The 139,240-nt window shown below is 52.5% G+C and overlaps 6 protein-coding genes and 1 long non-coding RNA gene across 13 annotated transcripts; 4 read left to right on the plus strand and 3 right to left on the minus strand.

Annotated features, from left to right (window-relative positions):
- Positions 1–1,222: 1,222 nt before the first annotated feature.
- On the minus strand, positions 1,223–40,509 carry PIP5K1A (phosphatidylinositol-4-phosphate 5-kinase type 1 alpha). 4 transcript variants are annotated; one of them, XM_084613940.1, is made up of 16 exons: positions 40,382–40,509; positions 23,304–23,338; positions 21,951–22,040; positions 18,303–18,433; positions 17,544–17,661; positions 15,923–16,075; positions 14,260–14,559; positions 13,125–13,330; positions 12,378–12,461; positions 11,472–11,520; positions 10,949–11,033; positions 10,517–10,648; positions 9,383–9,512; positions 8,327–8,407; positions 4,814–4,898; positions 1,223–3,955 (listed from the first exon to the last, which is right to left on the minus strand). In XM_084613940.1, the coding sequence occupies exons 1-16, from the start codon at positions 40,437–40,439 to the stop codon at positions 3,953–3,955; spliced, it is 1,740 nt and encodes a 579-aa protein (XP_084470066.1). In that variant the 5' UTR covers positions 40,440–40,509; the 3' UTR covers positions 1,223–3,952. The 4 variants fall into 4 exon arrangements, with proteins under 4 accessions (XP_084470066.1, XP_084470067.1, XP_084470068.1 ...); XM_084613939.1 differs by lacking the exons at positions 1,223–3,955; positions 4,814–4,898 and adding exons at positions 4,905–6,618; positions 7,503–7,574; XM_084613941.1 differs by lacking the exon at positions 8,327–8,407.
- On the plus strand, positions 40,499–46,365 carry LOC311512621. The gene is made up of 3 exons (XR_014709489.1): positions 40,499–40,639; positions 41,100–41,307; positions 46,095–46,365. It is a non-coding gene; the product is annotated as an uncharacterized lncRNA (long non-coding RNA).
- Positions 46,366–53,760: 7,395 nt separating this feature from the next.
- VPS72 (vacuolar protein sorting 72 homolog) lies at positions 53,761–59,654 on the plus strand. The gene is made up of 6 exons (XM_084613865.1): positions 53,761–54,114; positions 54,880–55,032; positions 55,932–56,043; positions 56,315–56,494; positions 57,313–57,457; positions 58,223–59,654. The coding sequence occupies exons 1-6, from the start codon at positions 54,001–54,003 to the stop codon at positions 58,611–58,613; spliced, it is 1,095 nt and encodes a 364-aa protein (XP_084469991.1). The 5' UTR covers positions 53,761–54,000; the 3' UTR covers positions 58,614–59,654.
- Positions 59,655–59,796: 142 nt separating this feature from the next.
- TMOD4 (tropomodulin 4) lies at positions 59,797–78,916 on the plus strand. Of its 2 annotated transcripts, none has more exons than XM_084613867.1 (10): positions 59,797–59,954; positions 65,417–65,591; positions 66,037–66,193; positions 70,102–70,224; positions 72,245–72,334; positions 72,781–72,911; positions 74,334–74,441; positions 75,629–75,772; positions 77,744–77,888; positions 78,617–78,916. In XM_084613867.1, exons 2-10 carry the CDS (start codon positions 65,469–65,471, stop codon positions 78,637–78,639), a joined length of 1,044 nt encoding a protein of 347 aa, XP_084469993.1. In that variant the 5' UTR covers positions 59,797–59,954; positions 65,417–65,468; the 3' UTR covers positions 78,640–78,916. The 2 variants fall into 2 exon arrangements, with proteins under 2 accessions (XP_084469993.1, XP_084469992.1); XM_084613866.1 differs by lacking the exon at positions 59,797–59,954 and adding an exon at positions 61,343–61,431.
- Positions 78,917–84,883: 5,967 nt separating this feature from the next.
- Positions 84,884–91,934, minus strand: SCNM1 (sodium channel modifier 1). 3 transcript variants are annotated; one of them, XM_084613944.1, is made up of 8 exons: positions 91,802–91,934; positions 89,982–90,052; positions 88,674–88,762; positions 88,220–88,317; positions 88,038–88,138; positions 86,957–87,144; positions 86,242–86,368; positions 84,884–85,773 (listed from the first exon to the last, which is right to left on the minus strand). In XM_084613944.1, the coding sequence occupies exons 1-8, from the start codon at positions 91,850–91,852 to the stop codon at positions 85,674–85,676; spliced, it is 825 nt and encodes a 274-aa protein (XP_084470070.1). In that variant the 5' UTR covers positions 91,853–91,934; the 3' UTR covers positions 84,884–85,673. The 3 variants fall into 3 exon arrangements, with proteins under 3 accessions (XP_084470070.1, XP_084470071.1, XP_084470069.1); XM_084613945.1 differs by having other exon boundaries at positions 84,884–85,768; positions 86,957–87,165; XM_084613943.1 differs by having other exon boundaries at positions 86,957–87,165.
- Positions 91,935–92,360: 426 nt separating this feature from the next.
- On the plus strand, positions 92,361–100,384 carry LYSMD1 (LysM domain containing 1). The gene is made up of 3 exons (XM_084613253.1): positions 92,361–92,927; positions 96,334–96,650; positions 98,536–100,384. Exons 1-3 carry the CDS (start codon positions 92,748–92,750, stop codon positions 98,693–98,695), a joined length of 657 nt encoding a protein of 218 aa, XP_084469379.1. The 5' UTR covers positions 92,361–92,747; the 3' UTR covers positions 98,696–100,384.
- A 1,051-nt stretch (positions 100,385–101,435) lies between these two features.
- TNFAIP8L2 (TNF alpha induced protein 8 like 2) lies at positions 101,436–117,430 on the minus strand. The gene is made up of 2 exons (XM_084613254.1): positions 117,266–117,430; positions 101,436–104,737 (listed from the first exon to the last, which is right to left on the minus strand). Exon 2 carries the CDS (start codon positions 104,730–104,732, stop codon positions 104,172–104,174), a length of 561 nt encoding a protein of 186 aa, XP_084469380.1. The 5' UTR covers positions 104,733–104,737; positions 117,266–117,430; the 3' UTR covers positions 101,436–104,171.
- Between the last annotated feature and the right edge of the window lie 21,810 nt (positions 117,431–139,240).

Genomic DNA, 139,240 nt, shown 5'->3' on the forward strand with positions numbered 1-139,240 from the left:
ACAACACATCCACTATAGGTAGGACAAATAGTAATAGGCTTAATCTGCAGGAAGAGAGATTTAGGTTAGAGAGTAGGAAAAACTTTTTAACTGTAGGGGTAGTTATGTTCTAAACTAGGCTTTCAAGGGAGGTTATGGGACCTTTGTCATTGGAGGTTTTTAAGAACAGGTTGGACAAACCCCTGTCAGGGATGGTCTAGGTTTATTGGTCCTGATACAGGGCAGGGGACTGGACTTGACTTCTTGAGGTCCAGTAGTAACCCGGAGGAGGAGGAGAAGATAGAGAAGAGAGGTAGGAAAGAATGCAGGGAAACAAACAGGGTCAGAACTGAAGCAGACTGGTTGATGGGCATATGGGCCCTGTCCACTACTCCAGGGACAGGTTCTCCTAGTGGCCACAAGGAAAGTGGCATAGTCTTGGAGGTGAAGCAGAAGACCGTCTGAGACGGCGATAGTTTGTCCAGGGAGAGTTTGATACTCTGGCAGGGCAGGGCTACAGTGACCTGGCCACAGGGCCGTCACAAAAATGGAGCACTCCACGGCCAGTGTCTCTACAGGGCGAACAACCAAATGAGGAGGCACCAGACTGGTAGAGAGCTGATCCCCAGACCTAGATGCAAGGAGCCGCCGCACTGGTGAGTGAACCCCGTCACAAGGACAAAATTAAGCGTTCAGTAGGACACCTCTCAGGCCAAGTCTAGGCTACAAGCACCACAGCAGCAGCACTGTCGCTGTAGTGTGGACACTTCCTCCACTGATGGAAGGAGTTTTATCCATCTCGCTGAGGTCAGCGGAAGAATTATTGTTGACCTAGCTGCATCTACACAGGGGTTAGGTCAACTTAAGCGTGGCGCTCGGGGTGCAAAATTCTTCACAGCCCAGAGCAACTGTTAGGTTTATTTAACTTTTCAACTGTAGACCAGGCCTAAATAGAAGCAGTGAACAGAGCGTTAGCTAGAGCCACTGCAGACAGCTCGCTCCAAGCCAACAGGTCTCAATAATTCTCCTTTTAACAAGCACAGCTCAGAACTCAACACTTCAACAGCAGTTCCCTGAACTTAGTCCTTACCAGCTCTCCTTGTCTCGCACATCTACCGTCTCCATTGCTGCATGCTGGGAGACGGCTGTATGAATGTTATGAAATGGATGAAGTATAGTTTCAAGTCCCCCCAAGCCACCCCTCACCACCAAGAGAAATAAATAAAATAAAAATACACACACCTTTCTGGGTTTGGTAGCACACTGTGTATTGTAATATCCCATCAGGGCGATATTATCCCCTGTGTAGGACAGGCTCCTAAGAGACAGCTTTTGTTTTTAATATTCAATTTAACAGCCAACGATGGCAAAAGTGTTACAAGGTTAAAATGACAATATTCACAACACGGCACAAGTTGTTTCATAAGGATGTATGCTTGACAGGTCAGATCCTCCCTGGTGGATTGACGAAGCAGCAATGGACCCTGCCGTGTGGAATCAAAGCTGTCAGCGTAGACTGAGCAGGAAAGAGGTCCAGCCATCAGCAGCTCTCTATTCCTTCGCCCCGCATTTCAGTCCAACAATGGAGGGGTAAGGGTAGGGCGAGAGGCTTAAACAGGGAGCCAGGATCAAGGGTGTTGACCCCTCCCTTCACAGACCCAACTCTCTGAGCCATTAGCCAGACAGCGAACCTTGTGATGGAAATAACCGATCAAGTTTTAATACCTTACACCAGTTATCCTGCCACTTTTAGAATGCAAGAAGCCTTTGCTGTTAAACCATTGCAAAGCAGAGGTTGATAATTATGATATATAAATGTCAACGCCCTCCCTCCCCCACCCTCTGCATAACTATTCCCGGAATAAAACATTTAAATACAACTTCATAAATATTAAATCATGAACAAAAAAACCAAAACTGAACTGGTTTCTTTCCTCCTGGTAAAAAAAGGATTTGAGTGAGGAGGGAAGATCAGACAGCGTGTGTCTAATATAGACGGTTCATCAGGATATGAAGAATAACCTGCTGAGTAGAGGGGAGAAAGAGGGAAATTGCACTAGAGCGGTTTCCCATTGTCACTACACTGATCTTCAAGGTACAGGTCTCATCAGGACATTGCTTGACGTTTAAATCTAGATAAAGAGGTTCCAGACGTTACTCAGAGACCACCGCTTTCCTGCTTGATTAAATGTCTTTGCGTTTGGACACCTGGCTGGCTCTCTGTGAGAAAGGCTGTTCTGCCTTTCAAAGCTCTGTTTGTTTGTTTTTTAAACTAACAGCTTGAACTCTATCCACGTTAAATGTGATTGGAAAAAAAAAACAAACCCCAAACACTCAGCCCTGATACATCAACTAAAAACCCCTTCTAAGCCGCTACATTCTTCGGCTTTATCAGCAACGACTGCTAAACGGCATACAAAAAACTCTTGCATGTGCAAGAGCAACAATTTGAATTTCTCTATTTTTTAATCTGCGAAAAGGAGGTGGGGGAGGGTCACGGTTTTTAGGGAAAAAAAGACAGATTCATTTAATTTAAAAAAAAACTTTAGTGAAAATAAAAATCAGTACAACATATGCTCAGGTTTCTAACCATGTGTCTGCAGCTGGTAACTTGGTAAGGACTGCCACAGTCTTATGTACAGCAAATGGCTAAGGTAATACAGCAATGCATCTTTTCAGCTGATTCTAATAAGCCGCAGCCTTGGAATCAGAGCGCAACACACACTTGTTGAGGCCAAAAAAACCCCAAAATCTGTTGCTCTGCACAGAGACCCAGCAGCCATTTATATGGAGTAGCATTATGGGAATCTCTATTTGGAAGCACTCAGAGCACTGTGCGCAAAAGGTAACCCTGATGCCAAGGGGTAAGAGACAAGCATAGCTATCAAAAGGGAATTTAGCTATTTAAAAAAAAAAAATGCAGGTTTTACAAGTTGTGTCCCAAGGAGGACACACAATACTGGGAAAAAACCAAGCAGGATCGGTTTGGTCCATTTGCTTAAGAAACACTGAAGGCTTAAAAATGTGCCAGGCACCAAGATCTCCCCAAATCTCTGTTGCTTCTCATTCTGTGGGAGGATGAGAGAATAAAGGGGTCATTTAAAACAGGACAAAGCAATGCAAAAACCTCTCTGACATCTTAAAAGCGTTGCACATTCCAAATCCTTCAAGCACCAAGCCATGATAAAGCACCAAGTCTTGTGGGCAGGTCTGTTCCATGTCACCTTCTCAGGATGATGATGATGATGCAATGTCATAAATGCATTAGAGACTACTGCTCCCAAAATTAGTTTATAGAAAAGACATCCATGATCAATACCTTTCATGTGTGACCAAAAAAAAATGTCGCTCCCCTTTCTGCTTCCCTCTGATGCGGGACATTTTTGGTGGAACACTGATAAAACTATTTTTAAAAAGAATAGATAATTGTTGCAGCCTAAAAGAAACGATATGACTGAATTCAAGAAACTTAAATTAATATAAAAACCAAACACCATGTTGATCTGTTGCAAAAACTGTTCCAACAAGGCTCCAATGTCCATTTCCCCTGGTGCTCTTCAGAGTTGACCTTTGTTCTTGCAAGATCTGTGATGTCCTCAATCCTAGGTAACCAACTCCCCCAAAGCCAGTTCCTTTTCTCCAGAGGACTCTGGCCTGCATGGAGCAGCTCCTGCTCCTCCTTGGAGATGAGAAACCTTGCTCCTGCCACTATTCGAAGAGAGGACAGCAGCAGAAAAACCAGATGCAACCAGCCACAGGTTGAGGGCTCTTTTTCAGAAGAGGAGGTTGCTCTGGGCTCAGTCATTGTTAATACTATGACACTAAGTATGTCCCAAGCCTTCCACCTTCTATGGATTCTGTCCGGATAAGATTTCTAGGATCAGCCGCAGGGGCTGAATGTTTGTCAGACTCTACGGCCCACGCAGAGTACAGAGAAATCTTCTGCTCACATCACAACTGTCCCTCTGTTATTTCACTGTAAAGAGAAAAATCAATAGGTAGAATATTCAGGAAGGTTTTCTAAGCAGTCTGAGTCAGTTTCTTCCTTGGTGAAAGGTGCTGGATTGCGAAGAGACAAGTCCAGTAGCAATGCAAAGCCTCACTGACATTTCAAAAACTAGTCTCTGAACAGGCACAACCACTCTGTGCTAACGTGATGTCTTCAAGCGCTTCCTTCCTGTCCTTGAGTAGTTAGGGCAGTGGTTCTCAACCTATTTACCACTGTGGGCCACATGCAACACTACCTCTATGGCCCTGAGGATGTCACATGGGCTGCAGCTCTGTGCTGACTGGGCTGCAAGTTGAGAACCACTGATCTAGGGCCTAGCAATTCTTGGCCTCTCCGAGGCAGACATTGTATTAAAGGAGGCTGTCTAGATAGGTCATAGGTTTGGTCTACACTTGACTGTGGTTTTATATGTCCCAAATCATGCTGGTGGTTCACTTTCAGCTTGGACAAGCAACTGGGACCCAGGAGCCCTGGTTCTATTCTCCGTTTTTCCATAGACCTGCTTTGGGCATGTCAGCTCTGCACCTCAATTTCCCCTCCCACTCCACGTAATCTGGTGCAGAGTCTCACCAGATGTCTGCGTAGCATGCAGCACAATTAGGGTCCAATCTCAGTTGGGGCCATTGGTATCAAAGAAACGAAGTAATTAATTGAGTTAGTCTGTTGCATTTCGGGAGGCTCACACCCCAAGCACGAAACACCTGCATTTCCACCACCACAGGGGAATATTTCAATTAAACGCCAAACGAAACCTTTTTTTTTAAAGCTGCGACTAAAACTGCCCGACAGAGCCCTTCTTGCACTTATGGAAATGCAGGCACTTACAAAGCTTATCTCCGTCTCTGGTACGTCTTCAAAATGTTCTGTCAGTTCTGAGGAGCGTTCTGTTACCAAAGGCCCTGCGGAGCCACTGGGGGAAACAGAAAAAGGGCACCTATAAAGCTGTTTCTTCTAAATAAGCCTTCAAAATTCTTCGTGTTCCTTTGGGTTTCCTAATACGCCCACAGTAATATCCAAGTGATGTATAAAGCATCTCTTAGCCACACGTGAGATGTTCCTGACTCACTGGCCACCTTGGCACGTGTACTTGAAAAGATCGCACCAGGAAAAAAAAGAGACTCCACCCCGAAGTGACTCTGCCAGTCTGGAATCCAGGTTTCCCCTCCCTGCCTCACAAGAGAGCTGTGATGTGTTACTGTCTCTCTGGGGAAGACTGCTCCTTTCCCACATTTTACATGGGTACTCCAGAGATTTTTATTCAAACAAGAACTGCACTCATCACAGACTCAAACTAAGGGGAGTTTCAGGCAAGCAGGTGGGGCCCACCACTGGGTGGTGACTCATTTAGGGAAATGCAAAGAAAGGCCGATTTACGTCATGTTTCCATTCCACAAACATTCCATCCCTAGTGTTTACACAGTTGGAACAGTCACCTTCCCTCCCCTGGTTTTAATTGCTCTGTTTATTGCGTAAACGTGGATCTTAAACACTAGATGAGAACGCTTATGGTTCAGATAAACCAATGGCTCTTCTTTACAAGCACAGTGGTTTTCAACCTTCTTTCATTTGTGGACCCCTAAAAAATTTCAAATGGAGGCACAGACCCCTTTGGAAATCTTAGTCTGCGGATCCCTAGAGGTCTGCGGACCACAGCTTGAAAACTCCTGCCCTAGCACACAGTTGGAATGTAAATAAATACTCCTAGCTGGAAGCCATTTCAAAGAGTCGATAAAATGACATAATGGGCTAGAACAGTGTTTCTCAACCTTTTCAAAATGGCAATCCCTTATTCAAAGTCAAAAATTTTCATTGTCCCCTAACATTTACAATAAAATAAGCAGTTGCACCAATGGTAAGTCTCTAATTTGCACGTGTGTTTCAAGAGGCTGACAAGACCTGACCTTGAAAAGGGCCAGGGTGCATGGGGAGTCGGGGAGAGAGAGTTTCTTTGTTTTAGATTTTATTTTTTTCGTGCATTGCGACCCCAACAATTGCCTTCTGGGGCTGGCGATGCACTGGTTTCCAAATCGGGCCTCCCCACCCCTCCCACTTAGCAACACAGGATGGGCAGTGTGGTCATGATCTCCTGACTCCACTTCACAACCCAAAGGTTGAGAATCCATGAAGTAGATAAAGGGAAAGTTCAACCTGGTGAGCATGGATGTCACACTGTACCGTGCATTACACAGGCCAGGAGACGCTAGTCACGTTACAGTCACTGTCTTAAAGAAAGTTGTGACGGCATAAGGAAAGCCACATGCTTCTGAAGTTGAAGGCACTTTGGTTTATGCTGCTAATGCACCCAGGGCTTGTTTGCTTCCAGCAGGCTACACCTTGTCATCTGGTGCTGCGTGCATCATTGGCAGGGTATGAAATGTATAGAGCAGTCTTCCACCCATTCAGCACATGAAAAGTGGTCACCCTGCAAAGCTAGGACCTCTGCTCAATAATCTTCTGTTCACTCACATTCAGCAGACTGGAGACACTGGAGTCCTTGTGTTTGGACACAGAGGGTACCACACATCTTTCCTGCCTAGATTAAGCCTCACCTATTTGAGTGGTTACTCAGGGCTGAACTAGCTACATCCTCTGCTGAGCTTTCTGAGCTGTGTACTTCCAGTCCCACTGACCTACACAGAGATTAAAAGGAGAGACCCTCAGCTGGTGAATACAACACTCCAGACACTGATTTTACAAAGAGGGGAAAGTCTGGTGATAACCCACATAAAGCTTGTGTTTGGATGAAGAGAAATCCCCCACCTAAAGCCATGAGGAAGGTCAACCTATGGAACTCATTGCCACAGGATGCCAATGAAACACTATGGCTGAATAATTTATACTTTATTTAGCTGCACAGTTCAGGGATCTCAAAGTACTTCACAAACAATATGAGAGTCAATGGCAGAGCTGGGTCTAGATACACAGGGGAGTCCTAACTTCCAGCCCCATGCTTTTCTGGACTGACCCCTCTCTTCATTTGAGGTTATACAGCATATAAGCTGACCCCCACGTCTCTCAGGGAGACATTCTCCTTCCCACCTGCACAACACTGCAGCTTTCTTTGAAGCACCAGGTATTGGATACAGCAAAAGGCAGGACACCAGACTGAATGGCTCAGTGGCTCGATTCAGCATGGCAAGCCTACTCTGCCATCAGTGCTGGCCCGGGGCAATCCGTACATAAAGCTGTGCAGGGGCAGCTACATATCAGTGGCAGGCACCAGGGGGTTTGCTTTATCCCTCACAAAGGCAGGCAGGATTTGCTGCAAGCACACGCTAACAGCGTGGTATTGCTTACAGCGCTCTGAGGGGCGCATCGTCTTCAGTGCAGACTGGGCACTGTTCACAGAGGCATATAGCAGCACTCCACAGCAGAGGAAGCGGCTGTGCTGCAAACCAGAGACTGGAGTAGTTCTTTCAACCTGGTATTGCAAAATAGGGGGCCCATCCCTTTGTGTTTAGAACTTAAGTACCGAGCAAATTAGTGCCTTTCCTGACTAGGTCTTCACCCTCACCTATTGGATCGGAAGCTGAGAATTGTTCTAATTGTAGAGTTTTCAGACACGTGAACTTGAACTCCCACTGACCTACACAGAGATTACAAAGGTGAAACTCCACACTGAGTGGTAAATACAAAGCCACAGGCTTGCTGACTCTATAGAGAAGGAGAAACTCTGGTTTAATTCCATGTAAACAATTACTATAGTTATGAAACTACCTCAGTGCTAGTCTATTAATACAGTGCCCTGGAATTTGAACACAAGACCAAGACCCTTGCTCTAGCAATCTGTCCTTACTCGTATCTATGGGAGGTTAGAGAAAAGTAATTGCCTCTCATGATTGCTTGCAGGGGTCAGGAAGGAACTGCTTTCTCCATGCGTAGTATTGCCCCATTGGCCAAGTGTATTAATGGATGGGTGCGGGAGAGAAGATGTTTCCCTCCCTTAAAATCAATAAATGTTCACAGGATTCCAGATTTGATGGACCAGCGGGATTAACCCAGCAGGGCAAATCCTATAGATGCTGGGAATATTATGTCATGCAAGGACAACACCATACCTTGAAGGCACTTATCGTTCCGCCTTCTGGCTTACAGCAGCCTTGGTGCATATGTAACTTGGTGCAAGCACCCACTGTGTTACATGGTATTACATTACATATGACGAATTCCCAATATGCAGAGCACTTATAGCCTCTGAACAGTAAAGGGGCACATGGCAAGTTGGTCAAGTGGTCCTACTAAAAACAGGCTACTAAGTACTTCATCTACAGGCAGATGAAGTCAAAATTCTGTTTAGAACTGAAGAGGTTTCAGGCAAAGCATGATCCTCGCCCTCACCTATTTGAGCAGATGACAGGAGCTGTTCTAGCCAAATCCTTTGGTGAGGTTTCAGATTTGTGAACTTGCACTCCCACTGACCTAAGCAGAAATTAAAGGAGAGAGACCCTCAGTGGTGAGTCAAGAAAAAGCCTCAGACATGCTGACTTTATTGAAAAGGAGAAGATCTGGTTTAGGATCCCTATAAAGAAGTGTGTCGGAGATGGGCAAATTATAAATTTATAATCCAGTTCTGGCCCACTTGTTTGGACTGGGTTTGTGACATTCTGCAGTCAATGGACTATGATTAATGAGGACAGAATGTTTCTGATCATTTGTGATATGAGAAATGAGCATCAGAGCAGCTGTGTGCTTCCATGATCCAGACTGCCCCCCTCTTACAGCCCCTCCTATTCTCTACCATTCTTACCCCTTTTGCAACAAACAAATGATTCAAGGGGGTCCTTTCATTGCTTCCTTACAGCTGTCTATGCACATTCATCTCCTAGCAGATGCACTTTTGAAATGCATTTTCTTTTGGCCTCATTTTCAGAGGTGTTAAGCACCTATAATTCTACTGGAATCCATGAGAGCTGCAAGAGCTCAACACCTCTGGAAAAAAAAAAAAATCAAGTAAATTCTGTCGATCCTGCTTGCTACTTGCTCATGTTCTCCTGCATGTCTTTTTTTTTTTAAGTGACATTTCACCAGATCACCTACTGTAAAAGATTTCAAACGATCAAGTAAAAAACCAAAGCTGCTACACAGTTCAAGCAAGGAGCTAGAAGGCCAACAAGACTCACCACCTTACAAAGCAGAGGATGCAACACTGCCTTGGTCTTCAAACACAACACTGCATGTTAATGGTGTTACAATGACCCCTTGCATCTGGTACTGAACCGGTCTGGCATGTGTCGACTGCTCAAAAGACATGTAGTTTGAAAAGCATACCAAAAAACAAACACTCCATGAAAGCAGCAGGCATCTGCCCTGTGACTGATGTGATTGAAAGCAGAGTATCCCAGCCTGCAGACAGCAATGCCCTCCCACGCACGGTTGTGATTAACGGAGAGGTACCTGTTGGCTGGAGAGTTAAGGCCTCCGCTGCCCAATGAAGAAGTGGACAAGGTTGTTGCTATGGAATCACTGTTAGCTTCGTCTACTGGAGGAGTTCTGGGAAGGAGATCAGGGCGACCAAGATGGGAACCTGTGGGAAGAGCAGAGCAGATAGCAACATAATGAATAGCATCCCCTGGCATCAGCAGCAATAACTAATCATTTGCCAAGATCTTCTGTAGCCAATGCTGCTTCATGTTACAGAAAGTCATCATGCAGGAAACTACACAACAGAATGGTCCAGTCCAGCACATTTGGTATCCATTCTCAGTGAATCCAGCTCTTTGTGATACAGTCTCTGTACCAACATTTCCACTAACACGCTGGCAGGGCATGATCCATAGGGAAGGAGATCAAAGCTCAGGACATCACTTAGGCCAATTACATAGGATTTACCATACTGGATCGGACCAGAGGTCCAATCAGTCCAGTATCCTGTCTTTATACAAATCAGTACTAGATGCTTCAGAGGATGGGGTAACAATGCTGCTGACATGGGATAATCCACCCAGACCACATTAGGTCTCCTCCTGACCTCTAAGATAGTCTTAAACCCTGAACGCTGAGGTTTAAAGTCCCTTCCAGAATTTGTTACGATAAGAATATCCAGTTGTAATTCATATAAATGTCCAATCTCTTTTTGCTTCTTGCTAAATTAGTTCTTGATCTCATTCACTTCCTGTAGCAGTGAGTGCTACTGGCAAAGTATATATTATGTGGAAAAAAAGTCTCTTTATTGTTCCACCATTAATGCACCACAATGTTGGCAGGTCCCCAGTGGGCTGAGACACGTTTCATGAAAGTCTGACAACTCCTCTAGGCCTGCTGAAGACCCCTCAGAATGCCACACCCCTTGAACTACGCAATATATTAATGGCTGCATCTGAGTCCTGGTAGCTGCGATTAGATCTGTGATCCTAGGATAGTGCTCTAGCAAGCTTGCAGACTCGGACAGCGTGTACTGAATGTCCCCACAGTCTCACCAGTGGAGGTCTTGGATCACAAAAATCTGGGCTGAACCAAGCTTCTTTTGCTGTTCTTTTTTTAAAAGGAAAGCAATTCCTGTCATCTGGGTTTTCTAGTATAGGCACCAACCTTGCTCCACATCTGCTTCTGCCGTTACTTGCGCTTTAGTTTCACACGATGAATGGTAAGGGGCTCCGCCTTGACCCGTCCTCCGAGGAATGGTTGTGCCAGACCGGCTCTTTTTAGAAGGAGAAAGTTTTACTTAAAGACAAAAGCAAAGAAAGATCTTACTTAATATCACGTTTTCCAGAAACAAAACAAAATCTTACATAGCAACATCCACAACCTTCCCCATTATTTCATGAGAAAGTGTTGCACTCTGAAGAAAGCTGATGGATTAAAGACCCTGCCCTAGGAGTTGTCAGTCACATTCTGCAGGGCAGGAAAATATACTAGTAACCCTGACACAGCACAAGTTTCCTACTGATCAGACGCACCTCCATTCATTCTCTCCCTGACTATGGCAGCCTCCCAGGAACCCACCTGTGAAGAGATACTTACATGGTATTTTCTTGAATGCAATGTTGCACATGAATCGTTGAAACCTTTCTGCATAGAAGCTGGGCCTATGCACAGACACAGTGTCCTAAAAACATCCAAGGGACAAAAGTTACACACGTAACTATAGTTCTAAGACAACATGGATTTCTTTTAGAGTAGGTTTACATTTGGAACAAGTATGGTCACGCTATATTAAAAGCATCTTTATAAATGATGAATAAACAATAAAGTGATTAATAGCTGCTGAAAGCATGAGTCGTATGTGTTATAAAGACATCAGTAGAAGTTGTTATAGATGGTTATAAGCAAGCTACTAACTTGGACTAAATTTATTGCATTTATTAACATCTATCAATAATTTGTTGATCTTTATAAACGTACCTTTACTATAAGGTCTGACCATAGATTCTACTTTAAAATACATATTTCTACACACACAACTATCTGTTTGATGGGACGCCTGGTTTGAAAATACTGCTATCAGGTAATTTAAGAGTCCCAGGATAAAATTCTTGCTACATACCCCATCGTGCACCAATGCTTTCCATGAGTGCTCCAATTTCTTAACGAATCTGAGAAGTGAGATTTGAAAGCAGTGAACAGACCATAGTAATTTTCACATTTAGGCTTTGCAATCACTATTAGTAAGTTACGTTCGTTGCTGAAGTTTGGCTTCTTAACATTGACAGATACAACAGAAATGCACCTTTTTCCTAAAGCCAAAGTAATTTACAGACCTAGTTAAAAGAATCTAAAAACATTCAGTAGCAGTTTTATTCTTTTAGGGGGCAATTTTAGGAGGCACTGATGGCAGGGAGAGAACGCCCATTGACTTCTAATGATAAATGTAAAAAAGATCTCAAACTGAAAAAAAAAAAGTTAGCTAGAATTTCAAGCTAGCTGGAACTACGGGTGTGGCAGCACCCCTGGGCTTGAGGTGGTTTCCACCGTACACAGGGTTTTCAGTTTGGTTCAATGGCTCTTAGCACCCTCACTGTACAAATTGTTCCAGCGCCCCTGGCTATGCACCAACTCGACACCAACACTACAAACATCTAAGCAAAGTCATAAAACTATTTTTCATTCCAGACACTATGGCAATTTTAACCTACCACCTATTTTTCTCAGCCACTTCCTGCACACTCCCTTCAGCATAATCACCAAGTCTAAGAAAAACCTGCCCTGTAAGAGCAAGCCTGTACTCTGACACTGAATAAACGAGGGATACAAGGTCCAGAGGAGCATGCGGGGATTTCAGTTTATGAAAAACATCAAGGAAATGGGGCAAGAAAACTACAAACTGTTTGTAGTCTTCAGTAAACAAGCCAGAGAGTCTCAGACTGTTGCAACCAAACAGGGCCAATTTTATTACTGGAGGTTTATTTTATCGACTATTGTCAACATATAGGTGTCACGTAAAGGCTCTTACCTGTAGGACTGTAGCACATCAATAATACCAATATATAAAAGCAGCCTTTCCCCCTTTGAATTTCGGGCTGGAATGCCTCCCATTCTAGAAAACAAAAACAGGAAGCATGAGATTTGCAGGCTTTACCCTGATCAAAGCAGTTTTCACTCTACACAACTAAGCCTTACATGGGTTAAATGTTAAGCGGATTAACGAGTGGCAACATGCACCTACTGCTGAGCTGACAAACTCTAGAGAAGACAAATCAGAGCTAAATGCTAAGTCAGTAAGTTACCAAAACATAACAGGAGTTTATCCCTGTTTTCTGTACATTGTCTATTTTACTGAAACTGTGGGCTGGTTAATTGATAACTGTCCACTTTGAGAAGAATCCAAGAAACCTGGAGTATCTGGTGCTGGCCACTCAGAGACAGGAGCTCAGGTCTGATCCGCTACAGCAATTCCTACGATCCCTGGAGGCGATACTTAATATTTAGCTGTTTGAGTACAGCTTCCAGGTGTGGTACAGACACATTAATCCTCACACATCCCAGTGAGGCAGGCAAGCAGAGGCACAAAGGACTTAAGTGACGTGCTCATGATAAGGAACTGAAATCAGAACTCAGGACTCCTGAATCCCAAGCCTCAGGCTCAGCCCTACATCATTGGTACCTAAAATCACACCTTCCTTATCAATCCTTGAATTTTACCGCATCTGCTCTAAGTATGAATTGGCCATGTTAATTTGAACAATCAACCCAGACATACTGGTCGTCAGTCTCTATAGTGCCGCCTCGCCGGGCTTCTCCTCGGATAGACTCCATAGCCGTGGAGTAGAGAGCTTTCTGGGTAGCTGGCCTTCGTGTGTCCGACTGGGCCGTCCCATCCATTATCGCACGCTCTCTCTGTGCCTGATCAATGTTATGGACGGCCACAAGCAAACTATAATCCATGATTTTAAAACTCTGCAGAACCTGGACGGAAACAAAGTCAATATGACATCATTTACGTTTTGCAAGCTACATGAATGGTTAAACTATTCCAGTTTTATGCATGCACTGAGTATTTTTGCTTAGTGTTCTGAAAATACCAAGGGGATGGCCTCTATATAAACACTCAGTGATCTTCACCCACAGATATCAATGAGCAGCTTTACAAAGGAAGGTAAAATATCAGTATCTTTCTTCTACAGACAGGGCAACTGGGAAAATGATTTGTGTAGGGCTGCACATCAGATCACTTGCAGGCACAGAACTCAGGTCCTCTGACTCTCCGTCCGGTGTCCTACCTGCTGGACCACACAGCTGCTCTAAAACTAGGACTCCTCCTACTGTAAAAGTAGTAAGACATTATTGGGTGGCAGGGCATAAATTGGACTGCTCAGGGGACGGGGGAAGGGAGACTGCACCGTACCACTCTAGATTACTGATTTGAATTTTACCCAACTTAGAAACATCTGAACATGCAAAAGGAGTTTGTGGTCTGTCCCATTCCCAGTGGACATCATCACACAAATGCCAATTAGCCCTGTAGCTGGCAGTCATGGCAGAGGTGCCAAAGATTGAATGTATCACAGTAGCTGAGTTCCCTGGGTCAGAATTGAGTTGTACAGGGAGGGCAGTGTTTGGAGGGGGTAACTGCACTGCAGCTGCCTGGGCAGTGCCTTTCTGGGGGACAGAGGACTCAATTCTAGCATCTTGCACTTAAAAACTGCACTGCAGAATTATCCAGACTGTAGACACACAAAGAAAACAAACAAACAAACAAAAAACAGGGCAAATGCCAGGCCTAAGAAGCTTTAGAATGACCTTGGGGTACACACATTTCAAAAGGCATGAAGTAATCCACAGAGAAGGGGGGAAAAAAATTGGTCTCAATTCAGCTCATCTCACCCTTCACTCACCAAACAATCTCTCTGCAGCGTTTTGCACAAGGCATTATACATATCAGAGTCTAGGAACAGGCCATCGGGGATGTCCTGCATAAAATCCAGGTCTTTGTATGTCGGGAAGACCTTTTCCCGCTCCTTCTGGGATGCTCGACGCTTATAGGTGGAGCCTTTCAAGTCATACTTCAGGTGCATTTTCACAGAGCGGGGCAGCAAGTTGTTCATCACTACGATGCGGATGTTCTTCCCTCCAGCCTGCACGCAGTACAGACCATAGAACTTAGGCAGCAGCGTCCGAGGATTCTGATTCAAGTTCTAAATGTCCAAAGACAGAAGACATAACTTCAGAGTCCAGGTGACTCCCTACATTCAGAGTGGCTAGCTATTTGCTCTTAACCGGTGTATCTGAATCAAAGCAACCTTGTCTGGGATCCAAAGTGATTATCAGCAAAGCAATGAATCAGGGATGGGTGAACTTGGGGCATAGATTGGTAACTCTAGGGTAAGAAATGTTTTCTCTGCAAACCTGAACTCATCAGATGCAGCTTTTGCATAAAGAAGGAATTTGCACCTTCATCCACACAATTATCTGCCAGAGGCAATCTGTGGCAGCCAGCAGGGCAAAGGAGGATTTTTGTGCTTAGTCTTTTAGTTTGCCACTCCCTCCACAAGCTAGGCTCTTGCCAGATCTAATGCTAAGCAGGATAAGGGTGGGTGCATACTGGAATAAGAGATTCCTATAACTCTGGTGGTTGCAGAAACTAGCATTGGTCCAGTTTCCCGGCCTAGTAATATGGGCAAAGTGCTGGTGGTGCCATGGGTAGGTAAGAAGAGGTCTTAACCAATGCATGTATTAAGAATCCCATGGCACTTTTCTAAGCCAGGGACATGAACTCCATTAACCTGTTCAAATTCCCACTCAGGGAGGCAGTTAATAAAGCATTCTGGGACCATCTGCCATCTCTAGTGGGATTAGGTATATATTGTATGTTGGGGTTGGATCTGATTTTGTTCTAGGACTAGCAGGGCCCATTTATCTATTTATGATCACATTTTTAGTCTCTTTAGACAGACACTCAGAGGCCCTGGAATATGGGCATGTTAAATTTACATAACAAAGTAGCGTTGGTTGGGCAGCACTGATGGAACAAAGAGAATGGCCCAGAAGGGGGGAAAGGAAATAAGGAACTTTGCTAGTCTTTGCATATCATGAGTATGAGCTTCTTGCACAAAACTTGACTGAGCAGACGCACACATTCAACCACACACAATCTAGCAGTGCAAGCCTGAATGCTAGGCAGGTCCCTTTCAGGGAGACGGGCACTCTTCAAACAACCAAAATGAGAAGGTCTGGTGCAAACCTTCCTGTGCCGGCCCAAAGAGCTCCAGCAGCCTCCAGCAGCCCTATGCAGGAGGGTGTATCAGTATTAGCCAGCAGAGGCAAAATGCAGTTGACCAACCCAAAGGGCTCAGGTCCAGATTTTCAGAAGTCCTGAGCATCTACCCCTGCAGCAAATGGGAGTGGAGTGTGCTCAGCATCTCTGAAAATACGGCCTTGAAACCAGTTGTAAATCCGCCGCCCCGCATGTGACCTGCCAGTTACGACGATATTCTCAAGTTTATGCTGTCAGAGAAACATCATTACAACCCACGCAGAAAGGTCACCCAAGCAACTTACCATATAGTAACCCGGCAGCAGCTTTTGCAAGAACTCTGCTTCTTTGTGCTGAACTGTTTTAATGATAAACTCGTCATCACTGGATACATAGAAGAGGGAACCACTGGCCCCGGAGTTGGAGAGCTCAATGAGTGGCTCACTGCAGAGCGAGTACTGAAGGGGGGTGGGGTGGGTTTGAATTAAAAAGCAAAAGCGTAAGATAAACAGGTAACAAAGCACAGGCATCTTTATCGAAGCTTTAGCTAAAGGGTCAACTTGAGTGTCTGAGTACGTGTGTTCTAACCCACGAAAGCTTATGCCCAAATACATTTGTTAGTCGCTAATGTGCCACAAGGATTCCTCGTTAATTTTTTTTTTTTTTTAGAGATGGCGTCGTTACACATCTGCACAGGCGCCTTTGCAAAGCACTTTGAGCAACCCCAGTGAACAGCAGCGTCATATTTTGCCCACAAAAACAGATAAGTATACAATTCAGTATATAGACTGGTTAGTAGTTCATTAAGTTAGATAAACTAGAGATGTTTTATGAGAATAGCAAGTCATGGCACAGCTTTTAGAGTTGGGGAAGCATCCAGCATGACTGTCTCTGGAATCCGTGGCCCTCAGGTTAATGCTTTCTCATGTCCATAACTTTGTGCTAGAACATGTCTTGTTTGGAGAGATTACAGGTAGGCATGGAGATGTAGTTATAAGACTGTGATGTCTCAGCAGCTCTGCTTCCTCCCTCCCTCCGGGTTTCTCGCAATTAGTAGTAATTTGTATTAGCACAGCACCTAGGAGCTCTAGTCAAAGACGAGGACCCTGCTGGGCTACTGCAGTCGCTTGCTACATAAAGGAATGGTTTGGTTCCTTCCTGAAACTACTGGCCCATTGACCAGCTACGGGGCAACATATTCTGGCCAACCAAGGGGCCCTATAAGCAAGGATCACACCTTATTTGAATAAAATAGAGGTAAGAACTGCTGCATCCTGCTCCAATACAGTGGCACAATTGCAGAGATTACCTGGCCCAGTGTGCCCAACTCCATTTTGATTCTAGTAGCCCGGTCTCCACATCAAAGATGGGATCTGCACAATAGAATTCTGTGGGCTGTATTTGGCCCTGTGAATTCTGGGGGCTGCAGGTGCCGCTTTGGCCATCCAAGGTTAAAGCAGTGGTTTCAAGGGAGCCTACAGTGGGTCCAGGCTAGGAGAGTCTCACGTGAGGGTGCCGGAGATGCACAATCAGGATGGAATTGGTACAGGACCCAGTATGGACGTTCAGAATACGCTGCTGCGAATCTGACAGTCAGACCAGGCAAGTCTCATTAGCTCCACTCAAGAACATAAGGCAATAATCATCAGAAGGGTCAAGAGATCCCAACAAGGATAAATACTGATCTGCCCACATTGGGGATCAGGCTGATGGCTGTAAGTGCAGTCCTGGCCAAGGGCTTTTTCTTGGTAAACTTTAATTAAATAAAGGCAAACCCCAAGAAAGGGGGCGAAGCTGAGACAACAACCATTGGTGTGTGCACAGTGTTAGGAGTGGGACCGGATAGAGGCCATTTATACTGGGGAAGAAGGGAAAAATACTAGTTATCAAGTATGACAAATAAAACTGGCTTCCCCAGTGACTTACCAGATAGTCATCTGGCCGTATTCCAAACAGTTCACGGAAGTAGCGAAATGCTACAGGAGCATACGTTTTAAACCGGAAGTCATTGTAGTGATGAGCTGGGGTCAGGTTACTCCCTTCGCTGTGGGGGAAGGGAACAGATGGTTAGAAATCCACACAGTACTTTTAAAGGCCTCTTTTAAAATAAAGAAGGACCACCCCAAGACAATTTTCTACAACACCCAAAAACAGAACACATGGCAAGTTTGACACCTTAAATCAGTGATTCTCAACCTATTTACCATTGTGGGCTGCATCCAATACTACCTGTATGGCCCTGAGGATGTCACATGGGCTGCAGCTCTGTGCTGATTGGGCTGCAAGCGGTGGGCTGCAGGTTGAGAACCACGGCCTTAAATTCTCTTTCATTAACCCTCGCATACCTCAGAGCTCCAGCAGGTATTTTTCTATCATATATAATGCAAGAACAACCATTGTTGAACGCTTGCTCTAATGGAAAGGTTGAGTAATACCTAAAATTAAGGGCTGAGTTGCATTCTGTTGTGTGGTTGCCATATCAACAAGTGCAGAACTAGGCCACTATACTGTTGTGTGCTTTGGAGACGCCTGCACATGTCTTAAGGAGCGGATTTGGAATCAGTGTTGCTTTCTTCTCTTAACTCCCAACCATACAAGTAGCTCATCATAACCCGCGGGAAGACCCACCTCAGAGCGGGTAACCCTAAGTAAAAGCATTTCACAGAGCAGCGCGCACGCTCTCACCTTGGGAAGAAAATACTTTCTACTACATAGAAGTCTTGCATGAGAACATCTCGCTCCGGTTTGGTGCTCAGGCTTCCTACTGTGTGGGTGATGCCCAGCTGAATGGCACCTTTCAAGGCCGATGAGGTAGTCTGGAGGGGAAAAGGAAACAGGAAGTCAAACAGAACAAAAAATCTGCTCCAATTTAAACTAACATCCTTCCAGCAGGCACTAGATGGTATTTCGTACCCATAAATCCCGGTTTCCTTTCTTTGCTTTTCTCTAGTTGGCTAACTTAGTCTTTGGCTGCTTTCTTTCATGTCAATCTGCTTGATGGGAAACATACAACTTATCACTGTACAGCAAGATCACCACATGAAAGGGATCCTGTTTCCAGAATATTTAAGCTGCTGCCAAACTAAGGTGACAAGGGCCCCATGTTCCACTCATCTGACGCGCAGAGTGTATAAGACTAGCTTCTGCCATATATTAGGGATGGGGATACCTCGACATCCCTGACAAAGCCCTAACAATCCTTCCATCTCATTTTATCCCCATTCTGCAGCATTGCTACCCCAGAGGACTTACACTATAGCTACCATCCACTTGGCCTTATGAAGACTGGATTTTACCTCCTTCCAAGGTGTTCATTTCCACTCCTTACAACGACTGGAGTGGTGGCTATTGAACAGCAAAGTACTCTTGTTCCTCTAGGAAGCGGACGAGCATGGTATCTCGATCTCCCGAAACCTAGGTTTGCATGATCGGGTGGCCTCGGCATAGACTCTGGTCTTCCTCAAGGCAATGTAGAGTCCAAGCATGGAGCTAGCCCTCAAAATAAGCTTACCCCACAGAATGCACACTTGTGGGTTTCAACCATGTATTCTCACCATCTCATCCTACTCCTTTGCTAGGCTTGTAAGCAATAATAAGAGGCTTAGCAGAATTCACTGATTTATTTTTTTTTAAACAATGTTGTCTGTAATAACAATGTTTATTTTTAAGCATTTAAGATTTGTATCTATTTAAATTTTCACAGTTGTGGTAAATTATTTCAGGGGAAGTCAGACAATTCTTTAATGACAGTAGATGTTGCGGTTCAAAAAGTTAAAGCTTTGCCAGTGTCAAAACACAAACTGTCAACACAGAGAAAGCAAATATCCTTAAAATCAAACTCTAATAAGTTCTCAAGCAGCATTTTCCTTTGCCTAGCTGGACTTTTGACCAGTGATGGAAATGTGTGTGCACAGTGAAACTGAGGTTTACCAATAAAAATCGGATCCTTCCAAGCCTAACTAACAGCGGGTCATTATAGTTTTAAAAACAAACCATAGCTTTACTACTGTGGCCTCTGCATAAATTGTCCAAGAACAATGCAGTATTATATTCCTGTGGCAGCTATTTACAAACATAGTCTGCTCATGTCTACAGAACACTGTGATTTTGTCTTAGGCCATTAACATTTGCTGAGATCCAGCTTGTTCTACGTGGTCATGAATCTTCCAGGATGATGCAGATAAGATCTGTTTGACAACTACTGAAGTTACATGGTCTGTGTCAATTCCCTGCCTATAAGACAAACCTACTGCAAAGGTTGTTAAAACTATGGCGGAACAGGTGCAAGTTGTTTACATACAAGGCAACTGAACCGAAAACAAAATCCTGAGCAGGTGACTCAGTAGGTGGTGTTCTTCTGACAGTCAGTATTGAACCAATACCCCAGCAAGGTACCAAGGGACACCGTGCATCTAATAAGACGTCCTGATGACTTGGTTGTGAAAGACAGAATTTAACCTTGATGACTAGGCCAGATTCCAATTTACGCAAGTACGTTTTGGCTTCCCTAGATTTCCCCTCCATTGCTGCTAAAACGAATGCTCTGGCTCTTTCATCTGAGTATCTACAAAATCTTTCAAAGATGAATAAACAGTCTCCATTTATTATCAGTCATGTTTATTACAGTAGCACCTATGGGCCAACCAAGAATGAGGGCCCCATTGTGCTAGGCACTGTACAAACTCAGAAATAAAGAGCTTATTCTCTAAATAGACAAGACACATGCAAGAAGAACACACAAGCAGAGTGGACAGTGTGATGGCAGCAAACAGGTTAGTTCCATTATTATTATTTTTTGGGGTGGGTTTAGTTAGGAGAGGATCAGTTAATGAAAAGAAAAGGGAAGGGGGTGAGCAGGACAGAGCAGAAGAAGGTAAATGGAGATGGAGTAAGAGACCTGTCCAAGGTCACACAGTAAGTGACAGAACTGAGAACAGAACTCAGGTTTTTCTTGATTCCATCAGGTTTTAGACCACTTCATTGCATCCCTTCACTCTCCTTACTAACCAGCTCCTAGGATGTGCCCATGTGAGATTTATCACCCAGTTTGTCTAGGATGTTGGAACAGAATTCTCCTAAATACCTTTCCTTCTTGCCTTTTAAAATTAATATAGCTGAAAAATCCATGCAAGCTCAGCCCACTGTTCATACCTAAAAGGTAGTTTCACTTTAAAGATAAAGAAACTGAACACCAGCTTGGCATTGCTGCATTATCTGTGGGTGCAAAGAGCCACAATGAGGTTGCCATTAAGCTGTGTGCATTTTTTTTCCTCATCATAAACTGAGCAGTCAGCTGCCTGTTTACAATTGTTTTAACAAAGGGCAGAGAATAAATTAATCAACATAGTGCCTCAAGGAAAGGAGGGAGACACATAACCACCACCACAACAACAACTTAAGTAAGGAGAGCCTGTTAGTCATTTCCAGGTAACCCCATTAGGAGCCCCCCGTTACTAGTTTCTGGGGCCCCTGCAAACATATTTAAGTGTCTCATCTAATTCCACTTTGGTTGCTGCCTTCTCCCAGCCAGTTCTGCTACCTCCTTCTCCTCCTCCACTCAGCATGCTGGGATACTGGAGATCTGAACTGAGAACCCCAAGCTTAAACAGTCAAATATAATAAAATTAGAGAGACTAGATTCAACAGAAGTGCTGTTTAAGTTCTCTCCCACACACTCAGTTCCCTTTTTTTCCAGGTAATCTTTAGAAGTGAACCCTGTCACCAAACAGTACGTGGATATTAAAGCATAGCTGGATTAAAGATTTCAAACGAGAAGCTTCCACTTACATGAAGCGAGAGCTGCTGAAAAGCCTCGATCATGCCATTATCCATTTAATCCAGACACGGGAAACCACTCTTGTTGTAAAGCAAGTTGGCACATACTGATGAAGTCCAACGAAAGTTAGTAGCAGTGTCCAAAAATCCCCACATCCATAGGCTGGTTTAAGAAACCAACACACAATCTGCCTTTTGTAAAGCAAATTCCAGCACAATCACAATCTGTAGCTGCTTTCGTGTCCAGACAGCAGCAAGCGCACCCAGTAAATGAGAAGGGTCCTAGGAAGTGTTGCTAATGAGGGAAGGTTTAAAAAATAATCCTGTCTTTAGGAGGCAATGGCGGAGAAGCTACTCCCAGAGCATAAATTCAGCCCTTCAGCCTCTTCAGCCTGCCAGTCTTTGCTCCCACCGAGATCTTCTTTAATGTTTGTCACGCAAGTTACTCAACCTTTTATGCTAAATAGAATGAGTCAGAAACCTTGATGCTCTGGGCAGCATTAATGTAGTGAATAGGAGAATGAAAACAATCAGATTAATTAGCTGAGATGCACCTACCTTTTTATATGTCGTCTCACCAGTGGAATCTACTCCTCTATGACCTTTTTTTATTGTCTGTGAGCCAGGCTGTCCAGAAGAACCAGACATCTAGGAGTATGGGTGAAGACAAGAACCAAGAAGTTTTAAAAAACAAATATCCTAGGTGTATCTCTCCACCCTGAATCAAGAGGCATAACTACAGAGGGTTACAGGGGATCTCTCAGGGGTAAGCCTATGGAGTTGTATAATACATTTCTTTTCAACTTCCACCTTTAATACAAAAATGCAGCTTGCAGAAAACTACAGGTCCCAGCGTGCAAAGCTTGGATCAAGATGGAGCACCACTTCATGGGCTGCTGCTGAATATTAATGTGGAGGGGGACATTATATGGCCTAACTTCATCTTCAAAATAGAGTGACATTAAAGAACCTTGGAGAGATACTAGCTTCCTGGGAATTTCCTGTGTGATGCAGACTTGGAAGCTAAATAAAGGGGTGGAGGGGACTGTCTTCACAAAATGCAAGCTAGAGGAGGAATTTTGGTTCTGTACAAGGAGGGAGTTTTCAGGTTGCTCTTAGAAGCCTTAATTTCCAGCAGATTGGTCCTAAATGACCTTAGGCTGCAATCAGTGTACGCCTTCCTTTACTGGTACGACTCATGCCCATGAAGGGTATGGCTATACTGCAGTCACACATGACTGCAGCTTGAGCAGACATACTCTAGCTGGCATAGGTATTGGGCTTATACATCTCATGCTCACGTGCGGACTGCCACAACTTCACTGCTCCAGATCCGAGCTAGCTAGATCAAAGCTAGTATGTGTGCTCAGGCTGCAGTTACACCCCGTGATTGCAGTACAGACATACACTTCGAAGACCTGAGGCCTTTGAGGAAGTGAGCTAGGTTGGTGGTGCAAGTTAATCTAGTTTCTCAGGCAGAGGTGGCAATTTTAGCTGCATCTTGTCTACTACTCTATGACCCCTTGGAAACTTGCCTGGGTCATTGTCTTCTGTGTAAATGGCCATTCTGTTGCTCTATAAACTGTGTTCCTTGGTCAAAATGAGTTGAACTCAGGCTCTGTGGCTTAACATTTATATAGTGTTTTGGTGGAATGGAATCACTTGAAATTCCATGGCAATTAGGATATAAAAATGGACCCAATTCTCTTACGAGGACAAAGGCCCACTGATTTCACAAGTGAATACACCAGTTCATTGCAGCCTTATAATTGCTTGTTCAGCTTTGTCCCCCGCTTTCCCTTTCAGATTCAAGCCATATACAGAGCTCAAAATGCCTCGTTAAATAGAAAGCACCAGTTTATGACAGTGCCCAGGGAACAAAGCACACCATTTTCTCAAGAAGTAACTTACCTCTGAAGTGAATGATTTTTTGAAGGTTGCTGATCCTGTCAAGATAGAAATTTAAGAGACATTTAGCAAAGAAACAGGTTATTATATATTGTGGAAAAAGCCTGACATACTGCTGTGATTTGAATGTTTTAGTGCATCTGAAAAAGCACTGACTCATGTTGAATTTTTTCTCAACTTCTCTTGCTCACAGCACAGGGAAATTTTTTTCAGGCCATAAGGAAATGTCATTCTGCTTACCACACAGCCATCGCAACTTAACTTTGTTTATCTCCCATAGTGTAACTATTTGCTAGTCTGATCTCTCCTGCTCAGCCAGATTCCAATAATTTTTTAGCTATGTATAGAAACTCAGGGCCAAATTCAGACATTGTGTAAGCTGATGCAACTTTATCAAATTCAACTGAGTTACACCAAGACTTAATATGGCTCTAACCAACCATTAATTAAAATCACTACATCAAAGACCCAATTTTCATAGTTCAAGCTTTGTGATGCTGCAGCGTCAGCACTTCCATTACAAACTTATTTCCAGGAGTTTTTAAATCACAACATAAATCCTTTGAGTCGAATGTTAAGATTCAGACGATACTAGGGCTAAATGACTGTGAGGTGATTTACTACTTTTTCCACCTTTTGAGGCCAGGATTCCAGTCCTGTTTCTTGGATACGGGAACAGAAATGGACTATGATCCTGCTCTTTTGTGGATGTTTGTCTAAGCCACAAAACTACCACATGGATTGGCAATAATACTCAGAAACAGCCCAAAACTGTAAAAGCGGAGATGCTGCCCCCATATAAAATGAAGTCATGGGAAAACTTGCATTTCTTCCTTTACCTCTACCTGGGACAAAAAAAACCCCAAAAAAACTGCAGCACATCCTCCCCAGGTGAGAGCCACAAATACAGTCTGATTAAGGTTTCAGAGTAACAGCCGTGTTAGTCTGTATTCGCAAAAAGAAAAGGAGTACTTGTGGCACCTTAGAGACTAACCAATTTATTTGAGCATGAGCTTTCGTGAAGTGAGCTGTAGCTCACGAAAGCTCATGCTCAAATAAATTGGTTAGTCTCTAAGGTGCCACAAGTACTCCTTTTCTTTTTTAGTCTGATTAAGCTTATTTCTCAACTATGGCAACCTCAGTCATTCAAAACAGGGGCAAAGAAAAATTAAGAAGTGTTATGGTGGTAAGAAAACTGTATTTCAGCAAAGCATACAAAGGCACTTAACAGTCAAACTGACCAATCTTCCGATCCATTTATCAAACAATCAAAGCTCCCATTTCAAGATAGACGAAACAGTGAGCAAATATAATTCTGTGCCAAAAGCTTTTTACTAACCAAAGTGAGAGTATAGCGACCAGCTTTTTTCACCCCTTCTGTTCTCCCCTTAAGGCAAGAAAGGTGTCATGACAGGTTTAATTTTTATGTATAAAGTTCCACACATTCAGGAGCTATTCCCTCCCCCTCCCAGTACATTCTGTGCTCTTCACAAAAATGAGTAACGCACCGCTGTATTCATGTGCACTGACTTGCAAGTAGCTGTGCTACGCAAGGCCATAGATCAGTAGCATACAACCTGTGGTCCGTGGACTCCTGGCAGTCCGCAGACTACGTCTAAGATTTCCAAAGGGGTCTGAACCTCCATTCAAAAAAAATGTAGGGGTCCGCAAATAGGGTTGAAAACCATTGCCATAGATCAAAGGCAGTCAGCTAGCAGGGCAGCCAATTCTGCACATCAGTTGGAGCCATTTGTCCTGGGACATAGGTCCAAGGGCTCAAGCTTTTGCTGCCACTTGGCCAGCTGAACCTCTGTGGAGTCAAGGAGGCTCTCAGAGTTTCCATGGGCTCGAAGCCGGAGGAGCCCACTAGGCTATCACTGTCCAACAGTCCAAGTTAACAGCTTTTGTTCTCGACCCCCGCCCCCAAACAGGAAATTCTGTCCCTACAGAATAGACTGGATCTGAAAGCAAACAGATTCCCAGTTGGAATCTAGCTTCTATACATTTCAGTCCTGCTAACAGGAGCCACGCAGCCATAACCATTTTTCAGTATGCTGTTTTAATGAGAAACTGACAGTGCTCCACTCTGTCACCTTGCAGTACAGGTGACTGCTTTGAACAAGGCTTTCCACACTGCCAGTGTCTGGGACACAGTGGTGGAGGAAGCAACTCAGTCATTACAGTGCAGCACCTGTTCAGCAACAATTGTGCCCTATTTTATTTTCAAGTGAGTATTCTGTAAGTATGTAAATCAGATATTCTTTATAAGTCACACTGAACCAGCAGCACAGCTAGCCCCATCACCTTAGAGATTAGCTATGTTAATAATCATCCATTCGAACCCTTAAATTCTATGCGGATTGACCTAAAACTATTTATTCAAAAGGGATAAATAATGAGCCTTTTTATACTTTTTCAATCACATCCAAGAAACAATAAGCCAAAAAACAAAAACGCAAATATAAAAAATGTACCACTAACTTTTCACTTGTGTAGCACTTCTCAACTGAGGATTCCAAAGTATTTCATATTCGCTTGACCTCTACACCGAGGGCGGCCAAACTTACTGACCCTGCAAGCCGCATATGACAATCTTCAGAAATTCAAGAACCGGAGCACACCTGCTGGGGTTTGGAGGTTTCAGCCCCGCTCCTGCTGAAGCCCCAAGCCCCGGCAGGTGTGCCCCATGGGGCTGAAGCCCTGACATGCCTCTCCCTGCTGGGCAGAAGTCCCTACCCCACCACCCTGCTGCAAGGCAGGGGTCCTGAGCTCCTCCCACAGTTTGGTAGGTGGAGAATGGGGGGGGAGGGCCCATACCGGGGAGGGGGGGAAGAGGAGGAGAAAGGAAGGGGCCCTCTGCCAGCCATACTAACTGTGAAAGAGCCACATGCGGCTTGCAAGCCATGGTTTGACCACCCCTACTCTATACTAATGTGACAGGCACTCTCATTTTACAAAGGTTTAGACTGTAACATACAGTGATTTGCCTGAAGTCACACAGCAAATCAGCATCAGGACTGAGAACAGAAACCAAGAAACTGGCTCTACAAGGCACTGGTGAAGCCTCAGGTGAATACTGTGTCCAGTTCTGGGAGCCACACTTTAGGAAAGATGTGGACAAATTGGAGAGTCCAGAAGAGAGCAACAAAAATGATAAAAGGTTTAGAAAATCTGATCTATGATGAAAGTTTAAAAAATTGGGCAAGTTTAGTCTTGAGAAAAGACGATCGAGGGGAAAGACCTGATGACAGTCACCCAGTATATTAAAGGCTGTTATAAAAGGGGACAGTGATCAATTGTTCTCTATGTCCACTGAAGGCAGGACAAGCAGTAATTGGGTTAATCTGAAGCGAGAGATATTTAGATTAGATATTAGGAAAAAAAACATTTTAACTGTAAGGAAAGTTAAGCACTGGAACAGGCTTTCAAGAGAGCTTGTAGAATCCTCACCATGGAACTTTTAAAGAAGAGTTTGACAAACACCTGTCAGGGATGGTCTAGGTTTACTTGGTCCTGCACAGGAGGCTGGACTAGATGCCCTCTCAAGGTCCCTTCCAGCCCTACATTTCTATGTATCCCCATTCCTACTTTCCTGGTCCAACTGGATGAGCAACATTGTCTCCCATCATGTAATTCTAGTGAATGCTATCTAGAAATCAGATATACACATGGTCTCCAAATCAAGCACCACTGTCTACAAGGAAAGATCACTAGCCAGCACAGGAAAGTTGCTGTAACAAGGATCAGTAACCAACACACACACCCCCTACCATGTGCAAGACAGGAAGCACTCCCTCCCTTTCTCTAGTTCCTTTATTTCCAAATGAATGTGCAATATCCGTTGATTGCGATATCTCCAACCATCATAAATGGGAAGGGTTCTGAGTTACTACAGAGATTCTTTCCCAGGTGTCTGGCTAGAGGGACTTGCTCTCATGCTCAGGGTCTAACTGAGCACCCTATTTGGGGTCGAGAAGGAATTTCCCCCCAGGTCAGATAGGCGGAGACCCTGGTGTTTTTTTGCTTCTCTGCAGCGTGGTGTGGGTCACTTTCTGGTTTGAACTAAAGTAAATGGTGGATTGTTTGTAACTTGAAATTTTTAAATCAAGATTTGAGGACTTTAGTAACTAAGCCAGAGGTTACAGGCCTATTGCAGGAGTGAGTAGGTGAGGTTCTGTGCGCTGCGATGTGCAGATGGTCAGACCAGATGATCATGATGGTCCCTTCTGGCCTTAAAATCTATGGGCAATAGGTTATTTCCCTTTGTCCACAATAAAGATGGTTAATTACACTTGAGCACTAGAATGAACATGCAGCAGGAGTCTGGTTTCCTAAGTAAAGAGGAGATGAATGTAAACAGGCATGTACGATTCCTGTAAATGTTGGGAGTTGCCTGCAAACGCATAAGCTTCCTCAGTTAAAAGCATTACTAGTTTTGGCCATAGGGAGGCATCATATACAGAGCCAGGAAATAGTTAAAACTAAAAGACTTTCCATGCAAGGAAGTTAGAGTTATTATTCTCTTTTTTAAAATGACCAATTCTTCTGCAGTATGTGGAGAAATGAAGAGCAACAGCGTTAGCCAATTCCATGAGCGCATTTTCTACAAAACTGAACCTTTAGATAAAGCTTCACTTGTGCCTGGGTGTTTCTAAAAATGTGTTGGAGCTGCTTAAATTCATGAATGTTTTTTGAAAAAAGAGGTACATATTTTTAAAATCTACCTCAAGCGTTTAATTAAAAACAAGCAGGTGATTGACTGAAGAATTATGGTAACTATTTTCAAAAAAAGAAAAGGAGTACTTGTGGCACCTTAGAGACTAACCAATTTACTTGAGCATAAGCTTTCGTGAGCTACAGCTTTGTGGTTTAATTCCATGCCTGGCCTCTCTTTTGAGGGGACTAGATAAGGGTTAGACATTACCTATGCATTCCCCTCCAAAAAAAAAAAAAAAAAAAAAAGGAAGGATTATCATATGTTTGTATCTTTTAACATTACACAACCAATCCCCAAGGAGAATTCAGACTGTCCATAGAATTATTTACTGGAAGCTGAATCAGGAGAAGCAAATAGAAGCTGGCTGAAAATAGTACAGGACCACCACAAGTAGCATGATTCTTACAGCGCATCAAATAAATATCAGACTAAAAGCCATACTGAAGCTATTGTGGTGCCATTTTGGTTAAATAGTCCGTGAACTGCTCTGAAAGGAGTATGCAACACAGAAATTCAGGTCAAATTCTCACCTCACTCATTTGTCTAGAGGATAGGTGTGCTAATTTGGGGTGGGCAGGAATCATAGCCACCAGTGTCTATATTTATGGAGCTGTTCAGACAAATTTCAGTTGCATCTCATGTTTTAGATAAAAATAAAAGTGAAAACGTTACCACATCCAAACACATCATCAAGAGCTACACTCTTCAGGGTATGAAGCATCTTACAAGTTAAGCACCAGGGCCACATCAAACAAGCATGCATTGAAGCTGCTAGAAGCTCTTGTGAGGAAAGACGACATATCTCCATTTCCTCTCCTAATTTCAGGTTTCATCTCAACCCTGCCAGCAGGCAACTGGAGAGGCACATAGAAAAGAGGTTATTATTATTATTTTTAAATTTAGGATGGCTTTCAAAGGTTCTGCGGATGAAAGACAGCTGAAATGTTTTCAGAAAGGCATGGCAAGCAGGTTTGAAAGCATAAAATGAACCTGACTAGAATAATCCTGGCACATACATAGCAGTTTAGATATCAGGTGGTAGCTCATACTTTCATATAACATGCACTTAAAAAAAAAAAGCCATTTAATTAAAATAGCAGCTTCCACTGAGCAAAGTTACAGCACCCATCTACTAAGCCTACAGAATGCTTGATTCTGTATCACTCTTCTTAAAAGCCAAGACAGTTATGTAAAGTGGGCTATTTGCTGCTAGTTATTGGATAGGAAGAAAACCCATGCTTCTGAAGCACATACTGTATATGAAACTTGTCTACCTCTTTGAGATGATACTGAGCAGCACAAAAAGCTGAAATCTATATGAGGAAAAACAAAGCAAAAAAAATGTGAATTGAAACTTCAACCCTTAAAGAAATGGAAAACTTTTTTGTGGCTAAAGTTACAGGAACAAATTTTAATCAAGACCAAATACAATTTCTGTACGGTAAGAAAGAGGACACCTCTCAAACTGTGTAAAATTTTTTTTTTTAAATGTTGAGTTCTTAACAAGACACCCTCACCCTGTTGTGTTCATTCACAGCAAAACTCTTTTGTAACTCTAGAAGACGAGCATCTAAATATTTCATTTGCTTTTGGTAAAAGGATCTTATGGACGCTCCAGGAGCCTGGCTTGAACGAAAAGTCAAACCAACACTGATCATAATAGTTGGAGATGGAAGAGATCTGTTAGATCATTCAGTCCACCCCCAGCCAGAGCAGAATACAGTCCTCTGAAAGAGGATATAAAAATTTTATTAAAGTTAATGTTTAAAATCAAATTTACACAAGTTAAGAAGGAAGGTACTGTACTTCTGGGGTCAGGCTGTTGGATCATATTAAAGAAGTTCTGTATTAAAATCATAAATGAGTTTGATTTCCCCATAGTTTAAATTCCAGGGTATTACTAATTAAGAGGTCTCTTAGTTTTTGGTACTGTTTCTCTCCCTCTATGTGTGAAACTTGCAAGCTGCTAATTGTGTTAGTACATTCTAAGACAGAGTCTGTTCTCAAAGCAATTCTTTGTGACAACAACTACTCACACAGAGAGAGACTCAAAGCAATACTCTGTAACAACAGAAACAGCACCCAGAGACTCCCCACCCTTTTGTTGTATTCATCTCGCTTTGTTAACAATTGTGATTAAAATAGAGATAGAGGATGTATGTGGATGGATGCTTGGTGTGGATAACAACTGAATGATCAGGGAGGTGCCAGCCTAAGAATCCAGTGTCCATCGGCTGAAGAAGGCATCAAGTGGAAATAACCAGAGGACCCCCGGAGGGTAGACTGGAATCCACCCAACAGCCTCAAGAATGGGAGAACCAAAGAACAAGATAACATCTGGCAACAGAGCCGTCAGGAATGTGCCATCTGCTGATTGATTCAGCAACAGCATGATGACGCAATTCCCATAGACTGGCATAGGAAGAAATTCCTATAAAAATGGACTCTAGAAAGTGAGAACTTTGGGGTCTGATTCTGCAAACCAACTTCCAGGATCATCAGATGAGCATCTGACAAGGCCCTGCTCCTGCCTCATGTCCAGGTCACCTGGCCAGTGGCTTGGCATGAGCAACAAGGCTGGTAACTATGATAACAACCTTGCAGAACCTGTGTGTGTGTATGAATGAATGTGTGAATAAATATGAAATTGAATGGAATGTTATAGCTATAACTAACTGCTTACTATGATTCTTTCTATATTCACAATAAATGTGGCATTTTGCCTTTTCCCCTTTAATAAGATCCTGCTGGTTTTTATTTTATTGGTATAACAAGGCTTGGGTTATGTATAAACTCTTGATCTTGGCTGGAAGGCCAATCAGTGAATGGCATTTTGAAGTTCTCTGCACCAATAGATCTATCCAACAACTTATGTTAAGAGCATTCCTAAATGTTTTTGATTTAAATTTGCTGTTAAAGAACCTCTGGCTTAAGACTTGCTAAATTTTGTATATTCTTTTTCACAAGCTACTCATTCTTGATACCACAATTTGCTAGCAGTCAGCAGAATTAACACATGCATGAATGACTTTGTTGCCCTGGATTACTGCACAGCTTTGTCTCTCAATATTTCACTTGTACTATGAACTAATGGATCAGAGCATGAGCGAGGATATTTCTGAAGTTACTGGGATGCTGCTGACAATGACTAGGCTCACAGCGACGAGACCAACAGCTTACTGGGGAATAGCCTACAGGAAAATGCTAAACATTTTGAGCCACGTTTTCATGGCAATCTCCTCTTGTTGCTTTACAGGACAGGAATAAACTAATTCCTCAGGGCTTAGATACTACGGCAACAGGCATTTTATAAATACTTAATACAGACAGTTGAGCTCAGACACCAAGACATCCAGAAATAGAAGGAAACATAGTAAGCTATGTGGACTTTTACTCCATTATTGCACAGAGATTTGGCAAGTTGGGGTGGGGGGCAAAAATCAAACAGGTTTTCAAACTTCTCTCCCTAGCTCCTTAAGGTTTGTGGATGAAGTTCTGTGCTCATGTTAGTAAGAGAGCATTGTAAACCTACTGGAAAACGGGAATTATAAACTCGCTGTTGGAGATAGTTACCATAACAAACCCAGGAACAGAGATACTTAACAGCAACTAACTATTTTGGGTCCTGAACCAAAACCCACTGAGGTCAATGGGAGTCTGCATTGATTTAACTGGGTTTAGGATCAGACCCAGAGCTGTAACTAGGCATTTTCGCACATGGGGCAAGCAAGCATATTTGCACCCCCTAAAGGTTACGCGGGGGGGGGGGGGGGAGCACACAGCATCACATGCCCCCCCCGATTTCTGCCTCCAATTCAGCACAAAGGTTTTCAAAAGGCACACTCCTGTTTGAAAACCGTCACCTGCTGGCAGATCAGATGCTGATGGGAGCTGCCTAGCTCACTCAGGCCCCTGACTCTCCGCACTGTGGGTGCTGGCTGACTGCCCAGCAGCCCTCCTTGCCCTGCTCACCTAGCTGTGCCACCTCCGCACGGCTGGGCACTCCCCAGCCAGGGCATGCGGCACAGCTCCAAGCAGCACCCCGATGCGCTCTTGCCTCACCCGCAGGAATCTGGCGCTGGCTGGTGATGCCCCTTGGAGCCAACCCCTTCCCACCGAGCCTGCCCTGCCTGGGGAGCACCTGGCCATGCAGAGAGGGAGGGCTGCTGGGCAGCCAGCCAGCGCCCTGGCTCCTACAGTGTGGAGAGCTGGGGCCCGAGCAGCTCCCACCAGCTTTCAATCCGCTGGCTCCTGGCAGGAGGCTACGGTTTTCAAACTGTAGGGCAAGCCCCCCTAGGGAGGTGCACCCGACAATTTGAGAACTACTATGCTAAATGGAAGGCAGAAATCTAGGGGAGGCATGTGATCCCATATGACCTCCCCGCCTCACTTTTCCACCCCTGCAGCTTTGTGCCCTGGGCGGCTGCCCCACCTTGGTTACAACCCTGATCAGGCATTTGAGTGTGAGTGTTCAATAGAAACCTAACAGACCTTTCTTTTTTCCTGTTTTCTGGTCCAGGAGCATGCTTAGAAAAGATCATTGTTCTCAAGTGCATTTATAGTGGCAAATAAAACTGTTTCTAGTTCTGTGAGAACAACACACATTAAAAGGATTTTCTGATGGACATCTTGCTATTTCCCTCAACAAGCCCTTGCCCGTTGCTGATTTTGGCAGCTAAGGTTTCATGAACAGCTAGAGTTGATGATTAATGTTTTATACCACCACTAAACTGGCACTGCAAACTTTGGATTGTACAATGCATTTGTTGCTGGCTTTGGCTGTGCTCAAGATAGCAATTAAGATCATTTTGCAGTAAAGTGGGAAAATTGGATGTTAATCAGAACTATGCAACTCCAACGTCCTGTATCACATGACTTGCCAAATAAATACAAGATTTATGCACATGGCATTGTGGGGAGCAAGCGAAGAACAGACAAGAGACCTCAATGAATGGTTCACAGATGTGGAGCAGACAGCCTTTGTGACTGACGAAAGCCATGGAAATTCTTAAGGCGAGAGGAGTGTGTTCCAAAGGACAGGGAACTAAAAGCCACTGACTTCTGATCCTGGCTGATGTTGTGAAGGCCAAGACTATAACAGGGTTCAAAAAAGAACAAGATAAATTCATGGAGGATAGGTCCATCAGTAGCTATTAGCCAGGATGGACAGGGATGGTGCCCCTAGCCTCTGTTTGCCAGAACCTGGGAATGGGCAACAGGGGATGGATAACTTAATGATTGCCTATTCTCTTCGTTCCCTCTGGGTCACCTGGCATTGGCCACTGTAAAAAGACAAGATACTGGACTACCTTTGGTCTGACCCAGTATGGCTGTTCTTATGACTCTTACACACTCCCCTGTAGTGAAGTGATTCACCAATACCTCTCTGCCTCGATTTCCCCATCTGTAAAGAAGGAATACCACCAAGCAAGCAGGAGACTGGGTTTGTAGATTGTTTGGTAACAAGGATAATAATGTTTTGAAGATGAAGAGCATTATGTAAGTATGAAACACTACAATTAAATCCTGGTAAGAGTCAACAAGCAAGTGCCGCAACAAAAAGCTATTTAATTACAAAGGCTAGATGTGAAAGTAATGTAAATGTGTTGTTTCTAAAAGGAGAAAAACCACATTCCATCTCTCATGGAAAAATTACCTTAAGTTTCTTGGCTCCTCGAGACACAGTGGCAGACTTCAGTATCTGCAGAAGACAGTTCAGCCTTTCTGAAAGCATGAGCACTCTGACCGGAACGCTTTCTAGACTATTTGATGGGCTAAACATTAACTAATCCTCACAACACTTTCACATTTACTTCACAGAGCTGTTATTTCCATTCTACTTAAAAGGAATTTATGCTGAGGGGTTAAGTGACTCAACCAAGGCCACAGAGGGAGTTGGGATTAGAAATCAGGGGGTACTCACTGGTCCCTTGTCATGTGTTCAGGCCATGTTTTTCTCCCCACTTTGGGGAGGCAAATTGTCATTTACCAGCAGAATAGAATTTAGGCTACATCTAAAATGCCATTCTGTCTCCTGAGAGCTATGGCTTTTAGAACTAGGGAGAGTGGGTGGGGATTATAAAACACCTTAACAACACATTTAATGGTGTTATAATTGTGATTACTAAGTAATCAACAAAGATCAAGAACTACCTACAATATCTGTGTCACATTTTCTGGTTTTCACTGCATCTAATCTTTAGGGCTGTCAGTTTCACTCTTGACAGAGTGAAGCTCTCCATCACCAAAGAGATACTGCTGCTTTTGCAGTATCAATGTGCTTTAGTCCTGAGCTGGAAGGGCCCACTTCTAAGGGCTTATCTACCCAGGGAGCTACTCTTGATTAACTCCACTTAGGCTAGTCTAAACTATGAAATTAGGTCAGTATAACTATGTTGCTCAGGGGTCTGAAAAATCCACCACCCTGAGCGATATAGTTAAATTGACCTAACCCTGGTGTAGACAGCGCTAGATGGATGGGACAATTCTTCTGTCAACCTAGCTACTGCCTCTCAGGGAGGTGGATTACCTACGTCAACGTGAGAACCCTTCTCATTGGCATAGGTATTGTCTTCACTTAAGCACTACAACAACAGCACAGCTGTGTCACTGTAGTGGTCTATGTGTAGACAAGCCTGTATTCCAAAATAAGTGTACCTTATTCCAAATTAGATTAGTCCATATGATTAGACTAACTCAGCTAAGGGATGCTTATTCTGGAATAAGAGTGTTCCTGAACAAGGTTAATCAGAAACAGACAATAATCCACTTTAAATTCACACCCTACCTTATTCCGGATTTTCATCTGGAGAGAAACACTAAGGGTAAGAGGAAAAAGCTTAGTCCTTGGCCTTTATTGCTGAAATTGTCAACGGTAGTGGGTAGATGCCTGTCTATTGTGATCTGGACAAAGACAACTATACAGACAAAGCAGTAACAACTTTCAGTCCCTACTAACCCGGGTTGTAATTGAACCACTCACCTAGAAATAAAAGACTTCAGAGCCCATTATTTTCCAGGGGTGTCTGCAAATGAAGGACTAGCTAGAGTGGCATGGAAGATGAAGAAGTTAAGAGGGGTTTCTCTGTAACAACACATGGCAGCATTAAAGGCTGTGTTTTCCAAAACGGGGCTCAAGTTTAAGAAATTCAGGAAATGGTGTTATAGTTTATCACCAACCGCCCCAAACCATCATACAGTAAAAGCTGTGTTATTCGGCACTTTGCCAACTGCAAAGCTCTAGAAACCAGCATTTCTGATATCTCCATTAAAAGTCCGGTTGGCATGGGACTGGCAGGCTCCCTACCTAGCTCCACGTGGCTCCCCAGAAGTGGCAACATGTCCCTGCTGCTCCTAGGTGGAGGAACAGCCACGGGGGCTCCATGCATTGCCCCCATCCCACCACCACTGCTGGCTCTGCAGCTCTGGGAACTGCAGCCAATGGGAGCTGCGGGGACAGCACGCAGCGCCTCCTAGCCGCGCCTCCATTTGGGAGCAGCAGGGACATATCGCCGCTTGTGGGAAGCCGCCCGAGGTGAGCGCTGCCCGGATCCAGCACCCCAAAACCCCTCCTGCACCCCAACGCCCTGCCCTGAGCCCCCCCTTGCACCCATACCCCCTTCCAGATTCCTCACCCTGCACCCTCTCCCACGCTCCAATCCCCAGCCCCCTCCCACACGCACACCCCCTCCCAGAGTCTGCGCTCTGCACCCCCTTCCGTGCCCCAACCCCCTCCTGCACCCAAACTCCCTCCCTCCTTTGTTAAGTATAACTCTTAGTTAACTGGAATTTTTGACTAACTGGCACCCCTCCCCAGATAAAGCTTTTCCTGTATTTTCATGCTCTTCTTTCTAAAGTACCTTCCAAAGAAGAAAATTCCAGCTTCATAGACCTGCTTGTATTTTGCTTAGAAAAGCAAACACACTACTTTGTTCTTTTAAATCACTTGGTACCATCTCTCCTCTCTTTCTTAAAGGAGAGGGCAATTTGGCCAACATCTGCATGTGTGTTGCAAACATAAGCTCATGAAGTTTTTCTGCACTAGGTTTTTCTTCCATTTCCCACCATTGTTGCTCCATTAGTGGTAGCAACAGTGACAGTGCAAGTTTAGACGAGGGTGAGACAACAGTGCACAGTTTACAAGAGTATTCAGAAGCTGGGAATGGACAACAAGGGATGGATCACTTCATGATTACCTGTTCTGTTCATTCCCTCTGAGGCACCTGGCATTGGCCACTGTTGGAAGCTAGGATACTGGGCTAGATAGACCTTTGGTCAGGGAAACTGAGTCCCACCCCCTCTGCATGCAAACCATTGGAAAAACAAGGAAAAATAAGAAAATCCCCCACTTCGTCACACCCTGTATCGCCGTTCTTATGTTCACATTGTTGACTACCCACTGCAGATCATTTTAGGTTTTGACAGGGTAGATAAAAATAGATTTTGGGGGGCAAAAAAATCAGATTTTATAATTTAGATAACAAAATATAACAATGGTTTTCTTTTTAAAAATGAATCTGTTTAAAATGAACCTAAATTTAATACAATATATGTTAAGGCCAAAACCTATAATCTCTTAAAACATTTATCTAAAAAAATATATGTTGAATCCATGAGCCCCTATTAATTTTAAGTTAAAGGCTGATTTTTTATATAAAGAAATTATCAGGGCAAAAACATCTAAATTTTGAGGTCAAATTTTACAAATATGGCACAACAGATCATGTGCTGTGTCAAGGGCTTGTTTAAATAAAAATAAATTTGACATGTTTTGTAATAATAAGCAATATGTCATTCACCCTTTTCTAAAAAGTTAAAAATGTAAAATCAATAAAAATCTGAAAATATCAAACTATATGACTGCTTAAATAACCTTCCTAGAGAGCAAAAACATGTACCAAATCTAGTGTAAAGACTCTACTTAGTTGTAAATCAGCATGTTTTAATCGTTATATCAAACAATGAGAATGCACCCTTCTTAAGAAAATAACCGAAGTACAAATGGAAAAGCTCCTTAACATTTATAAGTTAAATTGAGCCTTTCCACTTGGTGATTTAAATCAATCCACCCTAGGTTTTGAAGTTTATCTCTGTAAGCAAAAGGGCAAGAGACTCTTTAAAATTGAGGCTTAGGACTCCAATAGTTAGGGCCCTCCCAAATTCACAGTTCACTTTGTCAATTTCACGGCCACAGGATCTTAAAATGTTGAATTTCATGATTTCAGATATTTATATCTGAAATTTCATGGTGTTGTAACCCTGGGGGTCCCGACCCAAAAGCAGATAATGGGGGGGATCCCAAAGCTGTTGTAGGGGGGGCTGCAGGATTGCCATACTTACTTCTGTGCTGCCTTGAGAGCCCAGCTCTGAAGGCAGCAGCTGTGGAGTTTACTATAATTTAGAACCCCCTTGTGCAATTAAACTTCAAATCTGTCAGAAAAAGTCTACCTCCACTCTCAAAATCAGCAAAAATAAAAGGAGTACTTGTGGCACCTTAGAGACTAACAAATTTATTTGAGCATAAGCTTTCGTGAGCTACAGCTCACTTCATCGGATGCATTCCTAAATTCAGTGCCTTGCATAATGACAGGTTTCAGAGTAGCAACTGAGTTAGTCTATATTCGCAAAAAGAAAAGGAGGACTTGTGGCACCTTAGAGACTAACACATTTATTTGAGCATAAGCTTTCATGAGCTACAGCTCACTGCATGCTGAAGCTCACGAAAGCTTATGCTCAAATAAATGTGTTAGTCTCTAAGGTGCCACAAGTCCTCCTTTTCTTTTTGCGAATACAGACTAACACGGCTGCTACTCTGAAACCTCTCAAAATTAGGTTAGATCTGAGGCTATATTCCTTTGTTTGGAGATCTGAGAGAGGGGCCCAAACTCAAGAATGAAAACTCAGTTGGAACTACCTATGGAGTGGCTACTGCACAGAACGCAAAAAGAACCAAGGATCTGAAGTCTCACCGGGCTACTTTTGGCACGTTTTGTCCTGCTTCAAAGTGAAAGCAATGAGATGTGATCCTCTTGGGTGTTTCCACACATAGTTAAAAAAACAAACAAGGATGCAACATCTCCATGTCCTGTAGAGAGGGTGGGGGAAACGCTGCATGAGTGGACTTTAAGGAGGAAAGGGTGGAACAAGTTTCAGAAACAGTCATACCCTTTATGTATGCAGAGAGAAGCCAGTAATTGAGAAATATGCCAGAGGGTAAATAGCAACATGTGCCACTCTGGAATGTGGATAGCCCCCTAACAACCGTGCCAAGTCTTTAAGTGGTTTTAGTTGTACTGTGGGGAGGGATGGAGCGCACTCTCCGCGTCCAAGAAACCATTTTAAATATCCAACTACTATGCTCATTCTGCCTGAGGAAGGCTGTACTCTGCTTCCTCTGGAGCTTGACAATGCTGCTCCTAGGGTGCCTGCGGGTGTTTTTTGGAGAGAGAACCAAGATACCCTTACATCCTTGAGGAGAGGGTTGCTGAATTCAGGACCAGAGTTTACATCCTCCTGTGGCACAGCAGTAAGATCATGAGATAAAGCAATTGTCATTTGAAACAGAGGGAACAGTTACTGGTCTAAACCAGTGTTTGCTAAATTAGTCAAAGACTAGAAAATCTTAAAATCCACACTACTGGACAGTCAAAGGTTTAATGGCCATCACTTGTCCCAAAGGCAGTGCCTGTCTACACTGCCACTTTACAGTGCTGCAACTTTCTTGCTCAGGGGTGTGCAAAAACACCCCCTTGAGCGCTGCAAGTTTCAGAGCTGTAAAGTGGCAGTGTAGACAGTGCTGATAGCTACTCCCCTCATGGGGGTGGTTTTATTACAGCGCGGCAGCACGTTAACGTTGCTAGTGAAGAAATACCTTGGACTTTTTTTTTGGTAAAGTGGCAGCAACAGCAGGAGCACTGGTATAGACAGCATTTTTACTGCTTTGTTAATGCTGCTTAGAACAGCTCTAGATGACATTGTGACAAAGATGTTAGTGCCCTGTCTACACTAGAGCTTCTACCATTGCTACCACTCTGGGAGATTTCCCAAAGTAGTTTAGTGCAGACAAATCCATAAATGATGGGCAAGAGGAAGAGAAGAAGGTGGAAAGATTATAAAGCCTGTGCAGTAAATGCTAAACAAAGGATACATAGGTCAACAGATCACAAAGGCTTGAGTGATTGTTTGGAATGTAAACTAAAGGCCTTTTTAAAAAGTTAACTTGCATAAAGTCTCCCCACTGTATTTTCCACTACATGCATCCAATGAAGTGAGCTGTAGCTCACGAAAGCTTATGCTCAAATAAATGTGTTAGTCTCTCAGGTCCCACAAGTCCTCCTGTTCTTTTTGCGGATACAGACTAACATTGACTGCTACTCTGAAACCAGGCTATAGAGAGGTGTTTGCTTTGGCCTATTATTAGGAGACCCAACCCCATTCCTGTAAAAGGAGAAAGGCACTCAGTAACACCCCACCCAGTGATACTGCAAGAATTAGTGTCTGTGAAGTGCTCCGAAGATGCAAGGTGGAGATGTGTGTAAGTGCTAAGTATCTGTCCCTTTGTCTCCCAGGGGTAGCTACCTGCCACAACCCCATTGTTATTACTACTAGCCTCCATCACCAGGTTTAGCAATGGCATTCAGAGCTCCTTCCAGCTCCTGTCAACACCATTTCTGGTTCAGCTCGAGCTAGTAAAGAGAAGAGACCAGGACTTCAGAGGCGATGGATGTTAAACAGCAGTGACAAACACCCTCACACCCTGGTAAACAGAGACAGGACTAGCGAATCTTTGCCTTGGCTTCCCAGAGGTGGAGCCGCTTCCTAAAACAAGCCCGATGATAATTTACACTCCCACAGCACCGGGCCTCCTCCTGCAGGGTCCCAAAGCACCCTGAGGAGCGGTCTCTGCACACAGCCAGGCTACTCCCCCCACCCGGGACCCCAGTTTCGGCAGAGCAGCGCGGGGGGGGGGCGTGGGAAGCACCCCGCCGAGCGTCGCCCGATCGCCTGCCCTCAGCACCAGACCCCTGGGCATCCCCAGCAAGGGCCCCACAAGCGAAGTGTTCGCAAACCCCAGCCCCGGTTACAGAGGCGAGCCCCCACCCCGCCCCTGCACCCCCGGCCCAAGAAAGGGGGGGAGGGAAGGGGGCGGAGAGTCACATCTTCCCCCCCAGGCTCCGGGAGCAGAGCCACGCGGTAGTGGACGAGCCAGCTCCCGCTCAGCGACCCCCCCCCCGCCACAGGGGCCTCAGCCCCCAGCGCCCCCCAGGTCTCCACACAGCGGGTCCCTCCTCCCTTCCCCCGCCCCTTTGGGAGGTTACAGGCCCGCCCCTCCCCCGCTTCCCCTCAGGCGTGCGCCCCCCCTTACCCGCGATGCCGGCGCTGCTGCTGCTGCTGCCTCCAGACTCGGGGCCGGCCGACGCCATCTTGGAGCTTCTCCCTGCTCCACTGGCCGCCGGCAGCTCCTCCCTCCCCCCGGGGGCCCCTCACTTGGTGCCGCCCGCCCCGCTCTGCCCGCGGTTCAGGACCGCACCATTCGGGCTTAGACAGGGTGGGTTGCTCCCCCCGACTTGGACTCGCCCGGCTGGCTCCGGACCGAACCACTCAGCGCGGATGGGAGGGGACGGTGAGGAGATGCCGGGCTTCGGCCACCGCCTGTTTTTGCTAAACTCGGGGAGCTGGGCGCCCCTTGGGCTGGCTACAGCGCATGCGCACGGAGGGAGGGGGCGGCTGAAGCCATAGTGGAGGCCGCCATGGGTCACATGACAGTGGAGGAGGGCACAAAAACAATGATAACCCCTTTCCAGTTGGATGTCAAGGGGTGGGCCTGGCACATCATGGTGATACTGGAATGTTGCCATGGTAACATAACATGGCTTGTCATGACTTCATTTGTGTTGCCAGGATGCTTCAACCTCACTCCGTTGCCAGGGCGTCTTATGTCCTGATCTCATTGTCACATCATGTGTCGCACCCCACGTCCTGACCTCATCGGGTCATAGCACCAGGTGTCCTGACCTCATTGTGGCACCTCACATCTTGACCTCCCCGCGTCGCCACAACATATCATGTCCCTCCTTCTCCAGATCATCCCAGCCGCATACATCCTGACCTTATCCCGCTGTCATTGAGTGATGTGCTGACCTCACTGCATCAACATATCGTGCCATGACCTCACCACCACATTGCCATGATGTCACGTTGCCTTGGCGTGTTACGTCCTGACCTCGTCGTGTCACTAGCTGAGTTGAGAGATCTGGGATTTGCAGTTTATAAGAATGAATTTTCTACTTGGTAAGAGTCTAATCTTATTTCATAGTGGAAGATACTAAATTTCCATGCCTGATGTATAATTTTTGGACCAAATTGTATGTTAAGTCAAGTTCATCAACAACAGTTTAATGGTGTATTGCTGTCATTGGCCCTCCAAGTACAGCAAGTCAAAAGGAGGAGATTTCATATATTGTACTGCTTTAGATACAGAGTTCACCAAGAGCAATCAGAGACTCAGTAACCCCAACCAGTTTAAAACAAAGGGAGTAAATACCATTTCACCTAAAACACTTCCTCTATTACATCCTCATCTACCACATTGCCATGGGAGGTCAAATCATCACGTCACATCTAAACCTCTCCATGCTGCTGCGTCATGTCGTGTCCTGGCGCTATCGCTTTGCGACGTGTCACCAAGTCATGTGCTGACCTCGCTAAGATTTTGTCATGGGTATTTTTAGTAAAAGTCATGGACAGGATGCGGGCAGTAAACAATAAATCATGGAAGTCCCAGCCCTGTAGCGCGGAACTGGAGCTGAAGCTCCGGGGTGCATGGCTGACAGCCGGAGCCCCGCCACGCACGGGGCTGAAGCTGAAGCCAAAAAAGTCACAGAGATCTGTTAATGTCACAGAATCCATGACATCTGTGACCAAGTCAAATCCTTGGAATTGCAGCACCATTTTGCCATGAGAAACGTAACCATGTTGCATCCGAAGGCAAGCACTTAGCACATCTTGGCACCACAACAGTACAGCATGGACCTTTGGCTGATGCTGTCATGTGCTGGCAAGAAACTACATCATGTTGCATTGCTCGGCAATGGCCCTTTGTCACATCAGGATATTCTGATACTTAATCGTGGTCTTTTGGATGACATCATATTGCATCACTGGCCAGTCTGACATGTTGTCATGCCAAGACAAGAGTGTTTATGCAGGGTATCATGCCATCTGCCTGACCACACTAGCTTGTCACAATACTACATGACAGCCCCTGTGGGAAAGCGCTGCCATGTTGCAACACAGCAAGACGTAATGTTTGCAACACTAACTGCTTGTGTTTTAACGCAAAGTTGTCACATTATGGCAAGTCATCATGCCACGATGCCATGTTAGTGTATTTTGGCCCAGTTGCATCATGGACCACAGCCAGGGGATGGCCTCTAGAGTTCAATGTGGTTATGTTGCATTGTGGCCTGTCATCTTGCCGTGCAATTCTGGCATGTCACCTTTTGATGCAAAGTTCTTCTTGGTGCATCATGCTGTCCCAATGCCTTGATGGTGTCTTGGTGCAATGTCAAGATCCTCAGGCTGTAGCGTCATCTTGCAATGCCAGGTGAAAGCACGCTGCAATGTCCAGATAGCACTGAAAATCTCTTGACTCAAAAGTAAGGGGGTCCTCCTGAGTAAATCTGGATGATCAGATCTGCCTTCCCAAATCCTCACTGCAGTTTCACTTGATTATGAGATTCTTCTTCACTTCCTGTCATGTAGCATTGCCGTGAGCTGTTAAACAGCTGCTGCATTCCACCCCAGAGCTGATTGCATTTCAATGATGAAGGCAATAATTCAAGATTGCAAAGAATTTGGGGATGAACAATGCCTTGTAGGTGCAATAGATTATACAACACTATCTTTGACAGAGAGGCATGCCTTAGTTATCTGAGCACAGAAGTAGCGAACTCCTGAGTTCTAGTTTCAGCTGTGACATTGATTCCATCTCTGGCCTTGGGCAAGTCACTTAACCTCTCTGCCTTATTCTCACTTCTTGTAAAGTGTGGATAATAACACATGTTAGGGGGCTTATTCCTTCACCCACTTACTTCCCTGGTCCTTCTCGCATGAACAGAGAGCAACAATACCCGAAGTCCAAAGGTGCAAACAATTCCATGTTTATTGGGGTGAACTTCCAGCAAGCATGAATCCAGTTTCCTTCTTAGTGTCCCCCCTTCCCAGCTCTGACACCACAGAGCCTTACACCTGTGTCCCTGTTCCCATTCCTGCCCTTAGCCAAACATGATTTCAATTTCCTTACCAAAAAGAAAAGGAGTACTTGTGGCACCTTAGAGACTAACCAATTTATTTGAGCATAAGCTGTAGCTCACGAAAGCTTATGCTCAAATAAATTGGTTAGTCTCTAAGGTGCCACAAGTATTCCTTTTCTTTTTGCGAATACAGACTAACATGGCTGTTACTCTGAAATTTCCTTACTCCCATTCCCTGTTCCCACTGCCCCCTTTAGCAAAACATGATTCCAATTTCCTTACCCCCATTCCCTGTTCCCATCTCCCCCACTCACACACCCACCCCCCCCACTTCCTGATTGACTGCAGACTATCTAGTAAAACTTGCAAAAAGAAAAGGAGTATTTGTGGCACCTTAGAGACTAACCAATTTATTTGAGCATAAGCTTTAAATTGGTTAGTCTCTAAGGTGCCACAAGTACTCCTTTTCTTTTTGTGAATACAGACTAACACGGCTGTTACTCTGAAACCTAGTAAAACTTGAGTTCTGCTTAGCTATACCTTAACCAATCATTTTCCTGAAATTTAACTAACCAATCCTAGCATATTGTAACATGATTATGTAACCAATTATATCCCACTGCCATAATTAGTTTACACCCAGCAAAATTAATTATACAGCAGACAGGAACAATCACAGAACCAGACAGAGATTATACAGACAACAATAGCAAAGTGGGAACTATAATGACAAAACAATACAGAAGTGAGGATTTCACATCCCAGCTATTGAGAAGTGAGTTCTTGCCAGACAGGATGCTATCAAACTAAGTTTCCTTTTACATTTTCTAGGCACTTCCCTTTCTCTGGAGGTGATCGGCATTATCAGGACAGGATTGTATTCTTAACAGCCCAATAGCACCTTATTTCAGTGTGACTAGTTTGGAATATAAGGATGTGACCATTGGCTTCCCAGTTTATGGCTGCCTCTGCTGCTTAGCCAAAGGCCTTAGCCTAAGAACAGGCCTCAGACTGTCACAGTAAGAGAAGGACCTTACACTGGCAGACAGTGATTTTGATTCTTTCTTTTATACCTCTAACTAGCCAAGTGATAAGAATACACCTAAATTCTTCGAGTACAGGCCTTTACCGACAGGCCTGAATATCTATATCCTAACAACACATTATTATCCCTAACCCCTATACAGCATGGGCAGGAGGGAATTGTTAATTAATGGACATTCATGAAGTGCTATGGAGGTCAGAAATGCCATGCATTATTTGTAACTGAGTCAGTGTGATAAGGGAAACCCCATGTTCACATGGATAAGACCCTCTGCTGTGAAAACAGAATGGGACTTTTGCAGCTGCTAGGAGAGTCCTTGTTTTGAAAGCTCCCTGTCAAATTAAGCACTGCTTTATTTTAACTGGTGACTCAGATAGGCTACCAGCCTTGAAACAAAGCATTGCATTACACCCCTGTCCTTTCCAATCTGTCAGCTCGGCTAACCGATCCTATCATTTCCCACATCAGGGTAATAATAGGTCTGTTTGGGATGACCCTGTGGGCAGGCATTAGAAAGCTTCTGCCACCTACAGGCAAAACATGAGAGCTGGCTGTCAGGGCTCCACATCACAGAAGAAATGACAGCTGCTGTGGGCATTTCAGACAGATCCAATCTTCTCATCTTTAGCAACAATCACCAAAGAAAAGATAGCTTGGCCCAGTGAATTAAGGAGCATTTCTACTAATTTTGATTCCATAAGAAGACTGCTTAAATGCGACGTAACAAGAATATAGTCAAACTGTCGACAGGCCAGTCCTTTAACAGGTGACAATGAATAAACCATGGGGCAATTGTAATTATTTTACATGTCAAGTGATATTTCTATATTACAAAATCCAGACTCCGGGATGTTTTTTTGGTTGTTTCTTTCCACTTCTTCAACACTAATTTAAACCTGGTAATTTTCAGCTCATAGTAATTATGAGAAAATCAAATTCCATCTGCTGCCCTGAGGCAAATCAGGAGAAAACTCCCAACTTGGACTACAATCTGCATCCTGCAGGCAGCTCTATGCAGACAGGCTCCTGCGCCCTCAGGGAGCCCTTTGTCTTCAAGAGGCCCTGTGTAGGGGGCTTGCAGGCCCCACACTGTCCTGATTGACGGCTGTTATTTTTAAGTCGAGTTCATTTCCTCTTGTGAGCTGGTCATTCTAGCTGCCCTGTTCACAGGTGGTGATACCAGTTTCCCATTGTTGCTTTGCCTGTGATAGCAGGTCTGTCTTGGAGGAGACTTCGCAAAGAATAAGAATTGTACTTTGACTTTACATGGACCAAGTACTGTGCAGACATTACTTAATTCACCCTGGTTCATCCCCCGGGGAGGTGGAGCCTTACCATTATTCCCACGTCGCCCATGTGAGTTCTAGTCCCATCTCTACCACAGACTTGTGGTGTAACTTTGGGGAAGTCATGTCCCCTGCTCTGTGCCTCAGTTTCCCTATCTGTAAAATGCGGGCAATAATAACTACCCGACATCGGGGCTGTCAGGGTTAATTTGAGATAATAAAATAATAGGAATTTGGGGCTAGAAGGGACCTTAAGAGGCCATCTAATCCATCGCCCCCACCGTCTGCTGAGGCAGAGTTAGGTATACCTACACCACCCTGAGAGGTGTTTGTCTAACCTATTCTTAAAAACCTCCAATGACGGGGATTCCACAACCTCCCTTGGAAGCTAATTCCAGTGCTTAACTATCCTTAGAGTTTGAAAGTTTCCTGATATCTAACCTGAATCTCTCTTATGCAAACTAAAAGGATTATTTCTTGTCCTATTCTCAGGGACATGGAGAACGGAGAACAATCCTTGGGTGGAAGGTGCTATAGACATGCTAATGATCCTGTTTATCTGACCTGGATTTCCAGGTAGGCTTCTGTCTCCAGGCCTAGTGACCACCAAACGTACCTAAGTAATGAACTCCTTCTAATGAGGCGAACTCTCACTGCTACAACTGCACAGTGAACCACTCAATTTCCTGTTTTTGTCAGAGCATGTTTCATCCCATGGACTCTTGCTCTTAATCATGTTAGTATTAAAAGGACACTGAAATTCTTTCCTGGTTTTTATTGTCTTCTTTAGATAGCCAAATATTGACTTGTGAAATTCAAGAGGGGTCAGGATTTCACTGTTTCTGGAAACTGACTCATTCCCATGGTGTCAAGCCTGACCTCCTTTAGAAAATTACACCTTGCACCAGTTATTTACCCATGAAAAGTCCCCTGATAATGCTATGTCTAAAACCCTCTCCCAGATGCAGTTAGCCATTCTTCAGTCCTTTCTTGAAATATAATTCTCCCAGACATGGGAGCGGGCAACAGGAGGGCCAAAGAGCCATTGCCCCATACTTTTTAAACAGGGGGGCCATGCTGCCCACTGTTGAGAACCTGAACTTGGCAGCAGGGGTACATTGCGAGCAGTGGGCGGGGTCCTTCTTACTTCTTCAGGGGTCCTTTTTACTGCCCCGCTTTGACCTCTGATCAGAACTGGATTGCATAAAGTCAGAACCCCTTCCCTTGGCCCAGCCATCCCATCGGCATGACGGAGGGGTGGCTGGGCCAAATGTGAGTGGCATTGAGACCCTGTGCCCCAGGTTTCAAAACCACTCACACATATTTGGCTGTCCCTCCCTTCAACTTCTGCTGTCTTTCTGGCACCATTGCTCTCCTCAGACCTATACCTCGAGTCTCCCCTGCAGATATGCACTCATGGATTCAGTGACTGAAACTTCAGATACAAATAACACAGATTAAAAAATCCAGGCAGAAACCATGCAACCACCAGGACTGGTGCTAAACATTTCATTCCATAGGAACGTAGGGAAATGTCTCATTGGATCAGACTTGAAGTCCACCTGTCCAGTAATGCCCAGCATCAGCTACTTCAGAGGAAGATGTAAGAATCCCACAGCAGCAGATGTGGGATAATGTGCCCCTCACAGTAGATCTCATCCTGGTCTCTGTGGGTATGTCTACACTCCAAAAAACAAAACAAAACCAGCAAGTGGGTTTCAAATCCCAAGCAGGAACATCTCCACACAGCTGTTTTGAGCCCTGTAGACCAGGGCTCTGAGACTTGCTGCTGTGGGTTTTTTTTTCCCCAGTGTATATGTACCCTATTAGTCAGAGATCAGCTTAAACACTGAAGCATAAGCCATAATATCCCTTCCAGAATTGTTGTTATCAGTAACTATGCTAATTCTAGATATTCTGGTTATCCATAGAAATATCCAATCCCTCTTTGAATCTTGCTAAGTTCTTGGCCTTAATGATTCCATGTAGCAGTGGGTTCCACAGTCTGTCTACGCACTGTGTGAAGAAGTATCTCCTTTGATCAGGTTTTAACTTGTCATCTTTTCATTTCATTGACTATTCATTCCAGATCACGCTGCTTTTCATTGTGTGGTTTCCTCTATTCTCCATTTGTACGTTGTGTATTTAGATAGCAAGCTCTTCAGGGCAAGGACCGAGTCTTCTTACAAGTTTTCATGGTTAGCACACTGTTGGCTTTGAATACTACAGTGGTGAGTGCTCCAGAATACAAGTAAACTCTGATGATCCCAACTCCAATTATCTGAAATGTGGATGATCTCACGCCTTGTCTATACTGCCGCTTACCGTGCTGAAACTTTCTTTGCTCAGGGGTGTGAAAAAATACCCCCCTGAGCGATGCAAGTTTCAGCGCTGTAAAGTGGCCGTGTAGACAGTGCTACCGTGCTGATAGCTACTCCCCTCATGGGGGTGGTTTTGTTACAGCGCTGGGAGAGTTCTCTCCCAGCTCTGGAGACACGCGCGACTACCCAGCCATGTTAAAGCGCTTTAATGTCGGCTGTGTAGACATACTGAAATTTAGAAACGTTTTCCAAGCCAGAATTTTATTTTTTGAAAAGTGTGATTGAAATTGATTTGCTGACATTACAGTTTCCGTTTGGCTAGCCCAGGTTTCCCTGTAAATGATAGATAGTTAATGATCTTAGTTTTCTATAGTTTTGCTCATTCAGAAGAGTCCCAAAGCTCTTTACAAATTACAGAAAGACTGGGCATACAGAAGTCGCTTCTTCCACCATTCATATGCAGCCACCTCTGGTGTGGAACACAGCAGTTGTTTAACAGCACACAGCAACACTGTGCACCAATTTAGAACAGGAAGCAAAGATGTTATGTCTTAAATTGGAATTTGGCCAGGATACTTGGATTATTATCCCTGCTAATGTAGTGGGAGCATCAATGCCCATAGAGTGTGCTGTACCTGTTCTGGAGATAGACAGGCGGTTTACAAACATTACAAACATCAATAACTTCTTGGATTGCATGGGGGACTTTTAAAACTAGATGAGACAAAGCATTAGAAAATGTATCATAGAGAACAAATCTTCCCTGGTCTCAGGGAGACGGACTGGATAATCTAATAGGTCTTTTCCACCTCTTCTTTCGATGATTCAGATTCCCATTGACTTAAGTGGGTTTTGGATTAAGCTCCTAGAGGCAAGGGAGAAGAGACAGTTCCAGAGAGGGCTTTGTTTTTTGCAAACCACATTGTGTTCAAAAAACCTTATCTGGTAACAATCCAGAATTATGGCTAATCCATCACTGAGCACCCAGCGCATACCGAAAAGATTACTGCTTAAGCCCTTAATGTATTAGGACACTTTGTAAGCGTTGTTACTGGACTGAGTCGCAATGCTAGAACATAATTTGGACTTGCTGTAAATCAGCAGAGCTCCAGTGTGTTGTTTCATAAGAAGAGGGCCATACGTCCCGGTTGGGGCAAGCTGGTGATTTGAACAGTGTAGAACAAGTCATTATCCTGCTCAGACTGTCCTGCTAATTTCAACAAGCCAGATCCTGAGAAGTGCTGCACCTCCCACGAAACTAACATGAATTCTAGGGGCACAGCAGGATGCGGCCCATTCCTCAGGCGCCCAGATACCATGGTGATGGGCACCAATATAAGACCCTACATGGACAGATATGTATGTATGGAGATAGCTAGATCATTCTTGTGATTTATTTATTTCACATTCATCATCATCTATATTGGGAATCCCTTGAAGTTGAGGATGATTGTCTTTCATGGATTGTCTATTTCAAAATATCTGTAGGTCCGCTGATGGCTGATAAGGCCTATTCTGAGCTGCACTCTCTGCCACATAGCAGACATGTTTCCGAGCAGGGCAGGTGACCCTGGGCTATTGGTTAGGGCCATAGCATGCTCTTTCTGTCACTTCTGTTTTTCCGTTACATGTAATCATATCTGATTCTCAAAGTGCTGAATTCCTTGCCTCAAGCAGTTCCTCCATTGTTGTCACTCCTGGGTTATACATTCCCACGAATGCAACCAACCAAACACATGCACGCTCTGGACTCCCCATTGTCTTGAGTGTTGTGTTGTCATTTACATCAATGCAAAGCAGGTTTAAAATGATACCGTTCCAATGCAGGGTAACCATCAACAAACCTGAGAGAGAGAGAGAGAGAGAGAGAGAGAGATGAAATTTGAAAGGGCAGCGAGGAGTAGATTGGATGTGAGATCAGATAGGTAGGATGGAACGAGTGTATCATACAATCTCCAAATGTTATTTCTTGCAACTTACACTAGGAGGAGCTACTGGCTCCAGCAAACTTGAAACTAGCTGAAACCCTGGTAAATCAGGTTAGATTTAGTCCTGGTCTACACTACATGGTTAGGTCGACGTAAGCTGCCTTGTGTCGACCTAGCTGTGGAAGTGTCTTCACTTAAATTCGTGCTCGCTATGCCGATTTAGTTAAACCACCTCCCTAAGCAACGTAGAGTCACGGTCAATGTAATTAGGTTGATGCAGTGTTAGACACTGCGATACTTATGACAGGTTTCAGAGTAACAGCCGTGTTAGTCTGTATTCGCAAAAAGAAAAGGAGGACTTGTGGCACCTTAGAGACTAACCAATTTATTTGAGCATAAGCTTTTGTGAGCTACAGCTCACTTCATCGGATGCATACTGTGGAAAATACAGAAGATGTTTTTATACACACAAACCTGAAAAAATGGGTGTTTATCACTACAAAAGGTTTTCTCTCTGGAAATGACCCACCTTGATTATCATACACATTGTAAGGAGAGTGATCACTTTAGATAAGTTATTACCAGCAGGAGAGTGGGGTGGGGGGAGAGAAAACCTTTTGTAGTGATAAACACCCATTTTTTCATGGTTTGTGTGTATAAAAACATCTTCCGTATTTTCCACAGTATGCATCCGATGAAGTGAGCTGTAGCTTACGAAAGCTTATGCTCAGATAAATTGGTTAGTCTCTAAGGTGCCACAAGTACTCCTTTTCTTTTTGTGATACTTATGTCAACTGTTACTGGCTTTCAGGAGCTGTCTCACAATGCCCCACACTGGCAATACAATTGATACAAGCGCTCCTGGTGACAACGCACACCACCAACACAAGGAGCCAAGTGTGTGCACACAAGTGCTTCAACAACTGCGGTGGATGTATGCCCTCATTAGGTCATCATAATTGTGTAGTGTAGACATGGCCTCAGATGCCGAAGTTTTCTCTACTTAACAGACCTTTAAAATGACCTTTCAGAAAAATGCCATGGAACTTCCTATGGTGTGAAAAACCCTGTAGGTTCCAAATTAAACTAAGCAGCAGTTAGATTCTCAGTACATATTTTAGCAACAAAGCAGATTAGCTGATAATTCATTAATCATGCATTTTCAGCTCAGTATTGTCAGTTTCTTCCAGGTATATTATAAATCTAGATTTATAACAAAGATGAGTTAATCATGTTAGGAGATCAGAAATGAATGCACCATGATAAAGTCATGCCTTGTGGAAAATGTTGAAAAACTTCCTCAGCAGAGACAATTCTGCTGAGATCTGAGATTTGGTTTATTTTTCCTTGTGGACCAAATTCATCTCTTGTGTTAGTGGATGCAACTGCTATTGACTTCAATGGGATTGAGTATATTTACACTCAGGGTGCGTTTGGCCAGTGGGTCTTTGTTCCTTAAATTGGGGTACATCTGCCCATTGGTCTTATTTCCCACTAGCAGTCAGAAATCTGTTTGTGCCATCACAGTTGGGCTGTGGGGGAATTTTAATATCAGAAGGGGAAGATGGGTTTTGACACCTCTCGAAATGTACCAAGGGTCATAGTGGATTCCCCATCACTGGCAACTTTTTAATCAAGATTGGATGTTTTTCTAAAAGATCTGCTCTAGGAATTATTTTGGGGAAGTTCTCTGGCTGTGTAATCCAGGAGGTCAGACTAGATGATCACAAAGGTCCCCCCTGGCCTTGAAATATGAAGATGTGAAACCTGGTTTGTGCCAAACTTCAGACTCAAATCAGCTTCCTTGAAAGTTTCCCACAACAAGACTGAACTCACATTAAAACACCACCAACAACAAAAACAGAGGCTGATTCATGGTCTTGCATTCAAACTTAGTGGTTTGGGCTGAGGTTTGCTTTATTGGTTAGGTCCCCACAGCTGAGTTACCTCCTGGCAGGATGACCATCCCTCCCATTTTTAAAGGGACAGTCCAGTTTTTGGGGACTTTTTCTTATATCGGCGCCTATTACCCTCTACCCCCGTCCCATTTTTTCACAATTGCTATCTGGTTACCCTACCTCCTGGGAGTGGGGTGCTGAGATAATTAATTAATGTTTGTACAGTGTTTTGAGATTTTTGGATGGAAGGCACCATGGCAGGGCATAGCATTCTTGTGAATGATCCTGTTTAAATGCAAACAGCTTTAGCAACAATAAAACAAGGAAAAGGGAAAATGGGAGATATCAATCAGTGGAGCTGGTTCTAAAGAGCTCCTGTTTTGATTTCAGTCTTTATCCCCAAGATACAGTTTCAAAGCAAAAACCAAGAGCACATCAGGGAAATCAAGTGAGCCAGGTATAAACAATCAGTAACACTAGGAGGTATCAGGTCACAACTGCTCTCAGAATAATTAGGCAATTTGCCAGCTTGCTTCAACAGACCGTCTGAGATTATATTTCCTCTTGACCAAGGTCTGAAGCTGAAGGCCAGGTTTGGTCAGTGGAGTTACATCTGCTCATTCCAGCTATGTGATTCTCTCAGGCTTTGCACCACACGTCACCATTGACACCTGTGCCAAGCGAGTGTGAAGTGCAATCAAATTGGGACAGTAGTGTTTTACGCTTACGTTGTACAGGTGTAACCAGTGAGGCACAGTATGAGATGGGGAGTTTTTGTTGTGTCTCTTTGTGCTCTGTTGATGATTTGTTGGGTCATGAGTGGTCCCCATTTTGTATCCTTCCACCAGCAGTGTTTCCAACTCTTGCCTTTATCTTTCTTGCTGCTGCACGGATCTCAGTGGTATTTTACGTCAAGCCTTGCAGCTCTTAAAGCCCCACTTGCTGGAGTTATGTGATTACATAACAGAGAATCTCTTTGCTTTCATTTTTTTAAAAAGGCCAGTGTTGCCCCTTTTGACCAAACTTGCTAGTCACTGCTTAGGGCCCTGTGGGTGTTCCAGTGGAGAGTAGAAATTGGAGCTAGGTATTTCTGTGATGCAGTTTTGCTTATTTACAAGGAATATACCAAGTCCTATGCTTCTGAATGCAGAGGGAGTCAAATAGCAAGAAACAGCTTCTGTTGCTCATAGCACCAAGCACGAGCTTTTCAGCCTGCACTTCTGACCCAAAAAACCTCTCCCCAGGTTTCTTCTGGGGTCAGCCACATGCTTTCAGCTGTTCATTCCTCCAGGTTAGCTTCTAGTTCTCTCCTCTGTCTGGTCTCAGTTTCTGTGTGTTCTCTTCCCCCCAATACCCAGGTGAACTCAGTAGGTGCTGCTAGTCTCTAGGTAGACTTCATTAGGGTTTGTTTTAAGTATGCCCCCCACTCTCTCTTAGCTTAAATGGGCAATTTATTCACACTTTTGATTCATCCCATAACAAAGGTTCACCTGCCCCAGCTCATAATAAGAGTAGGTTTCTAGTCCTCGTGGCTGCAGAGAAAAGCTGGAAATCACAATGTCTTAAGTCTCAAAAACCAGATGGCCAATCATTGATTATTTTTTATATTATCAGGATTTTATATCAAGCTGGTCTTGTGGGTTTTTTTGCGGGGTGGAGCTGACTATGACTGTCGGGTGCTGGGGGCTGGCAATAGTGTCCCAGGGCTCCAGTGGCTGTCATTGTGGCAGCAGGAAGTCACTTGTCTCTGTGGTGAGAACCGCCAGTGGCAGGGGGCTGGTTTCCAGTGGCGTGGATGGGATTTCTCACAGGGGCAAAAGATGTTGTGCCCCCAGAGACCTTGGGTTGGGTGCCTCTCACAAGCTACGTAGGGCTAATCTGGGTCAGCATGTGGAGGGGAGACCCCATATTAGGCTGACTAGATGTCCTGATTTTATAGGAACCGTCCTGACTTTTGGGTCTTTTTCTTATATAGGCTCCTATTACCCCCCACCCCCATCCCGATTTTTCACATTTGCTGTCTGGTCACCCTACCCCCTATAGAACCCTGACCTAGGCAGGTGTGCAGATCCCCACAAGCCCCGCCCAGCTTCCATCGATCTCTCAGTGCTCGATCGTTCTCCCCTGGCCGCTCCTCCCGCCTCGATCTCTCGGCGCTCCGCTCCGCGCCGGGACGGGCTGATTTCTCTCGGCCTGCGCTCGCTCTCCCCTGGGCCAGGCCGGAGCAGTCGCTCGGCGGCGGCGGAGCGGGATGAGCCTGGCGGGGGGTAGGGCGCCGCGCCGCACGGCGGGGAACCGGCTGGCGGGGCTGCTGAATGCCGAGGAGGATGAGTTCTACCAGACCACCTACGGGGGCTTCACGGAGGTGGGGCGAGCAGGAGGGTGGTCTTGGAGAGGGGGCCGAGGCCCGGGGGAGGGGGCTGTGAGGGGGCCCGGAAGGGCGGGGGGGACAGAGGCCCGGGGGAGGGGCACCGGGAGGGGCAGAGGCCCGGGGGAGGGGCACCGGGAGGGCGCGGGGGGGGTAGAGGCTCGGGGGAGGGGCACCGGGAGGGGCAGAGGCCCGGGGGAGGGGCACCGGGAGGGTGCGGGGGGAGGGGCAGAGGCTCGGGGGAGGGGCACCGGGAGGGCGCGGGGGGGGGTAGAGGCCCGGGGGAGGGGCACTGGGAGGGTGGGGGGAGGGGTAGAGGCCCGGGGGAGGGGCACTGGGAGGGCGCGGGGGGGGGCAGAGGCTCGGGGGAGGGGCACCGGGAGGGCGCGGGGGGGGGTAGAGGCCCGGGGGAGGGGCACCGGGAGGGTGCGGGGGGAGGGGCAGAGGCTCGGGGGAGGGGCACCGGGAGGGCGGGGGGGGGGTAGAGGCCCGGGGGAGGGGCACCGGGGGAGATGCAGAGGCCCGGGGGAGGGGGCTGTGAGGGGCCCCGGGAGGGCAGCGTGGGGGGAGTCGCTCCCTTGGGGAGCAGAGTTGGGGGGGTGGGGGAGTGCAGCAAGGCCCTGTGGAGGCTGAGTTGGTGGGCTGTGGGCTACTTGGAGGACAGCTGTGATTTGGGTGGGGGCACGAGGCAGAGCGGGACTCCCAAAGGGGCAGTGGGATCTGGTCAGCCGTGACTGTCGTTTGCCCCCCTCTCCTGGGCAGGAGTCGGGAGATGACGAGTACAAAGGCGACCAGTCGGACAGTGACGACGAAGTGGACTCTGACTTTGACATTGACGAGGGCGACGAGCCGGCCAGTGACCAGGATGATGACGAGCCCAAGAGGAAACGCAGGGTGGTCACCAAGGCTTACAAGGTAAGGATGGAGCAGCTGGTTGTGGTGCTGGGAGACCCAGCCTCTGGTTCTGTATTGGGGTAGTACCTAAGAACACCCACTAGTCATAGACCAGGACCCCAGTGTGCTGGGTGCTGTACGGACAGTAAAGAAAATGGTGGTCTCTGCCCCAAAGAGCTTCCAATTGAAGTACAAGACAGGAGACACTAGGTGGATACAGACAGGGGCGCACAAGGAAACAACAAAACAACCACAGTCAGCATGACGTGCCGTGGTCTCAACGCACCAGTTGTCTAATTGCTGTTTCTGATATAGCCCTGTTGGGCTGGGGGAGGGACCCACATGAAAGCTGCTGCCAAAACTCTTAGTACAACCAGATTGTAATCTAGTGTAGGGGGTAGCCGGGGAGTTCACAGCAATTCCATGTATAGGCTGTTTCATTTATGATCTTGGCAGCAGCAGAACCCTGAAAGCATTTTCAATTAGTGTGTTTCAGGAGTGGGAGTGCAGGCTCATGGGCAGGACTCCTGGGTTTTATTTCCAGCTCTGGGATGGAGTGTGGCCTCATGTTTATCCAGGAGATGGGCAGTCAGGACTCATGGGTTCTATTGCTGGCTCTTGGAGGGAGTGATGTCTAGTGATTAGAAACTGACCATAATAAACAGACTGCAGCAATGGTCAAAGTAAATCAAAGATTGAAAATGTTCTTTCTGTAATCAAAGGTGTAACTAGTAATACAGGCAAAGCACTTTTCTTTTTAAAGGCGTTTATGTTGGCAGGGGCCCTCTTGCAAAAACAAGCTGCAAAATCCCTTGTGGCTCTTTATTTAAATGGGGTTGAACTCTCCAAAGCAGCATTAAATAGCAAGCCCCCAGGAGGTTCTTTTTTTCCTCACATCAGCTCTTATCTGAACCTACTAGGAGCCCATCAAAAGCCTGAGACCCAAGAAGCCCGATACGGCTTCCAGCAGCTCCCAGAAGGCGCGAGAGGAGAAGTCTGCGCCCCTGGAACTCCAGGATGAAGTGGGAGACAGTAAGTGTGGCTGATGCTCATTAGGATCAAATGTATTGCCTTGAGGTGAGACGAAAAACTGGTTTCTGAAGGTTTTCTCGAAGCTTCTGCATCGATTTGCAGGGCAGAGGTTTGATTCAAAGTTATTCAACTACAACTGCTGGGCTGAGCTATGATCCACAGACAGGGAGGAATCATCGTGGGGCTGCTATGCTGGTTTCTTGGTAGCTACGCTGTCTCTGCCCGCCATACCCAGTGTCCTGACTTTCCCTCCCACTCCTTGGGCTTACAGGCCGCAAGTACATGCGCCAGTCGACTACGGAGCACACACGCCAGACCTTCCTGCGTGTCCAGGAGCGTCAGGTGCAGTCGAAGCGCAAGAAGGGGGGGCAGAACTATGACAGGCCGCTGACGCAGGAGGAGCTGCTGGAGGAGGCCAAGATCACAGAGGAGATTAACCTGCGGTCTCTGGGTGAGTGACATGGGTAGGAGGCCCTGGGAAACACACAGGCTCTTCACTCAGGTTGGCAGCAGGAGCCTGGCGCACCAGTCAGGGCTGTACTGCTCTACTGGAGACAACATGATCTGATGGGGGTTACGATTCCCAACCTTGTCCTCTGCCTAAGTTCTAGTGGCAGCTCCAGAAGGGTGTATTATCTCCCAGCTAGAACAAGGGACCTGGAGCCAGGACTCCGGGGTTCTGTTCCCAGTTCTTGAATGAGAGTGGAGTCTAGTGGTTAGAGCAGTGTGGGAGTGGAATCTGGACTCCTGGATTTTATTTCCAGCTCTACCAAGGGCCATTCATTTCAGCTCCGTGTGCCTTGGTTTCCCCAACTGTAAGCGTGGATAATGCTACCCAAGCATTAGTTCTGTGGATGATATATAGACGTGCCTAGGCACCTCCGCTCACCATCATGAATGGTTCAGAATTATAGGCATAACACAGGAGGTCTCTGGCTCATTCAGTTACTAGCCACCCCTTATGGGAGCCTGTGTGCCCCTCCTTGGTTCTCCGAGCACCAGGAAGGAGTTTACAGACCATTGGTGACCTGCGACCTGTACTCTGAGAGCTTCTGGTGTGGCACAGATCTCTCTGTTGAAATGCTGGAGTCACAGTCACAGTTAATGGCTCTTGCAGTGGTTCCATGTGGTACCTCCCAGTGTGAGGTAAAGAGCTCTGAAGGCAGTAGAGCGGGCTCAGTAGCCGGACAATTGACTGGTGGTCTTCTCTGAGCTGCCCCATCGTTCCAAGCCCTGCTCTGTTCACCCTCGGTTCAATCGCCCTTGCAGAAACCTACGAGCGGCTGGAAGCTGACAAGAGGAAGCATGTGCAGAAGAAGCGGAAGTGCGTGGGGCCGGTGATCCGCTACTACTCGGGGACCATGCCGCTGATCACTGACCTCGGGGTGAAGGAGGAGAATGTGGATGTGGAAGGGTAGGTGTTGGGGATTGTATTTATTCCTCCCATCTCCCTAGCCTGAACTCTGGCCCCTCGGGATGGGCTACCAACTCCCTCCTAGGTCTCACTGTCCCTGCTGACTCCTGCACTCTGGCTGGCAGGTGCCAACCCCACTTCCTAGGGGATTCCCCTGAGCCAGCTCGTGGGAGATGTCAGCCCCATCTTGCAGACCCCAGCCACTCAGTCAGTCCTCTTCGGCGTCCCAGCCTTCAGCTGCTTCTCTGAACTGGATCCTGAGTCCCAACAGCCACCAATTTCTTCTTCGTCAGCAGCACGAGTGTGATCTGGATCCCTCGAGGTGGCAGGTGTTTGGGCCCTGGTTAGTCTCCGGCTGAGGACATGGGGCCAGTTGTGGAATTCCCACCTGGACCTAGCTTGAGTTTCAAACACAGCTCAGGCCCATGCTGATCCCTCACTCCTCCCGTACTCCAAGGGTATCCCAGGTGGGGCTGGTAGGATTACAACTCAGGCTTGGACAAAGCAGGGCCATGCCTCCTTTTGCTAGAACCTGCTGCCCCAAGATGGGATTTGTGTGGGATTTGCACCCTGACTTATGTGGAGGTTGCCTGGAGATCTTTACTGAGCACAAGTGCCTGGTACATGCTTTGTCTCCCCTCCCCCGCACCTCCCAAAAGCCCTGTGCGTCCTTGTGCCCCCTCATCCCCAGAGCCCTGGATGTTCTTATTCCCGCTGTTGCGTTTGAAGCTTGAGCTGATTCCTGTGTTTTCTCCCCACCCCCAGGTTGGATCAAGACACGCAGCAAACAGCAGAGGCTCCCCAGGCTTCCGCCTCCCAGGCTGGCAAATGCTCTCGCACCTTCATCACCTTCAGCGACGACGAGACCTTTGAGCGCTTCTTCCCTAAGGCCAAGCAGCCCAAGCTGCCCGTGAAGGAGATCTGCCCCGTCACGCACAAGCCGGCTGTCTACCGGGACCCCATCACCGACATCCCCTACTCCAACATCCGGGCCTTCAAAATCATCCGTGAGGCCTACAAGAAATACATCACTGCCCATGGGCTGCCCAACGCGGCAGCTTCCGCGGCCCTGGGGGCAGGGCCGCCAGCAACGGATCCAAATGTCCGGGCGACCAGGCAGAAAATCATCATCAAACAAACCGTCCCGGCCACATAAAGCCCAGGAGTGGTTGTTCCCTTTCCAGGAGGGAACTTCTTAAAGGGACACAGGCACATTTGGGTGGCTCAGTATTGACCCGCCCCTTCTTCTACGTCCCTGTGTATCTTTCTTTCAAACTCAAACAGGTGGTGGTTCATTGCTCTTTATTTATTATTTTATTTTTTAATAAAAAATGCAATGCCTGCAGCAGTCCCACCGGAACAAACCAGCGCGCACAGCCCAACCCTCGCAAGAGACCCTACAACCACCAAACCAGCGCGCACAGCCCAACCCTCGCAAGAGACCCTACAACCACCAAACCAGCGCGCACAGCCCAACCCTCGCAAGAGACCCTACAACCACCAAACCGGCGCGCACAGCCCAACCCTCGCAGGAGACCCTACAACCACCAAACCAGCGCGCACAGCCCCTCCCTCGCAGGAGACCCTACAACCACCAAACCGGCGCGCACAGCCCAACCCTCGCAAGAGACCCTACAACCACCAAACCGGCGCGCACAGCCCAACCCTCGCAGGAGACCCTACAACCACCAAACCAGTGCGCACAGCCCCTCCCTCGCAGGAGACCCTACAACCACCAAACCGGCGCGCACAGCCCAACCCTCGCAAGAGACCCTACAACCACCAAACCGGCGCGCACAGCCCAACCCTCGCAGGAGACCCTACAACCACCAAACCGGCGCGCACAGCCCCTCCCTCGCAGGAGACCCTACAACCACCAAACCGGCGCGCACAGCCCAACCCTCGCAGGAGACCCTACAACCACCAAACCGGCGCGCACAGCCCAACCCTCGCAGGAGACCCTACAACCACCAAACCGGCGCGCACAGCCCCTCCCTCGCAGGAGACCCTACAACCACCAAACCGGCGCGCACAGCCCCTCCCTCGCAGGAGACCCTACAACCACCAAACCGGCGCGCACTAGTGGAGCTATGCAGTGGGTGGGATCACTTATGCTGGAAGGAGGCAGGATGGATTTTAAGCTCGGAAATGGTGCCTGTTTAACAATTTAGAAAGATAATAAAGTGACAGGACAGATGCTGTCTGCACTGTGCGGCTCACTGTGGGGAGGGGAGGAGCTGGTGAAAGAGGCTGGATTCTGCGGCAGCCTGACGTCCCGTCTCGCTGATCACCGCAGGGGCAGTGCACGAGTGCCCTGGAGAAGAGCGTCCGGCCCCGGGTGACGTTCAGTTGGTTCTAGCTGAGACTGCAGGCAGGGTAAAGCTCCCGTTGCAGCAGCCAGAGGCATGAGGAGCGTTTGTGCTGAAACCCTGACTCGTGGCACCGACTGGAGCCTTGGCGGGGCTGTAAAGCGCAGGCGGTTCTGTGACTCAGACAGGTTAGTTGGTGTCTGCCTCCTGCTAGTGCTCCCGTGAGGCTTCGCCAGCCTGCAGGGCTCTGATAAGTGTTGTCAGTAACGCCCCTGGGAGGGAGGTCCAGAGCAGCGTTTTATTCCTCGGGATTGTCCGGCATCCTTGCCAGCCTGGCTGCTTCAATGAGGAGAGAAGGGAAATAAAAGAACCCACCGTTCCAGGGGTGATTTCCTCAGTTGCCCTCCCTGCCCATCCGATTCCCTACTTATGCCCGTGGCCAGCTTGATCCCTGCCCCCTCTCTACTCATCTGGTTTTAAATGTCTCAGGCACTGGGGCTTCGGCACCTTGGGGGATGAGGCTGCAGCTCCAGAGAGCTTGTTAACAAGCCATTCCTGAGTTTCAGCTTAAATTTCTCTCTCGCTCCTTGTTATCCCCCAAGCAATTCTTCCTCCTTGCAGCTGGCTAGCATCGTACCCCCATCCCCTGCCAAAGGGTACAGCTTAGTTCTGCCTGTCTAGTGTCTTATCCAGTCCCGTCCCCAAAGTATCTGAATGCTTTGCCTACAGTCATGTATTGATCCTCCCAGGGATTTAACATTATCCTCATATTCCCCAGATGGGGAAACTGAGGCACGAGGTCTCATGCTACCCCAAGGAATCAGAGCTGGGAATTGAATCCAGATCTCAAGTCCCAGTCAAGTGCCTTAACTGCAAACTCATCCTTCTTTCCTTACCCCACATCTCCATTAAGCTGTCTTCATAAATTAGCCCCCCACCCCCTTTCTCTAATTCAGTTTAATAGATTACAGGCCAGAAGGGACCTTTATTAGTTGTATTACGGTAACAGATGGGCGGCGTAGTCATGGACCAGGCCCCCATCCTGCTGGGTGCTGTATGTTCTTTGTTAGGTGTATTATGGTAGCAGCTGGGACCCCCCCAGTCACGCACCGGCTGTCCACTGTGCTAGGTGAGGTACAATCACATCAAAGAGATGATCCCTGCCTCACAGAGCTCTCAGTCTAATCCAGGCTGCAGAATTTCTCTTGAATGTCTGATCCTGAGCTAAAGCTGGGATTCCCAGTGCGGTTGCATGGGATCTGGAGTGAGAGGGGTCCTCTCTTCTCAGCTCTGCCAGGATGCCTGTGTGGCTGGCTCTCATTCCTGCTGCTAAGGCCTCCTCCATGCCCTGGCCTCCTCCATGCCCTCGCCACCTGCAAAGCAAATCAGGGGCAACCGAGAGCTGCCCCCCTTCATGTGTCAATTCTGGCATTTGACCACTGGGGGTCTGCAGGGCTCTGGGAAAACCAGCTGGGCAGTTGGAGTGATTGATAACCAGCCTGTCTATGTGAGCTCGCCCTCCCACCCTCCCCTTTGCCCAGCTGGAGCTAAAATAATAATATGCTGATCTCACACACTTCGCTGGCGGTATCCCTTGCCTCAGCACTGCGCTGCGGCTACTTTCACCCAGCCTGGAAAGGCAGCGTCCTGGACTGCCAGGGGAAGGTAAGCTGGAAGCCTTGCTCCCGGGCGGTAGGTTTCTCCTTGGGGCGCGAGGCTGGTCTAATCACAAAACTAATATTCTAAGCGGCTTGCCAAAGGGGCGCGGGGCTGGCTTGCCCTTTTCGGTCATTGCTCATTGGGCTGTGGATTCTCACCTCAGGCTTGCATTGAAGGGGACAGGCTGCCCATGTGGGATCAGTGCCTGCTTTTCTGTGGGCTGTAGGGCACGTGTTCCTCTTGCAGGTAGGTGAAGGCACCCTTCCCTGGTGCGCTGAGAGACCTTCTCTGCCTGGGATATCCACTGCTTGTACTTGACCCTCCGGGTAAACAGCTTTGTCTCCTATTATGGCTCCGTGCACGATCCTCATGCTTTCGGCTACTAGGCCTGCTTTTCCCCCACCAAAAGAATATAAAAAGCATGACAGGGCTACGATGTGGATCCTCCTACGCAGCCCAGAGTACTGTATAAATGGTACAGACTCATACGGGTCGGTTTGACTAGCGCTGAAATGTGGCCACCTCTGGGGAGGGCTGCAGCAGCTGATATAATCGTCTAGGCCAGGGCCCGCGTACCGTAACTGCAGGAGGAATATTAGGTAGGCAACATCGCAATTCCCAGGCTGGGACTCCGGGGCTAACATCCGCTGAAGCACTAGGGGATCTTTAGTGATGGGGGCTTGTGTGTGTTACACCTGCCACACAGCCCTCCCTAGTGCCCCGTGCTGACCCAATACGAGCGTGCCACCTGGCGAATCCTCCAGCACTGCTTCCGGCAGATCTGGGTGGGGGGCGCTCGGAGGTCTCCTATCCAGCTTACCCACCCAGCCTGCCCCTACTCGGCCTCTGAAAGCTAGTTTGATCCCAGCACCAGGTGGCACAACTGCAGACCGAGTTGCTTGGAATAAAACAAGAGGACCGTCAGGTTTTGCCCTGGGGAAAGGCCAAAGGGCTATTGCCAGATTCCCAGAGCCCTCCAGGACATTGTGCCCTTGCTTTGTAGTCAGAAGCCAGCTTAGCCCCGGTAAGGCTGCAGCTACACGTGAGCACCTGGCCGCTGTGATCTCAGCAGAGCAAGGTCAGGCAGAGTCGGGCCCAGCAGGGAGCACGTGGCCGCAGGGGCTGTTAGAAAGGCTTTTTTGACCGGAGCTGGTGTCTGGCTGCTGCTTTAACATGATAATGGGTAAGAATATAAATAATTCCCTCTGTGGCAGGTCCCCCGGGTGGCTGTCTCTGGCCTGTGTTAGACAGGAGGTTAGACTAACGGATCAGAGCGACTCCGTCAGGCCTTAGCGGCAGTGGGCTTGATTCTGATCGCACATATGCTGGTAAATCGAGAGTAACTGCACTGAAGACTGGTGTGAGATCAGAATCCCTCCTGGTGGCTCTGTGGCAATGTTATCCCTGTGCCCTGGCCAGCCCTGTCTGCTTATGTAGTTCGCTCATGACTCGCAGAGTGCCCATCACCGTGGGGGCTGGGCCCTGCACCGATGAGCTTACAAGCAACAGACGGCAGGGCGCAGGGCTTGAGCGGGTGAACGGTCTGTAGACGCTCCCCTTAACACTGCCAGAGCTGGGTACAAGGGCCTGAGGACAGAGGTGTCGACTTCCCCAGTTCCCAGAGGGTGCTCGACCCCCGCTCTGCCCCGGGCCCTGCCCTCACTCCACACCCCTTCCCCAAATCCCCCACCCCTTCCCGTCCCAGCCCTTCCCCCAACCCCCCCCCCCCGCACCTCCTGAACACTGCTGAACAGCTGATCATGGTGGGTGGCAGGCACTGGGAGGGAGGGGGAGGAGCTGATTGGCGGGCCGCTGGCGGGTGGGAAGGGGAGGAGCTGATCCGTGGGGCTGCCGGTGGGTGCTGAACACCGACTATTTTTTCCCCATGGGTGCTCCAGCCCCAGAGCACTCAGGGGGTCGGTGCCGATGCCTGAGGGTGAATGCGACTCAGGCCCATTCTTGAAGATGCTTCCCAGCTGAGCATCTCAAAGCACCTCTCATTGTACTGATGGAGGAAACCATGGGGCTGTCTACCCTCGGAGTTCATAGATTCATAGTTGCCAAGGCCAGAAGGGATCATGGGGATCATCTAGTGAGACCACCTCTGTAACACGGGCCAGAGACCTGCCCCAAAGGAATTCCTAGCGCAGAGCTGTTAGAAAAACATCCAGTCTTGTTTGAAGCATGGTCAGTGACGGAGAATCCACCATGACCCTTGGGAAATTGTTCCAGCGGCTAATTACTCTCCAGGTTAAAACATGCACCTTATTTCCAGTCCGAATGTGTCTAGCTTCAATTTCCAGCCATTGGATCGTGTTTGGCTTTTCTCTGCTCCTGTAAAGAGTCTATTATTCAATACTTGTTCCCCATGTAGGTATTCCCAGAGTGGGATCAAGTCCCACCTTAGTCTTCTCTTGGTTAAGCTAAATGGACTGAGCTCCTGGAGTCTCTTGCTGTAAAGCAGGTTTTCGAATCCTTTAATCCTCCTCGCAGCTCTTCTCTGACCCCTCTCCGACTGGTCAGCCCTGTGGGAGCCCCGAGATAGCTCCGGAAAACCTACCGCACCGTGTAGCACTTTGCTCAGTGACTATTTAAGGCCCGTTTCTCTGCCCTGTTTCAGACCCCGCTCCAGCAGGGATGGGACGGGGCGGCCGTCCCACCTGTTCTACAGCTGCCAGCTGCCACCGCTCTCCGAACAAGCATCAGGGACATGGCACTGGGCGCCAGGCTGACCCGTGTCAAGCCAGGTTGGCAGATTCCTGGAGCAGCTGCCTCAGCAGTTTTGATCAGTTGAAGGGCGGATGGTGCTGGCTGTGTCACTCCTTCATCTGCCCTTTAGGTTTAGCCCCCAGCGCCCCTTCTGTGCCCAGCAACCCCCTTCAATCCCTGGCCTACCCCCCTCATGCCTGGAGCCTCCACCGCCCCCAGCATGACACCTGTCCGTCCCCAGGGCGTCCATTCCCTCCCCAGCTCCATCTTTATCTCAGTGCAGCTGCCCTCCCCCTGCCACCCTTAGCCCAGCCCCACCACCATCCCTGTCCCGCTCTTGGCTGCGTTCCCCTTCCAGCATGGACCTGTGGCCCCCAATGGACACTCTGGTCCCCTCCAGGGGCACCCTCTGCATCCTCCCACCCTGCTCAGCGCGTCTGCGTCAGACTTGCTCCCTTATCGGCCAGTGCCGATGGCTGTGGGGCTGGGACGAGCCCTGGGTGGGGCTGTGGGGTCTCTGATAAGGACATTGAGCTACTGCACTGTTTGGAGACAGGGAGGGGCAGCTCCATGGAGGGTGGGGGGAGGAATAGGGGCTGATTTAACCATTTGTGCCATGGGCCCTTGTGCTGAAGCTTTGGGGACGGGGTGGGAGACGAGGGCAGTTAATGCACCATCCCCTTGGGAGGGGCGGGAGGTTGGCTGGGCCTGGCTGCTGGATTCCTGCCCGCTGCTACTCTGGACCCTACAGTGTCTTCAGACAGCAGGGATGCCAGGAAATTCAATAATATCCACTGGCAGTGAGTTCCACAGGCTAACCTCACTAATATCTAGTGGCAAGGAGTCCCACAGGTTGACTATACAGTGGCCGGGAGTTCCATGGAATAATCTCACTAATACCCAGTGGCAGGCAGTTCTGCGGCCTAACCTGATTAATAGCCAATGACAGAGAGTTGCACTGTCTAGTCTCACTAATATTCAGTGGCAGGGAGTCCCATGGGCTAATCTCTCTAATATCGAGTGGCAGGGAAATACACAAACTAACCTCGCTAAAAGCCAGTAGCAGGGAGTTCCATGAGCTAACCTTGCTAATATCCCACATCAGGGAGTCCCACTGGCTAATCTCACTGATATCTTGTAGCAGGGAGTTACAAAGGTCAACATCAGTCCTGTCCCTCTGCAGTGACCCAGAGGTCTTGTGTGGCAACAGGGAGTCCCATGGGTGAACCTCATGAATGCCCCGCTGTAGGGAGAGCCCACATCTGTTTGTGTCCCCACCCAGGCTAAGTCTCTGCTCGGTTGCTGAGGGGGTTTGCCTCCGACGCTGCTGAACCATGACGTCCTACCGGATGGAGCTGGAGAAGTACCGGGACATTGACGAGGAGAAGCTTCTGAGGGAACTTTCCCCCGAGGAGCTGGACCAGCTGGACCTAGAGCTGCAGGATATGGATCCCGAGGTGAGGCCACTCACAGGGCTGGCAGGGGAAGGGGGTGATGCTGCGGCTTGTGGGGAGTTGCTGACCTCCAGGCTTCGAAGCCTCACTCCAATCCCCACCCCACCCCTGACCCTGGCTTTCCCTGGGCCTTTGTGGTGCAGCCATGACGGTCATAATACTCTTTGATACTCAGACCAGTGGGGGTGGGGGAAGAGTGCAGTTCAGTTCAGTTCAGTGGTTAGAGCAGGGGGCTGGGTTCTATTCCCAGCTCTGGTACTAACTCCCTGAGTAAACCACTCCCCTGCTGTGTGCCTCAGTTTCCCCACTGTAACATGGGGCATTGGCGCCAGGCTTCATTCATTGCCATTTGCAAAGGGCTTTGTGCCCCTCCTCAGGGGCAAGGGGGCTGTGATCTCTATGGGGGGGCTTGTCCCGCCAGTGACCCCTTCCCGCCTCCCTCTTCCAGAACATGATGCTCCCAGCCGGGCTGCGCCAGCGAGACCAGACCAAGAAGAGCCCGACGGGGCCACTGGACCGGGACGCCCTCATGCATCACCTGGAGAAGCAGGCGCTGGAGGCGAAGGAGCGTGAGGACCTGGTGCCATTCACTGGCGAGAAGAGAGGTACCAGGGCAGTGTGTGTGAGGGGGGGGTGCTCGGGGGCTTGGCTCAGCCTGACCTGGCATTGGCACAAATGGCACAGACTCTGGCATTCGCCTGATCACCCCCCTGATTGGGGGAGAGGGGCTCATGGCCCAATCTGCTAGGAGGTCCCTGGCCATGCCATGGGGCCTGTGCCAGAGGATAGGTGTCCCCCACCCCCGAGGCAGAGCTAGGCCAAAGGGTACGTGCCCCCCACCCACCAGGGCAGGGTTAGGCTGGTGGGTGGGTATGTGCCCTTGGCAGCTGTGGGGGTTCATTCCCCATGGGGGCGGTGCTAGAGGGTACCAAGCCCCCATGCAGGGACAGTGCCGGGGGGGCAGGTGTCCCACACCAGAGGAGGGGCCGCACCTGGGGGCACACCCCTGCCTGTGTCTCTGGGTGGCCAAGCAGTGCTGGGTCAGGTGGACCAGGCCAGCGAGAATGGCCCTATGGGGGGCCCCGCCTTGGCCTTTGTGGGGTGGGCAGGGCTGTCCCTGGGTGCTGCTGGCCGAGCGTCTGCCCAGGTGCTGGGCTGCAGGGCTGGGACGGAAGGGATTATACGTAGCTCAGCCCAGGAGCTGAGGCCGCTCGAAAGTATCTTGGTGAGTGGCTCGGCTGCCCTGTCCGCTCCAAGCTGGGGCCCCATCAGCCCAGACACAGCAGCTCCTGGCCCTGGAGCCCACCCCTTGTCCTGGCCACTCCCCATAACCCTGGGCAGCTGGCAGGGGCCAGCTCCTTGGGGCAGGGCAAGGGCAGAGCTGCTGAAGTTTTGGGGAGGCAGCAAGGTCTAGTGGGCATGGCACCAGGTTGGGCCTCAGGATACCTGGGTTCTATTCCCACTGCCTACGGGGGGATCTTGGGCAAGTCCCTTCCCTTCTTGGTGCCTCAGTTTCTCCGGTCTCCCAAGTCTGTCGATCTATTGAGACTGAGCTCTTCAGGGCAGGGAGCGCCTCCCACTCTGGGTCTATGCAGTGCCCAGCGCAACAGGGCCCCAGTCTCAGCTCTGGATGCCACCCTAAAGGGCCAATTCTCTGATTGGGGACCCCTCCTGTGAGGCTCCTCCCCCTGAGCTGCTGGCCACAGTGCTGTGCACTTCAGGGTCCATTCCCCGGCGTCACCATGGCCCCAGGCCAACAGCCTCCTGTGGCTTCCATTTCGGCTGAAAGGGTGGCTGGGGCCAGAAGTGACTCCCCTGCCCCATCCGTGGGGCCTGGAGTCAACCTGGTGACCCCAACTCACAGGGGAGACTCACCAGGGAGGCCCAGGAGGGAATGGGCCATGGAGGCTGAGCTGCTTTCTGGCCCCAGAGGGGTCCCCAGGCGGGGTCAGCATAGGAGAACGCTGAGCCCAGGCTCTGCCCATCCTGTGAATGCCTGGGGCTGCCAATCAGGGGACGTCTTCTGCCACACTGGACAAATTATAACAAACATCCTCCCGACCCCCCGGAGATCGTGGCGCTAAAAGATCCACCCAGGGCCCTGGGAGTGCGGGGCCCTCGAACATCAAGGCGGGGCCCTGGGGCAGAGACAGAGTCCTTGGGAGATGCCGGGTCACCTGCCTGGCTCCTGAGCACCGCTGAGCTCTAAATCTGCCTCTGGACTCACCGGGAGCGCCAGGCTGAGCTGGGGGGTGGCTGAGAAGCAGGGCTCTCCGACGGCAGCCCGCAGGGGCGGGGATCCTCCCGCCTCACTCAGCTGGCCAGACAGAAGCTGCTGACAGTGGAACCCCCATTACGCAGGTGGAGACAGCAGGCCTGGTGCTGCTCTGGCCTGGGTGTGGTTGGAAACGGTTCCCCATAAAATCCTCCCTGTGCAGGGGCCTCCCCATCCAGTGGGCAGCTGGCATGAGGGTCCCGTCCCCACCCTGCTCCCACCCCCGCTGCAGGGGGTGGAGCGGGGGTGTGGCTGCGGCACCCTGTGCTGTGGCTATTCTTGGCTCCCCAGGGTCCGTACAGGGTGGGGCGGGTCTGTGGCCGTGGTGCACTGCGCTGTGCCTATTCTTTTCTCCCCAGGGCCCACTGGGACCCCGAGGCTGCCCCAACTTCCACTGGGTGCCAGGCAGGGCCCTGCACCAACCCAGAATCCAGGGAGAGCAAAGGCAACTTAGCCAGCCCGCACCCCAATCCTGCTCCCGGCGCAGGAGCAGAGTGACTGGGATCGGGCCCAGTGCATGGGCTCCATGTGTCCTGTCCATAGCCCCTGGCCACCCGGTGGCCCATTAACTCCCCACCTCCCCTCCGGAGCATGATCACAAGCAGGCACTGCTAGGCTGCGAGTCCATGGAGCCAGGCCAGCTACACAACGTCTCTTGTGGTGGGCTCTGTGCTGCCCGGGAGGGACGTGCGGCATCAGAATGTCATGCTCCGGGAGATGGGCCCGACGCGATGCGCCGGTGAAATGACACCCAGGCCAGGGTGACGCTGCCCCCGGTGCCCCAGCTGGGCAGGAGGTGCCCAGAGCGGTTGCTGCTGCAGCATCCTGAAAATCGGGTGTCTGACAGCGGCTTTCCCCTGAAGCTAAGAGCCCCGAGGCGCTTCCAGGCTGGTTGGTCACATCCGAAAAGGTCACTCTCCTCTGCTCCATCTCCCCCAGCCTTCCTTCGGCCCCTGCCCAGCGCAGGACCTCCTAGTTTATGCAGTTTCCTGTCCCACCCTGTGACTGTGGCCTGCGGGCACCCTCCAGGCATGCATGAAGCCACGTGACTGACTCCTGCCATGTGTGGCTTGTTCTTTCGCCCAGGGAGGATTGTGCGGGTTGGGGGGGTGTTGGTGTTGGAGGAGGGCCGGGTGGAGAAGCAGACAGAGGAGCAGGGGGAAGGCTGGGACGGTCCAGTCCTGGGGGAGTTCGTGCCCCAGTCTGGGATCAGCCCGCCGAGGTATCCCTGCCTGCTGCACAGTTGGTAGAAAGTTCCCCTGGACCTGGACACAGGTCCTCAGATTTAGGGTCTTCTAGAGGTGCTGGGCCACTGAGCTCTTTGTGGGTGAGGCCCGAGGCTATTCCACGGGAAGACAGCATCGAGAGCAGAGTATTGGGCCGTCCCTGATCTAACTGATGTGGGATCTCACGCCACTGCCAGAACCCATCCCAGCCATCCCAGGTTCAACCCCGGGTGCTACATTCTCTCCATCTCTGCACCGATCAGGTCCATCTGTCCCTCAGTGCTCCCGTCTGTTGGTCTGCACCTGTTGTTTCTCGACTTACACTGTCAGCTCCTCGGGGCAGGGGCCCTCACCTTGCGGGGTGTCTGTGTGTAGTGGGGCTGGGGCTCTGCAATCCACACCCTGATAACCTCTAGCCCTGGGGGCTGGCACGTGCTCCCCGCCGTGAAGGGGCTGGAGTGAATGAGCCACAGGAATTTTACAGAGCTGAGGCCAGAACTCCCTGCGAGGCTGTCAAAGGGGTCGGCCGCACTCTTACATTCTGTCACTCAGCGCTGCCCCGGCCTTTCAGTTGGAGTCTCCTTTGCTTCCTGTCCTGACCTTGTGTGGCTGCTAAACAGCTACAACACTCTGCCCCAGAGGTGGCTGCATTTGTGCGGATCTGGGACGGCAATTCCCTCTGTCGCTGGGGGAAGTAGGGATTCCAGGGCAGAAGGCACTGAGGGAATCGAAGATGTTGTCACCAGTCGATGGCTACCTGGCATCAACAGGCTGCTACTTATAACCTCGTGACGGCCGGGGGAATAGAAACCACATCTTCCTACTCTAAAAGTCCAGGCTCTCGCCACGTGAGCTGCTTGAGAATTTCCACTGTCTGCTGGCAGTATAGGTCCTATGACACACACCTGATTCCATGCAGCAGAGCACAGTGGAGCACATATGCTGCTATGTTACAGTTCTAAGCTTTGCTGCTCTTCAGCCCAGACGCTAACCCCAGTCTGTCTCTCTGCAGGAAAACCCTTTATCCCAAAGAACCCCCAGCGGGAGATCCCCAAGGAGGAGCAGATCACTCTGGAACCTGAGCTGGAGGAAGCCCTGGCCAACGCCACTGAGGCAGAGATGTGCGACATTGCAGGTGAAGGGCCTTGGGCCCTTGGAGGCAGCAAACCCAGTCTGCTTTGGGGCCACAGCAGCATGGAAGGCAGCAGTGCCCTACCTGCGTGCTAGTGGCGAATGCCCGGGGCCCAGGCTCTGGCTTGACGTCGCTGTGGCTGCCATTTCCGGGGTGGGTGTGTTGTGACTGGGGGCTGAGTGAAGGTTGGCCGGGTCCTGGCACTGGCAGGGATTCAGATGGAGCTAGTGAGATGCTGAGCCCCCCAGGTTGGGTCATAGGTTCAATCCCCACTCCCAGAGACCTCTGGAGCATGAAGCACCAGCTCTGCTGCAGGAACTGAAAGGTGAGGCTGTTGGCTAGGGCTGTAGCAGGCTCATCATCTGCCATGTGTGACTGCTCTAGGAGGTGGGAGATGCTGAGAGCAGGGACCAGGTCCCGCCTACCCCACAGGGGGCGTGGGCATCATCATGGGGAGCCGGGGTGGGTACCAGGAACAACCTTGGGCTTTAAAGCTAGGGGGCTCTGGGGACAGCTGCCCTAAAACATCCCTGAGGGGACGCAGGGTGTGGGATAGGTCGGGGGAGGAAAAGACAGGCCTGTGGGCACAGGCACCATTGAAATCGACGGGCATTTTGCCACCTATGCCAGGGCTGGATTTGACCTCTCAGAGCTCCTGTAATTAACGAGTGTGTCTTGCAAACTGCAGTGGGGCTAATGGCAGGGGAATGTGTTGAGGTTTGGGGGTCTGCTGTGTGTGAAAACGCCTGGCCAGACGGGGGAGCTGTGGAGTCTTGTGCAGACTGAGCATGCCCGGGGAGCTTGGCGTCTCTGGACGAACCACGCGTGAGAGAGGCTGCCGTGGGCGTGCGGGCAGAGGCGGGTTTGTGCGTGTTGTATGCACGTCCCTGTGTGAAGGCACGTGTGTGAGCGTGTACATGCGACCGGGTGTGTGTATGTATACGGGCCCCTGTGTTTGGATGCCCCTATGTGAATCCACGTAGGCGTGAGCACATGGGCACGCATGGCCTGGCGTGCGCATATACTCATGAGCATCTGTGCCCTCGCCTTGCTTCAGGGGCTAGTACATTCAGGCTGGCTCGTTGCCTGGCCCAGATACGTAGCAGACCTCGTAGCTCCCCGGGTGGGGGTGGGAGGGCGTAGAGGGACAAGGCGGTAAAGCGGGACCTAGGCTCGCCCCATCCCTAGTTCGGCAGCACAAAGCTTGAGCTGCTTGAGCTCCGGGACCCGGCTTTGGTGCCCTGCCCCCATGCCGCCTCGGGGGTTACTGCTCCTGCCCGTACAAGCCGCGATGAGCTCCGATTCCCGGAGCTCAGCAGCGAGTGAGCTGGCCGGGAGCCAGCGGGTGGCTAAAATGAGAAAGGCAGGCTCTAGGGCTATCCGCTTACGCCCGCCGGGGAGATGCTAGGCCAATAAAAATACATGGGGCATGTGGTGAGAGATTACATTTAGGGGCTTTTCCTATGGCCTCCCGCAGCCAGCCGCGGTCGGGTTGTGAGCGTGGCCGCAGGGCTGCCCTGTGGCCTGCCACAGTAATAGAGAAGTGCCATCAACCTCCAGGTCATGGGGCACTTTGTGAGCCTTGTATGTATAGGAATTGCTTGCCCACCCACTAACATGCAGCCATCTCTGGGGTGGAACACGGCAGCTATTTAGAAAAGGCATTGTCACCCACTATGTGCATACTGCCATCTCTGGGGTGGAAGATTTTAGACAGGGAGCACTCTCTCAGTGGTGAGACACAGCAGCTTCTGGCAGGGAATGTGGAAGCTGCTTGTACAGGGATCCCTTCCTCTGTGCTGAGATGCAGCCACCTCTGGGGTGCAAGGTGGTAGCTGTTTAACAGCAAACAGCAACATCCCGACTGTCACTTAGTGCAGTTTAGTGAAATTGGCCAGGAGGGTGCAGGGTGAGCCCAGGAAAGCAGAGAGCTGCAGCGACCCCCATCCCCTACCTCTGCAGCTTAGGCTCTCGGCCTTTGTTATTCAACCCAGCGGCCTGTTTGCTGTTCCCTCCCCAACAGCCATTCTGGGGATGTACACCCTGATGAGCAACAAGCAGTACTACGAAGCCATTTGCAGCGGCAACATCACCAGCACTGAAGGCATCAATAGTGAGTGAGCTCCACTGGCCCGCGGGGCGGCAGGGCGGGGTTTGCGCTCATCCCACGCGCCAGCTGACTCCGGTGGGGTTGCTCAGTCAGTCGCAGAGCACAAGGCCTGGGTCCCTAGGTCTGGATTGTTCCCCCTGCGGGACTGTGAACCTGCTCTCAGGAAACGCGGGATGTGAAACCAGCAGATCCGGGATGAGCATGAAATGGGGTTTATCAATTCCTCTCTGTTTGGATTGTTATGAGTAACGCAGTGCAGGAGATGTCAGGAAACAGAGGGGGCCAAATTCTCCCAGCATGTACCCTGGCATAAATCAGGAGTAGCCACAGTGGAGCACCTTCAGCGGCTCAGCGGCGTTCCCCTGGCTCAAGGCCGGGTGGAGCGTGAGAGAATCGGGTCAGCGAATCTCCCCCTGCTGACCTGGTGGTGCATGCGTGTTTCCCACCAGGTGTGGTAAAGCCGGATAGGTACAAACCAGTCCCAGACGAGCCGCCGAACCCCACCAACGTGGAGGAGACCCTGAAAAAAATCCAGAGCAACGACAAGGACCTGGAGGAGGTCAACCTGAACAATATCAAGGTCAGCTTCTCCCAGGGCAGCAAGGGGCATGGGAGAGGGTGGGAGCCCCGAGCCGTGGGGACATCTGACTGGGAAAAGCCCTGGGGTGAAATCCTGGTCCTGCTGGGGTCAAGCATAGTGGGGCTATTGATTCACTGGGGCCAGGACCTCAGCCCCACGGGGAACAGATATCCACCTCCCTCCATCTATCTACCCCTTGGATCCACCCGCCCGATATCCACCTCCCTCCATCTATCTACCCCTTGGATCCACCTGCCCGATATCCACCTCCCTCCATCTATCTACCCCTTGGATCCACCCGCCCGATATCCACCTCCCCCATTTATGTACCCCTTGGATCCACCCACCCGATATCCACCTCCCCCATTTATGTACCCCTTGGATCCACCCGCCCGATATCCACCTCCCCCATTTATGTACCCCTTCAATCCACCCGCCCGATATCCACCTCCCTCCATCTATCTACCCCTTGGATCCACCCGCCCGATATCCACCTCCCTCCATCTATCTACCCCTTGGATCCACCCGCCCGATATCCACCTCCCTCCATCTATCTACCCCTTGGATCCACCCGCCCGATATCCACCTCCCTCCATCTATCTATCCCTTGGATCCACCCGCCCGATATCCACCTCCCTCCATCTATCTACCCCTTTGATCCATCCACCTGATATCCACCTCCCTCCATCTATCTACCCCTTCAATCCACCTGCCCGATATCCACCTCCCTCCATCTATCTACCCCTTGGATCCATCCACCTGATATCCACCTCCCTTCATCTATCTACCCCTTCAATCCACCTGCCCGATATCCACCTCTCTCCATCTATCTACCCCTTTGATCCATCCACCTGATATCCATTTACCTCCATCTGTCTAGCCCTTCCTTGCATCCATTCCTCGAGCCATCTCCCTGCATCTGTATACTACTTTGATCCATCCATCTACTCCATCCATATGTACCCCTTTGTGACTGAGGGTGTCTGGGCCGCCCTCACTGGAAATGCCAAGGTCAGGGCAGGCTGTGAAAAGGAGAGCAGATACTCCCAACATTTTCCTGATACCTGACATGGCATATCTGGCATAACTCTTTACAATTTTACAATATTGATATTCGTAATATCCTCAAGTGACCTCAGATTCCATGCAGCGTCACACGCGTGGATCCATCCATCTACTTCATCATCTATCTACCTCTTTGATCCACCCATCCATCTATTCCTCCATCCCCTTATCCATCTACCCCATTGATCCATCTCTTTACCTTATCCACCCCACTGTATCCCTCCCTCCCTCCATCCACCCATCTATCTCATCCTCTTCATCCCCCATCCCATCGACCCACTCATCTACCTCATCCCTCTGTCCATCCCTCCATTGTGAGGCGAGACAAACCCGTTTTCTCACTCTCTCCTCCTGCAGGACATTCCCATCCCGAAGCTGAAGGAAATCTGCGAAGCCATGAAAACCAACACTCACGTGAAGAAGCTGAGCCTGGTGGCGACTCGGAGCAACGACCCTGTGGCCAAGGTAAGTCCTCCCACTCCCGACAGACGGAGCCGCTCGGAGCATCCCCGGTTGCCGTTCCCCCCGAAGCTTTGACAAGCCGTAGCTGGCACCAGAATCCCCGGGGAGTCTGACTCTTCCAGAGGGAAACAGCTTCCCCAATGGAAACGAGGGAAGAATTTTCCCTGGCTGGAGACTTAAGCCCTGGCTGGATTCAGCCAAGCCCTTAAGCAGTGCTTAACTTCACGCACTGGTGTAGGTCCCGTTGACCTCAGTGGGTACGTCTGTACTGCAGTTGGGAGGTGTGACTGCAGTGTGTGCAGACGTGCCCCAGCCGGTTGATCTAGTGAGCTCGGGTAACATAACGGTGCGTGGCAGGGGCTAGCTGCTCGTGCACATCCCCAGGGGCCTGGGCAGGCAGGTCTTGCCCATGCAGCTTCCCTGCTGTTTTGACTTGCGCTGGCTTTGCTCTAGCGAGATCCCAGCTAGCTCAGATACGTCGCCTCCCCGTCGCAGCGTAGACGCAGTCAGAGGGACTTACGCTTGGGCTTTGGTGCTCTGCTGAATGGGGTCTTCAGTCTCAGCCCCATAGCTCGTCAAGCAAAGAACCACCCGGGACAGATGTGAGTCACGAGGCTTAACGCACTGTCTGGAGGGAGCCCAGGTGATGATCGGAGAGAGCCCAGCTACTGGGATGATTTCCTGAGGGTCTCGGTGGATTTCAATGCAGACGGGACGTTTCTCTCACAGATCTCTCCAGGCCTTGTTTCGGGGAGGTTCTGTGGGCTGTGTGAGGCTGGTCAGGCCAGATGGTCACAGTGGCGGCTGTGTTGACAGGTCCTGGGTAGACTTTTCAGCTCAGAACTGAACCCCCGTTCCGCAACCTCAGCCTGGGGCTCCAGGACCATGCCGCAAACCTGGCTTGGCTGGAGCTGCGTGTACTGGTGCTGTCCCTTAGCCAGCAAGAGCTGGGAGGGCGAATGTGTCTCATGTCACTCAACAGCATCCCCGATAACTACCAGCCTTGACTTCCATCCAGACCAGGTCTTGAGGGTGGTGTCTAACTTGGAGGCCCTTATGTGGGGGGCCAGCGACATTTTAGCTTTGTGTTCTGTACGGGGGCGCTGCGTGGGGAGGATGTCACCACAGCAAACCCTGCTTGCAGGCTGTGAAAGGTCGATGCGACTGACTCTGGTCTGGGACTCCCACAGGCCGTGGCCGAGATGCTGAAGGAGAACAAGACTCTTCAGAGCCTCAACATTGAATCCAATTTCATCACCAGTGCCGGGATGATGGCCGTCATGAAGGCCGTGCAGCAGAACACCATGCTGGCCGAGCTCAAGGTGGACAACCAGGTACAGCCGTGCCCAGCCGCTAGGGAACACCGGGACGGGGTGCGACACACAGCTTGGTGGGGGCGTGGCACTGGAAGGGCAAGCGAGTCCAAGCGTCATCTGACGGGTGGGCAGGAAGCGAAAGGTGGGGTTAACGGACGTTGGACATCGTCGGTGGCTGGGATACAGACCTGTGTGCTGGGAACCCCTCAGTATCAATCCCACTCAGCTTCTGTGGGCACATGGGGTTTCAAATGCTGGCCCTATTGACGTCAGTGGGAATTTGGCAATTGATTAGGAGTGTGACAGAGAGAGTGCCTCTCAGTGCCCCCTTGTGGCGTGGGATGGCTCTGCAGCATCCCTGCCTCAGTTTCCCCTCACCCAGGTTTTTACAAGGTCCAGGTGTTTATCAGTTAGTCCTGCCCCCTCAGGCTAGGAGGCTGCTAATTATGACACAGGCAGGGCTGGCCCCATTTCTCCTTAAAGGATCCAGTCATCCTGTAACCAGGAAGCTGGGCATTCTGTGCCTCAGTTTCCCCCAGGTAAAACAAGGATAATGCTACCCGGGTTCGTAAGGGGCATTGTCCACCTTCCCTAGCCAAGGGACAGGTATTGTAATAACACTCCCTTATCTTTCTGGGGGTTAGGAGGGTTCACCTTTGTAGACAGAGGCTAATTATTAATGATCATCTCTGCTGGCTGCACATTGCTAATTGAGAGCCTGATCCGGGGAGGGGCTGAGTTCGCTTTGCACCCAGTGGCAGTAGTTCTCAAACTTTTGTACTTGTGACCCCTTTCACATAGCAAACCTCTGAGTGCGATCCCCCCGATAAATCAAAACCACTTTTTAATATACTTAACACCATTGTAAATGCTGAAGGCAAAGCGAGGTTTGGGGTGGAGGCTGACAGCTCGCGACACCCTGAGGGGTCCCGACCCCCAGTCTGAGAACCCCGTGGGTCCATGGAGCAGAGGGGCTCAGCGCCTTGCAGCCATGGGCTGTGGGTCTGGTAAGGAGAGGCCCCATGAAGTGAATGGAAAGGCTCTGGTTGACTCCAGTAGGCCCCGGTTACTCAGGACAGCCAGATGATTGGGCCACTTGTCTGGGTCCAGAGCGAGGGCCCGGTGGAGGGTGCAATTGGGAACAACCAGCCATCTGCCCAGAGCTGTCTGGCCTGGGGTGGGCCCCATGCTGGGCCACAGGCCCTGGAGAACCCCGACTGCTCCTGCTTAGGGGGGTCAGAGCCCATTAGATTCCAGCAGCTGTCTGTGAAGGCAGGGAGCTTGGCAGGATGGACTGAGGACCTGACCCAGCGTCGTGCCACCATGCGAGTGCTGCCCTGCCCATAGCTGCTCCTGGCTCTGAACCCCACGGGCAGGGGACCCGGCCTGACGACCGCTCGGCCTTCCCTGCACACAGAGAGAGAGAGAGAGAAACAATGGCTTGATCCTTTTGCTCCAGGCTACCACCCTCGGGCCCCCTCTGCGAGAGATCAGGAAGCCAGTCCAGGCCTGGGTCCCGGGCTAGCACAGGTGCCAAGGCTGGGCCATGCCTTGGAGGCCGGGGCGGCCGGCGGGACCCTAAGCACCTGAAATGCAGCCTCCACTTTACTGACAAGGTCTCCCGGAGGCCGGTGTCCATCCACAACAATCCCCGGTTTCCCGGGGGTGAGTAACAGGAGACGAGGCCTCTCGCCCTAGGGGCCGGCTCTGAGCTGGGCTCTGCTTTGTAGTCACCTCCCAGCAGCTGGTGTGCGATGAGTCTGGCAGCTGTCAGGCCAGCTCCCAGCCGCCTGGCAGTCTCTGCAGAGAGACCAAGGGGGGCTGGGCCCTGGAGGGTCTGTGTGTGTGTGTGTGGCAGGCCAGTTGGGCTGCGCTGGAGGGGAGGCTGGTGGGCAGCCTGGGGGAAGGTGGGAGCAGAGCTCCTCACCCCTGGGGCTAAGCTCAGCCGGGCGCTGGTACCCACCGAGGCTGCCGTTCCTGCCCCCGCAGTCTCAGCGGCTGGGGGACTCGGTGGAGATGGAGATGGCCGCCATGCTGGAGAAGTGCCCCTCCATCATCCGCTTCGGGTACCACTTCACGCAGCAGGGACCAAGGGCCAGAGCCTCCATTGCCATCAGCAAGAACAATGAGCTCCGTAAGTAGCAGGCTGGGGAAGGGTGGGGAGGGGACTGACTGTCGGCTCGCCCATTTCCCAGGCCCCACTGCAGCAGCTCTGTGAGCCCGAGCTCCCTTGGCTTTACAATAGGCCCTGGCCCCAGATTTACCCGCATTGATGTGGCTCTGCTGACGACCTGAGGTCTGGTGCGCTCTGCTCTGGGGTGCAGCGCCTGGTTGACGGTACATTGCTGCTCCCCTCTAGCGGCTAGACCAGACAGAGCCGGTCCGAGGATGGCGCTAATCGTGCTGGTTCTTTAGCTTAAGCAGCCGAGACCTGTGCATTTGGATGTGGAGGTTCAGGGTTCAATTCCCCGCCCCCGGTGTCATTCCATGTGCTGCTGATTAGGACAGGAAGTGAAGGCTCCCCCAGCTGGCTGAAACTGCAGCGGGGGTGTGAGAGGTTAGAATGGGAGAGCAGGCCCTGGACTTCACCCAGGACGGGGATTAAGACCCCGGCAGAGGTAACACCCCCACGGACCATCCCACTGGGCTGCCCATTGCTGATGGATGTCAGCCTCTTCACTTCCTGTCCTAAACCGCCCAGCGGCATTTCCTTCCTGCCTATCTCCTGGATGGGCTGGAGCTAGATCTGGGGAGGGGGAGAAGGTTTAGGGAGGTCGGTACTGGTCGATTTATAGAGGGTGGGGTGGGGGCCTCTGGGCTCAGCTCTGCGCCACCGACCCCCTTGCTGTGTCTGCCCCACAGGTCGCAAGCAGAGGAAGACATAATGCCCGGCGCCCGGCCCGTGTCTCTAACGCCTCTCCGTGCCTCGAAGCCATCGGCCCCGGCCGGCTGGTGCCCCGCAGCCAGGGCTCTGCCTCCAGCTCAAAGCAAAGGGGAGCTTTTTGTTCTTTTTGTAGATTTCCTGGAGCCGGCCCTCAGCTGTCGGCCCCCCGCCCCCCCTCCCGCCCCATCTAGTACTTGGAGTCCCCAGCTCAGGTTACTTGTTCTTAGGAAGAGAATTGAAGCGAGTGTTTTGGTTCTCACTGTAAATAAAGAGATCACTATGCGGACAGAGGGTCCAGGCTCCAGCACTGGGGTGGGGAGTGGGGACCAACACTCTGTAGGGCCGGGAGCCTCCTCCCAGGGGCCAGTCCCAGCTGCTTCAGAGAAAGGACAGTTCTTTCCCTTTGCACCCTAGGCTGTAGCAGGGCCAGCCCCTGCCCCGGCCAGCAGAGCTGGGCTCACCGAGCCACAGATCAGTCCATTTGCCCACTTGTCCCCCACCTCCCCACTCCGGAAAGTGGCACCCTGCTCCTGGATTCACCCCCACCACCTGCACCTCCCTCCTTTGCCCCTGGATCCCCTCCCCGCCTTTAACCATGGAACCCCCCCGTGCCTCCCCATCTTTAATACTGGATCCCTGGCTCTCCCCTCCTTTAACCCAGATTCTTCCCCTGCCTGCGTCTCCTTCCTTTGCCCCTCGACCCCCCTGCACCCCTCCCCTCTCTCCCCCACAGCCTCCAACTGTCACATTCCTGACAGTGGTGCCTAGAGGCTGCCCTAGAGCTCGGGACCCCGCCCTAAGTCGCTCACCCTGTAACTAGCCAAGGGGTGGGAGGGGAAACTGAGGTGCAGTGCAGGGAAGTGACTTACCCAAGCTCACCCCCAACTGGAACAGGGCCTAGACCCCCGAGAGCGCTGTGCCTCGAGTGTACCGCTAATCTGACTCCCCCCCCCCCTTTTCCTGCCAGGCTCCCGTGCGCTGCTTGTCCATGGCCCAGTCTGGAAGGTCATTTCAAGGATGCCACTTCCCCCCTGCCCCTTCCTGCCGGCCGGTGCACGCACCTTCCTCATCCTCCCCCCAGGCCCACAGCCCCCTCGCACACCTGCCGCCCAGGGCAGCTCCTGGGGCAATGGAGAGGCTGAGAATCAAGGGGCACCGTGTTGGATGGGGGGGTCCCCCATGGGCACTAAGCCCTGCAGCCTCACTCCTGATCCCCCCTGAGCTGGTGGCGTCCCTCAGGTCCAGGTTTCCCAGCCAGCCTAGCTCCTTACGGCCCCCTCCCTGCTGCCCAACAGGGGCTTCCCCCGCCATGATGGGGGGATGGGCATGGCCCTACACAGCCATTGTCACTCTGACGCCAGGCCTGGGAATCCCTGGGAACAGACACCCCTGGGGCAAAGGAGTTCGGATTCAAGCTCCACAGAGGGGCCATCGTGGGGAGGACCGATGTGGCTGGCCTCCCATGCCCGGGCTGGCAGAAGGGAAGGCCCCCAAGCCGGGCGCCGACTGATGGGTTTATATGGTAAGGTGGCGTGCTGGCTCCCTCCCTGTCCCCGCAGCCGTCACACCCACGGGCTGATGGGGGCAGGTGGCATTAGTCAGCAAGCGCGTTCGGGACCGTGCTAAGCCCTGCCCGGCCTGGGGCTGCCAGCCTCGTAAACAAGCGGCATGGGTCCCACTTGTGCCTCTTACTCAGCATCAAAGGGCTGCGGCCCCAGGCTGCGAGGAGCAGGGATGAGTGATAGGGATGGGTGGGAGGCGAGGGGAGGGAGCTGGGGCTGGGCAGCTGGCAGGGCTCGAGTCACTCGGCTTGGGTCCCTGCACAGGTGACTACAGGCAATTCCCGGCCAGCACCACCAGGGGGCAGCACGGCAGGGGGCTATGGAGCTGGGCTGGCTCCTGACCTCTTTCCGGGTGGTGGCCACACCTGCCTGCTGCAGAGCCCCAATGGGAGGAGGGGGTATAGTTTCAGCACAGGACACCTGGGTTCCATTGTTGGGTCCGAGGAGTCCTGCCCCATGTAAGGGGCAAATCAGGGTGGAGGCTCAAAAGAGCTTTATAAAGGGGAGGCAGCATGGTCCAGCGGTTAGCGTGGAGGTGGGGGAGGAGTCAGGACACCTGGGTGCTATTCCCCGCTTTGCCACTGACTCCTTGTGTGACCCTGGGGCAAGGCCCCTCTGTGCCTCAGTTTCCCCCTCTGTAGTATGGGGCCACTGATTCTGCTCTGCCTCTATAACTTGCTTTGAGATGCGCAGAGGCAGGTACTCTGAGAGCAAAGTGTCCCGTGGGCCGCTGGGGGCCAACCGTGGGAGAGGGCCCCGCCTGTCGAGGGGATCCAGCCCCACCCGGCCCTCTGGAGCAGTGACCCTGATGTAGCTGGCCCCTGGGGCTGGATAAGTGGGGGTAGGTGGAGCAGGGGCCGCTGCGTCACAGCAGAGAGGAGGTGAGACACCATCAGCTTTGGCTTATGCTCATGATCCGGTGGATACTGGAGGCAGAAGTGGGGGGACTTCGCGACTGAACTCCGGCTGTCTCCAACGGCGCTGGGCACCCAGCACGGGGGCAGGGACAGGAGCCTGCAGCATCCAGGGCTGGCACAGCTGCAAAATGGCACTGCCCCATGGCGCCACCCTCCCCACTGACCCCACCGCTGCATGGACCCAGGCTGGCGCCTGCCAGGGACTCAGCGGCTAAGCTCTGGCACGATAGGCTCCCGGAGCTGCCACTGGGGGAATGGCCGCAGGCAGGCAGCGCCGCAGCCAAGTGCCCCCTGCCCTGGAGTATTTATACCCCTGGGATCAGCCCGTGAAACGGAGCGAGGGTGATCGGGTTACGGCCCAGCGCGGACGTCACCCTCAAGGAGAGGAAGGAGGCCAAGGGTTTCCCAGCCAGCACTGTCCCCCATACCCAGTAACCGGGGTTGGACCCTATCTCCACCAATGGCACCCCACCACACACCGCCTTCTCCTCTTCCTCAGCTAGATGAAGGCCCCTGCGATCCTTCCCACAATGCCCCCTTCCCCTCCAGGTGGCCCCTTGGCTGCCATCAGTCAAGTGTGTCGCACTCCCCCTCCCCCCAAGCCGGAAAGGTTTATAAGCCCTAAAATTTACACGTCTTGCAGCTGGAAACAACCTATTAAAGCAGGCGGCTCAGCTGTCCTGCGGGACGCTGAGCAGGGTCTACGCGGCTGGTGGGGGAGCGTCTCACGTGGCATGAGCCAGATCAGGCCAGCCTCGTGCGGGGAGCGCCCCCTCCCACAGCCGGGACGGTGCCCGCCTGCTCCCTCTGGGCGGTGACTCCCCCCGCCCGCAGTCAGCTCCACTGAGCCCAGCAGGCCCCATGCTCCTGAGGGAACTCCAGCTCCGACCGCACCCAGGGCCGGCCCCTCTGCCTGCAGCCTGGGCCCCTTTCACGCCCCGTTGGCACCAGCACCCGGCCCCGTGATCCTCCCCTGCAGCGCTTTGCTGCCAGAGCCCTTCAGCGCGATTCAGCCCGGGAGCACAGCCTCCCCCCGCAGGGACCCAGCGGGCACGGCCACCCAACACCCGCTGCTTATTTATAGGCAGGAGCCTGACCTAGAGGCCAGACTGGCCTGGCTCAGCCCAGGCTCCCAGGGCCTTGTTCACAACCTGAACCCAGGAAACGTGGCAGAGCAGTGCCCACAAAGTGCCTGCAGGGGCAGAGCTGCTCCTGAACTGCCTGCAGGCAGACGAGAGGCACCCCCTCCCCCCGCTCCCTGCAGCTCTGGCATCATGCCAAGCATCCCCCCTCCCCTCCCAAGGGGCTCAGGGGCCACAGCCCCTTTGGCCTCGCAGCTGAGGTTCACAGCATGAGGTTCTCCTCTGTGCCTATTCCTCCCCCAAAGCCAAGGGCCACAGGGTGTGCGGATTCCCCTCCGTGACCTTGGCCATGGGTTAAGGGGAGCTGATCACTCCCCAGGGCAGCCCCTGCTCTGCCTGTATTCTGGGGGGGTGCATGTGGCCCATTCGTTCTCAGCAGGGCCCTTTGGGGCTCAGATCAGCTGCTCCAAACTTGGGGCCTGCTGATCAGGAGGAGGATCCAGCCAGTCCGCTCACTGCGCTGGAGGCAGAGCACCCAGGGGTAGCAGCACAGAAGCCTCACGTGCGGTGGAGCGGACGCTGCCAGGGAGGAAACTTTACCCCAGTATTTAGATTTATCACTGTCCGACAGAGGTGGCTAGACAGGGGCCCCTCGCACCAGGCACTGCAGCCCCAGCGTGAGAGACAGCCCCTACCTTAAAGAGCTCAAAGTCTGAATAGAGCAGACACACACAAGGAAACTGAGGCACAGGGAGGGCAAGGGACTGGCTCATGGTCATGGAGCATATCAGTAGCAGAGTCAGGAAGGGAGCCCGGCTGTCCTGTGGCCCAGGCCTGCCCCACCAGACCTCACGAGGAGTAGAAGTGGAGGGGGGAGCCAGCAGGCCTCCAGGCTGCCGTTGTGTCTCCCAATAACTAAGCTTACGGCGCCCTCTGGGAGGCTCCAAGGGCTGCATGGAAGAACACCAGGGCCAGTAGCTTCACAATCCTTTTTCCAAGCCAGGGCCCTCCGGTGCTGATCCAGAGGCCCCACACCTGATGCCAATCCGCACCCCCTTCCCTCAGCTGTCGTCCTCCTTAGCTCCTCGAAGCAGGACGTGAACCAACTAGGGGTGCTTGAGGGGCTGGTGAAAGGGCCTCACATGCAGCCTCCATCCTTGTTGAACTGAACAGGAGATGCAACCCGGTCGCTTTCACAAGCGGCTCAGCAGGTGGGTCGAGGCCCTGGGCTCCCACCCTTGCTGAGGTCGCTTTAACGACCTGAGCTGACCCTCCACCTGCAAGTTCTGGGCCCCGAGCAGAAAGGCGGCTGGCCAGTTAGCCCCCCTGTGCTCATGCCTGGCAGAGTTCAAGCTGTATTAACAAACGCTGGAAACTTAGTGCAAGCACAGTAGCTGGGAACGTTCAGGATTCGAACGTTGAAGGCCCACAAGGCTCTGAGGTCTGCCAGCATGCACAGCAGCTAGAAAACTGACCAGGAGCCAGGACATCTGGAGGGGCCAACCCCAAGGCCTTGCTGTGGCCTGAGCAGGGAGGATACTGGGTCAGGGAGGCAGGAAATGGGGATAGGAACGGGCCAGGGTGCAAATCGAGGGCTGACTAAACTTGGAAAGCTCAGCTGGGTCAGTGGGAACCAAGAGTTGCTCGCTTCTCACTCTCCTGGTGCAAATCAGGCATGATGCCTGATCAGTGGAGTTACACCAGTCTGACCAAGGACTAGGAAGGACGATGATCTGGCCTCTGCGTTTCTATGACTGGGTCTAAGGACCCACAAGGGCTACAGGGAAAAAACAACTGGGAGACTGGGAGCTCTGGGGGGCAGGGACATTGGTCTGGTGTGTGTTTGTTCAGTGCCTAGCACCACGGGGTCCTAGCCCATAGCTGGGGCGGGGGGGGGGGGAACTGGAGTGCTACCGTAATACACCTAATATGGGCTCCTGGCTAGGGCTCCTGAGTGCTACTGTAATACACCTACTATATAACGTACAACACCTAATGCCATGGGGTCCTGGTTCATGGCTAGGATGCCTGAGCGCAAGCGTAATACACTTAATAGGGGCTCCTGGTTCATGGCTAGGGCTCCTGAGCAGTATCGTAATACACCTAATGCATAACATACAGCACCTAGCACAAGAGGGTCCAGGTCCATGACCAAGGCTTTAAGGTGCTACTGTAATACACCTAATATGGGTACCTCGTACATGGCTAGGGCTTGGAGCACTACCGTAGTACATGTAATATATAACTAATAGATAACTTCCAACACCTAGTGCCATTGGTTCCTGGTTCATGGCTAGGGTGCCTGAGCATTACCGTAATACACTTAATACATAACATACAGCGCCTAGCACAACAGGGTCCTGGTCCATGACCGAGGCTTTAGGGTGTTACCATAATACATCTAATAAATAACAATAATTTTAGCCCTCTGATCCAGCAAAGCACTTAAGCCTGTGCTCAACTGTAAGCCCTGATTTCAAATGGGACTGCTCCCATATTTACAATTGAGCATGTGCTCAGGCCCTGGAATGCCTCACAGGGACCACCACCCTTTTCCTTGTTACTGTGTGTGGTCGCTAACATACGTATATTTGAAATGAAGCGTCAAATGTAATGCAAATAGGAAGGTGCCACCTCACCCGTGGGCTGCTGCAGAATAGGCCCCAGGAAGTAGGAGAACAGAAGACGTCTGTATTGCTTTTTAATGTACCAAGCCACCCCTGCAGCACAGGGAGAAGCCAATTCGATTTGAGGATCGACTTTTTAAAAACAAACTTAAACCACCGGGGGAAAAAAGGCCAGAGAATTGCCTGTTAGGAGAGAGCATTGTCCCGTGAGCTCTGGGGGGCAGAGAGCGTCTCCTTTGTTCTGTATCTGTGCAGTGCCCAGCACAATGGGGTCCTGATCAGCAGCTGGGATGCCTAAGTGCTACCGTAATACACCTAATAAAAGTGATCAGAACATAAGTGGGAGTCAGGACTCCTGAGTTCCATTCCTTGCTGCCAGTCTGTGCCTCAGTTTCCCCACATGAAAGGGGCATGATACTTTCCTCCCTCTGGGAGAAGCTTTAAGATCCTGGGTTGAAAGATGCTAGATGAGCCCGAAGCACTGACTTCCTCCGACACTCTCCACTTTCCCGTGTCCCGCCGAGAGCTGTGTCTCACCCTTGTGCTCATCCCCAGAGACAGAGCAGACCTCGTGCTGGGAACCTTTGGCAGTGGCAACATGACAGCTCCCACTGTGAGTGACCCCAGCAGTGTCTGTGGATACAATGAAGCGGTGATGGGGGTTTCTAGGAATTGTTTGGAAACATCCTTCTTCCCTGGTGATTTATATCCCAAGTCAAAGCCATGAGAAGATGCAGACAGGCCGTTCCTGCCCCCGCTGCCAGCCTCATCCCAAGAGATCGGTCAGCCTTGCTCGGTACCGGGCCCGGTTCCTGGGGGTATCTCACTTGTTGGAGAGGCTGAGAAGTCAGCATGGAGGCAGAGACGGTGGCTCGTCCTCGTCAGAGTCAAACTCCACGTTCTCGTCTTTCACCCACTTGCCGGAAGTGTCCTGGATCCAGCCTGAGCTGAGGGAAGGACAGACAGTCAGAGAGTTACAAACACTAGGACAGGTGGATGCTAACTGAAGAAGACTGAAGGATGGTGTTAAGGAGATGGTTTCTCTGCTGACATGGCACAGGACTCCTAGGTTCTATACCCAGTTCTGTCAGTGCCAGTCTCTCCATCCCACTCCCTGTGCCTCAGTTTCCCTTCACCTGTGAAGCCATCCCTTTGTAAAGCATTTGGAGATGGATGGATGAGGAGCGCTGTGCGGGACTGCATGCATGAGAGCCCAAGAACTAGATGGGCAGAGCCATGGAGGACAGATGGTAGATTATATCCCCGGGCTGGCCCCCAGCAATGGGCTGGAGAGGACTTTGGGGGCTTTTCCCTTTGCTGAGTGTTGAGATGAGCTCCTACCACTCAGCCCCAGGGATCGGACCCCTGCCGATGCACCCTGCTGCTATGCGGGGAACAAGCAGAAGCCAGCTCACCTCCTGAGCAGGAGATAGTGCTCCAGAGCTTGGCGCTTCTCAGGGCTGATGGCTTCAGGCTGGGGAGACAAGGAGGATTTTCCTTTGCTGCTTCTCTTGATCCTCGCAGCAGGTTCCTTCTGCAAATCTAGAATGAGAAGAAAGGGACGCGATGAGGCTGTGAGGCCTTGGAAGGTCGGGATGGAACATCGCTGCCCACCGCCTGGCACCTGTGCAGAGAGCTCATCACCTCTGTGGACGCACTTAGTTCCGAGCCAAATCGGCGGCTCATGGGAGGCTGAGATCAGGGAGCTCATGTGACAGGGGTAATGGCACTTTGTCACTCAGGGTTGTGAGCGGCACTACAGATCACTGTAGAAATGCAATGAGAAATGCACCCCCCAAGGGAAACCAAAGCTTGGGGATTTGCCCCAACGCAACATAGCAAATAAATGGTGGGGAGAGTAAGAGAACCCAGGAGTGTGGAATTCCAGCCCCACCCCACCGCCCACTCTAACCACTAGACCCTACTCCCCTCCCAGAGCTGGAGATAGAACCCAGGAGTCCTGACTCCCAGCCCTGCCCCACACTCTACCAGGCAAACAACAGCAGTGGAATTTCCTGAGGATTGCAGAAACATATGAGCCACTACAGTGAGACAGGTGAATGGTCGATTTAACTGTCCCCAGGCGCCTCAGTGGAAGAGGCAAGACCCCAGAGCCTGTCAGGCTCATACCTGCTCGAGGGCTGGCATGTCCAGGAAGCCGCATGGAGTGGGGGGCGTCCGCAGCGGCACATTCCTCTTCACCTCTCGCCACGGAGCTTTCCGGCTCTGCCGGCTGCTTCCCAACAGCACTCCCGAAGGCAGTGGGGGCAGCAGGCTCCCTCCCAGAAGAACTAACGCTTGAGCTGCTGCCATCGGACCTAAAACAGACAGCAGGTCCCCTGCGACTAGTGTTGACCAGCTGCCCATTGTGCACAGCCACAGTGACAACCAGGGATGGTATCTTGCTGTCTAGAGCCCCATCCGTCAGAGGACCCCAAAGTGATTTCTGGACAGGGAGTAACCCGCACAACTCCCCACGTAAGGAAAATAAATATTATCCCGGTGTTACAGAAGGGGAAACTGAGGCACGGAGGGGACATGACCAAGTCAGTGGCACAGCTGGACACAGAACCCAGGAGTCCTGATCCCCAGTTCCCTGTTCTAACCACCAGACCCACTCCCCTCCCAGATCTGGGAACAGAACCCAGGAGTCCTGACTTCCAATCCCCCTGCTCTAGCCACCAGGCTTCACTCCCTTTCCAGAGCTGGGAAGAGAACCCACGCATCATCTCTTCTAGTCCTCTGCCCTAACCACCTAAGGCTGGGAACAGAACGCAGGTCCCCTGCTCTGACCATTAGACCACACTCTCTTCTCAAAGCTGCTGCCTTTACATGATACGCGTTCCACTGCTGAAATATAAAGCAGACATGGAAGAGACTTGCAATCCCCCGCTCTGAAATCATTCCCACTACACCCGGAGCCTGGCCTACCAGGAAAACGACCAGCTTAAGGATTCAGGGCCAGATCCCCAGCTGGTGTAAGTCAGCACCATGCCACGGACATCCACAGAGTTATGCTAACTGACACCCACTGGGCGAATGGCCCTTAGAGAGGAACAAAGCAGAAAAGCCTGCTGTGGGCAGATGTCCAGCAGATGGTGGCGCCACCCAGCAGCAAAGACCTTGCCAAGGTTGTGCCAGGCTCTCGTACCAGCCCCCGATGCCATGGCGAACCCTCAACCCGAGCTGGCAGGGAACGGATAGGTATTACCTGTTCCTTCGGCAGCAGCTGTTATAGGGAGAGGCTTTCAGCAAAGCGTTCTGGGCAATCTTCCTGGTCTGAGCCAGCAAGGGTGCAGGGAACGCAAGATCCTAAGGAAAACACAGACAAGCTCAGGACAGCCAGCCGGGTAAAGGTCGTGGGAGGGGTTCCCATAGGGCGCACATGCCAACCTGCGTGCCCGCCTCCTCTGCCCGCAGGAACTCCTGCTGCCACCGCTTCTGCACCTCATTCTCATGTGACCGCTTCTTTCCGTAGAACGTCTGCAGGCCTGGGACACAGAGAGAGACAGACACAGGTAATCCAGGCGCGAGACTCTCGCCAGGCAGTCTGCCACCCAGCCAGGGTTACACTGCCAAAGGGCTGCCTAAGTGGCTGTCGGTTTGGGGTGGCACGGACTGCCCCCTCCTGCTGTGTCTCAGGGGGATGGATGGATGGCTTTGAGCAATCCAAGCACTATAAAGGTCCAAACCTCGCTGGGACATCTCAATCTGTCTTCTACCTACCAGCACCACTGACTGCCCCTGAGCTTTGGGAGTGAAGCTGGACTCTTCCTTCCTCCTGCACCATCCCCACTACCCAGGGTCTGCAGCTCCCTGAGGAACTGAGCCCTTAGGGCTGACTTACTAGCTACGTGTTTCTTGCCGGCCCTATGGACCGTCAGCATGTCAAGTGTGTCAAAGACTGGACGGTGGAAACACACTGTGCAGGCGTATCTGAGAGAGAGAGGAAAAACAGTCACATCAAGCCGGGAGCATCCCCCGTCACGCACACCTATTAGGACAGATGCCCCCCAGCCCTTATCAGCGTTAAGAGACACAGCGCAGTTGGTAACACTGAGCTGGAAGAGACACTAGTTACATCCACTAGAATAAATTACCATGATTCTCAGATTCACCCAGCGCAGTGGGACCTCAACGAACGTAACTGGCTGAGGCTCTCAAAGCACAGGCAGCCAGGTTAAGTGTTACTATTCCCATCTCACCCACGGGGAAACTGAGTGATTTGCCCAATGAGTCAATGACAGAGCTGGGAAGAGAACCCAGGTATCTCGACTCCCTCTCCAATGCTCTGCATGCTGGACCACACACCTTCTGTTTTGTTATCCCCAGTTTGCAGTTGAGGAAACAGGTCAGGACAACGTAAGTGAGAACCAAGGAGAGTCAAGAACTGAACCCAAAATTCCTGGCTCTGTGGCCACTGGACCGTGCTCATTCTCTGACAGACATCCAAAAGTCTGAATGCCGAGCCAACCGGTCTGAGTGTGTAATATTAGCCAGAGGCTCTCTGGGGGACGTATGGCTCTTTTACATCTGAAGAGAAATGGGAACTGCAAAGCCAAAATGAAAACTAAAATTAAAAAAAACCCAGATCAGCTTCAATATACAGCCCAGATCCCAGCACCCCGGATTTTGGTGGTGTTTGAAATCCAGATCTGGGTCTAACTTTTACAGATTGTCCCTATTTTTATAATGGGCCTGAGCAAAACATTCCTGAATGCTGGGTCCTTGGAAATCCAGATCTGAATTTAATAACAAATAACAACCCCTAGCTAGCTCTTATCTAGTGCTTTTCATGAGTAGAGCTTGATAAAGGAAGAGCAGTATTGTTATCCCCATTTTACAGATCGGAAAACTGAGGCACAGAGTGATGAAGGGATTTGCCCAAGGACACCTAGCAGGCTGTAGCAGATCAGGGAAGAGAACCCAGGTGTCCTGATTCCAACTCCAGTACTCTGTGCATTAGGCCACACTGCCAATTTTGCAGCTTCAGTCCTCAGAATAAATAAATACACTAATTAAAGAATTGAACCGATTCAAAGGATCATGTTTCAATGTGGGCTTTAGGCTGAGGTTGGATTTTATTTGACCCGATCCTTATGGCATACGGTCTTCTCAGAACCATATTGCTTGCTGTTGAATGGGTCTAACGCACCTGCCGTTCCTTAGCAACAGCGCCTCGTCCTCTGGGATGTAGTTTGCCAGCAGATCTGCAACTCTTCTTTTCTGAATAAACGAACAGGCCACGTTACTGAGGAATCAATCTCTCTGGTGTAGGCAGCAGAGCAACTGGCATCAGTGTGGCCATAGATCAATAAGAATAACAATCTCTAGCTCTTATCTAGTGCTTTTCATCCGTGGGTCTCAGAGCGCTTTACAAAGGAGGCTGGTAGCATTATCACCATTTTACAGATGGGGAAACTGAGGCATGGAGCAGGGCAGTGACTTGCCCAAGGTAATCCAGCAGGCCAGTGGCAATGCTGTGAATAGAGCCCAGAGCAGCAGGGATCGGGGGTGGGGGGGAAGAGGAGCCAGGGGCCGAGAGGTTTTGGGGTGGTTGGAGAGGGCCAAGAGGTGTTAGGGGATCACCTTGGGGATGGGAGAGTGGTGAGGGGGGGAGCATTGGGGTGACTCAGGGGTTGAGAGGGAAGCTTGGGGACTGCTCTGGGGCTGCAGGGCAGTGGGAGGGCTGGAGGGAGCCAGGGGGCGGGGAGTTGAGGGGCTTGCTCTGGGGATGGGGAGAGCTGGGGAGGGGTCACGGGAGCTGGGAGGATTGGGGGGGGTCACTTTGGGGAGGGATTGAGGAGGAGCCAGGGGGGTCCCTCTTGGAATGGGGGGAGCTCGGGGTAGCGGGGAATTGACGGGAGCTGGGGGATCGCTTTGGGGATTTGGGGAGCCAGGGGGATGTGGGGGGACTGAGGAGGAGCCGGGGGGGGTCACTCTGGGGCTGTGGGGAGCCGGAGGGATGGGAGGCTCTGGGGGGACTGAGGAGGAGCCGGGGGGGTCACTCTGGGGCTGTGGGGAGCCGGAGGGATGGGAGGCTCTGGGGGGACTGAGGCGGAGCCGGGAGGGATGGGAGGCTCTGGGGGGACTGAGGCGGAGCCGGGGGGGTCACTCTGGGGCTGTGGGGAGCCGGGGGGCTCTGGGGGGACTGAGGAGGAGCCGGGGGGGTCACTCTGGGGCTGTGGGGAGCCGGGGGGCTCTGGGGGGACTGAGGAGGAGCCAGGGGGGTCACTCTGGGGCTGTGGGGAGCCGGAGGGATGGGAGGCTCTGGGGGGACTGAGGCGGAGCCGGGAGGGATGGGAGGCTCTGGGGAGACTAAGGCGGAGCCGGGGGGGTCACTCTGGGGCTGTGGGGAGCCGGGGGGCTCTGGGGGGACTGAGGAGGAGCCGGGGGGGTCACTCTGGGGCTGTGGGGAGCCGGAGGGATGGGAGGCTCTGGGGGGACTGAGGCGGAGCCGGGAGGGATGGGAGGCTCTGGGGGGACTGAGGCGGAGCCGGGGGGGTCACTCTGGGGCTGCGGGGAGCCGGGGGGCTCTGGGGGGACTGAGGCGGAGCCGGGGGGGTCACTCTGGGGCTGTGGGGAGCCGGGGGGCTCTGGGGGGACTGAGGAGGAGCCGGGGGGGTCACTCTGGGGCTGTGGGGAGCCGGGGGGCTCTGGGGGGACTGAGGCGGAGCCGGGGGGGTCACTCTGGGGCTGTGGGGAGCCGGGGGGCTCTGGGGGGACTGAGGAGGAGCCGGGGGGGTCACTCTGGGGCTGTGGGGAGCCGGAGGGATGGGAGGCTCTGGGGGGACTGAGGCGGAGCCGGGAGGGATGGGAGGCTCTGGGGGGACTGAGGCGGAGCCGGGGGGGTCACTCTGGGGCTGCGGGGAGCCGGGGCGGGGTCGCTCTGGGCACCTGACGCGCCCCGGCCCAGGACAGCTCTGCGGAGCCGGGGTGTCCGACCCCGCTGCCCAGCCCGACCCGGCCGCTCACCTGCAGCACATTCAGCTGGCCCGAGTCATCCCCCTCCCGCTTGAAGGACATGGCGGCGCTCCGCGACCCCCGGCCGCGGTAACCATGGGAACTGCGGCCACCCAGCACTTCCGGTTTGGTTCACTTCCCGGCCTACCCTTCCCAGCATGCCTCTTGGCGCTCCGCGCGGATAGGCCCCTTGGGCTAAACCTCCCATGAAGCATTGAGAGGGGCCGAGGAGGCGGGGCATGCTGGGAAATGTAGTCCCGGACCCTGGCCCCTCTCCCCTGCGGCGTGGCTTGTGGTTGGGCTGGGGGGAATGTTCCCCATTGTGCCACCTCTCTGGCCCCACGCGGTTATGGGGTGGGAGGAGCTGCCAGGGATCCTGGGGGGGGGGCAGGCAACGAACCAGGGAGAGACCACATGTCCCAGAGGTCTTTGCGTGGGGTGGGAGGGGGACGGGGCTGGCCCCGCCCCGCTCAGCTGTTGGGGACCCGCTGAGCGACACGGGAGGCTGCGGGCCCTGGCTGCTCTGCAGGGGAGGGGCCGCTGGGGGGTGGCTGGGTCCGGGGGAGCGGCTGGGGTGCGGGGGGGCTTGCCCCTTCCCCCGAATAAAGAAGGAGCTGGGGAGGGGACAGAGAAGATTGAGGAGGACCCCCCCCATCCCTCTCTGGTGTAAGGGGTGGGCAGGAAATTGGGGGACCTCCCTTCCATCCCCTCCCCCACCTGTTCAGCGTGGGTGCGGAAATTGCCCCCCCCCGCCTGTGCCCTGGAGTAAAGGCTGAGGGGCGAACAAGCAGGAAAGCAGAGAGCGTTGTGGGGGGGGCTCAGAGTGGGGGAGCCCTGGCCTGGCTGTTTACTCTGCTCGAGGGGGGTCCTGCCATGAGCACCCCTCAGGAAAGCCCCCCCAGAGCCCGGGCACCTCTGCTGCCCGCACTGGTGCCCCACTGACTGGGGGGGGGGAGGGATGGCCTCCCCCTCCAGGCAGGGGTCCCCTGGAGGGGCTCGGCTGCTCTGCGGCAGCAAGACCCGGTCCTACGGCAGCCTTGTCCAGTCCATGTGCTCCCCGGTGAGGGAGAGGAGGGTGGAACATCGCCTGGAGCCGGGGGACACCTTGCAGGGGCTGGCGCTCAAGTATGGGGTTACGGTAGGTCAGCGCGGCAGCTTTTTATTGCAATCAGGGGGGTGCAGGTGACCTGGCAGGAGGGCCCCAGTGAGGTCCCCCGGTTAGAGTGGGGGACAGAGTTCCGGACTCCTGGCTTCTCTTCCTTGCTCTGGGAGGGGACTGGGGTCTTGTGGATGGAGCAGGGAACTGGAAGCCAGGTCTCCTGGGTTCAGGGTGGATTTAATTTACATCAAATTGACTTAAATCATTATTTAAATCACTAATCAGGAAGACTTGATTTAATAATGGATTTCTGCATAAAAGTGCATTCTTGTTCGTTGTTATAACCTTAATACACAACTTCACAACTCAGATAGATGTAGGTTTCATTTTTAGAAGGTATACACCATACATTTTTAAAGTGATTTATTTTGAAAACTTTTCAGATTAGTTTTACAGCTATATCAGAAAATGAATGTTTGGTTATTTCATTTACCAAAGGTAATTGAAGCAGATATTTATGAAGTCATTGGGAGGTGAACTATCTCCAATTCAAGAGATTATTCATTAATATTTGGAGAATTTTCTTGCCATGCTGTATTAGGAGGAGAACTTCACCAGACAGACATTTAAATTGTTTTATTTAACTAAAACAACAACATTAAGTATTCTGGATTTTTTTCTTCAACAGCAAACATATAATATTTTACCAAAACAAGCATATGAATTTTTGAATTTAGTTAAACATTCAAGTTTTTTAAAATCAGGTTTGTTTTGGTTAAAAATTGTTTTTAGCTAAAATAAATAAATGAATGTTAAACCCCCACCCCATCAAAAAAAAAAATCGACCATGTCAGCCAGGTCAACATGAGAAACTTAAAAAATTGGTTTCTGCAGATAACTCAGTTGTCTTCACCTTCATTTTCCTGTTTGTTCATAATCTGGAAAAGAAAAACAGGCTTTCCTGCTTTTTCAGGTACCAAACAATTTCTCAATTTGGAATAAGAAAAGGAGTACTTGTGGCACCTTAGAGACTAACCAATTTATTTGAGCATGAGCTTTCGTGAGCTACAGCTCACTTCATCACTACAGCTCACGAAAGCTTATGCTCAAATAAATTGGTTAGTCTCTAAGGTGCCACAAGTACTCTTTTCAATTTGGAATGAATTAGTCCAAAGGAAGAAAATATTTTTTCTACACCGGCAGAAGAAGCTACTGCTGTTAAAAGTGAGATTATCACTTCAGCAGTCTCTGAATCCAAGTGCTTAAGTGACTTCCACCAGTTCACTGGTGTGACTTTCTTTAAAACATCATCAGCAAACATATTTCTTGAATGGTTCTTATTCCCAAACTGGGTCTCTTTTATGGGTAAATTGTTTAGGTTAATCTTTCTATCTATACAAAATTGGGTTCCTAATCCATGAACTATTAGAACTCATTACAAAACTTTTCTTGAACATTACTTGAATATATATTCTCATATTATAGAATTAGAATTTATAATCCCTAATCCATGATGAGATATCTGAGCTATAATGTGTCTTAATTAAAACTATCTTTAGATAGGTTTTTTCCTCAAAAGGAATTTTAATACAAAAAAATCATTGATTTTTATCCACCCTGCCTGGGTTCTACTCCCCACTCTGGGCCTCAGTTTCTCTATTACAAAAACCAAGTTATTGCTATTGACCTATCTTTGGTAAAGCGCTAGCTATCTGATTTCAAATTGCCACAGCACTGGTGAATGCTCCTCAAGCTGCCAGCTCTCCATTTCCAGGCCCTCCTGAGGACGCTCTTAAGGGATCCCCTCAAGAAATGTGCGAAACAAGCAATTATATCTGTAGAGTGAATCCTTCCCCTGGGTTTCCTAATGCGTCCTGACTTTCATTCTTCCCCTTGTAGGCCCTGATTCTGCAGCTTGGCTCCAGATTGATTTCCCCCCCCCCCCCATTTTGTACAGTGCTTGGTGTGTCTTGGAAAAGGAGCTCTGCCGAATCATTTAGCGTTACCCCTTTTCAGTTTTGTTTGCCGAGTGTCTGGGGTGAAGCAGGGAGGGTCCTGTCATGAGCACCCCTAAGAAAAGGGGCACTGGGAGGAGTCACCTCTCCAGAGTCCAGGCACCTCTGATCCCCCTACAGTGAGGACTCCTGGCTCTTGTTTGAGGCTACTCCAAAACACATAATGAACCCTAATAATTGATACTGCTCCAGAGCAGTGCCAGGGGACTGGCTGCGAGATCAGAGACCGAGTCCCCACCCCTAGGACTCTACAATCCAGCACCCTGATTGTGGAACTCTGAGCGGGCACCCCTCTGGAGTCCCTGGGGTGTGGCGGTAAGGGGGGGTGCACGCGGGGCTGAATGTCTGGAGTCTCATGCAGGATCAGGGCTCCGACCCTGCACTCGCTGTCTCCTCTTGATCCCCTGTGCGTGCGGCTGCCTCCTTGTGAGGCTGATGTGACCCTGGTAATGTGTGCACACACACACACACACACACCGCTCTCACATCTTTCTCATTTCCTGTTTTTGCAGCTTTCTGTTCCTTTGGCCTCATGTGGCTCTCGGGGAGGGAGGCGGGGGGCAGAGATCAGTTTCTGCTGCAGAAAAAGCTTGCCCCGTATCACCTCCAGCCTGCCCGGGGCCTGCATTTGTGATCAGGCAGCAGATGGCTGTTGAGTGACTCTGGGAGTGTAGCAGTTTGAATCTTGACAGGCCCTGCAGCCTGACAGCACCAGTTCAGTCTTCCCCATGACACATGCATGCTGCCCCCTGCTGGTGTGCTCCTGCCCTGCAGCTGGAGGGGCTGGGAAAGCGGGGAGCTGTCTCTGGGGCTGCCAGCCAGGGGGGCCAGCTGTGTTTGTGTGACAGATGCTGAGAACCTGCCAGCTCATTTTGCAGGAGCCCAACAAGCCACCAGTCAGGCGGAAGGGAGGGTCTTTCGGTCTCTGGGCTGGAGTCGCGGCACGTGCCATGGTGGTGGACTCCCAGCCTGTCTCCCTCATCCACCCCTGGCTGAGCGTAGGAGGCAAGTGTGCTAGGGGGTCCTCCCTGCCTAACAATGGCACGCCTCTCTTCTAGCCACTGGGACAGCACAGTACTTGCCTGGCTGCATTGAACACCATCCTCCAGGGGCTTGGTCAGTTTCCCTCCCCCTCCTATCGTGGCATTCAGGTTCCAGCAACCCCCTAACCCGTCTCCCTGCCAGCATGAGCCCGGCACCCGCAGCCCAGATCACATCATGCGCATGCCTGCCCTCATTGCTCTGTTTGCTTACTGGTGCCCTCCACCCCATTTCGGTGGTGCCATGATATTAGGTGTCCAGCCTGCAAAGGAGCTTTAGGGAACAAGCCCTGGATCAGAGGCTGTTGTTCTCCTGGTGTATAGAGAAGGGGGTTGGTGACGTGTGTCCCAGGCCTGGAGGGGTCACAGGTGCTTATGGTCTCTTCCCAGATGGAGCAGATTAAGCGGGCGAACCGGCTGTACACCAGTGACTCCATCTTCCTCAAGACGACACTGCACATCCCCATCCTGGTGGAGCCCAAGCAGATGGCGAACGGCTTAAACCTGGAGGAAGAGGAGGCGGAGGAAAAAGCCAGGCGGCCTGCCACAGGGGAGGAGAAGCCGGTGCTAAAAAATGGCCCTGTGACCAGCACAGGTGCCACCCCCTGCCACGACCTCTCGGCCGCGGATTTCTTAAGGAAGCTCGACTTGGAGATCAGCCTGTCCAAGAAGGCTGCAGTGAAGAAGCTGCGGGAGGGGGAGATCGCGTAAGTGCCACCTTGAGGTTACTGTCGCGCCAAGCCACTAATGCAGTGCCCGGGCTGTATGGGTAGAGGATCAATCCCCAGACCTGCTCGTAGGCCCCTGCCAGCTGCGCTAAAGGAGAATCTCCCCTGGCTGCCCTTGGGTTAGCGCTTATATCCTCTGTGGGGCTGCTACAGGGCGAAGTGACCCCACAAGTGCCAGCTTCCTCCTGCAGGGGACGCAGTGATGCCTGAGTACCCCCCGCTCAGGTTTTACGTGCCCCTTGGCGGGGAGGGAGAAATTAAAGCCCCAGTGAATCAGGCGCCATGCTTGTCAAAGTAAAAGAGCCCAGCGCCGAAGCCTGTGAGATCCTCCATGTCCTGCCCCATAGTTTGCTCCTCCCCAGCCCCCCAAGAAACCCACCTACCCAGGGGTCCCCAAGCCTGAGGGGCGGTGCCCTGGCAGGGGCTGTAGTGAATGGAGGTCGGAGAGTGAGGGGTCGTTCCTTGCTGATGGCGGGGAGGTGACGTAGCCTCAAGCTTTGCCCCCCCCCCCCCGGTGCCATTGGCGACTACGTGCCATGCTCATGGCAGCTAGGATGGGGGAGTAGAGACGTGCACGGTGGGGAGTTCTCTGAAGGCGACAAACAGCAACCCAGGCACACACAGACATGTTTGCTTTGATGCTGTTTGTTCCCAGGGCCCCTCCCTCCCCCAACTTCATCTCCCACTGGCGCTGTGCGGGCAAGAGATAAGAGCCAGGAACTCGTGTCCTGCCGGGCATGTGCCGCTCGCTGCAGGGCGTCGGGGTGGGAAGGAATTCATGGGGGGCACTGGGATGTTTCCTGGGTTACTCCAGGGAAACGGCCGTCGGTCGCTGCTGGAGGAGGGGGAGATGCTGGGTTGGATGGGGCCTGGGTCTGATCCAGGCTGTCAGCACCTACCTCCCTGTGGGTCGTGGGGCAGACCTCCCTGTGCTGCTGGAAACGGGGATTGACAGAAGCCGCTCAGTTATTTTCCTCCCTTCTGTGCAGTGCTGCAGGGGGGTTAAACAGCCAGTGCATTAGCTCAGGGCACAGCCAGAGGAGCCCGCGGCCACCGTCTCCCCTCAGTCGGCTGCTGTAGAGGGAATGCCCTTCTCCTGGCCTGGGAGTCTGGCACAGCTGGGCCTCTGAGGACTGTGTTAGGGGAGCTGGCTGGGCTAAGGAGCCGGCCGCTGCTTGCCATTGACTAGCCTCTGTGACCACTAGAGGGCGCCGTTGCCTGCGTTGAAGATCTCTGCAGTTCCTATCCCAGGCCTGGCCCCCCAGCTCAGGCAGTGCCCCTCAATCCTGACCTGCAGCCCCCTCCTACCCCAGCCCTGGGCCCCAACCCTCCAGCTTGGGCATTGCCCCTCAATCCTGACCTGCAGCCCCCTCCTACCCCAGCCCTGGGCCCCAACCCTCCGGCTTGGGCATTGCCCCTCAATCCTGACCCACAGCCCCCTCCTACCCCAGCCCTGCGCTCATCCCCCAACCCCAGTTGTGCCAGCGTCCCTCAATCCCAGCCCCAGAAGTCCCAGCCCATGGCATCCTCCCCACAGCTCTGCTGATTCACTCCAGCCCTAGGTTACTTTGTAGCTTTGAACAAAGATCCCACAGGGATTATACAGGCCTCCCTACACCCTCCCCATCTGTACTCTGTCATCTCTGGTCCGTTGCACCCCTAGGTACCCCACTCCCCGCGCTGGCCCAGTGTGTCTAAAGGGGGCTCTTCCCTGGATCCTTCCCAGCCCCAGCACAGGGTGGTGTGTCAGTTCAGCCCCCCCCCCCCCCCCCGAGGAGGGCATGGCTGGGGGGATCCCTGAGCAGGGCCCGTCTGCGGTGGTCATTCCCCGTCCAAGATCTAACTCCCTTCTCTCTCCCCGCAGAATCGCCAGGGCTGAGCCAGGAGCCAGCAGGACCTGCTCCTATCAGAGCGAGCCCTCGCCTCACGCTCAGCAGCGCTCCCTGCTGGGCCCCGTGCCACTCACCAAAACCACCCGGGCTGCCACGCTGCGGGACCAGGAGGATGAGATCTTCAAGCTCTGATGGGCGGAGCCTTCTTTTCCTCATGGACTCGCCTCTCCCGTCCTAGCTGGCGCGTCCAGCCACGGGGAGAAGTGGGAGCGGCGCAGGGTTTGTGACGGCCCTGCCAGGGCTACGGCCCTGATCCTGGCAAGAGCCTGCATGAGCCCTCCCGCTGCCCCCGCCTTTGCGCCAATCTGCAGAGGGATGGGCTGGCTGCAGAGGGATCGGTGTATGGGGGACGTTCTCTGGCGGGGGGGGGGCATGCACTGAGGTGTGTTATGGGGGTGACTGGCAGAGCACCCCCTTGGGGCGGAGGTGTCTTGGCGGCACGCTCTAATGTCCGGCTTTTTCTGCACTGCTCTGCTCCTTGCTGGCCTTTCCCACTGCCGGGCTCTCAGTCCTGGCTAGAGCAGCCAGAGCTCCCCATCCCAGCATGCCAGCCTCTCCCTGTCCCGTCCTGTCAGGTCACCTGCAACCCCCTTGGGTCTCCTTGGCTCCCCCGCTCAGACTTTAGGGAAAGGCCTCGGGATCAGGTCCTCCGCCCTGCCCCACCCCCCATCATCTACTGATGCCCCTCAAACCCGACCTGCAGCCCTCCCTGCTCTTCCTGTTGTGGGACCTTGGCCTTAAATGAAACAGGTACCTTCACAAGCCTGACGTCCTGTGGGATGGCAGGACTCCCTGGCAGCTGATCCCGTAGGATGCCTGGCAGGCAAGAGTCAGCATCACCGCCAGCGAGCCCACAAGGGGTCGGGCTGATAATGCTCAACTCCCTCATGGGAAGGGCTCAGTATCTGCTGTGTTGAAACCCAGCCCCTTGGGCCTGAGCCGAAATCCGCCCAAGTCTTTCCATTGGGACCTGGCTTGGGGGCCAAGGGGGCGAATTCCATATGCTGCTTGGCTTCCTCACCCCGAAAGCGATGGGTACAACCCCTCCCACCCCCACTCCCCATGGATCTGTCCCCTGAGTCTGCCAGAGCTACTCAATGACCTCTCACTGCTTAGGATTCCTCTTAGCCCAGCTCTGGGGGAGGGAGCTGGCATCTGGCCCTAAGCCCAGCAGTGCCAGTCCAGCTGTGGGGGAGGGAGCCGGGGTCTGTCCCTCCTTGTGTGCCATTAATCCAAGGGCTGACCAATCCTTTCCGCCCATCTGGCCCCACTGGGGCTGTATGGGGCCCCTGAGAGACTAGTGCTGCTGATCGCCTGTTAATTTGTCTCTTTGTTACTGGGTGTGAGAGGGAAAACACTCAGATTGACTCTCAGCTCCCAAGCTGGTGTTTCAGGTGGAGGGTAGGGCAGGGACAGCTAGTGGCTTGTAACTGGCGTTTGTGGGCCAGGGGTGAATGGAGGACTCCCAGAACAGCCCCTCTTTGGAAGGCGTTAGCTGCTTGAGCTGAGCCAGTAGCCCCAGACTCTGTGTGGGGCAGGTAAGCTGGATTCCGATTTCCCTGCTCGTCTGTTTAATTCAGCCGTACTGATTTGGAACTCTTCGCTGTCCAGTACGGCCCAGCTCTGGAGAGGGAATCGGAGTTAAAAATAAAACCCTCCCTTGGGTTCCTCTTTAAAGCCGTCTCACAGCTGAGAGGCCCAGATCCTCTTTAAATAACTCTGCCAGGTACTTTTCAGGCTCAAGATTGAGATCGGCCGGCTGCTAAGGGACCTGCAAATAAAAGTGTTCCATCCTGATTGCTCTTTGAACAAAACACGCAACATGGCTCCGTGGTAAATCATTTCTGTTCCTCCCCTTTATTTCCCTGGTGAGGCACAAAGCAGGGTTGGGTCGGCCTTTGTACAGCAGTGGCAGTCAGCGGGGAGTGCTCCAAAAATGGGTCAGATCCTGTTCCCATAGAAGTCGCTAGATGTTTTGCCTTCCGTTGCAGTGTGCGGCCCGTATTGGCGGATATGTCGTTTGTCTTAGGCTCTCGATTGCAATGCGTACGGCCCACATGACACCTGTGTTACAGGGAAAGCTGTGTAGCCCAGGGCAGGGGCTGCGGCAGAGCTGTCTAGGGGCAGGCCAGGGCTGGGAGAGCAGCGGAGTGGTGGGCTCTGCGTTGGGATTGAGGAGCTGCAGCAGAGTCTGAGCAGGGCTCAAGGCTGGGATAGTGGGTGCTGGGGTACGGCAGAGCAATGGGGGGCAGAGCCGGTGCAGGGTAAGGGGGGCTCCTGGGTCAGGGGTGGGGTGTGTCAGGGGCCTGCTGATGCAGTGAGGGTGGGAGATTGATCTGTTGGGCTTGCAGTGATGGGAAAGCAGGACCAGCGCCTCCCCCTGGCTGAATCCTGAGCGGCTCTGGGCCTGTCCCTGTGGCGGCTGCCTCTGCCCTGCCCGCTGTGCCAGTGTGTCCCATTGCTGCGCCGTTTGCCTTTGCTGCAGTGACCTGCCCGCGATGCCCCAGGCTGGCCTTGCCTGCAGTCAGCCTCTCCCTTGGAACTGTCTGAGTCCCGCGGGCAGTGGTGCCAGCAGAGCTGCTCTCCGTCCCTGGCCTCTGCCCAGTGCACCTGGCTTCTGCTAACCGGTGACATTGCATCCCTGCGTGCGACAGGGAACTGCGGATTCCTCTGTCTACTTCCTCCTTGCCTAGGTGGAGTGGTGGTTGGATGCCCAGGCCGGGTCTGGCCTGAGAGCCCAGGCGATCTCCGTGTCCCTTTGGTGCGTGGGCAAACAGCCTGTTCTGAAGAGCCCCCCCACTTTTGTGCCATGGACACCTGTATGCTGCCAACCTGGCTGTGACCCGTCAAACTCATTTCACACAGGCCGCGGTACAGTAACAGCTTTTAATTGTGAAGCTTATAGGGCCCTAGGCTCTTCAATGGCTGCAAGGAGCCGCCTTGAGAAAACCGGCACCTTTAGCAGCTCCCCACAAAGCACTGGGTTCAGGGCTGAGGTGGCTGGAAGAGTGCCCCCTACTGACTCACCAGTGCAAGCTGCGGGAGCGCCTGGGAGCTCCTCTTCCAAATGCTGACCAGGTTGGGGCAGTTCCCACATTCCTCCTCTGATGAATTACCTGCCTGGCTGTAGTGGGACCAGCACAGATGCTCATCTGCAGGGAAGGTTTTACTTTTGGGGTCTAATATCTTCCGTAGAAGGCAGCTCCTGGAATGTGGAGAAGCCAGCAGCTCCCCTAGCTCTGGATTTACCACGCCCTTGTGGGTCGGGCAGCGGTGGGAATCGAACCTGTGACCCCTCCATCTGCAAATGCACCAGCCAAATTAAAACTGACAGCCAGGGGTTTCTGTAGTGAGGGTTTGGACTGTTTTAATTTCCGGGGGCCAGAAAGCACTGGGCATGTGTCCCCCCAGATCCAGGTTTCTTAAGGGGTGGGCTGTGAGGGCTAAATGGGATGGGCACAAGGCAGTGTAGCACAGGGCAGGGGTGCATTCTAGTCCCTGCAAGGCAGGGACCCAGTTCCACTCTGCTTGTGTCCCCCTTCGTCCCACAGGGACCCGGATCCTATCGCTCATTGATCTCTTTTCTCTTACCCACGCAGTGCGGGAGCCGGTGTTGCCCAGGGGCAGGTTTCAGCAGACTCCCCCGTGCTCCGCCATCCAGGGAGAGCCTCCCCGTGCCTCAGGTTGCAGTCCCCTTTGCCCCGGCTACCCGGAGGAGCGGCCGGAGCTGTGCTCTGGATCGCAGTGGGAGCAGCCGCGCTGAGTCAGTCCACCAGCGCTGCTTAAAAGTGGTCGGGCCCTGGGCGCCCCCCCCCACGCCCCCTCCCAGCTCTGTGGCCTGTGGAACTTTGAGCAAGCGCAAAAACTTTGCAGAAGGGGGGGCATTTGTTCCCCGCAACCCCCACTAATTGATGCCACCTGGGCACTAATCAGCCTCTTACCCCAACCACGAGGGGGAGACAGAGCCATATGCTGGGTTAGCGCCAGGCCAGCATCTGAGTGCTGGAGAGGGGTTGGGGGGGAACCCCTGGGGTGCGTGGAGATGAGGCCAGGCTAGCAGAGCGGGGAGGCAGGCAACCGCTGGCCTCGTGCCCCCGTTGGCTGAAAGCACCTGTCTCCCAAGGTGGCTCATGCCTCGTGTTCACAAGCACGGTGAGGGGCTGTTTTCCCAGGGAGCTCCTGCTTTGGTCTCCCCGGCCTCCCCCTTCCTTCGCCGAGTGCTGTTTGACATCGCAGGCCTGGGATGTGCCCAGTCCAGCTGTGTTCTCAGTGAGCTGGCAGCAAACCGGGCAGGGGATGGTGGCTCTGAGGGCTGCATGCCCACCCTTTAACTATGCCCATGCCAGCCAAGGTAGCCTTGTCTGCTGATCTGTTCCCCCCGCGCCCGCTCCGAGGAAGCTGCTGGTATCTTTGCTTGACCTCGGCAGCCCCTGGGTTCGCGCAGGCCCCAGCTGTGGAGGGAGCCCAGCTGCTACGGGGCCTTCTGGAGTCATGAGTTGTCTGGGAGGAAATCGCCTGACCTTCCAGCCCCCGTAGGCTGCCATGCCTTTGGCCATAAACTGTGAGTCAAGGGATCACGGTGCTGGCGGGGCTGGGACAGGAGGACAGAGTGGCCAGGGAAGGCATGGGGGGGACCCTCCCATTTGCTTGCGGGACCTTTGACTGACATGGAGTTTGTGACCTGCATGGGGTCCCCCCATTTCTCACCCTGCTCGTGGCCTCACCCATGTCTTTGGCTGCGTCAGCGGCTGGGCTCGGGGAGGGAAAGTCCTAAACTCTGCATTGCTGAAGCTAAGCTCCTAAACTTGAGCTCGATGGTGGGGCAGAGCTCCACTGAGTGCAGCCCTGGGGACTAGACCTGACTGCTGGGGAACCATGCGGCAAGGACAGGGGCTGACGCTGGTGGCTGGTCCCTTCCCCTGGGCGTTGCGTTTCTGTGCAATTGACGTATAAGCTCAGAATCTGCCACCCCCGCCCCCTCCGTTTTGCTGGCTCGGTGGAGCCTCGACTGATCCCTTCAGCCTTGGGCAACCCTGCAGCGGGGAGTGTTTCTGGGGGGACTTGATCTATTGCCTTCATTGGCCCAGCCCCATAATGCCCTGCAGCAGGAGCTGAACCCAGCCCCACTTCCGCCGGCCTCACAAACAGAAGCATCAAGGGGTAGCTGCCCAGGCTGGCCCCGGCTCCCCCAGGCAGCAGATCCCCCATGCAACACAGCGAGGCGGGTGCGGCTTCTCCCCCCTTAAAGTGTTAGTAATGACAAGACAAATGTGTACAAAAATAACCACTCCGCAAGAGTCATTGATGGGGAGAAAGAGTCGGAGACTGGGGCGCTGATCCATGAGGGCGTGGAGAGATCTGGGGCGCATGTGGAGAGCACGGATGGTCCTGAGCGCAACCAGGACACGCCTGAGTCTTGATTGTCCTGTTGGATCATCCAGTTCTCCATCCCCTATAAACCTGAACATCCTTGCTCCTTGGCTAGGATTTCCATAGGTGCCTAAGGGAGTGAGGTTCTTCCAGGCCCCCATTGGATACAAGCCCCCAACTCCCATAATCTTTTGCTGGCTGAGAAGGAGGAGAAAGGCAAGGCCCCCTCCCACCCCCCTCACAGCTTCCCCTCCTCTATCAGCTTGTTCAAGCCCTGGCAGATCTTCTGCAGGTGGGGCTGGTAGGGCTCCCCGGGGCTGTAGAGGTGGCTGAGCAGATCCTCGTTGGCGAAGTGGTCAAAGACGTGGCGGATGCGGCTGTGGGACTTGGCCGTCAGGTGCTTCTCCACCAGCTGCAGCAGCATATCCCGGCAGTCCTGCAGCAGCTGGGTCAGCACGCCCGGCTCGAAGGTGAACTCCACCTCGTAGAAGCTGACGGCCGTCATGGCGCCCTGGTGCAGCTTGTGTTTGAACTCCTCCGCCAGGCCCAGCTCGCCAGCGCTGAAACGATGGTTGCGGTACAGCACGCTGATCTTGACGGCCACCTTGATGAGGTTCTTGATGACCTTCTGGGCCTCGGCCCGGTTCTGGGTGTGCAGCTTGGAGACCCGGTACAGCTCGTCCAGGATCTCGCTGCTTGTGTCATCCAGGAAGACATTCACCACCGACTTGCTGGCCATGTGGCTCAGGATCTTCTTCTCTGCCTGCAGGGCCAGGTTCCTGGAGCTGAACGTCTCCATTGTGGCTGCAGGGAGAATAAAGAGATGCCGCTGTTACGGGGTGTGGGGGTGACAGAGGGCATCGTGGTGAAGGCTCTGTGCTGAGACTCAGCAGAGCTAGCGTTGAGTCCTAGCTCTGCCCCGGCACCTTCCTGTATTTATATGAGGAGCTACAGAGGGGATGTGGACACATTGGAGAGAGTCCAGCGGAGGGCAACGAAAATGAACAGGGGGCTGGGGCACATGAGTTATGAGGAGAGGCTGAGGGAGCTGGGCTTGTTTAGTCTACAGAAGAGAAGAATGAGGGGGGATTTGATAGCAGCCTTCAACTACCTGAAGGGGGGTTCCAAAGGGGATGGAGCTCGGCTGTTCTCAGCGGTAGCAGATGACAGAAAGAGGAGTAATGGTCTCAAGTTGCAGTGGGGGAGGTCTAGGTTGGATATTAGGAAACACTATTTCAGGGGAGGGTGGTGAAGCACTGGAATGGGCTCCCTAGGGAGGTGGTGGAATCTCCTTCCTTAGAGGTTTTTAAGGTCAGGCTTGACAAAGCCCTGGCTGGGATGATTTAGCTGGGGTTGGTCCTGCTTTCAGCAGGGGGTGGGACTAGATGACCTCCTGAGGTCTCTTCCAACCCTGATCTTCTCTAATTCGATGAGTGTATCGTGCTGTAGTGCTGATCTGGGGGTGTGACACCCTTTCTTTCCACCGACCTAAGCGACCCCTTGAGAGGCCGGCTTCTCTGACCCAAGTGCTCTGGAGGTCTCCCCTCCATGGCCTCACCTGGCTTGCTGAGCGTCAGGGTGCTGACTGCATGACGCCAAGGGAGTACCTGCACTAACTTCGTACACCTTCCTGTGGGTTAGGGGCTAATGACTGGAATGCAGGAGCCCTGAGTTCTATCCCATGCCCTATCCTGATTTGTGGGTAATTCTCTCCTTTCTCTGTGCCTCAGTTTCCCCATCTGTAAGATGGGGCTGCTGCTGCTGCTGTCCTCTTTTAAGGGCTAGGGAATTTTTGTTACCATCATTCCTTCTCCAATGACTCCCCCCCATCACTCAGCAAACATCCGCTCTGTGTGTGTCTCGTGAACCCCTTTACAGACTGTGATTTGGGTCACGGCAGACAGCCCCTCTCCTCTACTGCCCTCTGCATCCCACCCCCTTGCGGTTAGCAGCCCCGTGTTCTTTTTATGCCATTGCTCCAGGGCCGGACGTGTCGCATTGGGCCAGGTGGCGGGGGCTGGAAGGGGGAGGGGATGTGGATCAAACCATCCCAGTGCAGCCCTAGCGGAAGGTACGTCTCACCTGGGGCTCGCGGACGTCTCTGACTCTTAGCAAAGCGCTGATGAGACACAGCCACCCCAACGCAAAACTGTGCACAGATGTTCTGCCTGAGTTCCATTTGCAGCAAATTTATTCCTGGTGAAACCAGAGGCCAGCGGGTGTTAATTGCCCTCCATGCCAATTTATACCTGCTGAGGATCTGGCTGAAAGACAGACCAGGGCACAGCTCTGGCGGACACAGGGCATGGTTCCCAGCCATGCTGCCCCTGCTCAAATCCTGCTGCTGCCTTGTCTTGGAGGGGATGCCCTTGGAGCGTGAGCGTTCAGTGCCTGGCTCGACCGGAGCGGGAGCAGTTCGGTGGGATCGTCGAGGCTCAGCGCTGCTAACCGGAGTTTTGCCCACTTCTCATTTTGGGGTTGATGGCATTTACCCACGTCTCGTCTCAGGACTGAAGAGCTGACTCGCTCCTCCGAGAAGGCCAGCTCGGCTGCATCTCTCCCCACAGCTGACGTGCGTCTCTACCAGCTGGTCGTGCTCAGCAACAGACGAGGCACAGAAATCGTACCTTGTCAAAGTCTGAAGTGAGCCCGCCAGTGCTCGGCACGCGCGGATTGTCTGGAGACATCTGCTGACCGTCACACCCTATGATTCCTACAACTTGACGTAATTGGCTAGACTAAACCCATTCAAAATCAGGGCATCTCTGTACCCCTTTGTGCCACTGATGCCCCTGTGTGGCCTGGAACACCTAAAAGGTTAGTTTACCCACTTCTTTTTTTTACGGCTGGGGCAGTGAATGAATGACAGAGGCTTCTGAGGTGAGGATTTGCCAGGAACTGGGCTGAGACCCCCAGCTCGTGACACAGATGCCTTCTTTTGCACTGTCACATCTCCTTTGCAGCAGTGCCAATCAAGTCACGAGAGCGGCCCTGGATGTATAGGCCTTTGGGGGAGTCAGAGTCCTGGTGTTAAATCCGGATTGCCCACTCTGTGTGATGCAAACCGCTAAACCGACACTGTGCCGCAGATTTGCCTCGGCACTCTGTTATCAAAGCGCTCTACAAAGGAAGGGCAGCGTGGTTATCCCTGTTTTAGAGAGGGGAAAACTGAGGCAGATTTGGAAACTGAGGCAGATTGACTTGCTTGTGGAGCAAGCTGGCATGGTGGGAGGGCACTGGGCCCATAACCCAGAGATGAATGGAGCAAACCATTCTCTGCTAGCCCCCGCCTCCTTTTGAGGTGAAGGACGGTCCAGTGGTTAGGGTACTAGCTTAGCAGACCTAGGTTCAAGTCCCTCCTTTCCCACAAACTTCCAGGGTGACCTTGGGCAAGTCACCTAACAGCTCAGAGCCTCAGTTTCCCCATCAGCCCAATGGGGATAGATACCCTGCGTCACAGGGGTGTTGTGGGGAAAAATACATTACAGATGGTGAGGGGTTCAGCTAATAAGGTAAGGGGGCTAGTTAAGTCCATAGAAGACAGACAGAACGCCTTGCCTCAGAAAAGAATCAACTGTTTACATGGATAACAAAGAACGTCTGCAAATGCACCTGTCAAATTAAAACTAACGGCTAGGATTTTCTGTCTTGAAGATTTAGAGTTCTTTAATTTCCGGGGGGGGGGCCTGATTCTGAGAGAACGCTGAGCATGCGTCCCCTGCCAAATCCCGGTTCCTTAAGGAGTGACTTGAGCACAAGTGTCGTGATTTTGGGTATTTTTCTTCAAGCCCCAGCTCCTGGAATCCTGTGATTATACAAGAATCCCAGCTTTCATTTAAAAACAAAGTGGGTTTCTAGCCCTTGTGGCTGCAGAGAAAAGCTGGATCCCCACCTCCAATGGCTCAAAACCCTGAAGATGAATAAAAAAGCTTCTTTCCCCACATGTATTCTTTGTTTTTAAAAATCTCATGAGTTTTAAGCCAATCTTGTGATTTGGGATGGGGTGGGGGGCCTGTTTCATGACTTTTCAACTGCTCAACTGGGCACCCCAAAATCACTAGTCACCCTTCCAAGTCTTGGCCCCTGATATTTGCTTTCTGGTGCTTCCCCCCCCGCCCCAAAAAAATAAAATAAAGATTGCAGGCTGAAATGCAGCCACCTCTGGTTCTCAGCACACAGCAACACTAAGCAACTTTAGGGCAGGAAGCACCAAAGACTACATATAGAATGTGGCTGAAATCACAGGGGGGAGAGTGTCCCCTGTTGAGGCCAAAGAGCCTGGAGAAGGACATGCTATGTGGAGGGAGTGTGGTCTAGTGGTTGGAGCAGGTCACCTCGGTTCTAGTCCCAGCTCTGGGAAGGGAGTGGGGTCTAATGGTTAGAGTGGGGAGGGGGACTGGGAGTCAGGATTCCTGGGTTCTATTCCTGCTCCCTGCAGCACAGCGCCCCCTAGCCCTGCATTGGGGTCAGCTGGGGACATCTCAGCCCCACAGCAGTGGCCCTAGTGCTGCTCTGCCTGGATTGTGACACGGCTGAATCAATTGGGCCGAAAGGAGGAAGAGGAGCGTGGATCAGCGTGGAAGAAGGCTCCCGGTTAGTCTGCCTGAGGGGCCCTGCTGGGGAAGGGATGGGGGACAGTGCCCCTGCCAGTTTAATGGGGCCCCGGTGGCTGGTATTGTTTGGATAATTGCAGATTCCTCTTCAAGGAAATTTCTGCTCAGTGTGAGGTCCCAGGCTGAGTCTGGCTGTCTCCAGCTGGAGAGGGGTCTGGGCAGCCAGGGTTCCCAGCAGCGCTGCTGGCTTTGTGTGTGCTGGGAAGGGGAGGAAAGACCAGCTGCTGGACCGAGGGGACACATCCTCTGATAAGCTGTGAGCAGGGCTGAAGCCAGAAAGGGCTGGAGACAAAAGCCCTGATTGGCAGAGGAAGGGTGGGCTCGGCCTCTGCAGATCTTGGTTCTATTTCTGGGTCAGCCCCACTCTGCCTGGGTGAGCAAATTAGAGCATCTCTCTGTGCCTCAGTGCCCCGGCTGCAAAACGGGGCTCAGCTCCAGGTCTCATTTTGAAAGAGAATAGCTCCCCCTAGTGCCACACTGGGGTCCCCACCAACTAGGAAGGGAGAGCGCCCCCTACTGAGCCCCCAGCCTACTCCCTGCAACATAGCGCCCCCTAGTGGGGTCATCACTGCCTGCAAAGGGACAGTCCCCCCCATTAGCGCCCCCCATTCTCCCTGCAGCACAGCACCCCCTAGTGCTGCATTGGGATCAGCACCTACTACCAAAGGACAGCGCCCCCATTGATCCCCCTGCAGCACAGCATCTCCTAGTGCCGCACTGGGGTCAGCAGTGACCCAGGAGGGAGACTGCCCCCTACTGAGCCCTCCCACTCCCTGCAGCACAGCGCCCCCTAGTGCCGCGCTGGGGTCATCACTGCCTGCAAAGGGACAGCCCCCCCCATTAGCGCCCCCCATGCTCCCTGAAGCACAGCACCCCCTAGTGCTCGGGAGGATAAATGCAGCAATGTCAGTGGTGCTGGGGGTGGGACAGGCACCTCCTTGCTTTAGGACCTGTGAGGAGGAGCGGGTGAAGGGAGCCTGAGGAAAGCAAGCGCCCCAGCTCTGCAAACTCCAGCACATGTCGAATCCCACCTGTCCCCTTCTCCCCCCCATGTGGGGGAACCACAGTCGCAGCCCCCTGCCCCATACAACTCACCATGAAGCAGCCCCTCTCCAGTTTGGAGCCCTGATTCTCAGAGCTTTGGGCACCTCTCTCCTGTAGGTTCCTTGGGAGTTCGGTGCCTAAATATCTTTGAGAAGCTGGGCCTTGATTCCTGCACTTGGGGCAGGGAGGCCTTTAATCCGCCTTTATGTTCCCCCAGGTCCAGGGCTGCCCAAGGCCCTTGTAAAGCAAGGCAGCCCGGGGGAGCCCCGTCCTAATGCAAGGGGAGGGGGGAGTGACTGCTGGGGTGATGCACAGTTGGGAGGCTTTGCAAAGGGGGTGGTGCAGCGATGCAGGGGTGGGCAGGGCTAATACAGGGGGTTGGGGGCAAGGGCGCTGCAGGGCTGGAGCGTCAGCATGGTTGGCACTGCAGGGGGATGGTGCAGTGTTACGGGGGGAGGGGGTGGTGCAGAATCAGGGGGCATTGCAAGGGGATGGTGCAGTATCCCAGGGCATTGCAGGGGGATGGTGCAGTGTTACGGGGGGAGGGGGTGGTGCAGAATCAGGGGGCATTGCAGGGGGATGGTGCAGTATCCCAGGGCATTGCAGGGGGATGGTGCAGTATCCCAGGGCATTGCAAGGGGATGTGCAGTATCCCAGGGCATTGCAAGGGGATGGTGCAGTGTTACGGGCGGAGGGGGTGGTGCAGAATCAGGGGGCATTGCAGGGGGATGGTGCAGTATCCCAGGGCATTGCAGGGGGATGGTGCGGTGTTACGGGGGGAGGGGGTGGTGCAGAATCAGGGGGCATTGCAGGGGGATGGTGCAGTATCCCAGGGCATTGCAGGGGGATGGTGCAGTGTTGCGGGGGGAGGGGTGGTGCAGAATCAGGGGACTGGCATTGCAGGGGGTGGTGCGGGAGGACGGTGCAGTGTTGCAGGGGATGGGTGATGCAGTATTGGGGTGGGGGGAGAGGGGACGGCACACCAGCGCAGGTGGGGGAGGAGCCAGGGGGCAGGTTCTGCGTGCGTCTCAAGAGGCTGTTTTGGCAGCGCTGCCCACGCAACCCGTGTCTTTAGGGGTCTGGCTCTCCTGGCTTTGGCAAGGAGGGAAATTCCCAGCATGTGGCAGAGCTTGCAGGGAGGGAGCCGAGATTGCCACCCCATTTGTGTCACCAGTGGCTACGCTGGATCGATACCCTCCCTCGTGCTTCCGGGCCAGCCGGACAGAGGCTGCCCGCCCTACCTCTCTTACTGCAAAGCTGCCAGGAAGTGCCTCTTACCGCAAGAGAGTTGCAAAAATGAGCTTGAAACAAACACTTTCTCTTCCCCTATGTCTGAGCCTGGTCACCTCGCGAGGAACTGGGCAATCAGACTCTAGATTTCTAAGACAGCAGCACGGGAAGGCTCCAACCATCCTCCAGGTTCCATCGTGCTTCGTGCTACACAGACACAGAGCAAGGGACACTCCCTGCCCTGAACGGCTGGCAATTGAAATAGATCAGACTTCCATATTAGCCAAGTGGGGAAACCGAGGCACAGAGCAATCCTGTGACAGGTCCAAGGGCAGAGCGAGGCATTGAACCCTCTCGAGTGCTACCGAGCCACTGCTGACACTGAGGCCAGCCTTCTGGTTGGGCTGGGGAGCTTAATTAATGTTGGCAAAGCTCTTTGAGATCCTTGGTTAGAGATCGTTAGAGCAGAAAGTTTCTCTCTCTCCGTCTCATGCACACACAGCTTTACTTCCTGTTTTTCTCCTTGCCTCTTAGCATAACAACTGTGTCTCTTCCTGAGCCCGGGTCTGGTGCTTTCCAAAGAGGTCAGATTTGTCCAACCCCTGTTCCACCTTCCCCATTGTCTGTTTGATTAAGGCGATGTCATGGGAGTGTAAAGGGGGAGGATGAACATCTTGGCACAGATGAGACCAGGAAATGGGAATTCTGGTAATAGGGGCCTTCCCTGGCTCATGGCCAGGGTGGGGGGGGGGCGTGGGCCTTTAAGTTCAAATGGCTTTTTGCTAATTTAGGGTCAGTATTTTTAGTTTTATTATATTATTAGCCCAATAGAAAATGCTCAAAAGATTTCAGAGCAGTCATCAGATTGGGGGTGAGGAGAAGATAGTGATGAGATGCAACTCAGGCTCTGCCCATCAACCCCCAAGCTCCTCCCACAATCCTATGATCAGCGGTGAAATAGTTAATATTATACACCACCATCATCAGGATGCAGTCAAGCCACTGAGATAATGGAAGTAGCTCAGGCACCACTGACCAACCCCAAGCTCCTACCACAGTTGCAAGGCAGCTGGATAATTTGGCTAAAAATGTGACCACCACTGAAATAATTAACCACATTGACATTTATATGATAACATTAGGATCCAGAGTTAACAAACCTATTGACATAAACAGAGTGGTTCAGACTCCACTCACTGGCCCCAGGGCAACTGGATGCTTCCATTAAAAGGTGCTCAGCAGTGAAATAGTTACCCACTGTGACACTGACCCTCTCATCATCATTATGGTTCAGAGTTAACAAAGGAATTTTCATGAATGGGGGTAGCTCAGGCCAGCTCCACCCACCAGCCGCAAGCTCCTCCTGCAACCCCAAGCTTAGCCCACAGAAAGCAACTGGATTTTTGTTGGCTAAAAAAGCAGTTAACAACCTTAGCATTTGCATCAGCATCATTAGGGTTCAGAGTTAACAGCCTGCCAAGCTAAAGGGCATCGCCCGTGCCCTCGCCCTGTGCTATCAATTCAGGCTGCCGCCCCTGCAGACTCAGGAAGGCAGCACTGCCTAGGGTCACCCTGGGGCTGAGATGTGATGAAATGGATGTGCAGCCATTACGCTGCCGGTGCAGAGATCTTCACAGCTGCTTGGCTGTGCTTTGGCAGCAGCAGGATCCTCTGCAGGCTGAGTCAACCCTCTGCCCTGGGGCCTGGATAACAGCATTCTGCTGGCTGAGTGCCTGCATCTCATTCGGGGAGACTGGCAGCCCTGCTGAGCCGATGAGGTGGAGCGGTGCAGTCAGCCGTCCTGGCAAATCACAGGGGAAGGACAGACACTTGCTGCGTGTCGCTCACCAGTGTAGCTGCCGGCGGCTGATCCGGTGAACATGCTCGTTGGAGATAACTAGCTGCGTGCGCCGTGCTGCTGCCTGACTCCCTCTGTTACTGGAGTCCTGCGTCCCATCTCCCACTCCGGCCCGGGCAAGGGATGGGGCCTCCCAGCTCTCGGCCAAAGAGCCTGGAGAAGGACATGCTATGTGGAGGGAGTGTGGTCTAGTGGATGGAGCAGGATGCCTGGGTTCTAGTCCCAGCTCTGGGATGGGAGTGGGGTCTAATGGGGGAGGGGGCTGGGAGTCAGGATTCCTGGGTTCTATTCCTGGCTCTGGGAAGGGAGTTGGGGGTCTCCTGGTTAGTGAAGGGGGCCTTAGGGATCAGGACTCCTGGGTTGCATCTCTGGTTTGAGGAGGGGAATGGCGTCTACTGGGGAGTCAGGACATCTGAGTTCTGTTCCTGGCTCTGCCGCGGAGGCTGTGTGACCGTACACAGGCCACTGCTTTTCTGCTTGCCCTGGTTAAACTCTTGCCCGGCAGTGCAGCTTGCTCCCCTGGGCTGCCCAGTGATGCCTTCAGCAGATGCATCCTCTTTCCCCAGCCTCCAGAACCCCCTTCTGCTCCTGGAAGGATACAGCCATTTGGGAGGAAGCTGGGGCGGCCAGACCAGGGGGCCTGGAGAAGTCATTTGTTCCGGTGGAGGGGAATGCTAGCCCTGCAAGCTGGCTTGAGCTGAGGTGTGGGAGGGAATGGGGGACAGATGGCGGGCTCTGCGGGGCTGTAAGCGGGTTGTCCCTGCTTGGGGCTTTTAACCTGGACGGTGGCAGTGGTGCCTAGTGATTACAGCAAGGGACTTGGGAGTCAGGATTCCTGGGTTCTCCGTTCCCACATCTGCCACTGAGTTGCGGTGTGATCCCTGCCCTTTCTACCTGCATCCCCGCAGGCTACCTGCACCCGTGCAGGGCTCTGTGGGAGGAAGCTTGCCCGGAAGCTGCCTGGGCTGCACCTGTTCTGTGGCTAGTGGATGCTGTGGTCCAGCTGTACGCTGCCCTGGAGCTGACCCAGATGCCCCTTTGGAGGTGCCCCCTCTCACCACTGCGGGTGGCTCTGTCTCTGAGCTGTCCCTCCACCCTTTAGTGCCAGGTCACAGCTTCAGGACCCACTGGCCATGCCCACCGTCATGAGGCATTACAGTCAAAGCGTCCCCCTCCACGTGGCCTGGCTGCGCTTCACAGTGACCCTTGACAGGCCAGTTTCTCGCTCTGTTGCTAATCAGTTTCACCCTCGCTGGGTTTCCAAGGCTGCCGGGGAATGTAACCGCAGGGAGCGAGGCCCCCAAGCCAGAATCGGAACCATCACGCCGAGCCAGCCGCCAGCCCTGCAGACTCCGCCCGCTCAGCTAAAACGGGAAGCAACCCCGAGCCCCCGGGGTTGCAGAACCAAGCCAGCAAGGATTTACAAAAGCAGTTCTTGAGCCAGCTGCCTGGCTTGGCCAGCATCCTCGTGGCTCGCTGAGGCCAGTCTTTGCTGCTTGACATCCCCTCTCCGCCCATTACAGGAGCTGGGCTGATTATTTCGTCTGGGCTTTGCCCTCTTTCTGTCCCATCTCTGTCCTAAGACCATGATGTTACTGAGCCCCTGGAGGGCAGTTAATGAGATGAGTCAATCGGGTGGAGAGATTAGCATAAAGCCCAATTAATCAGCTGGGCAGCAGCGCATGGGTCCTGACTGACTTGACAGGCCCCACTAATGGGATAATGTGCCCTCCTTAGACACCATGCAGTATTGGATTTGAGTTGGAATCCCTATGGACTGGGGTGCTAATCTTGCCTAGTGGTTAGAGAAAGGGGAGTGGGTGCCAGGACTCCTGGGTTCTGGAGGAGAGTGTTTCTAGTAGTTAGAGCAGGGGCGATTTGACATCAGGACTCTGGCTTGCCCTGGGACCTTTGGCACATCACTGTGCCTCTGGGCCTCAGTTTCCCCATTTGTACAGTGGTGATAATCCTGACCCACAGGGCCTTTGCAAAGCTCCTAAGTGCCAGTGCAGACCTGGAAGCCACAACAATCCTCCTGAGCACTTTGCAAACACAAACTCAGCCTGCTGCCAACCCTGGGAGAAAGCCCAATTATCTCTGCATTACACCCAGGAAGCCTGAGCCATCCAGGTGAAGTGACTTGCTCCCCGCCCCATGGTGAGTCAGTGCCGGAACTGGAATGAGATTCGCAGCCTCTTGCTGCCCCTCTCCCAAACTTCTGTAGGGTCCAAGACTTCCTCCCGGGGTGGAGCCAGGCAGGATCTCAGCCAGCGGGGCTGGAGGTGCCAGCCCGTGGTACGGTTAGTCACCCCCACTGGGGTCTGAAAGCTGGGGGCCAAGACTATCCCCTGCATGTGCCATTGCGGGGTAGGGCTGGGAATGGTGGTCCCTGTCTCTGCGAACAGCACTGTGTTCCTCACTGGGCTCCCACTGAAGCCAGATGGGTCTGCAAGGAAGTGACTCTCCTTAAGTATACAGATGCGGTGTTCCTGGGCCTCCGCCAGCCTGACTTGCTGCCACGCAGGCCTGAACGTGGGCACGGGGTGGTGACCTGCAGCCTCAGCGGCCTGGAGGCAAACGCTCAGCGGAAGGAGAGTTCAGGCAAGGGAACAGCTGGGAAATGTCACTGGCATGCCGACCCCACCGCCAGCAAACCCAGAGCAGGTTTTCTCTCCCCCTGGATTTGTGCTGGAAATGGCCAAACTTGATTATCATACAGATTGTAAGGAGAGTGATCACTTTAGATAAGCTATTACCAGCAGGAGAGTGGGGTGGGGGGAGGTATTTTTTCATGCTTTGTGTGTATAAAAAGATCTTCTACACTTTCCACGGTGTGCATCCGATGAAGTGAGCTGTAGCTTACGAAAGCTTATGCTCAAATAAATTGGTTAGTCTCTAAGGTGCCACAAGTACTCCTTTTCTTTTTGCGAATACAAACTAACACGGCCGTTACTCTGAAACTTCTCAGGATGTTTTCATTTAGTTGCCTGCCTATTAATATCCCTGACAAGCATCCAGCACAGCGATCGGACATCAGAAAGCTACCGGGCTTTCCCACGGGGATACCCCACAGAGGCAGAGTGCAAAAGCTCAGTAATAATCAGACCAACCTTTTGCCATCAAAGTACTTCCCCAGGGAGGTCAGAATCGTCACCCCTATTTCACAGATGGGGAAACTGAGGCATGGAGGCACCCTCCCCCGCCCAGCAGGCCCAGGAATAGAACACAGGTCCCAGGCCAGTGCGCTAAGCACTAGGCCACACCGCCTCCCTGGGATGGGGAACAGGACAGCTGCCATTTTGGCTGCCATGCTGGGAATTGAAGCAGGGATCTCAAAGCTGGGGGCTGTAACTCCACTGACCGGTGGGCTACCAGCATCTTAGCTAGGGCGATGTCCTCTTAACCCCACCCATGGGGAGAGCAATGCACCCAGGCTCCTCTCTCTACTCTGCCAGCAACTGCCCCCCCGCACCCTACCACCGACGGCTCGTGCCTTGGCCGCCGGTCTGGGGTGCCAGGTGGCTTTAATGCCACCACCGACCCAGCTACCTGCGCCATTACTGGGCTCTGCCTCAGCCAAGCGATGCGGCGTCTCGGCAAGCCTGAAGCCCCGCTATGCTTGGGGTTTACTGCCCCCTATGGACCAGCAAATGCCTGAGCCTCCCCAGCCCCGCTAGCCTTTCACGGCTCCCTGTGCCCCTGCTTGGGGGTGTGTGTGTGTCTCCAATGCACCTTGTGATGCAGGGGAGGGGGGTGCTGTGGTGTATTTATCCTGGGTCAGTGGGTTTGCTGAGATCTCCCTTCCCTCCTGCCTCAGCTGCTCCTGCCTTAGGCACATTGACCCATTCACAGCTGTCCACCAGGGACACATATCCATCGCCTGGGGATGTAGTGTCCGTCGCACTCAGAGGATCTGGGGTGTCCAGGGTGGGCAGCCTCCATTCTCCCAGTACTTCAGCTCTAGGGCAGCAGGGAGAGCCTTTGGCTCCCTCCGCGCGCCCCCCGGCACAGGCCTGCTTCGCTGAGAGAAAGGCAGAGGAGCGAGACGCACGTGTCTGCTCAGAAGTCTCCTGGCCTCCCCCTGCCCCCGCTTCTGGTATCAAACCCAGCTTCCCCTGTGGGCAATGCAGCCTGGTTAAACCCTTCCCAGCTGGGTCTTCCCATCCAGGAGTCCTGACTTCTTGCCCCCTCCCTGTACCACCCGTAGTAGGGCACAGACCTCCCCCAGCCAGCATCCTCCCCCCTCCCCATCCTTCCCTCCATCTCCGGTGCTCCGAAGTGCATTTGGAGAGGACTCAGGGCAGGAGTATCTGGGCGAGGAAGGAAGCGAGCGAGACTCCTGGTCTTGTTGCAGCGCTAACCTGTGCCAGGATCCAGCCCTGTGTCCCAGCCTGATCTCCAACCGCCCCCCATTCCATCCTCGGTGACTCAGAGCCGCTGCCTGTCGCAACTCGTTACGGCAGAAACTGAACTGAAAACGACACCCCCCCATTCCCTGCAAACAGCCCTCGTTCGTTCCCGACGCACTTGGTTCCCGACGGGACGGGATGCCCAATGCGCCCCCTCGCCAGCGCAGAAGACACTCACCGCGTCCCTGGCTGTCGCCCGCTGGCTCCCCCTGCTCATACAGGATCCCCCGGAGCAGGCTTTGGCATGGAGGAGGGCAAAAACCCCAATCGGCAGCACACTGACGAGATAACCTTAGTGAAACTTCCTTGAGGAACCGTCGCTGGGGCCCGCCCTCGTCAGCTGACGGAGCTGACTTATTTCGGGGCTTGAACTGCTCCCTGCAGACACAAATAACAGCCGGCTGGCAGGCAGAGTGGGTCAGATACGGGGGAGATTTTTGTTTCCTCTTTAAACTTCCTGAGATCTTTATCTTGAGGCGCTTTGGCCTTGGTTTGGCTTTGGTTCAGCCTGATCGCGCTAAGACAAGGGGCCTTCACCCATCTGCCTGATGATCACAACGGGGCTGCAAGGATCAGCCCCTTCCCACCATGGTGGCACTTTTGATCTCCCTTCAGCAGAGGGGGAAACTGAGGCACAGAGAGGGGAAAGTGACTTGCTTTAGGCCATGCGATGAGTCACAGAGCTGGGAACACAACCTGGGTGTCCTGACTCCCAGTCCAGTGCCTTACCCATGGCTGGCCTTAATCTTGTTAGTGTCATTATATAGCTTGGGAAACTGAGGCACACAGAGGGGAAAGTCATCGTGCAAGGCCATATAGAAAATCAGTGGCAGAGTCCTGAATTCCATTCCCTCTTCCTAAGGACCAGGCCCTACCCTCCCTCCAAGAACTGCGTCTAGAACGTTGGAGTCTTGACTCCCAGCCCCCCCGATCTAACCACTAGACCCCACTCCCCTCCCAGAGCCAGGGATAGAACCCAGGAGTCCTGGCGCCTAGCCCCACTGCTGTAACCACAAGACAAGTTCCTTGCCTTTGCTGAGCAGCGCTGGGCTTTGGAGCTAGCCCATCCAAGCTGAGGCAGCATGGTTAACACCAATGGTACCTTGTGCAGGGATCGGATTCCCAGGGTGGGGTTGGAGTCAGAGAAAACCCCGCTGGATTTGCAGGGGCGGGGCACCAACTGTTCGGAAATCCCAGCATTGAGTCTGTAAACTGGGCACAATGGACCTACCCCGGGACTGGGAGGTTGTGGCAGGTAAAGATCTCAAGGCATCATGCTGGAGGGGCCGCTGGCCACACGGAGCCTGGCAGAGCCCTGAGCCAGCACACCTGATCCCATGCTGCTTTCTGCCAGGCCGGACCCCTCCTGCCTCTTGCCTCGCCAGGTCACACCATTGCTTCAAGCCCAGCCCCCCCGTCTGCCCTGACCCCCGGATCAGCCAGCCACAGTCCCCGGAATCCTGTTTCCTGTAACTTCTTGTCTGGCCCTTGACAATACACGCTGCTGTGGAGGGCAGCCCCCGTCTCCCCTAAGCGCATGGGGCAGATTTCTGCCTGGCCTCAGCTTGCATGCCCTGAATTAGAGGGGCTGCTTCCCAGCTGCTTGCTTCTTGCTGGCCTGGCTATTCCGGACAGGGAAGGGAGCTCAGACACATGCTGCATCCGGCTGCCTGGGATCCATGCGGCCGCGTCCCTCTGCAAACGTGGGCAGCAGGCCATGGCGGTGAGCTCCGGTGCCCGGAAGACTGAGCGCCATCAAGCCAAATGGCCATCCTGTGGAGTAATCCAGGGGGTAACGAGAAGGGGCTGGAGCAGTGACCAGGCAATCAGGCCCTCCGGCACGGGGAGCTGCTCCTGAGTCCTGCCAGCCCCGATTACGACCCGCTGCCCGAGGCCCAGTAATTGACTGTCTGGAAAGGGTTGATCTCCGTCACGGGCAGTTTTTAGGGCTCTGCTCTAGTTACAGCTCCACAGAAGGCAGTTCTCTGTTCGGTGCCAGCCAGGATGATCACCGCGGTCCCGTCCGGCCCTTCCACTCCAGGGCTCCAAGGCCCACCAGAGACAATGGGAGTTTGCCTGTTGATCTCGGGGGGCCCTGCACCAGGCCCTAAACAGAGCGGGGCTGAAATACATTCTGCTGGCTGAACCGCAGAGGCTGGGCGAGTGGGTAGAGCGCTGGGCTGGGGTTCTGGTCAGTTCACTCTGGGAGCAATTCGGGGCCAGGGTTCTCTTGCCCTTGTGCGTGTGTGCAGCACCTAGCACCCCGGGCCCCTCCCATAAAAACTGCAATCTACAAACTCTTTCATCCCCCCCCCCCCAATTGACTTCCCCATGAAAATAAAAGTGGTGCTGGGGAAACAATTGCTCATCGGGGTAGGCAGGGTGGTTTGAGCACTGGGCTGGGATTGCGGAGACCCTGGCTTCTATTCCTGGCTTTGCCACTGGGTGGCTGAAGCAGGTCACTTTGCCTCTCCGTGCCTCAGTTTCCCCATCTGTAAAACAGCCCTGTTTGAGCCTACCCTGCCTTGAAAAGTGCTTTGGGATCCATGGATGCTAAGGGGATGTGATTATTCCTTTGCAAGGAGCAGGATTCAGAGTGGCAGGGGCCCAGTCCTGTCCCACGCAGGCACCTGGGGAGGCCGGAGGACAAGTGGGGTGGAGGAGTGGGGTGGCACCATGCTATTTAGAGCCCCAGCCCTTGATCTGCAAGTCAGCAAGAAAAAAACCCCAAAGCAACACTTTCTGCCTAGCTTGTGCATTTGAAGACTCTTCCTTTATCTGCCATCTGTCCCCCTACCTCCCCTACTTCCTCTTCGGAGCGCTCATGCCGTGAAAGGCCAGCCCCGCTCTTCCTCTTGCACTTCCTCCCGGGTTAGGTGTGGTTCTGGGGCTGCTCTGCCTGCCAGCTCCCCAGGGCAGCACCTCGACACTGGGGTCTGTGAAGGAGTCTGACTGAGCTAGATGACCCCAGCTCCCTTTGAGGTTTGGCAGCTCGGCTCTCCCACCCTTGAACCCTCCGGGCCTCAGTTTCTCCCATCTGTAAAATGGGGAAAATAATCATTCTGCCTTTCTCCCACTCTGTGTCTGCCTCGAGTGGGAGCTCTTCTGGCCAGGGGCTGGCTCTTACTCTGAGTCTCAGCAGTGCCCAGAAAATAGGCACTGATCTCGGTCGGGGTCTGTGCAGCGCCTGGCACATCGGGGCCCTGCTCTCGGTCGGGGTCTGTGCAGCGCCTGGCACATCGGGGCCCTGATCTCGGTCAGGGTCTGTGCAGCGCCTGGCACCATGGGGCCCTGATCTCTGTTGTGGTCTGTGCAGCGCCTGGCATCTGGGTCAGGATCTGTGCCGTGGCTGGCACAATGGGGGTCCTCACCTTGGTTGGTGTCTCAAGATGCGACTGTCCTACAGATAAGAATAGATACTTTCGATGGGGCCTAATGGGGCGTCTCCAACTTTAGGCAGATCCAGAAGCACCCAGAGCTGTGCAGGGGCTGAGGGGCTGTCCCATCTGGATGGAGAATGTAGCCGGTTCCAGCTGGGCAGTGAGATCCAGCCATACTCTGTGCACTAACCCCTCCCGCCCCCCCAAGGCTCCTCCTCCCTCAGCATCTTCTCATTCATTAAGAAAACCAGAGCTTGGCCTGAGTAAAGGATGAATGGTTCCCCAGGCAACAGCGCGGTTTCCTGCCAGCTTCCTGTCTCATGTGATGGCGTCTCACAAGGAAGGATCTGCTGAGTGCTTTGGCTCCCTTGTCCTGAGCCAGGGGATTCGGCTGCAGCTGGGGCAATCCCGGGGGGATGCCGTGCTGTCTGTCGCCGTCTCCCGCCCGCCCCTCTCAGCCTGGGGGTCACGACCCACCACGGCCATCCAAACAGGGTGGCGAGCCCCCTCCCTTGTGTTCCTACCCTCAACGGTTGGGAGCTAACCCCGAAAATGCCAAGCCATGCCTGCCTGAGTCTGCAGACAGCCTGGCACTGGAGCGCTAAGGCAGAGCTGCTTGCCAGGGGGCAGCGGCTGCCACCTCTCAGCAGGCTTCGGGGAGCCATAACCCGCTGCTGAATAGACGGGGGGTGGGGTGGGGTGGCGGCAGGGTGGTGGTCAGGAAAAGAGCATTCCAGTGTGGAAAAAATTGAGACCCAAGGCCTTCAAGAAGGGCCATTGGAAGAGGCCGCGGCGGGTCCTGCTTTGGTGGCATGTGGTGCATATCTGCCAGCCAGGATGGCATCTACCCATCCCTGTGCTACCCCACTGGCTGAGGGTCAAGGACTAGCTAGAATTGGGGCATCACCAGCTGATTGGGATGAAACCTGAGGCCAGCCTGCTTTCTGCTCTTGCTGCCAGGTTTCCATGCCACCCTCACCCCAAGGCTGCAAATGCCAGCCTGTCTGGGCCATGTCGAGCGACACCTTGGCACCAGGACTAGCACAAAGGAGCAGCTAAAAGGCTTAAGCCCCAGGGAAGTTATATCTGTGCAGGTTCAAGGCATTTGTCTGGGCCTTGTCATTAAAGCACAACCCTGGGCTTCAGGACGCCTGGGTTCCAGCCCTGGCTCTGGGAGGGGAGTGTGGTTTAGTGGTTAGAGCAGGTGGGTCAAGACTCAAGGCTCCTAGGTTCTATCCCCAGCTCTGGAAAGGGAGTGGGGTCTAGTGGTTAGATCAGACAGGGCAGCGAATCAGGACTCCTGGTTTCTATCACTAGCTCTTGGAGGAGAGTAGGGGGCTAGTAGTCAGCATTCCTGGGTTTTTTTCTCTGCTCCGGCAGCAGAGAGGAGCCTGGTGGGGAGAGGAGGGAGGCTGGGAAGCAGGACTCCTGGGTTCTCCTCCCAGTGCTCAGACGGAGTGGGGCTAATGGTGGAGTCAGGACTCCTGGTCCAATTCTCAATTCATTCATGGTGTGACCTTAGGGGAGCCATTTCCTGCTGTTTGTTGTGCCTCAGTTTCCCCCTCTGTACAATGTGCTAACCCCCTGCTGCCAGGGGAATTGTGAGGCTGAACTGAACTCTCTGATATGCTTTGTGATCCTGAGTGTGCTAGAGACAGGCAACGGGGCAGTCACCATGACTACCCTGTTCATGTTTGCTGCAGGAATGAATTTCCTGTCGGGGGGAGAGGGGGCATGGGCTGAATCTGCCCCAATCTGGCACCATGCGGCTTCCTCTGCCCCCTGCACTGATCCAACTCATCGCTAATACCAGCCCTCTGGCTGAGGTGCCGGGGCAAGTGGCAGGTGATGGCTGGTGGCCACTGGTTGCCTACAGCCCAAGCCCAGTAGCCAATGGGGTATCACTGGCCAGCTGTTTCAGCACCAAGGACAGGGGCTGCGGAGCACCTTGAGCTACCCACCCCCCCGCCCCACCCAGGTCCCATCCTGGGGTTTTTGGGTCTCCGTGTCCCGCTGTGGGAGGGGCCGGAAGGGCAGGCCCAGGTGGAGCCTGGGCAGAGGCAAGGCCAGCTGCCCCCACCATGCACACACCGCCCCCTGCAGGGCGAGAGGGGATCTGAGCCTCCACCAGGCTTTGACCTCTCTGCCAAGAGGCCGCCTGCAGCCAGGTGTCTGGCACATGGGCCAGTGCTGGGTCGCTCGGGGTCAGTTGTCCAGGCTGCAGGCCGGCCAGGTGTTGGTTATTTTTTCCTCCCTCCGCTGGGATGCTCATTCCCCTCGGGATGGGCAGAAGTCAGGGGTATGCAGGGAAAAACAACCTGCGTCTTCACTGCACTGAGCCCAGCGGGGCCAGGGAGCCAGACAAAGCCCAGGGAGCCGAAGCCAGACACCGGGGGGGCCTCACTTGCACCCCTGCAGGACGGGACTCACAGCCCAGCCTGGAGCAGCCTCCCGCTCTGATGGCAAACGGCGAGAGAGAGACGGGAAGGAGGCAAGGCAAAGGAGTGCACATGTTCACACTCGACCTTGCACGTACACACTCAACCCCCATGTGCATATGCAAACACCCTGTGGGGCATCCGCACTCACCCTTCACATGTACCTAGGCACACCCCCCCATATGCATACCCCCCCACGTGCATATCCACACCCCCATGTGAATATACAATCACCTCCACATGTGTACATATGCACACGCATCCCCACACACCGACACACATGTGCATATGCCCATCTCTGCATACACATGTGAACCTTCACAATCACTCCCAACACACGTACTCTAACCCCCCCCATTTGTACATGCACACCCCCACGAGACCCTTAAACTCAGATGGATTCACCCCAAAGCACAAGCGCACATGAACACACCAATAACAAACCCCCAAACACACGTGAACTCACCCATCCCACGTGTACACACGCATACAACCCTCCACGCATGTACCCACTCACCCACACCCATCTCAATGTACACATGACACATGCGCACGCACACGTGTCTACCCTCACTCACACACTGAAGGGGCCAAAGCTCCAGCGGGTGTAGATCGTCTCAGCTCCACTGACATCAGTGAGCCTGGCCTACACTGTCACATGCGTGCACACGTGAACATAAACGCACGCCTGCGCAGTCACACAAACAGACCCAGAGCCACAGCCCCAAACACACACACACACACATACCCACACTGTACAGTGTAAGCTCATGAAATTCGCCCCCTCCCTCAATGTGGAGAGGAAATATACAACCGCTTTTTACCCCAAGTTATAACTGGTTTGTGATAAAGCAAAAACAAAATTATGAACTACAAAAGATAGATTTTAAATGATTATAAGGGACAGCAAACCATCAAAGCAGGTTACCTAGCAAATAAACAAAAAAGCAATCTAAGCTCAATAGACTAAAGAGATTGGATATGAGTAGCAAATTCTCACCCTAAATGATGATTTAAACCGGTTGCAGGCTCTTAAAGGGCAAGCTGCACTTGCTTGTAGCTTAAAACCCCAGGTATTCCTTTCACAGGCTAGAAATCCCTCTAACCTGGATCCAGCCCTTCCTGCCAGTTCAGTCCTTGTTCCTTAGGTGTTTCCAAGCATCTCCTTTTCAGTGATATCTTTACATGCCTTATCTTGCACAAAACACACCATAATTATGCCATACTCATATCACAATAACATTACTATGAAGAATATGGGGCATAGCGTCACAGGATCATCTGAGAGGTGCTTGTTCTTTACATCAGAGCCAGCCTGCTGCATCCGCCAGGTGTCTTCTGCTTGGAAGCTGGGTGAACGGAGAGCTTCTCCAGCCACCCAGAATGGTTGGTGGGACTCCAGGTGGGTGAAGAAGGTTGTCATGGAGCAGGTTAGCGGGAGCTTTCTTGTGCTCACACACCAGTGCCATCTCTGGCCAGAGGAGGGATGTTTGTGAGGAGTGGAAGCCAAGGCAATGAATCATAGAATATCAGAGTTGGAAGGGACCTCAGGAGGTCATCTAGTCCAACCCCCTGCTCAAAGCAGGACCAGTCCCTGATGTTTGCCCCAGATCCCTAAATGGCCCCCTCAAGGATTGAACTCACAACCCTGGGTTTAGCAGGCCAATGCTCAAACCACTGAGCTATCCCTCCCCCCCAAATGGAACAGAGGCAGGCCATGGAGTCACTCTGTGTCTCAGTTTCCCCATCTGTCCATGGCAGTGTTTTGAGGCTACATACATACAAGAGTGGGAAGCGCTTTGAGATCTACTAGGGAACTGTGCTATCTAGGAGCTATGGATTGTTACATCCGCATCATCATGTGCATAAGCACCCATGCCCCCACTTCTGCACATACTCCCATCCACGCAGACTCGGTTTCACACACTCAGCCAGGGAGGGCCATCGACAGTCTGGGCCGTGGTCGCTGTGGCTACATCTGAAGGCATCTGGGGAAGGGGGAAAGAGTTTTCTAGTCTCTGCCGGGCCAGCACCCTCCACAGCTGAGGGAAGAGCCCTGCCCCTGGCACTGCCAGGGGACCATGCTTGCAAAGGCAGCCCAAAGGGCGTTCAGGCTATCCTGGGGGGATGCTGTGGGTCAGTGCCCCAGTCAGTGGCCTGAGGAGGCGATTGGCTGGAGAGGTTTAACCGTTTCTTTGCCTTGTTCAGCTCACTGGCTGCCCACCCCTGCTGGCAGGGAGCAGGCAACTGCCTTTGAGCCTCAAAGCAGGAAGAGAAACTTGTGGTTCCTCTGGAGATGGGCAAGAGGCTAAGAACAGAACTCAGCACTTCTGCATCTCATGTGGAGGGACCTCAGAGCCTCGGCCCCCCTTCGCCACTGGGCCATGGGGCAGGGCTATGAACTAGTCACAGAGAGGAGTCAGGGATGATTCAGGAGTCTTGACTGCCCGGTCTCTGCTCTGTTTATTATTAACTTCTATGACAGTGGGGTCTGGAGGCCCCAACTGAAATCGGGGCCCCATCACGCCAGAGTGCTGCACAGACACTGCATGAGAGACAGGCCCTGCCCTAGAGAACTGACCATCTAGACAGACCAGACAGACAAAAATGCCACCATGGCTAAACAGCAGAGGAAATGAGCTGGTTGGAGGCATAAAGGCACCCTTTAAAAATGGAAGTCAGATCCTAGTGAGGAAACTAGAAAGCAGCCAAAACTCTGGCAAGTCAAGTGCGACAGTCCAATAAGGCAGGCCAAGAAAGACTCTGAAGACCTTCTGGCTGAGGACACAAACACTAACATCAATTTTTGTTTAAGTATCTCAGAAGCAGGAAGCCAGCCAACCAAGCAGTGGGGCTGCTGGACAATCGAGGTGCCAAAGGAGCACTCAAGGAAGAAAAGGCCAGTGCAGAGAAGCGAAATTAATTCTTTGCATCAGTCTTCACGGCAGAGGATGTGAGGGAGATTCCCTCACCTGAGCCATTCTTTTTAGATGAGAGATCTGTCCCAGATTGAGGTGTCAGTAGAGGAGGTTTTGGAACGAATTGATAAATTGAACAGTAAGAAGTCACCAGGACCAGATGGTAACACCCAAGAGTTCTGAAGGAACTCACGTATGACATTGCAGAATTCCTAACTGTGGTATGTACCCTATCGCTTAAATCAGCCTCTGTGCCAGATGGCTGGAGGATCGCTAATGTGATGCCGATTTTTAAAAAGGGCTCCAGAGGTGATCCTGGCAAATACAGGATGGTAAACCTAACTTCAGTACTGGGCAAATTGGTTGAAACTGTAATAAAGAACAGACTGATCAGACACATTGATAAGATAGGTTGGGGAAGAGTCAACGCGGCTTTTGTAAAGGGAAATCATGCTCACCAATCTATTAGAATTTTTTGATGGTGTCAGCGAACACGTGGACAATGGTGATCCAGTGGAGATAGTGTACCTGGACTTTCGGAAAGCTTTTGACAAGCTCCCTCACCAAAGGCTCTTAAGCAAAGTAAGCAGCCATGGGATAAGAGGGAAGGTCCTCTCATGGATCAGTAACAGCCTACAGGTTAAAAGATAGGAAACAAAGGGTAGGAATAAATGGTCAGTTTTCAGAATGCAGAGAGGTAAATAGTGGTGTCCTCCAGGGATCTGTACTGGGACCAGTCTTATTCAATATCTTCATAAATGATCTGGAAAAAGGGGTAACCAGTGAGGTGGCAAAATTTACAGATGATATAAAATTACTCAAGATAGTAACGTCCATAGCTGACTGTGAAGACTTACAAAGGGATCTCACAAAACTGGGCAACAAAATGGCAGATGAAATTCCATATTGATAAATGCAAAGTAATGCACATTGGAAAACAGAATCCCAACTCGACATACAAACTGATGGTGCCTAAGTTAGCTGTTACCATGCAAGAAAAGAGATCTTGGATAGTTCCCTGAAAATATCCGCTCAATGTTCAGTGGCAGTCCGAAAAGCGAACTGAATGTTAGGAACCATTAGGAAAGGGATAGATAATAGGACAGATAATATCATAATGCCACTCTATAAATCCAGGCTACGCTCACACCGTGAATGCTGTGTGCCGTTCCAGTCACCCCGTTGCAGAAAAGATATATTAGAATTGGAAAAATTGCAGAGAAGGGCAACAAAAATGATTAGGGAGATGGAACAGCTTCTGTATGAGGGGAGATTAAAAAGACAGGGATTGTTCATCTTAGAAAAGAGACTACTATGGGGGGATGTGAGCTAGGTCTATAAAATCATGACTGGTGCGGAGAAAGTGACTAGGGACGTGTTATTTATCCCTTCACATAATACACGAACCAAGGCTCACCCAATGAAATTAACAGGCAGCAGGTTGAAAACAAACATAAGGAAGTACTTCTTCACACAATGCACAGTCAACTTGGGGAACTCCTTGCCAGGGGATGTTGTGAAGGCCAAAAGTATACCCGGGTTCAAAAAAGAATTAGATAAGTTCATGGAGTTGTGATTTAGTTGGGGATTGGTCCTGCTTTGACAAGGGGATTGGACTAGATGACCTCCTGAGGTCCCTTCCAACCCTGATATTCTATGATTCTACTGAGTATAGGTCTATTAGCCAAGATGGTCAGGGACGCAACCCGAGGCTCTGAGTGTCCCTAAGCCTCTGACAGAAGCTTGGACAGGACAACAGGGGATGGATCACTCAATAATTGTGCTGTTCTGTTCATTCCCTGGGAAGCATCTGGCATTTGGCCAGCATCAGAGACAGGATCCCAGGCTAGGTGGGCCATAGGGCTGACCCAGTGTTGGCCGTTCTTACATTCTCTCTAACCCTAGCCCATGTGCGAGAGGCGGGCATCACTTCAGCCAGCCATAGGATTGCAGCAGAGGCTGGTGTTACTGCAGGCTGAAGGGAAGCAAAGCCTTCTTAGAGGAGATTGCCCAGCTTTGCCGAGCAGCGAGGGGCCTGGACCAGCCCCCCAGGGGGAGGGGCAGGGAATTGTCCATTGCTTGAGGCTGGACAAAGCTCTAGAAGACACATGGTAGAGAACAATGGAACCCAGGGCTCTGGGTAACTGACGAAGCAGGACATACACACGGGCCAGATCCACAGTGCCATATGCCCCATGTAGCCCAATCAGTGGGAGAGCTAACGAGGGTCATGTAGCCACTGATCCAATAGGAACCTGTCATTACTTGACGGTCACCTTTACCAGGAACTGCTGAGGCGTTAGAGAGGCTGTCACTTGTTCTTTCCACCCGTCCAGGTTAGCCAATGTCTGTCTATTCTGGTTATCCGCCAGGGGAAGTGTTTTGCAAGAGGGGACTTCTCCTTTTCAGCTGGGTTACAGGAGCGACTCCGACAGTCCTCCCCATCCCCGACTGCCCATGGAACCCTGGAGTCCTGCCTCCCAGCCCCCTGCTCTAAGCACCAGGTCCTCTTCTCCTCCCAGAATCTGGGACTAGCACCCTGGAGTCCTAGTTTGCAAGACCCTGCTCTAACCATTAGACACCACTCCCCTGCTAGATGCCCATGTTGTCTCCATGCTCCTCCCTGCTTCGCTCATTGTTCCTGTTTTACTGGGGCTCTGTGACACCCAGGGCAGTGTCTCTCTGGGCTAGTGTTGCATTGCTCCGTCATACCCGCCCTGCAGACGGCTGTGGTTATGCTGCCTTCCAGGCAGCACCTGACTCCAATTAACCTGCAAAGAGTCAGGTGAGGCCATTAAGGTAATGTGAACACCTGACTCTAATTATGACCCTTCTGATACTATAAAAGGGCTCACTCCAGTCAGGCTGAGGAGAGCCAGGGGGGAGGAAGTGCAGCTGAAGGGCTGGTTAATGAAGACACCCTCAAGCCATTACCCGTGCAGAGAGCTGCTGTGGCTCTGTGTGGCCAGCAGGTGTCAGAGTAGCACCAGGTTAGCCCTGGACCCATGGGCTGCTACGGGAGGCCAAATGCGGATAACCCATCCCTGCCCTGCCCCAAGCTCAGGGCAGCCCTGCGAGACATGCCCACGTCCCTGGGGGTAGCTGGGCTCCTGGCTAAGGGCTCAGATCTCAGCAGCGACCAGGGCTGGCTGTGCAGTCACAGCACGAGAGCCATGCAGCCGTAGGTCGCAAGAGAACCACTCAGAGCAACGGCCCACCCAGCCCTGCATCCCCCCAAACCCAGCCCTAGTGGGGCAGACCACTGGCCAATCTAGTGCAGTCGCCCACCTCGCTGCAGGCCTGGCCTTGCCCGCATGGAGAGCTGCCACACGCCCGCTGTGGTCAATGAACAGGTGGATGGCCGCACACCCGGCCGCATAAGTGGCAAGATGATCTGGGAGCCAAAGTCCAGGCCACCCTCTTGAACAGCCCCTGGGAAGAAAGGGTTAAGCTGGGTTTGATCAGGGCTGGTCTAAGCCTAAGTTCCTGCTAAGCTGCATGGCTGCACAGCTGTCTATTAAGACTCACACAGGGGCTCAGGGCTGCGGTGGGGAGGGAAGCCTCTCCACCGGCCCCAGCACGGACCTGCCCCAGACTTGCCACGGCCGGGGGAGAGGAGCCCCGCCCTCGGCCCGCCGGAGCTGCTGAAGCTGGGGAAAAGCGCCTCTGCCCCAAGCTGCTGTGGTGAGAGAGGGCTGGGGGAGTCCTCTCTTCCCACTGCAGCTTCTGGGAAGCCTGCACCCCCAAAACCCTCATACCCGGCCCCACCCCACAGCCTGCAGCCCCCTGTACCCTAAACCTCCTCCCCAGCCCTGAGTCCCCCCTGCATCCCAAACCCCTCAACCCTAGCCCCACCCCAGAGCCTGCACCCCCAGCCAGAGCCCTCTCCCCCTGCACCCAACCCTCTGCTCCAGCCCTGAGCCCCCTCCTGAATCCCTCATCCCTAGCCCCACCCCAGAGCCTGCACCCCCAGCCAGAGCCCTTACCCCCGCACCTAACCCTCTGCCCCAGCCCTGAGCCCCCCTCCCAAACCCCTCATTCCTAGTCCCACCCCAGAACCTGCATCCCCAGCCAGAGCCCTGATCCCCCCAAACCCCAACCCTCTGCCCCAGCCCTGAGCCCCCTCCCGAACCCCTTGGCCCCACCCCATCCCATGAATTTTGCTATGTCGCCTCCATATTGGGTCACATTAACAAAATTCATTCCACACACGGACATACAAAATTAGAGGGAACCCTGGCCGAGCCCCCTGCATTTGGGATGGAGAAACTGGCCCGCTGCAGCGCTGCGCTCTGGCCAGCCACATCTGCCCACCCTGGCTACCCCATGGCATTCGCCCAGCTGAAGCCATAACAGTAGCCAGCAGGGAGAGAGGCGTGAGCTTCGAACTCCCCCTGAACATCACAGGCCCCTGGGTTTCCCATCATTGACGGAGCCCTCTCCGAGCTGCAGGTGACTGTGGGTGCTTGCGGGCTCTGCCGGCCCAACCGGTGGCAGAAGCGGGGGAATCGGAGACAGGCCGCTGAGCCCAAAGCTCCCAAATACGGCACAGCCGGGAGCAGCAGCCTTCAGGCCAGAGCTGAGATGGAGGATCAGACACGGTCACCACAGTTGGGGTGGGGGGGACCTGCTCTGAGCTGCATTTGACCCAAATTTTGGCTCTGATCAGGGATGGGCAAAGCCCCGGCTACAGCTCCCCCAGGCCCGTAGGATGGGAAGCGTCTCCTGGCAGGCGAGGGCTTGGGGGGTGGGGCTGTTGTGGGCTCCCCCCTGCTGCGTCAGGGGCTGAGGGCGTGTTGCCATGGGCTGGGGCTGAGTTATGGGGCGACCCCATGTCAGGACGCCATGTCCTGATCTCCCATGGGGCTTTGTTTCGGGTCGCAGTCCTCTCTCAGGGTGGGTCCTCCACTCCCCCAGCAATGGGCCGGGGGGGGGGAAGGGTCTCTCGAGAGACCCTGTCCTGTTGCAGAGAGCTGACCTTGGGGTGGATCTGGCCTCGTGGCGGGGGAGTGGACTGAGGTGGTGCCCGCTCTCCCTCACAGGAGTGGTGGTGGCAGGGGGACTGACCAGCAGGGAGAAGGGGGGGTTCCCCAGAAAGGGGGGCTGGCTGGAGCCGGGCTTCCCACTCGCGGTGGGCAGAGTGGCTGGGTTGGGTGCAGCGTGAGTCTGGGGTGTGTATGTGGGGGAAGGGGACGCCCACTGGGGGTCCGGCAAAGGGCATGGTCCAGGCAGGTAGAGGGTGGTGGCTCTGCATGGCTCCCACCAGTTGGGGAAGATCTTCTGGCTCCTACTGACCCAGGCAGGGGGCTCAGCTCCCGGCAGAGATGGGCCCAGCCGGGGGAGGTGACTCTATCTTCCAGCTGGGACCAGCCTCCCGCAGGGGAATTGGCTCCCAGCTGGGCCAAAGCAGGATTGTGTGTTAGCTGCACCGGTCCCAGCTGTTCAGCCAGGGATAGGGGTGGGCTCCCCATCCCATCCCTCAGCACTCCCAGCAGATCAGCCCCACCAGGACCACGTGCAGGGGGGCAAAGGCTCCAGCAAGGGGCCGGCGACCCTCTCGCTGGCCAGTCTGTTAACCTGCTCACAGGCTGAGGGCTCCAGCTGGAGTTGCCCTCGTTACTTTAATGCAAGGGGGGCGGGAGGGGATGGGATAAAGCAGGGGGATGGAGGGTACTTGGGTCTCAGGAGCCAGTCGAGTGGGCTCGGCCACGCCGCTAACCCCTCTGCTGATTGGCCAGTGAGCGGGGGGGGGGGAGAGTATAACGATCACCAAGGCAACCCTGCCACTGCCGTGGGCACATGCCCCAGCAGGGTTGTCATCCTCCCCTGGGCAGCATGGGAAACTGAGGCATGGGGAGGGGAAAGGACGTGCCCCAAAGTCTCATAGAACCTGGGAGCCTAGGCTCCAGGTCTCACCCTGCTCTATCCCCTAGCCCCCGCTCCCCTCCCAGAGCTGAGGATAGAACCCAGGAGTCCTGATGCCCAGCCCTCGCCTCCATTCTAACCATTTGACTCCACTTTCCTCCCAGAGAGGGAAATAGAACCCAGGAGTCCTGAAACCCAGGGCCCCACCCACCTCCGCTCTAACCATTAGACCATCCTATCAGTCCATGCCAAGTGCCCTGTTAATGAGGCAGGGCAGGTAGCTGGGCATGGGCCCATCCGTATACCCCAGGCACCAGACTGACCCAACCCCAGGGAATCAGCTGGCTGCTTCTAGTTCCAACCACAGCTCTCCTGGCACCAGTACACAGGTGGCCGCTAGGTGTCCCCCCTCACCTTTCCCTGCCCGATTCACACCCCTTCCCCAGGGGAAGTGATGGGAGCAGGTGGCTGGCTCAGAAGGTGGGTGTGTGCAGTGGGATCATGCCCTCAACTCCCCTTTCCCCAGGCCTGGGGGAAAGGTTAATGACTGCCCCCTACCTGCTGCCCCGGGCAGGCTAAATCCTGCCCCAGGAGACCTTTTAATGGGGGCTTTGACAGCAGTGAGCACATCATCTCTCCACCGCGGATCGAAAAGCCAAGACGCACGCAGGGAGACATTAAAGCACTGAACGGGGGCTGGCTGCGGCTGAGAGCGACTCTGCCTGGCTGCTTGGTGTTTCTCCCTGTGTGTGTAACGTTCCCCAGAAGCCAGCAGGCCCCGGATGAGCTGCGCCCCGCAGCAGGCCTGTTGCCTGGAGTGTAGCTCGGGGGATCAGGGGCAGGACCCTGGAGCTCCAGGAGGGAGATCGGGGAGTCAGGGTGCTGGGGTTTTCTGGGGCTCACCTCAGGAAGCTCTCTGGGTGTCTTTTCCCTGAAGGGTGAAATGAGGGGCACAGCCCCCCCTGCTCTGGGGTGGGGAGTGGGCGAAGCAGTGTTTGTACAGTGCTCTGCCGTCCCTGGCAGGAGGGGCAGAGGGCTGGGCTGTTTCCAGAGACAGGGATTCCAGGGTTTCATGGTGCCAAGGTTCCTGCTTCCGGGCAGCGCCCAGGGAGATGCCACCGATTTACCTTGAAAGGGACCTGGAGCCTTCACTGCCACAGCTTCCCCCTCGCTGGCCCCATGCAGTCACTAGCCGAGGACCCCGCGTTGGCGGGGGGGGGGGGCCTTGGGACCCTCCCGCCCAGGGCCTGGCGCTGCCATGCTGAAGTTGCAGGTTCTGACGGTTCGAGTGCTGTACGGGGGGCAGGCCGAGCCCGGTGTTGGCTAGGTTACAGTGGGAGGTGGCCTCGAGAGCAGGGGGCACGGGGTGTCGGGGCACCTGGGTTCCGTTCCCAGCTGCGGGAGGGGAGTGGGGTCTAATGGCTGGAGCGGGGTGGGGGTGCTGAGTATCAGGACTCCTGGGTTCTGCTGCCAGATGCACCCCTACCCTGAGCAAGCCCCTCAGGCTGTATAACATGCAAGCGCCCCTGTGGGTTCGGGGTGGGGGGTTCATTAACTCTTTGCTAAGTACTTGGAGATGGGTGGGTGGACGGTGCTGGGACTGACCTGCTGGGCATCAGCAGTGTCTTCCTGTGGGGTGAATGGGGGTCGGCTCCCCACAGCGCTGGGTAACTGGGCACAGTGATCAGCTCCCCATGGCGCTGGGTGACCGTCTGGGCACAGCGATCAGCTCCCCATGGCGCTAGGTTACTGTCTGGGCACAGTGATCGGCTCCACGCGGCGCTGGGTAACTGGGCACAGCGATCAGCTCCCCATGGCACTGGGTGACCATCCGGGCACAGCGATCGGCTACCCACAATGCTGGGTGACTGTCTGGGCACAGCGATTGGCTTCCTGCAGCGCTGGGTAACTGGGCACAGCAATCAGCTCCTCGCGGCGCTGGGTGACCGTCCAGGCACAGCGATCGGCTCCCCACAATGCTGGGTGACTGTCTGGGCACAGCGATTGGCTCCCCATGGTGCTGGGTGACTGTCTGGGCACAGCGATCGGCTCCTCGCGACCCGGGGTATCTGGGCACAGCGATCGGCTCCCCGCGGCGCTGGGTGACTGTCTGGGCACAGCGATCGGCTCCCCATGGTGCTGGTGACTGTCTGGGCACAGTGATAAGCTCCCCTCGGAGCTGGGTAACACCTGGGCTCTGTGCCTCTTGCTGCCTCCTACCCCCTGCTCCCAAACTCGTCTCTTTAAGTGTCTCCTTCCCTTCCAGCTTTTTTATCCTATTAGGTGACAAACTGCTGCTAATCCCCATAACCCTGTCCTGAGGGCTGAGGTCATGACTGATGGGGCCTCATCATGTCCCACTGCAGGGGGCTCAACATTGGGGCAGCTTCTGGCAAGCTGAAAAGCAGGGCACTTAGCAGGCAGGCTGCCCCCTTGTCTTCTTGTCGCCCGCGATTGTGTTAGTAGAAGCCAGTGGGTCTGTCTGGTCACTTACCTCCCTGTCGTCCTCCCTGCGGCCAGTCAGAGGAAGGGTGGCCATGTGGTTGGGGTGTTAGTGGGCAATCTGGGTCCCAGTCCTTCCTCTGCCACAGCCACCCTGTGTGACCTTGGGCATGTCTGGTAGCTGCTCCGTGCCTCAGTTTCCCTGCCTGCACCACAGGGATAACAGCCCTGCTCCCAGTGAAGCCACATCAGTGATGTTCAGACTGAGGCTTGGGAGCCGCAAGTGGCTCGTTAATTCGGCTCTTTGCAGCACGTGATGTTAAAATGCCGGGTGAGTTAACGATTAACCAGTCTAAGTTATTAACCAATCAGGGCGTGTTTACTATGCTAGCAACCAACTGGAGAATACTTGCTCAGCCATTTTGCTGTGAGAATAATCTCTCTATATAAATAGCAAAGGAAACCAGGAATGCCCACTCCCGTGGCTCTGTGGGGTAATGCCGATCATGAATCTGGCTCCCGAATCACCGAGGACTGAGTATCATGGAGCTAAATCCACTGACGGGCTCAGATGCCCCAGGACTGGGCGCTGCATCCACAGGAGACTCCGCCCTTGATGATGTCCCGCTTACTCTGGTTTCCTCCAGGCAGTTCCTAGCTGTAGTGTTTTCCCCCTATGGGTCCTGCATCTGCCTCTCCTCTCCCCCAGGCTGGGGCAATCAGGAGTAGGGCTCTCTGCCCAAGTCCGTGGGGTGAAACTAGCGAGATGGGAACCTGTGCTGGTGATGGTAGGCGGGAGGGGCTCTGCCCAGTCACCAGGAGTAGCCGCAGCCCCTCTGCTGAGTGGCAAATGTTGTCCCAGGCGTGTAGGACCAGGACCCCAAATGCCCAGCACCCACAATGGGACCCCATTACGGGCCAGATTTCCCAGAGTGCCCAGCGCCCGGCAGTGGGAAACGAAGCGCCAGGTTTTCCAAAGAATCCAACCTCTTTAGACAATCTGCCCCCACCTCCAATCTTCATGGGAAGACCCTCTCCGTTCTCCACCCTGGGCTTGCGGGACAGCCGTCCCCTGAATCACCCTTCCCTAGGGGAGAGCGAAGCGGCTAGTTCTCAGGGGGGTGCTGATGCCAGGTTCCCGGTTGTGGGTGATTTGTGCAGGAACGTAAAATCACAGAGATGTCAGGCTGGAAGGGCCCTTGGGAGGTCACCACGTCCAGCCCCTGGCACTGAGACAGGACCAAATACACCTAGACTGTCCCTGCCAGATCCTATGAATTAGGAACATCCATCAATGCCGGGGCTTAACACTGCGGCTGTGATGGGCCAGCAGCGAAAGGAAGCACCTGCCTTGGCAACAGCTTCTGTAATAGCTGGAAAGAGGCACAAGCAGCCTCTCCCGAGAGCAAACCCAGGGTGGGACCGTGAGTCGATGAAAACACTAGTGCAACGAGTGTGCGAAGCACCAGCCGACCAGCATGGCAGCATTGCACGCTTGCTTTGCACGAGTGTAAGTGACAGCAGGAGGGGGCAGGGAGAAAACAGAATCAGGCCTGGTGTTTAGAGACAGTTTAATTTTGTGCGTCAGCCCAGCTTGTGTGTGTTGTGTGTGGGGGGGTGTAACTCAGCGGGGGCAATGCACGGGATGTGGGGGGGGGTGAAGCCAAGCAGGGGCAATGCATGGTGTGTGTGTGTGTGGGGTGGGGGTGTACAGTATAGCCAAGTGGTGGCAATGCATGTGGGGGTGGGGGTGGGGGGTGTAGCTGAGAGAGGGCAATGCATGGGGTGAGTGTGGGTGTGTGTGGGGGGTGAGTGTAGCTGAGTGGTAGCAATACATGGGTGTGTGTGTGGGAGGGTATAGCTGAGAGGGGGCAAAACATGGGGTACAGGAGTGTGGGGCTGCATGGGGCCTGGCCACAGGTTTGCTCCTCCCTGTATCCACCTCCCCACCTCATTCCCAAGGACCCGAAACACTCGGGCCCCTGCAAGGGACAGGAGAGGAGGGCGAGCGGTGGGGGCAGCGGAGCAGGGTGGGGGGTGGGGCAGTGGAACAGGGCAGGGGGGCAGTAGAGCTGGGGGGGGCATGCAGAGATAAAGCAGCACCAGCGATTTAAGGCCCAATTCTCATTCAGCCGAGCCGCGGGGGCTGTTTCTGCTTGGGGAGCCAGTGGCTCTGAGGTGCCGCTAAACTGGCTCTTTGCTCGGGCCTGGGCCTGCATGAATCCCCCAGCTCCGTGGCCTGCACAATCCAGATGATCGGGGTGGGTGGGGGATGTGGGGGTTAGATTAGATACCTCCTGACATCCCTTTCAACCCTGAGTTTCTATGATATTCTATGATTCCATGTGGTAATGTACAAGCCCCGCTTTACCCTGGGCGGGGGCCGGCTTCTTGCCCAGCCCACATTAGGTGCAGTAAAATCCCCAGGTCTTGCCCCTTTGATCATCGGGGCTGAGGAATCTGGGGAGCAGGAACCGGTTCAGGAAATGCCGTCCCAGGAGAAACCGATGCAGCGTCGCGCTGGGAAGCGGGGAAACGAGTTCTTTGCAGCCCTCACTACGCTGGATTCAAGGTGATTTCCTATCTCTGAGTCCACTGGCTCCAGGCAGCTATGCTGGTGCACACGGGGAGGGCAGCAGGCCTGCGAGGGGCTGTGCATGGGGGAGCCCTCCAAGGCTGATTCATTGATACCCTGAGGTGTGAGATTTCCATAACCGGTGGGGCGGGGGGAGAGACGGGGGGATCCCAGGGGGCAGCGCTATTTCCAGCTGCTTGCCAGCCCGCGTTCTCATTAGCAACCTGGTGGGCTGTGCCCGAGCCTGCACTGGGGAAGAGCGGTATTTTTAGGCTGAGAAAAATCACATACACACAGTGCGTGGAGGGAAAGTGCTGACTCGGGCAAATGCAAAGGCCAAGGATGCTGGGCTTGGGGAGGCTTTCTGTTTGCAATTGGCAGGGGAGCCGGCTTCTTCTCCGTGGGGCAACAGCCGGGCCTGGTGCCTCTGGAGTCAGCTGCTCTCTGCCAGCCCAGCAGAACCCTGGCCAGGTCCCAGGGAACAAAATAACAATAAACCAGTGCACTTCTGCAGCAAATCTTGCCCAAGGTTTGCTCAATCAACCTACCCCCATAAACTCCCCATGTAGCGATCTATCAGAATACAGCCCCATCTCTCTATCCCCATACTCCCCTTCTATCTATCTCCATACACCCCATCTGTCTATCCCCACACCCGCCCCCCCACATTTATCAGCTGAATCTCACAACACTTTGCAAGTATCAGTTACCTCCCATCGCCCTTATAACGGGACATAGAGAGATCACGTCACCTACCAGCAAAATGCGACCACTTCTGGGGAGGACTAAGGTAGTAGTCTGGCCGCCCACAGCAATGCTATCTAGTTTGGGCCCGGAAGCCTGAAACCTTGTGGGAGATTCTAGGAGGCAGAACATAACCGTGGGAAGTGGGAGGTGGACAAGGGCCTGTGTCTGATGCCCCTGTTTGTGTGAAGAGTTCCCAAGCACTCAGGAGGGACCTCGGCTATTGGCAGCTCGCTGTTCATCTGCGGACAGCGTGGCACTTAGCCATGACCCTCCAGGATGTCTGGGTGCCCCGGTCGCCTGGCTCTGATTATAACGGGTACGATCTGCAGACAGAGTGAAGGAGGAGGAAAGAGGCCTGGGGAGTTGAGGTCAGTTCTCCAGGGAGCTCAAATCCTCTCCCTCAATTTCTCTGTAGCTCCCTCCCTCTCTCTCTCAATCTCCCTGCTCAGCTCCCCAGCTCTCCCCCCTCCCCCCACCTTCTAGGGCTCTTGCATTCAGCCAACCTGTGCGATCACTTGGAGGAAATTACCTTCCTTTTTAATAACTCTGTCTCGGGCTTCGTTGCCGGGATCCTCTGTGGGCGGAAGGGGGGACTTTCAGAGTCAAAGCTGCAGGGCTGGGTGGCTCGGAGTAGCTGCCAGGCGTGGGCTGGAGTAGTGGGCAGCCCCTTCTTAGATTAGCCCCAAGAGGCCTCTTGGCTTCTATGAATACCTCGCGCTGCAAGGGATTTTCTCATAATCATAAAAGCCCCGGCTGTGGTCTTGGCACTTTTGGATCCCACTGAAACCCCCCAGCTGTTTCCCCTTTGCCCTCTCTGGGGCCAGAAACTGCTCAGAGCGGGGTCCCATTTCCCCTCCAGCTGGGGAATCCTCAGACAGGGGCGTGAGACTGACTCACCCAGAGACCACTGGGAATTGCCTGCCCTGTGCAGGACTTACTGGGATCCTGGGCTCCCAGCAGGCTTGGAGCTCGGGCCAGGTTTCTGCACGACTCAGGGAACCAGTAAGCTGGGTTACAAGCCAACCTGGAGAGCTGCAGGGTCACCTCTGGCTGGCTTTCATGCTCCTCTGACAGATCTGTGGCCAGCTGGGGCTACTTGCTTGTCATTAGGCTACTGATCATGGTCTCTTGGGTATTAATAGCAGTGTGGCTAGAACTCACATTGCCCTGCTCCAAATGCTCTAACTCCAACACCTGAGCTAAAGGACAGGTTTCAGAGGAGCAGCCGTGTTAGTCTGTATCCGCAAAAAGAATAGGAGGACTTGTGGCACCTTAGAGACTAACACATTTATTTGAGCATAAGCTTTCGTGAGCTGTGGCTCACGAAAGCTTATGCTCAAATAAATGTGTTAGTCTCTAAGGTGCCACAAGTCCTCCTTTTCTTTTTGAGCTAAAGGAGAATCCCTACTAACCAGTAGCACTATAGGGCCTCTGACACAGACTTAAGCTGTTCTGATCCCATCCTGTAGAGGGCAGTAGTCATTGATAAAAATCCCCCATGTCCTTCCCCGTCAGTTGATGACACAACAGCACAGGTCATCCCAAAGCACTTTCCAGACTGCTTTTATCCCACCACTGAAATGCAGCCACCTCTGGGGCAGCACAGGGCAGCTGTTTTAATGAAGGCACTGCACAGCCCTTTTGCATAGGACATGAAGGAGAATCCTGTATCCCTCCTGCAAGGGGAGTTTATTGATCATCATCATAACATATTAAGAGCCATGTGCTGTACATTTATTAGCTGTATTATGGTAGCACCTAGGAGCCCCAGCCATGAACTAGGACCCC

The sequence above is a fragment of the Lepidochelys olivacea genome (assembly GCF_965140295.1).
Source record: "Lepidochelys olivacea isolate rLepOli2 genome assembly, chromosome: 24".
Lineage (NCBI taxonomy): Eukaryota > Metazoa > Chordata > Testudines > Cheloniidae > Lepidochelys > Lepidochelys olivacea.

Coding starts and splice junctions, on each gene's coding strand:
- SCNM1 (XM_084613943.1), bottom strand. CDS start 91,852: ATGTCCTTCAAGCGGGAGGGGGATGACTCGGGCCAGCTGAATGTGCTG. Junction 88,763..89,981: donor CTGTTGCTAAGGAACGGCAG/GTGCGTTAGACC, acceptor TCTCTCTCTCAG/ATACGCCTGCACAGTGTGTT. Junction 87,166..88,037: donor AGCTGCTGCCGAAGGAACAG/GTAATACCTATC, acceptor CACTAGTCGCAG/GGGACCTGCTGTCTGTTTTA.
- VPS72 (XM_084613865.1), top strand. CDS start 54,001: ATGAGCCTGGCGGGGGGTAGGGCGCCGCGCCGCACGGCGGGGAACCGG. Junction 54,115..54,879: donor CCTACGGGGGCTTCACGGAG/GTGGGGCGAGCA, acceptor TCTCCTGGGCAG/GAGTCGGGAGATGACGAGTA. Junction 55,033..55,931: donor TGGTCACCAAGGCTTACAAG/GTAAGGATGGAG, acceptor TGAACCTACTAG/GAGCCCATCAAAAGCCTGAG.
- PIP5K1A (XM_084613939.1), bottom strand. CDS start 40,439: ATGGCGTCGGCCGGCCCCGAGTCTGGAGGCAGCAGCAGCAGCAGCGCC. Junction 22,041..23,303: donor AAAAATCATTCACTTCAGAG/GTAAGTTACTTC, acceptor CCATACTCCTAG/ATGTCTGGTTCTTCTGGACA. Junction 7,575..8,326: donor CCTGTCATCTGCTCAAATAG/GTGAGGGCGAGG, acceptor ATCTCTGTGTAG/GTCAGTGGGAGTTCAAGTTC.
- LYSMD1 (XM_084613253.1), top strand. CDS start 92,748: ATGGCCTCCCCCTCCAGGCAGGGGTCCCCTGGAGGGGCTCGGCTGCTC. Junction 92,928..96,333: donor CGCTCAAGTATGGGGTTACG/GTAGGTCAGCGC, acceptor GTCTCTTCCCAG/ATGGAGCAGATTAAGCGGGC. Junction 96,651..98,535: donor CTGCGGGAGGGGGAGATCGC/GTAAGTGCCACC, acceptor CTCTCCCCGCAG/AATCGCCAGGGCTGAGCCAG.
- TMOD4 (XM_084613867.1), top strand. CDS start 65,469: ATGACGTCCTACCGGATGGAGCTGGAGAAGTACCGGGACATTGACGAG. Junction 70,225..72,244: donor AGAGATGTGCGACATTGCAG/GTGAAGGGCCTT, acceptor CCTCCCCAACAG/CCATTCTGGGGATGTACACC. Junction 77,889..78,616: donor CAGCAAGAACAATGAGCTCC/GTAAGTAGCAGG, acceptor TCTGCCCCACAG/GTCGCAAGCAGAGGAAGACA.
- TNFAIP8L2 (XM_084613254.1), bottom strand. CDS start 104,732: ATGGAGACGTTCAGCTCCAGGAACCTGGCCCTGCAGGCAGAGAAGAAG.